At 35.9% G+C, this 144179-nt stretch overlaps 1 protein-coding gene across 2 annotated transcripts; it reads right to left on the reverse strand.

The window, feature by feature from the left end:
• Positions 1 to 26991: 26991 nt before the first annotated feature.
• LOC149533118 (BTB/POZ domain-containing protein At4g08455-like) lies at positions 26992 to 99648 on the reverse strand. 2 transcript variants are annotated; one of them, XM_089805276.1, is made up of 3 exons: positions 99373 to 99648; positions 97709 to 98023; positions 26992 to 27669 (listed from the first exon to the last, which is right to left on the reverse strand). In XM_089805276.1, exons 2-3 carry the CDS (start codon positions 97973 to 97975, stop codon positions 27190 to 27192), a joined length of 747 nt encoding a protein of 248 aa, XP_089661402.1. In that variant the 5' UTR covers positions 97976 to 98023; positions 99373 to 99648; the 3' UTR covers positions 26992 to 27189. The 2 variants fall into 2 exon arrangements, with proteins under 2 accessions (XP_089661402.1, XP_089661401.1); XM_089805275.1 differs by having other exon boundaries at positions 99452 to 99647.
• Between the last annotated feature and the right edge of the window lie 44531 nt (positions 99649 to 144179).

The following is a 144179-nucleotide window of genomic DNA, read 5'->3' on the forward strand; positions in this document are numbered from 1 at the left end:
AGAATGTAAGTCTTCCAATGTTTAATGCTTTTGCAATGGTAAGTCAGCCATGACCAATTATTACCTCACTCAAAGGTCCACAGGATGGTGCTATATCACCTATTGCAAAAATGTATGCATTATGCTCCATGGAGTCACCTCCAATTTAAGCATGTTCAATTCTAATATTCATATTTGTGGTATTACTTGTATTTCCCCCTTGGGCTTGTTTCTTGATATTCTCACTTGGTTGTTGTCCCTCGCTTTGATCTATGGTATTTTCTAACATATATAGAGAACAAACTGGTATGTCCACAACATCTAGTTCTTTTGGTTTTGGAAAATCTCTAATTTGCTAAATGACTGGTTGAAATCTAGTTATGTGTGCATGTACATGCTTCATTGTTATAGTTACAGTTACATCTTCATCTTTCTTCTATGGATCTGTTGACAATGTATCCATTAAATCTTCAATTGTTATACTTTCTTTATCTACAACTATGTGTCCCACCATTTGATGTATAAAATCAGAAAAATATTGTGGGGAAATTCTGTCAAACTCATCATTTTGATTTCCCTTAGTTTGTGTGTCATCTACATCAATTATTATGTTAGGCTCCTTTATATTATAGATCTATCTCCATATCATGTTAGAGTCTTCATCAACAATTTTTAAGTTATTAGATAAGACATAGAGAGATCTATATTTCTCGAAAAATGGATTCTTGTATCTTGGTAATTTCTTCCAAACCAAATTCTGGCATAATATTTTCCAATGTTCTACTCCTCATCTCTTTTCATGTCCTTGATGCATATTGCCAATGGTTGTGAATTCACTGATAGAGTTCATCCAGAATTTGATCTCCAATTTCAATTGGTCCATATTTATATTTTGTGATCATAATAATGATTACATCTTCTATTTTTTTTTTATCTTCATTATTATTGATTCGTACTTATAATATTTTAAAGTTCGAAGGCCACTACTCTCACTATGAGCATGCACAATTTTATCTATTATTTTAGGCCTTTTGTATGAAATAGCTTGTGTATGACTTACTTCATCAGATTCTTTTTTCTCACTATCATCATCCTCTTCATCATTATCTTTAACTATGAGTCTCCTTATCTTTGTAGATGTCTTGGCTTCTTTTCTTTATGACTCAGTAGTTTACTTCTTCTTTGGATGAGTTTTCACTTGCGATGTTGTCGGATTAGTAATTTTGAAACACCCTTCTTTAATGGCGAAGCCTCTTGTGCTTCTCGGGTTCGAGATCTTATTTCCTTGGGGCTTGCAAGGGTGGTAGTTGGCCTTTTCTTCCCTTTAGAAGAATGTGACTGAACAATGATTATTGCCTTGCCCTTCCCTTCTTTTTCTTCATCATCTTCCCCTTTATCATCAAAAGTTTGTGTATTTCATCTCCACTAATTGTATTGTCTAATGTGCTTAGCATATTCTTTGATTTATTTTCAACTTTAGCAACAAAAATATCAGTTTTGATCCTCTCCTTGGCTTCCTCATACATACCAAACCTTGGAACCTCTTTATTCATAGGTATAATACCAAACTAATGAATAAAGAGGTTCCAAGGTTTGGTATAATACCAAACCTTGGAACCTCTTTATTCATTAGTTTGGTATAATACCAAACTTTACCTTGTTGATGACAGCATATCCTGTGATCATGTGAATAAAATCCTTGATTATCTTTATGGGTTCATCCAACCACATGCACATGTCATGCACCCTTCTCAATAAAACCCTAATCTGTTTCATTTTGAAGTTTTACAATAAATATAGCATGTGTACGAGACCGATGGATTCTAGATGTTTGAACTCATTTTTCATCTTTCCATCAATACACATTTGGTTGTATACCTCTCAAAGCTCATGATCACCAACGTCTCTAATTTTACAATGATATAATGAACAAATATCATTAACTAGCAAAACCCTAGGTTGTATCGCAGATAGAGCTCCTACATTATCAATAGTATTGGGATTTTAGGATATAGTTTATACTTTGGCTCTTCATAGGTATAATTATGAATCAATTTCACTGGGTTTACTTTAGGCTTGCTCTATCTCTTCGCACTCATGGAGCTAGAGGCTATTTTTGGTTTGTAGGGTTTCAAAAAATACTTGATAGAAAACTCGATTAACATTTGGTTTAGCTCTTGAATTCGATGATATAATCTCACCTCAAACACTTTGACAAATAATAATTCACTCAAATTGCTTGACTTCACACTTAGCTTCTTTAAAATGCAAGGTAAAACAATGAAAATAAAAAACCTCATATATACACAGTAAAGTTACCTTTTTCAACCACTAGAGTTACCCAAAGTAGCTTGATCATGACTCACTTCCATCATTGCTCAGGTGACATAGTGGACCTAATTCAAACTTAGGTAAGACATCATCACATATTTTGTATTACTTTTTCAATTCCCATTGCTATCTTTTAATTGTTGATGCACTTGGTAATATTGAGTAATTTGAAAAAAAATAAGACTTCATGTAATGTCCTTGTGCATAATATATTATGCAGATATAGAATTATTTCCACTTAATTCTATGAATAGATGTAGGGTTTATGAATGATAGCATAGTTCCTTACCTCCTTCCATGATTTTATTAGAGGTGGAGGTTTCACCCAGTCCATTATATTGGATGAGGTGTCCTCATTTTTTGCACTTGATGTCTCATTTTCTCTTGTCTTATTTACCCATTTATTGTTCATTTATTCACTCATTTCATCTACACCTACTTTTCCCTTGCCTTTAGATTTATTTGCATTTGATATTTAAACTCAGTTTCTACAGTTCCTACTTAGATGATCAACCTTGCCACAATTATAACATGCAATGCCAATATTCCTCTAATTACTAGATCTTCCTCTAAAATATAATCTCATACTATTTGCATAAATATGTCCATACTTTCCACATGCAGTACATGAATACCATGTGTTGTAATCCCAATTGAATGTATTACCTTTCTTCCTCAATTTCCAATTGGTCTTCATCTGTGATTTGTAATCCTCTGACTTATGCCCAAACATTTTTCAAGTATACCAATAACCATTAAATGCATACCTCTTAGGTGTTTGGTTGAAATTGGATCTACACTCAAGTGATTTATTTCTTTACCTATTACAATGATAGCAATAACCAATGATTTTGGGAGTAACATTTCTCTTACCAATTTTTCTCATGTATACTTTTTTTGTGTGTCTAAGCTTTCCACAATGATAGCACATTGGTTACTTCCACTTTGGATTGGTGTTCTCTTCCTTCACTTGGCCTTCTTTTATGATTCACCTTGTTTGGTAGTACAATGATTGGTATATCCAAGGCAGTATGTGTCTATCGGTCTACCTCATGCTCTAAGTTGTTCATGTAGCAACTTGATACATTCTTGTGCTTTGTTCATTCTCTCCATCAAATCTTTCTCATATTTTAACTCACTCTTCAATATTTCATTTTTAGTCTTCAGTTCAACAATTTGTTCCATATTCCTATCGATTTCATGATTAGCACCAAGTAGTTGGTATATCATATCAAAGTGATTTTGTATCAATCTTGAGATCTCTTCATCTTTGGCATCCAATTTTGCAACAATTTATCTCTTGTCTTTTGCAATCATGTTCTTATCATCTTCAACTTTTCTCTTTTGTTCTATTACTTCACACATCCTTCTAGATATCATTTCTTGTTCCCTTTTTAGTGATTTGACCTACTCATTTAGACTATGTTTTTTTCTTCAGTGGATCAGCAATAACAACATCTGATTCATTAGACATGTTTCCATTAGATAGTTCTTCTATAGCTTTCTTCTGATAAGTTGTCTCATTGGTTTGCTGAGTTATTTATTTTCTCCTATTCAAGGATTTCTTTAGGTTGCTCTTCAGTTCAACGATTTGACTCATGGCCATCCATGATTCCAATATTTGATTCTCAATAGTCCTATCCAATCTTTACTTCTCCATGACTTGGATCTTGTAATCTCAAGCAGTAAACCTTTAACAAGAGAAAAATTTCTAATACCAATTGTTAGAATAAATAATGGATAGGATGTTGAGAGGGTAGGTTGGTGAATCAATTCCCTATAAATCTATCACACTTAAACAATTTAGATCTTTCCTTTATCACCTATTATAACTCGATAATAATTACTCTTTCATCACATTACTTTGTAAATGGAACTAACATATCTTACTTCGTAGTCATGATGTAAAACATATTAAATCATGAGACAAAGCACATAACAAAAGTATTTGGTATTGTAGAAACCCTTGGTCAGAGGGAATAATGCAGTGGGGATGGCACCCACAAATCCATCAGTACTATAGTAAGGGGTTTCCTTGTTATGGCCGCACTATTTAGTCACTTCTTATGATTTACTCAGTTAGGAGTATACAATAAGATCTACAAGGATCTACCTCTCACAAGGATTTAACAAGACTCATTAACTGTTTACTCAGTTAAGAGATTTACAAATTAGACTGCCAAGTCCACCTTTTTCAAGGATTTAATAAACTACTACAGTGATTAGAATGTAGCAACAAATGGCCTATAGTAGAAACTTATTTTGCTTGTTTAGATCATCTTCTTCTTAATGCTTATCATCTTGTTGTGATAGATTGACAATTCCTCTCTTCTTTATCTCTAACTTCACTCTCTTACCTCTATTCTATATTGCTCCATCAAGTCCTTACTCTTTACTATTCATCTCCTTCATAAAAATATCTTCCACCATGCCATTAGCAACAACAACTTCAACCCATCCACGACTTCTCCTTTTATAGTAATATTTTCCCATTTTGTAGCTTGATCTAATTAGGCTTTTAGAACCTTCCAGAATCTTTCTTTGATCATGATCAATAGTTTGAAACATCCAATATTTCCTTCCTTAACATCTTTACTTCCATTTGGTTATTCTGCCTAATGATTATTAAGAATCACTTCACATTCTCCAAGAAAATATTTTCAAATCTTTACCTTGATTCATCTAAACCATTTTCACACTCAGTAGAATACCATTACATTAGAATATCAACAAACTCAAACTTTGGTGTCATTCCTATATCGCTCAGTAAACACACTGATATTTCTGACTGATACTCAGTTGACCTTTTCTCGGCATCCTCTGTATATCTTGGTTAACTCTATGTTTGGTAAAGCTTGTAACTTGACTCGACTACCTTTGTTGATATAGTATCACTTAGTTTACACTTGAGCTTAGGTACAATTGTGATGTTCTTCCATTTCCTCCTCTATTACTTGGGCATCATAAGGACTTGATTGGACGTATGTACATTTTGACACTAATAGGAAATATGGTACCAAAGTATGATAATGTTTCATGGCCTCTTGAAGATCAATATTCACAATCCTCTAATATTGGTCAAAAACTTTCCTCGTAGGAGGTTCAATGTAGGGCCTTGACCTTCTACCAAGCCATAATTTCTTCCAATCAAAGTATATTATTTTCCCAATTTTGTATTTCTTTTTAACTGGAAGGGGTTGTATGGCCTCTGCATATTTATAACTACCAATTTTTTCACCTTTGGTGGTTTCATTTTGGATCTAAGAAATCAAAGCACTAAAGTGAATGTCACCCACCTAGAATAAATAATTCCAATCAGTGTCATTTTGTATAGAAAGACCATGTAGGTCAAATTCATAAACTAAATGCTTGATATGTTCAGGGGATTCCCTATAGGCCTCATAAAACTCATTAGGTTTTTTAAGTGAAGGATTTTTTCCTTACAATAGCTTAATCATTTGAAAATACAAATATAACTCCTTAATCCTTAAGATACATGGCATATACAGGAGATGGTAGCCTATATTCAAGCATATATGGAACTAATTTGTTTATTTGATCAAAGTTACCCTGAAGATTGGCAATCTCCTCGTCCTTAATGTGGATGATTCTTTTCAATTTCCCAATCTCCATTTCATACATACTTTCTTGGTCAATCATATATGTAGAGCACTCCATACATAAAAAAGGTAGTGAGATGAAGGGGTGGCCTAATAATGTCTTCTTTTTCTTCCTCTTCCTCACTTGACTTATTCCTCAGCTAAACACTTTGATCTTGAGTATTTTCATGTTGTTCCTTAGTGTTTTTCTGCATGAATTTCTGATAGAGGGCCACACCACTCTAACAAATCACAACCAAGAATGCAACAATATAGAGACCAAGAAAAAAATACTTCACAAATAATTTTATTATACTTGAAAAATCCTTACAACACCCACAAGATGATATGACTTCTTCAACATAAGAGAAATCCTAAATAAGAGTCTTTACACCAAGAGCTTCACCAATAACTTCTACTTGAAGAGCTACACCTTTAGAGTTTTCACACCTTGAAGTCTTCACGCCTTCTAGCTTCTACTTCTCAAACTTGATTAGAAATGCTCATATGCCTTGCTTAAATAGGCACTTACCACCCCATGCATGGCTTATCCACAACCTTCTAGAATTCCTCCTACATAATATCCACAACCTTCTAAAACTTCCATAACCTTCTAGAATTACAACTAAGCACCACCATGTGGCCCAATTAGAAAATTACATTTCCTTTATGGATTACAACAAATATTAAATGCAAGATTTAAGAAACTTTCCACAAGCTTCTAAGATGCTACCTACACACCTCGATTAATGTAATGACAACTATTTTTTTTTATTTTTCTATTTATGCCACCTATGCACCTCGAAAATAAAAATCCTTTTTTCCTTTCTTTTCTCCTTTTTATTTTTTATTATTTCTCCTCTAATTTTCGTCACTTTCTCTCTCCTCCATATTTTTTTTTTTTTTTTTTTTTTTAAATTTTACATTCAACATGTCTCCCCTTTATTTTGGATGCAAGATGCTCCTGCATCAGACTCTCCAGGTCCGAAAAGATGTTCTAATAGCTGGAAGAACATCTTTCGGGATTCAGTACATAAATCCCAAACTGGTTCTTCACATATATGTCCTCCAAATCTTCAACTTGCACACTCTTTCCCTTGTTTTTCTTCTTCTCCTTTACATCCACCACAGGTGTTCTATAGGTTTGCTTCCCATGCTGATTTTCAATCTTCTCAAAATTTGCCAACTCAACTCGACTACCAACACTCAGGTTTCTCCTACTGAGCGCTTCATTCTGCAAAGGAATCAAGGAAAACTTCCTACCACCTTTCTCAATAGTAAACACATTCCTAACACAATCATGCATAGCCCTGCAATCATACTTCCAAGGTCTACCAAGTAACACATGACAACTGGTCATATCCACAATATCGCACAATACTTGATCCTTATACTGCCCAATCTGAAAATCAACAAGACATTGCTCTCTCACTTCCAAAGCATGCTCACCTTGCAACCAGCAAATTCTATAAGGACAAGGATGTCTCAATCTCTTCAAACCAAGTTTTTGAACCATCTCCTCAGCAACAAGGTTATCAGTACTACCACTATCTATAATCACCTTGCAAACTTTCCCACCAGACTTACAACAAGTTTTGAACAAACTAGTCCTCTGACAAGAATCCAATGTCTTCTTACCCATTAGTACTCGCCGAGCCAACAAACTTTCTCCTTCCTCAGGCTGATTTCCCTAGACTTCAACCTCATTCACAATAGTAGTTGTCCTACCAATAGAACATTCAAAAGATCTATGCCCTTCTTGACCACACTTGAAACAATTACCTCTGAATACACCTCCACCTATCCTTCTTCTTTGTTCAATAGGTTTTGGTTCACCTTCTACTTTTGGTTTAGCTTGTACCGAACTATCTTGCTTCTCCTTCCCTCAGGAACTACCTTGATTCTTCCTCTTTAGCTTCTCCTCTACTCTCAAAGCATACTGATAACCATCCTCAACTGTGGAAATATTCAGCATACCAACCTCATCTTGAATATTGAATCTCAAACCATTAATATATCGTGCTACCTTCTCCTTTGACAATTCTCTATGTCCAGACCGAATAGTCAACTTGTAGAACTCCTCAGTGTAATCCTTCACAGTCATATCCTTCTGTTTCAGATTTTGCAACCTCTTAAACAATTCAAGTTCATAATCAGCCGGAATGAACTTTGCCTTTAACTTAGTCACCATCAATTTCCAACTAGTGATCTTCATTTCACCTTCCTCTTCTCTGTCTCTTTGCAGTTCCTTCCACCAAAGAGCAGCATGTCCCTTCAACTTAGTTTGTGCCAACCTTACTCTCAATGGATCTTCAATACCCTCAAGCTCAAAGTAGTCCTCTAATTCACCAATCCAATCAATTAGGTCTTCAGGATTCAAAGTACCTGAAAAATTAGAAACCTCCATCTTATGCTTCAACTTCAACTGAGATCCAGGTCGAGCAAACTGACTAGCCCTAATTCCAATAGGTCTCTCCTCATGATCACTTCTATCCTCACTGGTAGCTTCAAAGTCTTCAGCAACTTCGTCATATCTGTCTTCAGTACCCACATGCCTAGGTACACCACCCAAAGCACTCACAATTTCAGCAATCATGTCACTCTTTATCAATGCAATTTTTGATTTGACCTCTGCTCTTATCTTCTCTAAGATTCTTTCTTCCATCGCTTCACTAAGGTCATCATTTTCCTTGGGGTCCAATCTTCTTGGAGGCATCTTCCAAAAATTTAGCAAACCCTAAACAAATCCACCAATCTAAAAGATCAATCAGCCACAAGATTAACCTTCTTTGTAAATCCTGGTGTAAACTGCCTCACGTTCGGCGATCTGTCCACACACTCAGGAACTCCCGCTCTGATACCACTTGATAGAGGGCCACACCACTCTAACAACTCACAACCAAGAATGCAACAATATAGAGACCAAGAAAAAAATACTTCACAACTAATTTTATTATACTTGAAAAATCCTTACAACACCCACAAGATGATATGACTTCTTCAACATAAGAGAAATTCTAAATAAGAGTCTTCACACCAAGAGCTTCACCAATAACTTCTACTTGAAGAGCTACACCTTTAGAGTTTTCACACCTTGAAGTCTTCACGCCTTCTAGCTTCTACTTCTCAAACTTGATTAGAAATGCTCATATGCCTTGCTTAAATAGGCACTTACCACCCCATGCATGGCTTATCCACAACCTTCTAGAATTCCTCCTACACAATATCCACAACCTTCTAAAACTTCCATAACCTTCTAGAATTACAACTAAGCACCACCATGTGGCCCAATTAGAAAATTACATTTCCTTTATGGATCACAACAAATATTAAATGCAAGATTTAAGAAACTTTCCACAAGCTTCTAAGATGCCACCTACACGCCTCGATTAATGTAATGACAACTTTCTTTCTTTTTTTTCTATTTATGCCACCTATGCACCTCGAAAATAAAAATCCTCTTTTCCTTTCTTTTCTCCTTTTTATTTTTTATTATTTCTCCTCTAATTTTCGTCACTTTCTCTCTCCTCCAGATTTTTTTTTTTTTTTTTTTTTTTAAATCTTACATTCAACATGTCTCCCCTTTATTTTGGATGCAAGATGCTCCTGCATCAATTTCCCATGTTTTCTCAATTTCTTTATCAAACACCCTCATATATATGTTGGTATATCATCTGGTGATAGCTCGTGGGACGAATACTCAATAAATTTATCAGGTTGAACTTCTGGTGGTAAATGAGACACATTATCCTTTAATCTAGTTTGAACTTCATTCATTTTATCCATTCTCTCCTAAGTAGCTACTTCTGCTATATGTTAACATGTACTTTTATCTTCTCCTTCTATACACACTACACCCTATTGAAGTGGTTCTTCCATTATATGATATGTCACATCTTGCTACAGTTGTTCTATAGGTGACTCATGTTCTATCCCCTCTATCCTTTTAGGGACACTTGTGATTATAATTACATTAGGTAATTCTTCATAAAAAGTCACCTCATATTCACTTCCTTTGGATACTTCCCCATCCTAAACTTCGCCCCTATCATCTTCTCGAGGTTGTTCTCTAAATTCACCCTAAAGCTGAGCTGCAAGTTCTACTAAGTCACCAAGCCCTAACCCAAAATGTATCTCCTCATTCTTCTCATTTCCCCCTACTTCTCCATGAATTATCTTCTTGGAATTTACTATAGGCTACGTAGATGATCTTTGGGATAATGGACTAGATTCTAGATTGCCAGTGGTTTGTATAGGTGTCGACTATTGGTAGATTCTAGTGCTTCTCCTTTGAGGAGTAGATACTAGTCTATATATCATAGAGATGGTGGCTAGAAGAGAAGAAGTGTTATCATTTCTCTTCATTTTATTACTCTTTTTAGTAGTGGCCTGAGGAATTATCTCTTTGGGGGGTTCCTCATACATTTTCTTTTTTCCCTTATGGCTAGAAAGACCAGCTTCTAAAGATGCGTATTTAGACTTTGACTTGGACATTCTCTTGGAAATGGGTGTATCATCTAAGGAATCTAATGAACTTTAGATAAAAGACTCACTTGCAGAGGACTCAGGAATTTAAAAAACCCTAAACTTATGGGTAAGAGGTTGACCTTGAGGATCAATATTTTGAGGTGTAGGATCATATCTTTGGCACACTACAAACTCTTCCCAAGTCATTTGAGAGATATCCCCAAGATATATTTATACCAACAACTTAATTAGGCAACGGTGAGATATAAAATTTTACCTCCCCTTTTTATACTCCTTAGATGCATTTAAACAAAAATTATAGAGAAAATCAAGGACACTCATTAATCACCCATGATAGAGAAAATCAAGGATGTTCACTAATTTTCCAAGCATCTTGTAATAACATGCAATAATCTGTAGGTTTGTGTCTAATAGGTGAGCCACCCATCCTCAAACTTCCCAAGTTCTTACAATAATTTTGCTAAAAACCCTTCTCCACAATCATTTTTTTTACACAATTCACCCTCTTCTTTATTAAGCTCCCTCTTCAAAATTAACTAACACAACAAAAAAAAAGTCCTAAAAATTCTAGGCTAGACTACGTCTCTCCTCAACTAAAATTGGTGAACTACATTCAATATATAATGGAAGACAAAATATTTTTGAAGTGCACACATGAAAGAATGCAATAGTCTTGGTGTAGTTATGCAATAGGAAGGGCATTTCAAAATTATAAAAAAATATAATTGTTAAAAAAATTGATAAGACATGTTTTTGTGATTCAAAATCTAACTCATTTTTGTGTTATATTATATTGTTAAGGTCACATATTTTTTATATGATATAGTGCTTATACATTATTGTTGTATATTCAAGTTGCATATGATAAATGATCTTTTAGGTCTTTAGACAAAGAAAAAATTTGCATGTCCAATTTGTGGTCTGAAGATAAAATCTCGCCATTCAAGAAGTTTAGGAAAGTAAGTGTTAATGAGTTAAGGCACTTTCTCCACAATAATCATTAAGTATCAAATTACTAAAAAACATCTTTTTCATGGGAAAGAAGAGACAACATCAAGGCTACGAATAATGGCACATCGTCTGTGGAAGTTAGAATACAATAGACTAAATCGTCAAGGTAATGTCATTCCATTTGATGATTTTTGTTTGAAATTTATATTTTGATGTTGTCTTTTATTTTGTAATGATTTAATTGATTCTCATGAAAGTCGTCAAGGCATCAATGACCAACTTCCTCGAGGAATAAAAACTAATCCTACTCAATTTAGTAGGTTGTTGTACTACAAAGATCTCCCAATTGTGTGTTTGTTTGATGTTATGCATATTGGAAAGAATGTAACAAAGACACTATGGAAAATATTGGTTGGAAGGTGTGACAAAGAAAAAATTGCTAAAATTTGTAATGACATTCATGAATCCAATCATGCACTGAGAATTTTCATTGAATCAAACAACAATGGAGACCGCATAAATATGAGTGACCTTCCTTAGTTATTAACAAATTATAAAGTGATGCATTAAAAAAGACATAAAAAAAACAAAATTTTCCACAAGATTTGTTGCAAATTTAAGTAGTCTTGTATCAAAAAAATGTGATTTTGAGCCAGGGTTGAAAATACATGATTGGCATACCTTCGTCAAGGTAAGTCATGTTCTCTATTTACAATATCTTTATAAAACTGCATGTACTTTTTATTGTATTATTTTATAATATATTGAAAAGAAAATATTTTAATTATCGCAGTACAGTCTACCTCTATCCCTCCCACAACAATTTGACAATAGTGTTAAAAAAGTTATATATGATCTTGGAAAATACATGAGGTTAAAAGTTTTATTTCTTAGATTTGTTGTACATATATTATATTTATGACTTGTTTTACTTTTCATGTGATTTATTTTAATTTGTTTTTCTAAAATCTCGTTTGTATGTTCTTGCATGTTGAATATTTTTTAGGTGGTTATCATCTAAAGAAATTGATTTTTTTTTAAATGATATAAAATATTGGAAGAGAAAAATTCCCCATCTTATGTGTGAAATGCAAAAGTGTCTACCTTCAACTTTTTTCAATGCTCAAAAACACTACCTCATACATCAAGTTGAGGAGATTGAATTGTGTGGGCCTGTACAAACTAGGTCAATGTGGATGGTTGAGAGGTGCTTGAAATTTATGAAAGGTTTGGTTTGACAAAGAGCACATCCTGAGGGTTCTATGGTGGAGGGGTATATGGTATACTAGATCATGGTGTACATTAGTGAATATCTTTTCAAGTTTGTAGCAAATATCCATGTAGATCACATTTGAAATCCCAACTCTATTAACAAATTTGAAGGGGGGAACTTGATGGGGAAAGGTAGGTTGAAGAAAGTGAGACGTAATTATAAGATGTTATTGTTGTTTATTGATTTCTATAAATCTTCAATATAAGTTGTTTCTAAGTGGTCTATTTGTTTTTTTGACAACTGGTCGTGAGTGGGATGAGTTACATTTGTATATTGTAAAAAGTCTTAATTGGCTGATGGTATGGTTTCAACAATCTCAAGAAAATGATTGCTCATTAACATGAGATGGTGTTGCATAATTGGTTAAACAAGCTCATCATAATGGAGATCCCAATGTTACGCCAATAGTACTTGATCTAAGATATGGTTTAAGAGGTAGAAAGGTAGATATAAGATTACTAATCATGACCCGTAAGTTTAAATATCAACTCATGGTTTGATGCAAATAATCTTGACATGTTTGAATCAGTGCAGATCAAACACCACAAAGTTATGTACTACTATGGCTATAAATTTTACATAAAAATGTTAGATGAAACAAAGAAAACTTGTGATTCTAGGATAAGTGCAGTCTTTGAGGTCACTAATATTTCATTTAGAAATGACATACATCTTCAACAATTTGAGAATCAATACTATGGCATTTTGGATGATATATTTGAGTGTGACTTTAACTCATTCAAATTAGTTCTATTTTTTGTCAAATGGTATAGGCTATGGTTGAATCAAAATGATCTTGATAAGACTATTATTAAACATGATAGTAGATTTACAATAATTAATACAAGGTCATTTGAGCCAATTGGAGATGAGCTCTATGTTCTTCCAAGCCAATGTGAGCAAGTGTTTTACTTTGGCATTCCACATAAATCGGGTTGGTCATTTGTCGTTCAACATGATCCAAGAGGAAGGCTAGTAAAGTATAATGTGATGGAAGAAGAAGTTACTAAAGAATCAAAAGAGGAGAAAATGATGATCATGAACGATTGTTACACAATGATGAAGAAGATGAAGGTGATGATTTGTTGGATTTCATAAAAAAACATCAAAGAACATTTTATTGATTAGATTTTCACAAAATTTTGAGTATTCATAAAACTCCATGCCTTCAAATCTTATGAATATTTTTAGTTTTTTGAAATGGAGAGCTCCACTAACTATTTTATACATTTAAAAGTACTCCACAAGGTCATACCACCATGTGAAAAGTTTTGACTTAAATTTGACTATTTAAAAGTACTCCTTCATTTGAATTCACGTGTGTCAATAGCTTTAAGAAACTTGAACAATGATATCATGATTTTATCTACTTAAAAAAACACTTTCTGAATATTTGGATATTTCTTATGTTGCATAATCAGGATATAACACCACAGTATGCAGGAGATCTTCATATTAGAGAAAAAGGTTAATTTCATTTCATCTATTAAATTACCTTTTATCCCTTCTTAAGATTTTTCCTTTATGCTTTTTTGCAATCACATTTAATAATTAATTAGTAATTATTAAATAACTTTTACCTCTTAGGGCTTCCCTTTTAGGGTTTTGATCTCCTTCATAAGAATTGATTGGTTGTAATTTCATTCATTCTATTTTGCACAAGTAAATTCAATCTTTTTATTTATGGAGCAAATCCCTCTCTCTTTGTCTTTCTTTCTTCTTTGTAACGGGTTATTTGCATGCAAGATATCTAGGGATCTATGAATTTGTTCATCATCAAATTCTACATGGTATAAGAGCCTTGCCTATGGCTGCATGTTCTTATTTGAAGCAAAAGGAGATGGTATCAAAGCACCTCTGGCTTTTCTTTTCTTTTTTGTGCAAATAGGGGGGCCTTTAAAAATCGAATCTCTTTGAGTGCAAAAGAACATCAGTGGATGGATTTAAAAGATGTCAAAACCCCTATATTCATATAAAATTTATCCAATTTAGACACAATTGACTGGTACGGCAATGATTTTTTTTTAATAAATTAAAAATTTTTAAAACAAATCCTTTTTATAAAAGAAAGGGGCATTGCTTTAAAACTTTTTTTTTTAAAGTGCTCTCTTTATTAAAAAACAAAAATGCTTTCTTTTTTAAAACAAAATCATGTGAGGTTGAATCATCAAAGTACGTCTACAACAGCAAGTATGCAGATACTAACAGACCTACATAGACACTGATGTCCATAAGGTGCAAGTGCTAGTGTCATCAATTTTGGGCCAAAATTTGACGGCCTTCAAGTTGTCATGTGCTTGATTTGTTTTGTTCTAAAGACCCTATTGGTTTTTTCGCTCTAACTTGAGCATACAGAGGTTTTTTTTGGATCTAAAAGATGCACCAAAAAGTTGATTCAAAGATGGATATGATGGTGAAGGTATATTTTATATTTTTTTCTAGTTTGGTACGTGGTTTTATACATTAATTCTATTGATGACTTCTATCTTTTGGGGGGCATAACTTTTTTCTTATAGCTTCATTTTTCAATCTAGAAAAAGCATCACAAAGATATTCACGAGCCCTATTCAGATTCTCTTCTATTTTTCATCAATATTCCTCAAAAGTACATGTTATTCTACATTGAATATTTTTGCTCTCTTCTTGTTTATGCATTCCTTCTAGTAGTTGGGGTTCGGTTTTTGTATTGTGGGGAGTGTTTTGTATTATTATTTCTATTATTTACATCAGTAAACAAGAACTTTTTTCAAAAACAGTCCAACACCCTCTACAATAATGGTCGAGACCTCTTCTTGGCTATAACTTCTAACCCCTCATAATTATCACACATGGAAGACCTTGATGACACGGCTTCTCCAGTCAAAAGGGTTGTGGTCTTGTTTAGATGCAGTGCAGCTAGTTTTACAAAGGCCTTTGAGGTCATGAAACATAGGAACAAGATGGATGAGGTAATAGAATTGATTTCTTTATAGGTTTCTAATAGTCTATAGTTTCATCTTGATGGGTGCAATACCCCTCTAGCTATGTGGACCAAGCTTGAAGGCTTGTTTGGTATAGTGAATGAGTTCAGGGCACTTCAGATTAAAGCAAAGCTTATCTCTCTTATACTAGATTCTTTTCCCTCCATCGAGCACTTCTTGATGAAATTCAAACAACTGAAATCTTTATTGCAGGGTTGTGGGAAGACAAAAACTGACACTCAGTGTATCTACCTGATTTTTTCTAAGCTTCATGGAAACTTTCAAATTTTTTCTTCTACATTCTATTCCACCAAAGACGCTTTGAGTAATAGATTTACCATGCCATCCTTTGAGGTTTTTTGTGATCAGTTGACTCAAGAGCAAGCTAAGCTCTCTTAGTTAGATTCTCTCATTGGCTCACAAAGTCATGCATTGGTAGCTTGACCATCTTCAGGGACAAAGGAGAAGACTCAAAAATCTCATTCTACAGAGTTTCAGATTAATTCCATCACTCACAGTTCATCAGGGCCACCTCCTCCTAAAGGAGGTAAATCAAATCCAAAAAGACCGAAATGTGCTTATTATAATAAGCTTAATCATGATGAATCACATTGCTATGAGAAGAAGTTAGATGGCTATGCCAAATAAGTTTTAGATTTGACAGCTCTCCTTCAGAAGAGAAACATTGATATTCCTTCTACTTCTCACAAACCTTCTTCATCATCATCATTTCAATCAGATGGTAAAGATATAGGAAAGGGTCATGCATTATGTGCAAGTACTATTCCTCATTCTTCTAGATGGTTACTAGATTCAGGTGCTTCACACCATATGGCATCTTCTTAGGATGTGTTCTCTTCTTTTGAGGCTTCTCCTACTCCACAAATTTTGATGGGGAGCAACACGGTTATGACTGTATGTGGGAAAGGTTCTATTAACATTGATGATGGTACATTTCATGATGTACTTTGTGTTCCATCTTTTTCCTCTAACCTTCTCTCTATTTATTAGATTACACACAATGGGACAGGGAAGACAGTTGAGATTGCACAGGATTCAATTCACATCAGAGATAGTGAGACATGCAATATTATTGCTATAGGGACTGGTGATCATGCTTCCCACCTCTATTCCTTCTCACATTTCAGTCCACCATCTCCACTATTGGAGACTCACATTTTGGTCCACCATCTCCACTATTAGGATTTGTTCTCTTCTTTTGAGGCTTCTCCTACTCCACACATTTTGATGGGGAACAACACGGTTATGACTATATGTGGGAAAGGTTCTATTAACATTGATGATGGTACATTTCATGATGTAATTTGTGTTCCATCTTTGTCCTCTAACCTTCTCTCTATTTATCAGATTACACATAGTGGGACAGGGAAGATAGTTGAGATTGCACAAGATTCAATGCACATCAGAGATAGTGAGACAGGCAATATTATTGCTATAGGGACTATTGATCATGCCTCCCGCTTCTATTCCTTCTCACATTTTGGTCCACCATCTCCACTATTAGGATTTGTTCTCTTCTTTTGAGGCTTCTCCTACTCCACGCATTTTGATGGGGAACAACACGGTTATGACTACAAGTAGGAAAGGTTCTATTAACATTGATGATGGTACATTTCATGATTTACTTTGTGTTCCATCTTTTTCCTCTAACCTTCTCTCTATTTATCAGATTACACACAATGGGACAAGGAAGATAGTTGAGATTGCACAGGATTCAGTGCACATCAGAGATAGTGAGACAGGCAATATTATTGCTATAGGGATTGTTGATCATGCTTCCTGCCTCTATTCCTTCTCAAATTTTGGTCCACCATCTCCACTATTGGAGACTCACTCTCTTTTTTCACAAGAGTCTACTAAGGTGAAGTCAAGTCGCTTGAACTTATGTGTTGTTCCTGAGATGAGTGTTGTGACTTCTACACCTCCACCTCCTATTCAAATTCCATCTATTGCATAGGATTACTCTTTAGCATTGCCTACTATTGTAGCTCCAGTCATCAAGCCACCTACTAAAGTTGTTGAGGATATATCAGAGGACACACATCTCCTCTCAAATGACAAATTCAACCTGCCTATTATCTCACCTCCATTGGAGATTCTATTTTAGGATTCTCATGCTTTCTCCTTTGAGCATCAGCTAGGACTTCCAGTTGCACCTTAAATACACGGGTTTTATCATCCTTGTCCACTACCTTTGTTTCCTTTGGATTGGAGCCACATTGGTATGTTCGTCGACATAGGAGTTCTGCCATTCTTGGGGGGGCTATGGAGTCTTAAGCTTCTATCCTGGGGGCTTTCAATGCACTTTTGGTCTTGAGAGATTCTCTTGAGATGTTTCATTTGTACATCCTTTTCTATCTATTTTTTGAGTAGAGTTTTTCCCACTGGGTTTTCTCTATTTCTTCGTTTCATAGAAATTTGGTTGTGATTGGGTACCTCATTAGGCCTTGTTGCCGGAACCCAAGTTTGCTTTCGCCATTGTAATTTCCTTACATTTTTTTTAGTTGCATTGTTGCTCATCTTAAGGGGGGGTGTTAGAGAAAAATGTTAATTTCATTTCATTTATTAAATTACCTTTTATCCCTTCATAAGATTTCTCCTTTATAATTTTTTGCATTCACATTTAATAATTAATTAGTAATTATTAAATAATTTTTACCTCTTAGGGCTTCCCTTTTAGGGTTTTGGTCTCCTTCATAAGGATTGATCGGTTGTAATTTCATTCATTTTGCTTTGCACAAGTAAATTTAATCTTCTTATTTATCGAGCAAATCCTTCTCTCTTTGCCTTTCTTTCTTCCTTGTAACAAGTTATTTGCATGCAGGATATCCAAGGATTTATAAATTTGTTCATCATCAAATTCTACACTTCATGGTATGATGGTTGATCCCTTTTTTATCCTCAAGTTTCAAGGCAATGGATTGATTTCTTATTAATTGGATTCATTCATGACAACAATCTTACTCTTCACATCTGTATTGGGCAAGTATCACAAATTCGATTGGGACATTTGCAGCCATTGTGAGCACAATTGGAACAAGGTATTTTATTCAATGGTTGGGTTCATTCCAATGTTTCTTGACACTTATTGCCATTTTGGGTATCATAAAATAATGGGTTGACATTAGAAGGCCCGAACTTCATAATATGATTTTAATCTGAAGTGTTCTAATAAGTGTTTTAATAAATGGGAATAGCAGATGCCCAAGCCATAACCCAATTAAATTGGTCTAGTTGTTGATTAGTTGGGTTGATTACAAAGTCCTGTAGAATTGTCATCATATTAGGTACAATAAAATGAACAATCACCTATTCCCAGCTAGCAGGATCAAATATAGTTTTCTAAGGTGATAAAATTGCATATGTAGATGCATCACTAGCATGCCAGCCATGAAGTGCATTCCCCAACTTATAAAGAATGGTTGGATATAAAGACTCCATATGTTGGCCCAAAAGTGGAAGCCAAGGATCTAACCATGCATGTATTGGTGCAGTCTCCTTGCGAGGATCTCAATTATCTATTGTTGTTGTTAATTTGGGCATCACTATATGATCCAGAATGGTATGAAGTACTAAAACCAATAGTAACTCCTCTCATGTCTCCAGAAAATGTAGAATAGGTTAAGGGTCCCTTGGCTCCTAGGAATTCATAGTAGTTATTCTCACTACAAGAAGAATAACTTTAGCGAAGAGTTGAGTGTAAGGAGTTGAAAAAGAAAGTTATGCTTTTGTGTAAATACCATAATCATGAGGCTCATTCCCTTGTAGAATCCTCTGCCACAATGACATTACCTCTAAACCATGCAAAGGATGTTGAATTTGTTCCCAACCTTGAAACACTTTTATAAGCAATGAAAAAGAAAATGGAGATGCAATACATGACAAATTGCACAGCTTGTAGTCATCCTAATATTTAGAATGTAAATTCTCAAAGAAACTTGCAAGTGATTCCAATGTCATAGTACCTACCGCAACACTTTCCTAGATTATATCTAGTGCTCCCATAATATCCTCTATGTTGTCTAGTTGTTGCTTCTATCATGTAGTCTCTTTTTGAAGCCGCTCCTTCTCCTTCTGGTATATTGCCACAAACTCAGTTTGGATGCCTTAAATTTTTATCAAACTTCTGAATATTTGCCTCTAACATAGCTAAAATCATCTTCACATTGTGTTGTAAATTTGGCTCCATCACCCTAAGATAGCTTACATTCTCTCTAGCCCCAGGTTGCTCCACAGTCATACATGGACCAGGTTCTCATGGATTGGGTATTAAGAATGAAAACTAACACTTGAAGATAGATATCAGACTAATCACCGACCAGGATGTCGTTGGTGATTAGTTTGGATATTTATCTTCAAGTGTGTTTTTTTCAAAACCTTTTATATTTGTCAAATTTTTTACTGATCTTGGTCGAAACCTAACAAAGCTTGGTCAAACTTTCGACCAACCGTAGTCAAACTTTCAACCAATAGTAGTTGAACTTCTGACCAACTCACTGATAAGGGCACTACCCTAGATTTGGCATCATGGTCAAATGGGCCACCCTTTTTTAACAACATTGGTTGAAAGCTCAACCAATCTTTGTTGAAATTTTGATGAAACAACTGACCAAGATACCGTTGTCAATTTGGCATCCTGGTCGAATGAGGCGCATGCTTCGACCAACAATGGTCAAATTTTTGACGGCACCAAATGTTGGTGTTGATTTTGATGAGGACTTACGTGGAAAGTTTGACTTGAACAAAGATTCGTCAAATTTTTTACGGGAAAAATATCGACAAGGCCATTTATGGATCATTCAACCAATTTGGGTAGAAAAATCAACCAATTTTTGTTGAAAACAAAGGCCAATTCTACTAGTGTAAAAGTCCCCATGACCATTTATCCCAACATTGTACATTATAATCCTATCATCTCAATTTGAAAACATGTTGATGTTAAAATGATGATCACAAGCAAATTAGACTAACAAAGAACGCATCAATGTTGAATCAATCAAGTTGATATAGATAATCCTACATGCATCCCATTATAAGAAAATGGGTAACTAATCTATGACTTAGTAATCCACAATTTGTTGGATTATAATTCTATATCTTTAAAAATATTATTATAGGGTAGGAAGGCCTCAATTAGTGAAAAATAAGCGAATAGAATGTTACTATTCTAGAGGTTAAGGGTTTTCCATCCACTTTCCATCAAATGGTGAAGATATTATTTAAGCATGGTTAATGTTCATGGAGAACTAACATATTCATTCTTGTTGGGAAAATGAATAATACAATGGTGTCCCTTGGCCCTCCTTATTTTGTGTTGCCTCTAAAGGTTTGCATTATGCTCTTAGAGATATTAAGGTGAGCCCTAAAATCAAGGGCCTGTCACTTCTTGACCACTCAAATATGATTAATATCCAATTTGAAAATGATACGACTTTATTCCCCTCCCTTGAAAAAGACAATATGGCTAATTTTATTAAGAGAATGGATTTTTTTTGTTGCATATGGAGCCAAGTATCTTGATATACGATTATGATGTGAACACATGAGGATTACCCCCTGATAAGAATTGGTGCATGTGGATGCAAGTGAGGTGGACCAAATAAAATAGTTAGATATTTAGGAATTACATTCTCTTTATCTTCTTCCTTACCTATTATGCAGAATTGCATGTTTGCAAAGATTGAAAGAAAGTGGAATTATTGGAATAAGGACTTCCTATTTATTTCTGGTAGATTGCAAGTTTGTCAAAACAAATTTTGACCTCAATACAATTAATATGCCTCTATGTGGTTTTCAGCATCTTATCAAGGTGATAAACTTCTAAAAATTATCAAACATTATTTTGTTATATGATGGAACGAGGAAAAATAGGAAACATGTTGTAAAATAGGACCGGTATTGTCTTACTAATGGGGGGGGCAGGGGGGGCGGGGGGAGAGAGAGAGAGAGAGAGAGAGAGAGAGAGAGAGAGAGAGAGAAATATGTAAGGTGTATCCCTTGCTTCCAAATGGATTGTCAAAGATATAAAATGGAATAAACCCTAGAATGCTCTTATCGGGGCTAATTTTCAAAGGGTGGTCCTAAAAAAAAAAAATTTTAAAAAAAATAGCCTACAATTGTAATATATCTTGTTTGGAAAATTTAGTGTCATACCATTAAGGCCTAAAAACATTCCAAGTATATTAAGGGCCTAGGGGGTATGCAAAATCAAACTCCTAGGTGGAGATGTTAAGGAAAAAAATATTTTTTGTTGGATTCAAATCTTAAGTATTAAGATAAACCTCACGCCTTATCATGAGTTGGTTGTGTCCACCCACAAGAACTTGTGTGTAACTATGGTGGTATCTTGCAAGCCTTGAACTCCTATATTTAGGTGAGTTGATGGTTTGTTCATTTGGGAGTTGGGTTGGGAACTTGCATTGCCTTATGGCACTCATTGTATAATGAGAAGAGTATGTAGGGTAGAGGGGTAGAGTGGCCTTACACATGTGCCCTGGTCTAGAAGTGGTCAGCAAGGTAACATGAGGAGGTTCTAGAAAGTGCTAAATAATAAATAAACATGGAATAATAAAACTTAATATAAGTGATCTACACACATATGCAATCGTCGAGTGTCCCGAGGGAGCCAACACAAGGGTGTGGTGTTTGTATGGTAGTGAGCCTTATGTGCAAGATAGTTTGAGGGCAGTGTATGTACAGTCGCCAATCTTCAGCAAAAGTTGGTGCAAGGACACGGTATAATGTATCCCAAGGAAGCATACCATTATGTTAGTGAACAGTTTTTTCAAAAATATTAATCGATTCTTGACTGTACTCCCAAATTTAGGAATAATACAACACTAACAAATGAATTCCTTTGATAGTAAACACTTTGTATTTAACAGGTACAACTTCCTAACTTGAAAGATTTTGCAAATTGAATCTCATTTTAAAGAATAATTTTGTAATTACTTTTAACCTGAAAGTATAAGGCATAACACTCAGTTCATAACAATGAAAAGAATGTGCAAATTAAAGAGCAGCTCAAATTTCACAACAATGATTAGCCACATGACTGATTATTGAGATGATTATGAAACAAGAAAAAGAATGGATGAAGGCCTCTCTTTTATCTTAGATACAAGTTTAACACAATGCAAGAAATGAATTAGCTTCACACAACATTCATCCCCATACAGTAATGAATAATAAGCTTTAATAAACCATATGATTTAACAACCAAGATTCATATATAAAACCGTATGATCTCATATATTATCACATTGAATACAAAGTATCATAGATCAAAAAGATAATCAAAACCAAGTTTCAATATCCAAAGAGCTGACCCTCTCAAAAGCATTAAACCAAACATGTATAGTCGCATAGGACTTGAAAATCAATTTTAAAACTAACTTCGTAAGGAGTTACTATACAAAAGTTTTTACCGGAATTGCTGGAACAACTAATTGACAAAAGGAAATATTCTATTGGTCCATGGTCCCTAAGCCCTATCTAATTGCTAACTATGTTAGCAGAGTCTATGTTGTACTCCTGGCTTGTGGGTAGGCCTCCACTTGCTTCTTTCCACTGTTTATGAGCTACCATGAAATTAATCAACTCCTTTTGTTGAGGTACGCCTAGCTGCTCCATTGTTAACCTCCACATGGTCATTATCATGTGAACATGCTTCATCTTCCTCTCTTGGGCTTCCAAGTGATCTTTACATATGATCATCATGGAGTCCGCTTGAGCTATGGTTGTGAAGTCTTTCACTGAGAGTTTCTTAAGCTCTTTCATGATTTTTATCTTATCTTGAAAAGCATACACCACCTCGTTCAATTCCTTATTTGGCTAATCTTCATTCTCCATGATTTTGACATCAATACACTTGATGTCATTGCTCGGAATATGTGTAGGACATTCTAACTCTTTTAGAAGTTCGGAGCATTCCTGCAGACTCTGTTCAATTACCACATTCTACCACTCCAAGTATGCTCTGGACACAAATAGGAAATCGGCATCTATGTTGGCATTGGGCTTCTCAGCAAGAAATTTGTCTATCCCGTATGCTTGAACCTCACTAATATGGATGATGAACTCATCCCACTTTACCTTAGGTGTTCAGCTCTGATTCAAGCTTAGCCATGTATTTATGTTCTCTTGTTTTCATCTCAGTGAAGTTGGAGATATAATTGACAACATGAGAAGCCAATGAATCAACCTAGTCATTAAAAACCTAGGCTACTGACATGTCCCTTTACATCTGATCTAGAAACCTTTGATTTGCTTGAGAAGTGACATCAACTATAGAGGTGGCAATAGGACTCTACAATGTGAAAGTACTCCGCCATCAACTGCAAGGATTACTTCAAAATGCTTTTATCTTTCCAGTCCTTCCAAATTCTATTGTTGATCCTTGAATTTCTAGCCTAGAAGATCTTCATCTCTACATCTCTGGATGTGGGTCCAAAGTCAGAATTTCAACAGTGTAATCATGTGGCATTATATCATCACAATTCTTATCCTCTATGGACCTATATATGTCTGCAACACAATGCCCTATTTTCTAGTCAAATTCCAACATAGTTTCCACCTTGGGATTTTTTCTTTTAGGTGTTTTGCCTAGGCATTTACTTACCATGTCTCCCACTGGCACAATCACTGGAACTATGATCATTCTCTTGTTGACCAAAAAATCAAACCTATTGGGTGCAGAGCAACCACCCTTAGATGATGTAGTTTGAAAATCTAGAGGGTTTCCAACAGTCAACAAATTTGGGATGTTTTCCCATCAATCGCTTATTGATTGTTTTGATCCATGATCTTAATTGGGCTTTTAGTGGACTCCACTACAGGTTCACTTTCACTTTGCTCCTTGTCTAGATCAACAACAACTGCTTGTTTAGTCTTTTTCCTCTGGCTGTGTGAGTGAGTGAACCTAGGTGTGGGTTGAACTTGAACTGATCTCTTAACAGGAGGTTCAAATTATATTACCTGTAGGATGACATGTGAAAGTTTGATTAGTATGGGAAAAAGGAAAAGCTATATTAGAACTAGTAGAGCCTTTTTTAGGACTTTGCTCCATTGGTCCCAATTTCAATGTCTTCTTCTCAATGAGCCATTTCTCAATCCTATCAATAATAGGAAGGGTTCTAGCTTGCAAGTCATCCTGCTTCGGCTTAGCCAAGTCCAATTTAGGTATGGAGAGAGCTTCGACTTTTTTAGCAAATGATGGGTCAGCTACCTCCTCATTTTCATCTTCTTCAACACTATTGATGACATCTATTTGCATTTGAATTCTTGAATATGCTTCAAAGTAAAACTGGACCATCATCTCCTCCTCACTTCATAATCATCTTCACAATCTACCCAAAAATCTTCTATTTGTGGCACATGAGTGAAAGAGGGGTGCAGTTCAAATTGGGCTTGTGCAAAGCCTTTTCTATCAAACGTAGGTCGAGCAACATAGAACGTTAGGTTCATAATTTTCAGTTCAGCTTCTAGACTGAAAGCATCTTGGATGCTCTTACAGCAGTAGTGATTGGGTTCAATAGGGAAAGTAACGTTGGATCCTCTTCTTGCCTTGGGTTGTTTTAGGGAGTCCTAGTTCATTGTTGGGGTAAAGGTTCATTTCTAGTGTTGGGATAGTAAGCACTTCAACACATGCGGCTAACCGATTGATCATATATTCAAGTACCATTTTTTAAGAAGCCTCATTCTCACTCAAAACACATGGACAAAACATTAAGTTGGTATAAGTGAATGTGGATTGATGTTTATTCTTCTTGATAAAAATAGTAAATGAACTTGTATGGTTAACCACCTAGGAGTTGTACTTAAACTTTAAAAATGACTAACGATCGAATGGCAAGGTAGCGATTGGAATGAACCTTGCATGTTAACCGCATAGGTAGAAATTAAAATTTATGACCGTAGTTGAAGGCTTGGGAATCTTTCAAATGATGTGGATGTATTTTGCTTGCAGAGGTGGTATGCATGTTGTATGGACATGTTATACCTCTATCTTAAATAGTCTCTAATTGATCCCTACTTCCGAGGATTCCCAAGCAAGGCATTACAGAAAGAATGTTAGTGAAACCACAAACAATGAGGTCACAAGACAAGATTGTTTCAATCCCATAATTGTATAGTGGTTATAGACTCAAATTCAGATACAGTCAATCAACAATTAATTTCAACCAGTAGTAAGCATTTGATGTTGTAGATGATGACCAAGACCCTAATAATTGAAACATTTTGGTTATATATTATTCATTAGTTTTTTTATCATATTGCAAAATATTGATAGACTATAAATGTTTGCATCAAATTAAACAAGGTTTGTGAATGTAAGAAAGGGAAAGACCAAGAGAGCTCAATGGACAAATCATCTATGCAAAGGTCCATTGTGATTATTAAAAAAAAAAAAATCAGAATGTACATAAAAAAAGGATTGAAAAATCAACATGATGCCTTGTACACTTACAAAAAACTATAACAGGTGGCTAATTTCATTCCCCAAAATCTTGTATGAGAACAATGAAAACTAACCACTCTACATCATCACTTATCACCTAACTTCATGAGAAAGTTTTCTAAGATCCCCAAATCAGACTTTCCTTTATCTCCAACTCTCAAAAAAACATGTGTAAGCAAAATTCAACAAAGTTTATTGATATTGATGCTCTAAGTCTACTCGAAGCTATAATTGATCCATCCCCTCAGCCTTTATAATACAACATAGCTACGTTAATTTTAATGAAGTCTAACACAAAAATTGTAGTCATCAAGTATATGACAAGAAATTGTTCAAAATCCATTGCCAAAAGTTTATAATTTATAGTACATACCAAGGCACCATTGTGAATAGTTGGTTAAAAACCAATCAACAATGCATATTTTATAAAAGCAGAGTGAGAAGTACACATCTTGTGAAAAGAAAGGTACCTACATTATCATCATAGGTGTCTTTCGATTGGCAAAAATGGACAGTCCTAAAGATTTCTTCCAAGGCGCTATGATTCTCCCATGCATCACATCTACCAATGTGAGAAACTCATTGACAAAAGTCATCATTTTCTATGTGATAAGTATCAATCCAAATTAAAATTAGTAGTAATTATTGTGTCATGATTAGTGAATATACTAGTTGCACCTTAATCCCATGTACAGAGTTCCCTTTACATGCTTTCTGATACATTATCTATTGACAAGACACCCTTGCTACAAAATGCTCAATATTATGTGCATCATTATGCATGTATTTCTTTAGTTATTATACCTTTTTTTTTGGGAAAATTACCTTAGATATTTTGGTTTCCATTATTATAACTCCCCAAAACACGCAAACATGTAAAAACAGTTTACTAATTCATTAAGCATTAGATGTGATTTGCAACTCAAGAAGTGAAAAAAGATAATCTAACTTGCCTTCTCATCTAGTTATAGGATATTTCAACAACAAAAATTACATTTCCAAGAATGGCTAGATTCCTTCATTAAGCCAACTAAAATTTCATTATTCAAAGCATACCAGGTCTCAAAACTGCGTGACTGATATAGGGCAGATTTTACTACAAACATAAGGCAGTGGATGGGTAAAAGCTCAATATCTTACTTCTGCACTTGTGGAGTCCTTGACTGCAATGTTCTCTTGTTTAGAGAGATATAACTCATAGATCTCTACTACCAATCTCGGATCCTTGTCCACTAACTCATGGTACTCCTCTCTTGTAGTTAAGGTATGCATGTTCTCAATAATCAATGATAGTGCAGCCTCACGAAGATGCTTGGCATTATATTGATGGGCAAAGGCAAAGTTCATTATGGCATTGTCGTCGTTCACCTTGGAGGTTATGAATTTCTCACATATAGTTTTAAGGTGTTTCACCTGATATTTCTCTGCTAGCACTAGCAAGTCACAGGCCATGTGCTCATCTGGAAAAATTGAAACCTCAGCCGTATAAAGATAATGTACAAAAGAACGAAGGACTTCATAGTTAAAATCTGTAATCTTGATGATGCCACTCCTGCTCTCCTCCATTTCATTCTCCAGCATTGCTTTGAAAACAGGAGACTTGCTGATCTAATTGATCAGTCAAAATTGTAATGAGAATCAGGAAAAACTTTAACATGGACAAATCATCCATCTAAACAAAATTAAGACAAAAGCATGCATATAAACAATCTTAGATAAGATATGTTGAGTTGTAGCTAAAAGCATCATACACTACAATATTGATTTAAACATATGGCAGCATCACAGTTATTTGGATGTGTTAAATGATCAACATCAAAATATAAACATTTAAGAGGTCTGCAACACTATCAATCTGCTATCCAATGACATAGTACCAAGTTTTTAGTTAGTCAAACTTCCATTCAAATCAGTAAAATGTAGACATAATTGGGCCCAAGAATCAATCTACAAATACAATAAATTAATATTTCAAAAAGGCACAAGTTCTCAAAAAAACCACTAACCAAAATGTCTGCACACTAATTTCATCCATTATTTACAAGAATTAATTGAATATCTGTGGTGCAAAATTCTCCATAAAATCGTAGGATGGGATCCTTTTATAGCAATTTTCCAATGCAATTGTGCTCGATTTTGCTCTTGTATATTCCTAGTTCTCGTTTTGTACATCATTCCACTCTATCCTATTTTTTTAAAGCACATTTCAACTGTGACTTGTCAAAGCCATCTCGACCATTGATTTCAATCTGGTAGTGCCCTATTCAACACAAGAAAAAAGGTAAATTACTTTCACCGAGTTCCTTCTTTAACAGATACAATTCGTTTTGCATTTTTTCAATCTGCAATGAGCTTCACTTTTTATGGTGTCCCGAATATCTATAATCTGTATATATTGGAGTGATTCTGCATCTGATTCAACAGTTGCTAATCTACCAGCAACCGATCCTACAGTCAGTTTTCCCTTTTAGTGTACTGACATGTTATGAATCCTTCTTTTCATTTGCATATAATGTTCAGTCCTTTCTAGAAATTATAAAGAGATTGTAGAATTTACAGATCATTATCCAAGATGGAAAAATAAATGTTAGATGGATTGCTCTGTATTCTGCGGGCAATTTTAGGTTGTAACTTCTAATTTTAGTTTTAGTCATGGCTCAGAAAATGCTTTCCCCTGATCTGGATTTCTTCTTTGTTAACACTGGCATCTAGTAACTCACAAAAAACATACAGCAAGTATGTGAATCTTCCGTTACTCTAATTGCATCGCATTGACTTGTTGCTGGGATTAGCCTAAATATTTTATAGAATTCATCTCATATGTTTTGGTAAATAAAACTGAAAGTTTCTTCTAACATTGGGCAACCATAATGTAAATTGCATTGACACAATATAAGATATATTTAACCCCACTATTATAATTCAAGCAATTACAAACTTCAACTATTTTTAAAACAATGCATACTGTAAGCTTATATTTACAGCTCCATGACAATTCCTTAATGGGAACTTTCACCGGCAAATGATACATGTCACTGCAGCGAACATTTCCTGCACCCCTCTTTTATGTTGGTCAACTTTCCCTACCGGGTTGTCACGTGTCCTCTCACTTCCGGCTCCCGCTGACGAAGAGTGGTCTTAGCAGACACCCCCCCCCAACAACCAACTCACGGAGGACCCCGCAAAAGGAAAAGAGTGGTCCCCACTGACAGCACCCTGCTCACCACGTGTCCAACAAAGACCAGTCAGCCCTCAGTTCAACCTGGACCGTGCCTCATTTAAAATTCAAAATCTTCAAGCGATGTGTGCCCCCAAACAACGGCCATCTCCAGATTTAAAATTCAAAATCTTCAAGCGATGTGTGCCCCCAAACAATGGCCATCTCCAGAGTACATCTTCACGCCATAAATATTTGTGGCGTGTCAATGACAAAAGCATGATGATCTTCAAGTAGGGTCATATTAGCTCAGGAGTTGCAATCATCAAATATAGGAATGAAAATTGACTCTTCGATTGAAATGCAAAGGATGAACGGCTCGTCTCATAAGAGCTGACTACAGACAGTGACTTATCAGACAGCCTGCCCGCTCACCACGTGTCCAACAAAGACCTGTCAGCCCTCAGCTCAACCTGGACTACGCCTCATTTTAAGTTCAAAATCTTCAAGCGATGTGTGCCCCCAAACAACAGCCATCTCTACGGTACATCTTGATGCCACAAGTATTTGTGGCGCATCAACAACAAAAGCATGATGATTTTGAAGGAAGGGTCATATTCACTCGGGAGTCGCAGTCACCAAATATGGGAATGAAAATTGACTCCTGAGTGCAGAATGCAAAGGATGAACAGCTTGTCTCATTAGAGTCGACCACAAAAAGCGACTTATCAGAGCTGACATGATGGCAACATCATTCTCATGACTGAGGATCATTTTCAAGAAGATGACAAGACATTGACCTCTCTCGAGCTATATATTCTCACATCATTGTAAAGAAAAGGAGTTCCCCTCACCTATGAAAAGAGAAGAGACCAAGTCGGAGTAATGCAATCATTCTTACATCCATGTAATCCTATAGGCTTCTACTATGCCTTAAGCTGTAACTATGTCCCAAGAATTACGAATAATATTGATCGTACACTCGGCCCTTTGGTTTATTTCATGATTTGCTCCACTTTTTATAGCTTAAGAGCAAGCAAAACTTCTGTCTAGCTTCTAAAATGTTAGTTTTAGACAAATTTTACCTAAGCTTCTAAAATGTTAGTTTTAGACAAATTTTACCTATGTTGCTTCTGTCTCCGTGAAATAGGTATTGCATGCTTTACTTTATATTACTATAGCAGTCGTTTATGAGCATATGAATGTATTGGATGGTTGGTCCACATAGGTCTTGTGGCTTCCGCTCTGAAATCACTTGTGCATCAAAGTCTTGGACTGCATTTAAATCAGGTGAATCACCACTTGCAATTTCACGTTTTTTCCGATCTTTTCTCCATCCTGAGCACCAAGAGCCGACTTCTCTAGAGGTTGCACAAAGAGGTACGCAATCAAGACCCCACCACCACTGTTGCTTCCCATAGATCTATTACACCCTACCGAACGCAACTCCGGGCCGGAACACATTTTTGGCCATCAACAATTTGCTTTTTTGGCACACCTAATGGGACCACACATTCTGCTTCAAAATGCACCCGCTAATTCAAGCAACTAAGTGCATCATTGTGTGAATGTGTGCTACTTATATGAAGCCATAGCCATGAGTTTATCATACGGAAACCCATCCTTGTTCCCCCTTACCCAGAAACCCCTTTTGTGCAATTCTACCTTGAAACCCATTTTGGTAATAAACCATAGATGCAGTATTCCCTACATGCCTTCATATCCCCTCTGCCTATCTCTAATGGGATCAGTTAAGTCCATTCCATAATAGAGTTCCAAAGCCAAAATGCCAAGATCGATCGAACCCGAGCGTCATGTAGACCTCCAAAGTGTAACAGGTACTCATGGGGGCACCCTTATTAAAGCAAAATGGATGTCCTAGAAAGGAGATTCCAACAGGAGTTAGCTGCAAAGGTTGCCAAGAAGGAGCAAATGATAGAACTCATATCCTGGAGGATATAGGAACTAGAGAGCCAAATTCCATCTCCTGTCGAAGGTACTTGTTTAGCCACAAGAACCATCCTTCACCAGATGGGCTTCTCCTAACCAGGGTGAATTTCGAGGTTTCAGGAATGAAAAAGAGTGCAAAGGGGAAATGGATCCCATCCTATGGGGGAGTGCTAACAAAAAGGAAGCCTATTTTCCCCCATTAGCTAAGAGTCTTGAGATAGAGGAGCCATCGACACTCCCAAATAAATTTTTTCCGAAGGAGAAGCTTGTCTATGTTGCTCCAGAGACAACAAACTCGACAAGGTCTAATGATGACGAGTGATCCTGGGAAGAATTGGAGGAATTTTGTTTATCCTTGGACAAACAACCATCCACGCAAGACCTGGAAAATGGCAAGCTATCATAGCAACAAAAGAAACTCCTCAACACCCCCTTGTGCTGCCCTGAGCAAAGCAAAGCTAGCAAATGTAATAAACCCAATAGGTTATAACTTCGTCAAACACAAAGTCTTCTCTAATTCAATTGTTTGACATTTGGTCAAACACTTTGCAAGCAAGAGATATATTGCATATCTAAATTCTGATTGCTTTCTAAATGCCAAACTTTAATAAATATGCTTGCAAAGAACACGCCAAACATCTAACAATGAAGATGCAATTGTTATTGTATAATACTGATTACAAATAGGAAAATATGCATCTACATCAATAAGAAATTAGGGCAACAAATTCTGATAAAACTCTGATATAAATCAGATTACAACAGATTTTACAAACCCTACCAATGCCCTAAATATTTACTCTCAAACAATGCAAAATGTAGTAGATAAAAACCTGGAATTGCTCCCAAAATATGAATTCTCCTATAGCAAATCACTGTAGCAATTTATTGTAATGAATCACTACAGCAACGGCAATGTAGCAACGTCACTATAGCAGCGGTACTGTAGCAAAGTTATTGTAGCAGCATCACTGTAGCAATGGTACTGTAGCGCAAAGTTACTATAGCAGCAATACTGTAGCAGAGTTCTTGTAGCAATATCCAACTTATTCCTTCTCCACAAATCTGGCCCGAGGCCACAAATTCAGCACAATGAAATGACTGATTTGTCTTCTCCACTAGTTGCAACCCTTCGGAAGATATTTCACCACCTCAGTTATGCAAATCAATGGGAGTGTCCGTTCCCACCGATCAATGTAACAATTGCAGAAACCCTTGGCTCCACAAGCTATCCGGAAGAGTAGATGACAACACATTTGATGCTCAACAATGAAGCTGCCTTCCCTATTTATTCTTTTCCTCCAATAGATGGACCTCCTTCTAGAAGAAATAAAATAATATTTAATTCCTCCTTCTAGAAGATTCTTTTAATTTATTTATTTAACTTTAGTCACTTTTAATTAAATCAATTAAATATAAAGTCAAATTTTAATTTTTAATTTATTTTATGACTTTATAAGAAATTAATTTAATCGATTTCTCCTTATTTCCCCACTTAGCCTTCGGAGAATGTAAAGGCTAAGAACTCCACTGAGATGCTAAAAAGATGGGGGCATCACAGAAAACACAAGCCATCTATCAACTCACGGAGGGTTGAGTTGGTCAAGGACAAACCTATCAACAATGACCCTACCGCAACGGGCACCAACCAGAGGAAGCACTAATTTTGGCACTATCTAGGGGATGCCCCATACAACAACTAGCTTCACAACAATGTGATAGCACATCTTGTGGTCTGCTAACCCTGAAGTCTAAAGAAATGGTCAAGAAAACTCCAAGAGCATAGGGTGTTGAGGAGTTTACCCAAATTTTTGTGACAGACTATCCTTTATATGCCACCAGCCAAACATCTCCTGCAGAGAAGACCCTTCTTCCTCTTATCCACCTATGATAATTCTCAAAGCCTCCAAAGAAAAAGAAAAAGTTGGGTCGTGATGGAACCTCAATTTTCGTAAAATTTAGGAACTCCATTTATGATGTTGGAATCTTGACAAAGTATTATCATTGATGTTTAATAAGAATGTGTGAACAAGAACATTACTATATTATTATCAACCAAGCAAGAGTTGTAAAGAATCCCTGAATGGTGTGGCCTTATTCAAGATTACCAACAAACAATTAAATTATGAGTTTTTAAAATTGGCTAGAAAGAAATCATCTGCAGTTTGATGTACAGATAAGTACACTATGACAAAAAATCATATGATGGATAATGAATTGGGCGAGTGTAGGCATTGCTGCAATTTGTCATTTGTGTGCTTGTTTATAAACTCCATTCTACGAAATGATTATTGGCTCTCTTTACCTTTACATAAAGGGTGGCAACCTGCAGGGGTCAACAGATGAAGTTTTGAGCAGCAAATCTTTATCTCACAAAATTCTACAATGAACATTATATTTGAATATTATATTGTTCATGAAAAAGCTGTCCTTCATTTGGTTGAGACAGTAGGACGTGAGTAATTCATTGTTGTTGCCACACACATTTCAAATGTGTAGATTAAATGCCAGGGTTTCATCAACAATTAATCTGGAGCAGCGTTGAAAACTATGATAAGTATATGCACAGTAGGTCATAAAGGCACCAAAAGGCCTGTGAAGAATTCATGAAACAGAGCAGACAGTTAGATGCATCAGTAATCAATTCTCTGAGGTTTTTCATCAGATAGCAATAACGTATGTATCAATTAATACTGTTAAGCCTGGGCCTAGGTATATAAGAAAGGAGTTTTTCTGAAAGCATATACAGTTGACAGAGGAATTCGAGGTCAATTGCATGAGTCACTGAGATTGGGACATCAGACATTATGATTTCATTATACAAGCTACAGGCGTCTACCAGACTCAGCATCACCCTTATACATTTGTTTGTATCTTCGGTTGTGCATAGGAGTGAAATTAGTTTGAAGTGAGGGAGGCACTTTCTTATAATATCAGACTTTCGTGTATCATCAAAATGATGATTTTGAAGCAAATTAAGCAATCTTTATCTAGCAGGTTTTATATTGCTGTGTCTGGCAGGAAAGAGCATAAGTCTCCAGTGGTTCTCTAGCAGAAGCTAGGAGCAAATTCCATTTTGTATGGCCCAGCTTTTGAATTAAGAGACTATATTACTTTATGAATAAAAGCAAATGGCTATCAGCATCGAAATGCTTACATGGTAGAAAAGTTACACGGGATGGCTAGACTTTGGAATGGATATGTTTTGGCATGGAGTCGTAGTTGGGGCCTTTTTTGTTAATTCCGAAGACGACTTTGTAGAGAGAACACTGGCATTATCTCAAATGATTAAAGGGCCTTCTGGAAGAGCCGTTGGGAGTCAACACAGGATTATCGCATATTGATTAATATTTGATAGACTTATCTAACGCTTCTCTGTATTCGTTGCAGGTTTGATGCACCAGAGCGAAAGAGGAGAAGCCTGAGCATAGCGTCGTTTACACATACGGAGGAATGAATCGGAACAAACGTAGGAGATACCATAATGACCCTCAACAATATTTTTCAAACACCCGAAAGGAATAACCATGAAAGTCCAAAGTCGTCCCTTTTTGAATGGTTATCATTAATTTTGTTATATTAACAAATTTTTTAAAATCATCGGGTAGTTTTATTGATTAGGTGCCCAAGTGGTTGTGTTCTTTCACTCGCACCTTTTCATGGTTTTTAAGTGTAAGGTCAATTCATTCTTACAGAGACAATCTTTTTCCAACGACATTATTCATTATTCATATTTTAAATTTTTTTGCCTGCCTATGCACGGTGATATATTATATTATTTATTTGGTCGAGAAACGAGCAATTGAACAAAGCTTCTAGATTTTGGATTATCGAGTAGATTTATATGCGAGTCCAGGATTGAAAATTTGCAGTAAATTGATCATCCATGAAGAATGTCTACATATAATTTTTATTTCCCGGCAAAATCTGTAAGAAGAATTTATTTAATATATTTGCATTAGAATTTAACTCATTATTAAATGTGTCCTTTATAAATGTCTTTTATTTATTTTTTATAAATATTTTAATATTCAGGATAAGTGGACAGGATCATTATCGCATTTTAAATTCGATAAGCATAAATATTGTGAAATAGTTTATTTGTTTCCATATTTATGTCTAATTTGTCTCTGTAAGAGTTAAAGTGCATTTTAGACTTATTTAAAATTGCATTTAAATTATTGATCCTTCACGTCTGAATATTAAAATTATTTATAATTTGGATATATTGGATTTTATAAAGTTGTACGTTTCAGTTGATGATTTTTGACTCTATTGCCCATCTAATTAGGCACTGGTCTTTTGCTCTTAATTCATAATCCAAATGCTGGCAATTGTTTGAATTCTCGCCTTTGAGAAAATAGTATATTCATATAATGCATTACTCTGTATTTATACTTTATTTAAAACATTATCTCCATCATTTTCTTTTGTTCTCAGCTCATAAGTTTTCCTATATTTCTTGCCATTAGGAAAATATTTATTGTGTTTGTGCTCTGATTGATCTGTTTTAAGTGTCTTGGATCTAAGTGTTTTAGCCAAGATTAGGTGCACCAGCCTCGGTCTTGCAGAGCCGGAAGTGCAGGGGATTTAGATCACATTGATTGATCCCGTCAAGTTGGCCTTAACCAGTTGGATATCCCAGCATCAAGCAGGCAAGGCTCGTAGGATTCCAATCTGCGATTTTGGGAACCAACAGGTCGCAAGGGTGACTATTTCCCTAACCCACTTAATGATTTTTCTTAACAAAAATCAAAATTTTGTTAGTGTAAATAATTAGGTTTGCTTCCTATTCAAAATAGGAGCTACAGCACAAGAATGTTTCACATTTCTTTGTATAGTTTGAATTAGTCATTGAGAGTTTCGAGAGTCTTTCGATTTTGGGGTCATCCAAGCAATGATTTTTGTTGTGGCTAATCTCATTTTTTTCTTTTAGTGCACGTGGTCCAGGAGCCTTTGTGAGAGCCTAGGTGAAGGTCTTTCTCCGTTTTGTTTGCATTAACAAAATTCTCTATTATGCTTTTAATTTTCTTTTATATTTATAATACATTTAAAAGGTAAAATTAGAAGTGACAAGAAAGTAGCCATACACAATACATAGAAAAGTCTATATTTCGTATATAAATATATATATTCGAGTTATGTGTATGTGTCAATACAAAAATCAAAAAATTTGGCTTATTTTCTAGCAGATGTCGCAAACAGACAAGTAATGCTCACAGGGCATCATCACTTCCCACATGCTCCCCAGTAGGGCCTTCCCCGCTCTCCTCAGTAAGCGAAGGAAAGATCATGTCAAAAGAATACTCCTCACTATCCTTTAAGCACAAGAAAAATTCAGTGTCCTTGCTTTCCAAGGATGTCCCTTCAGACGGACTCTTAATCAAGGAATGACTTCCGCTAGTCTCAGATGGTTGGTTCCCACATTTGTTCAAAGAGCACACAGATGTGGAATTCTTTCACTACTTCCTACGTAAGTGGCGAGCTATAATCAAAGAATTTCTTTAGGAAGTCCACTCCATACCTAGCATAACAATGATGCACGTTCAGAGGTGAAAATTCAGCACAAAGGAAAAAAAGGGCACAACCGAACTAGTTTCCAAGTGAAACTAAAGGTCTATAGCATAAGGCAAGCCCACTCCCCTCTGCACAACTGGGAGCATGTCTTCCAAGCCCTTGGAAAGGTCCAAGCCAAACAAATATCTTGCTAAGTATATAATTGCATCATCAAATTCAATTTCACTATGAAGAAACCCCAAGCCAAGGACCCACTTCAGCGCCACAAGTACCAAACTGTTGCCTACATGCCCATGAGACCAGCAAGATAGTTGTCATCAATACAGCCCAAAAAAGGCTTCAAGCCTTTAGAGCTTGTCAAAAGAACAATAGTATCTATTGTTTCAAAGCCCTGTTAGCAAACTTTGCTTCACCTACAAGTTATGTGCTTTCCATAACCACATCATCCCTTTTATGGATGAAAGTGAAAGTTCTCATTAATTGGCTGCATTTAATGCTCTTAGTCAAGGTCTTGTCACCCCTCGCTAAGCGTACCCCTTCTTTGTTCCCAAGTATCGCCAATTTCTTATTTCAGTGGATTTTAGATCAATGCCTCACGGTGGAATGTGCCACTTCAGGTATGTTGTACCCTTGAGTTGCGCAAATAGTAAATGCATTTATTTCTCACTTTTACCAAAAGATTGTATTTGATCTTTGCATGTGCAATCTTAAGGCTTTTCGACATTTATTTTTAGTCTTTTCATAAAAAATAGCAGATCGCCAATTGGATTACACACCTTTCTAAAATATAATTGATTGTACTAAGAAAATTAATGTAACTTATACTACCTTGCTTCACGAAAAATCAAAGGCATCCTACTACCACTTTGGGAGCTAACCTAGAAGGATGACATCATAGTCTATGTACAATAAAACCTAAAATGCAAATATGTATGAAAATCTTCAAAGGGCCTTCAAGGACCTGAAATGAAATTAAATAAGTGTAATATCCAAGCCATGTCGTTAACTCCACAAGAGCCATTGACACTTGATGGTAATACAGCAATATTAACAACTTTCCAAAGCGATAACCTTATTGTGGCTATGAACACTCTTGAGCAACAAGGCTCTATCCAGTCGGTTGTGGGATTCCACCTCACATACGTAGTGAAGCATGGGAGTGCAAAACACACTTTCTTTTAGTATCGCGAGTGATTAACCCACTTACACCCACATATCCTTAGCAAAAGCTATCTTCGTAATTAGACTAAGGTAAGGTTGATAACCTACTGAAACAATTTCACACGAAAAATCAAATACAAACTTTCGCGACGAAGTGGAAATGGAAGCATCTTTTGGAATTTGAAGGGTAAATTATTTCCTAAACAGGAGGCAATAACCAAAGCAAGATCAATTAATCCTCTAAAACAATGTTCTGGCAACACTCTCAACTCAGTAGGGATTCACACTAGTGAATACCTTTTTTCCATCTTCACTTTCTTGCCCACATACTTGTACTTGTCCCAATCCCAAAAGTAATCTTCATGGACCTAACACTTCATTTGTTTTGCTTTGAAGAAATTTGATTGATTCTTTGCTTGTTTGAGCAAATTTTGGCCCCGATTTTCCTCGTGCTCTCCCAGCTTGAAGCAATTGTAGTCTTCTAATCAAACCAAAGATCTAGATTCTTTAATCCGACAAGCCCTAGTCTTTAATCCAACATGCCAAATTTCCCAAGAGTTGCCAACAGTTATAACCTTATATTTACACCTCCATGAAAGAGTCTTCTTGCCAAAAACAATATCTTCATGGGAATTTTCACCAGCGAATGATACGTGTTGCCGCAGAAAACATTTTTCGCGCCCCTCTTCTATGTTGCTCAATCGTCCCCATCAAGTTGCCAAGTGTCCTCCTTTCGGCTCCCACCAACGAAGCATGGTCTTAGCTGACCCTTTTAGACACATAACCAGCTCGTAGAAGGCCCCGCAATAGGAAAAGGGTACATGCAACACACTCGCTCGCCATGTGTCCAACAAAGACCAATCAATCCTTAGTTCAACCTGGACTGCAACTCATCAATTACCAAAAGCGCCTTATCAAAGCTGACAGGGTGGTAGCATCATTCACATGACTGAGGATCATTTTCAAGATCACAAGACTTATCCTCTCTCAAGCTATATATACTCACACCATTGTGAAGAAAAGGGGTTCCCCCATCTCTGGAAAGAGAGAATGAGACCAAGTTGGAGCAATGCAATCATTCTTACAGCAATGTAATCATGTACACTTGGTCCTTTGATTTATTCCAAGATTAGCTCCACTTTTTATAGTTTATGAGCAAACAAAAATTTGGTCTAGCTTCTAAAATGTCAGACAAATTATGCTTGTGTTGCTTCTATGTTCATGAAACAGACATTGCATGCTTTACTTTATGTTACTATAGTAGGCACCTATAAGCGAATGGATGTATCAAATAGTTGGTTCACATAGGTCTTGTGGTTTCCACTTTGAAATCAACTATGATTCAAAGTCTTGGAATGTCTTTAAATTGGGTGAATCGCCTCTTGCAATTTTATCTTTTTTCCAAACTTTTCTCCATCCCAAGCACAAGGAGCCGACTTCTAAAGTCCCGAAGGTTGCACAGTGGTACACAATCAATTCCCCACCACCATTGCTACTTCCCATTGATCTATTACCCACTGTCGAAGGCAACTTTAGGTTGATATGTGTTTCTAACTGTCAACACATACATAGAATAGAGATAAGGAGCTTGCAGGACCTATATAGTTGTCATAGACATTCAAAAATTTACAATATATTAATCGGTAACCGTTAGTAGATAAAATAGTGCGAGTTACTAAGCTTGCCAAGGTCGTCTATGTATGTTTGGCTAACTAGACTTGTATAAAGCTCTATTTTACCAATCAACACATATAACCATACTTGTTACATCCCTATTTTGCTATGCTATTTTACTTTGCTATATGAAGTTTGAACAATGGTTTTCTAATGATATGCTTACAATATGTTGGAAATGCAACAATGATGAAATTAACAAAAAGAAGACAAGTTCAGTGATGTTATGTTACATTATTTTGAAAATGATGATTCTGGCATTGGCAAGATGAACAAGGACTCAAGAATTACATATGTTTTGTTATGCAAACATGCACTTTATGATTTGATACATGTTCATGTATATGTTTGATCTTCATAAGATATCGATTGACTACATTCTTCTGTCAATGGATGCAAGTGTCTTTTGGGCTCTGAGAAGCGAGGGGAAGTATCATCAAAAAGGAGGTGTGACATCTAAAAAGGGAGTCAAACTGCTATCTGATGCAGAGCCTCACCTTGGAAAACTCAGGAGGAAATTAATCACTCAACTGAGTTGCTTCAAGGGGCACATGCACCTTCCAGGATCAAACTAAAACCAAACTCAACACTTGACTAACTGGTTCTCTGCATACATATTTAAAATGAGAACTTGTGACATGAACTTCATGGATGATTAAAAACTCCTGCAGACTGTTAACAAACTGATTTTTTCAATACTCGGTGAAAACTGACATGCGACATGAACTTTCCTAACCTCCTGTCGCAACATTTTTTTGCACCAAACTTAATGAAATCCGACCCGAATCTTTTGCAATATATTTGAAATACATATTTAGGAAAATAAAACCTAAAATCAACCCGACCACAGGTGGGCCAGCAATTAGCATTTACTAATCTTTAAATTTACACCATCTTTTCATGCGTGGATTTTAAAACTTGAGCACAAATCAAACCAACCACCAACCAAGCAATATTCAGACACTTACATATTCTACACATTCCATACATAAAACATTATTTTCTCCTTATTACATATCAATTATGTGATCTTCCACATACCAATGGATATATCAAATATTCAATCGACTCACATAAACAATCCCGTGCGACTGCATGTATTTGTGACAAGGATAACAGAAAATAACAAAAAGAAAACAAACATTATGTACATACTCTTCCACGATCTCATAAAATAGACCGTGGAGAGTTTAAAAGACTCCCATTGATTTTCACGACTCTCAAAATGGTAGAACTTTACATACAAGTGAATCTGAAAATCGTATTTCTCAAAACCAATTTCAAAACAGCAAATTAAAATTTGATTTCAAAACTCAATGGATACGTTGCTGTTCTAAAACAAAAGCATTGATATGTTCTTGGAGTTCAGAATATCGATTTAGGAATGAAAACCAAAAAAAATTGCACATTCAAAACCATACACTCAAAAAAATCAGAAAAACTCCAAACTTTCTATTTTTCCTTCCACTCAATCCGATCCCTTTTACATTCCAAAAAATCTGCCTTTGGAACTACTTTCCCATCTCTTCTATTGGGAATCTGAAACGTCCATAATAAAACAAAAAACTGAAACCCATTTTTGGATCATGAAGGTTTAGTTAATCATCAAAATCTGCCACTAACTCTTCCAGCTGTTGGAAATTTGCTGTTGTTATCAATTTTAGTTGGCTTAATTAGTAAACAGGTATAAAATACTTAAATAAAAAACTAACTCTACATAAAACTGAAACTTCGTCCTAAGTGGCTATAATTAGAGAGCTTATATGATTGCTATTCCATTTATGCCACAACATCATAGGACATTATTGCAAACATTAAAATTTAAACACACTTTAAAACATAACATTTAATTTTCTGCAAAACTTCCTGTAGCAGAAACTGTCTGCCACTGCAACATATTTCTGCATAGCTTCTTGTCGCCACTAGACTTCCTGTCACAGATGTGCCCCTGCACCACTATCTAAACCACTATAATCCTATTTTACCCGGGGACGCATCCTAAACCTAAAAACCCTGTCCTAAAAGTTTTGCAGACTTGGGGACAACTAGGGGATGTCCCCACCCTGTCCCCCTTTTCTGAAAATTCCCAGGAAACGTCCCAGAAACTTGGGGACTTTGGGAAATTTTTTTGGGGATGTTTGTACATCCCAGGGACAGTTGATGACACGATGGACAGGCATCCCCAATTTGATAGACAACATCAGCACCTATAGAATATTTACTTTTTAAATTTTAAAGTGGGCCCCTCCCTCCAAGTTCACCCTAAGATGCTTATTACGGTTTGGTAGTTAATTCCTACTATTTGGGGCACTTTGATTAGTATTTGACAACATTACATGAAGAATCATGGAATTAATATTGTTGTTACAGTCACACTACACATGCAGAATTATATCGCAGACTGTTTGCAAGGTGTTGGGAAAGTCTGAAAAGTGCATAACAGACCTAGAACATGCATCCTTATGTCATTATCTAGCAATACATTAGTGCTTGGTTGGTCTTGGGTTGATTTGGGTCCTTTGTGGAAGATATGGTGAATATTAGAAGTTGCATTGAGATACCATCTTACTATAACAAACCTATATCATGATCAGAATTGTATAGAGGACCTTTTTCTATAAATATCAGTCCACTTACAATGAATTGGAAGTGTAGCATCAGAATTAAATGATAGTAGTGTGTTTCAATTTGGAAAGTGGGTTACTGTTCTTGTTTCTATTGAAAATGAATTTTGAAATATGTTCTTGGTTATATTTCAAATTTTTATGTTATTATTTTAATATTACAGGACATGCACAATAATTCCAAATTATGAATGCATAATAGCATGTTGAGCATTGAGTTTGATTATTGAAATGTTGTATGCTAAGGTTCTATGATGTTTAAATGGTATGGTTTATCCATGTCTTCATATGAATGTAATGTATATATGTTATTTTCCCAATATATTTTATATTTTCCCTTTATTTGTATCGTTGTCCCCTTTGTCGTCCCTTGCTGTCCCCAAACTTGGCAAAACAATTGTCGTCCCCAACAACCACACAAATAAGAAAATGAAGAGCCATGAGCTTAGAAATAGGTCCACACGAGATCCACGGAAACTCGTCCCCACGCCCCCTACCGTCCCTATCTTAGAAACTTGGGGGAATACTACTATAATCTCTAGGTAAGTGCCATGTTGAAGGTTTTTAGCCTAATTTTCTAGAATCCCTAAGTGCCATGTATAGCGTTTTGGCCTAGTTTTGTGAGCCAGGGACTAGGTTCTGAATATGTCTACCCTAGAAGATCAGTTGAACTGTTACGGTTTCATGTTTCTTTCAACAAATCTTTAAGGTTGGTATAAGTTTTTATTCAATTAAGTTTTAAACAAGGTATTGAACATATGATTTGAGGTCACATCATTTGAAGTTAAGTCGATCTCCTATTCAAATTAATTTGGCAATTCAATGCATACAACATTGTGTACTTATGTGAATTACGAAGTATGTATCTATATCTATGCCTAAACACACACAGACATGTATGTACGTATATGTTGATCCATGCATAATATAGTCAAGTTAGTACATGTGTACATATATACATATGTACACAAATATACATGTGTATAAAAGAATTCACATAAACTCAGTTCTATATGTATTTAATCTTTCTATTTTTAACTTGAGTTATCATGAACCCATTTTTTCAACATGTAAATAACAGCTTAGAGAAACCGAACTATTAAGTTGTTGAAATACATATGAACTTCATCAACCTTAATTGGTCAAGCCATCAACTTCTATTAAACCATTGCAAGAAGGATTAGTTTTTAATTCATGAGTATGACAGCTTTCAATAAAACATTAAGCTGGTCTAAGCATTGAACCAAAATGAAAATGAGATAGCTGCCAAACAAAATTTCATTTGGGGATAATTGATTGTGAAATGTAATCGAGATGCATGGAAATGAAGAGGAATTTAACAGATGAAACATAGAAAACTAAAATAAGTGTCATTCTTGGATTTTTATTGAAGAGAAGAAGAAACAAAGCAAGGAGCAGAGTAAGAGGGAGCTCATCGCTACTATCGAACTCCATGAATTGCAGTGTTAACTAATAATAGGCATGACTTACCCCTTTTATAACGCTTCTTCTTCAGAAATTGTAAACTTTGTTTGAATAGTGACTGTAATTCCTAAAATCTTTGAAAGAAATGCTTGTCAGTTCTTTATCGATAGGCATAGCTATGCTTTTGTCTTCTGGTTCTTTCTCTTTCATAGTTTCTTGAAAATTTATATAGAACCAAACTCTCCTTTGACGCATATATGGAAGCAGAATATCATGAAACAGCTCGATATAAAGAGCACAGTATGTTCCTACTCATTGTGTTAAGAATGCTATGATTACTAAAGCTCAATAGTTAAGAGCTCAAAAATGAAATTACAACCTTTGCCAAACTCTAGAATGTCTATTCAATCAGAAAAGACAGATTCTTGAGGCTCCTTACTGATATCTTACGCAGTCTCTGTTATTTTTTTAATATTCAGAAATAGCAAGGGTTCTTGCTAGAAATAGCCAGAGAACAAATTCAACCGATTCATGCCAAGAACCTAGTGTTATTGTGTAGAATATTAAACACAAATGCAATCAAATTCATATTCTACATGGAATACATGAATTTCAAAGATTACTGTCACACTTGCTTCCTGTTAACTGATGTATTACTGATGTTATGTACAGACTCCATAAAAAACAAATTCAATTCCAGACTAACATATTTCACCCGGTGTGGGTAAGTCTAAGCTGATTTCAGATTGCAGATGGTTTGTAATACATAAAGTTAAGACGTAAACATGACCTCATAAGAGCAGTGATGGCTTGGAATGAAAGAATATATATATTAGATGTTTTTCATAAGGATGCAATATGATCAAATAATCTTGCTATCAAAGTTTTAAAGTTAGAAGCCAAATCAATATTTTATACTAATTACTTCCTGGCTAAACCTTTTTCATATCCTATTTAAATGCTTTACGTTTAATGAGATATGGAAAACAAATTTCATGAAGAGGAAGGGATCCTATTTAAATATTTATATAAACAATATAACCATCAATGTCAATTTACTCTTACATCCTAGGAAGGAAGAAAATTCTTAGAAACATGAAGCTCATTAAGTTATGAGAACACCACTGTGCTATGAATGCACGTGATTAGATTATCACTAGTTTAGAGTAGTGAACTATGACTACAAGTAAGATGTGTCTGTTCAAAAGAAACATGGCCAAGATGGCGCATTACTTAGCAAGCATCTGTCAGTTCATATGGACCCGTTTACACCTGTTAGTCAGAATGGTCATACTACGTAGGAGTTACCATAGTGTGTGACCAAATACAGTTTTCTTTATTGCAACAATGTCTCCTCCATACAACCAATCCTTCAATCTGTCTTGGGACTTCATTTCCATCACCATATGACAAATCCCAATAGTTCCTGCAACCACAAAGTGGTTTGGATCAATTTCTCAACAAAACTTGCAAATTTGCAAAAAGTTGCTAATTTGCAACTTGACAACTTTTGACATCTTTCTCAAAAAAGCTATCAAGATCAAAATGTTGATCAAGAATTGATTCTAGGGTGCTAAAACATGTTTAAAACCTTATTAAGGTCTCCTAACACCTATTCTCCTATTCCTAGGATGAAAATGCATGAAAATGCCCTTTTTAACCAAGGTGGATGACAAGGTTTATATTTGCACCTTGTGTCACTTGGTCTCACAAATTGGGCTTATTACATAAATGAAAAGGAGAGTTTGAGATGTCCTATTCCTTGGATGGCGATGTTTTAGAGTGTGCTCCTACACCACATATACGATGAGATTAAGGATTCTACTACTTATTTAGAGAGACTCAGTCTCTCTCGACCTTCTTCTCTTCTACCAATTAGAGGTGCCTTGTGCTTTATCTTCAGAAGACGCGGAGACTCACACCCTCTAGTGGATCCTCACCCCAAGATTGCCTTCCGACAAGCTCATCACCTCTTTCTTTACGGTGGTTCCCCCACATGCAAGGCACCAAGCGGGCAATGGTGTGAGGCCTTGCCCCGACCCATCTTAGCATAATTGATACATTATTGTTTTGATACTCATAACTTGATATGTCGAGACACTATCGGATACACTGAACATATTATATTATTTCATGTTGTGTGATGTTTTACTTTCAGATATTTGATTACGTTATTTAAAGTTTTATGAACATGTATACTGATGAAGTAGTGTAGAAAGTGAATGCAAAATTAACACTTTGATTATGCAATTTTAATGATTAAGAATATGAGTAGAACGAGATAAACAACAGGTTATTTGAAAAATGGATGTTTTAATTTATGTGATTTCCCTGATACGTTATATTCATATATGCATGTGATTTTCTTGAGCTACTGATGTGTGTAATGAGTGTGCAACATATTTTAGCCGGGAAATCTAATGGAGAAACGAAACTGAACCCTATGTACCGTTTGTGGAAACCAAGGTTAAATCTGATGAAAGATGTAAACCCTGTTGTTTGTGTTTTATTTGTATCGTGAGATGAATGAATGTATCAATTTGTAAGCAGTAAATGTTAACGTTTTGTAACAATGATTTTTCAGTGTCACTTGACACTTGTGAATTGTATATGCATTCCAGCATGAAAGTTAGGGTTAACCGAGTAACCTAAAGATCTAAGTCGCACTAGGTTAGTGACCTTTTTGCTAATCAGTTAGTAATCGAGGTTAATTACCCTAATCAGGATTAGTGAGTAATTTACATCTTTGAAGGTTGTTAGAAAGTCCTAAAAATTCCTAGCTTTTGATAGGTCCCTAATTAATCCTAAAGGCCTAAAATCATGAAATCTAAGTACTCAAGAGGTATGGCTATGGGTATGGGTATGGGTTGGGGGCATTTTCCACCCCCCTAACCCCTTTTGTTGACTTTTATAATCACTCAGAAACCTCATTTTTGTTTCATTGTGAAAATTGAATGTTTCATCATGAGTTGGATAACTTTAACTCCACCTTGAGGTCAGCCTTATGTCTAGTTGAGTTACAAGACTCTAGAACTTTTAGGCAAGTGGGGGAGTTATTTCTTTTTAGAGTGGTTGAGTTTAGGATCTTATTTAGAGGCAATTTTGAGAGGGTTTTGGTTGTTCACCCAACTTCTAGTTTTAGAGTGGAAATCAAGATTAAAGGAGAAGGAGAGGAAAGCAAGCTCATCTCAAATTTGTGCAATTGCCATAACCCGATTTTGAAGGTAGCGATCCCTCGGCTCATGTTGTTCATGTTTTGTTCATGCTTAAGTTATTGTGTTTGCATTTGTATGTTCGTATGTGTGTTGAGTATATTTGGGAGGGATTGAAATAAGTTTTCTTAAATGTCTTTCCTTTGTGTGTTGTTTGAATTTCGAAGGAATTGTATGGGTTGTATTGGCATTACTCACCCTTGGATAGGGCAGAAGTGGCCATGTATAGGGGAAGGTCTTTAGTTGGACACCAACAGTGTAGAGTCTCTTCTCAGGACGAGAAGAGGGAGAGAGGGTAGGGTGTTATGGGCCCCTATCCATCAGCACAAACCACGTTTTGAGTTTTGGTATGTAAAAATGGAAGAAAGGAAGTTCTTGAGTTTTAGCCCCAAAAGAGCCCCTATTATGGTGTTGTGCCTGATGTCTCCTATTGGAAAAATCCACCTTCTCCCTAGTCTGGTTCAACGTCGAACCTGTTGTGTAAACCCGGAATGGGAGTGAATGTCTGATTTTGTCTTCATGTTATGATTGGTTGTCTCCCAGTCAATTTTCGTTCTCTCCATGATCACCGAGATGTATTGTAGAATTCGAAATGGATCCCTTGTTAAGGGCCAAAAAGGAAATTCAAATTGTTATTAATATTCCGTTATGTTGGGAGATTTCTCCTCAGGATTGAAATCCTGTGTAAAAATGTTATTGTTAACTTATTGTGGAAATGGCAACGATGTTGGGTTTTCTTCTTGGTTCTTTCTAGGCGGAGCCTTTGAATCAGGTGGTCAATAAAAAAATGATTTGAGTAATATCCTTGCTTATGGGATTCTCGTATTTTCAATTATATGAATATGTAAATCAAAAATGAGATAAAATGATGTTTCTTTCTTCCTATGGTAATCTCATGTTTTTAAAATTTTACTCATTTGATTAAGGTTTAAACAAATTAGTAAACTCGATAATTAAATTAACGTAGAGAGAAAAAAATAAATATATATAAAATCTCCCCTTAACATGAAATATAGTTGGCAATCGAAAACCTATACTTAGAAAAATTTACACCTCTTATTGTAAAAATAGATTGCATTCAAAAATTTGACACTTCGAAAAATATATGGCCTTAAAAAAAAAATACACTTCCAAGAGCAAAAAGCTCATTAAATTTTGTATGGGAACAAAATCAATTGCCTTTCCTACAACAAAGCATCTAAAAGATTCTGTTAATATTCTTTTTAAACTTATTGATATTAAATTTTTAAATAAAAAGTGGAAATAAAACAAAAGAATTTTATTTTTATTTTTTTTTAAATCCTAAAACCCCAACTACAAAACTTTATAACATAAATCTCTACTCACTTACTACCCCCCTTGCATATTCCTAGGTGGCAGCGTTCAAACAAGGGACAGATTTGATTTTAAACCAAAGTCAAGGAATTTAATAGTGACATAACCCCCTATACCTCCCACCAAATTCGCAGTCCAAGTGTACCCACATGGCCTAACAAGGCAGTGGCAAGTTGTATGTGGGCTTTAAAGCCAATGCAAGGTAATTGGTTTAAATTTTATCCACCTTTACCTTTTTTTATGCGCTTTTTGAGGGAGACCTTTTCACATGCTTAGAGGGGGGGACAAGACCTGCGCAATGGCAGGCTTGGTTAGCACGCCAACCTTTTTTTTAAAGCGCTTGGTTGTGGGTTTTGGGTTAGTAGTAATAGGATGTTAGTATATAAAGGATGGGTTAGTAATGTTTAGTTAGTTAGAATGTAGGGAGTTAGTAGATTAGTTTAGTGTTAGTTTAGGATGTGTTAGTAGTTATTGATTAGGTTAGTATAGTTAGTAATAAAGTTTGTTTTATTAAATAGTATTAGTTAAAAGTGTTGTTAGGTATTAGTAAAGTTTTAGTTAGTTTTATTGTTAAGTTATTTAGTTAATATGTTTTTTTACATATTAGTTAGTTTAATGTTTTATTTATTTAGTTTTATTTAATTTTAGTTTTAGGTAATTTTAATTATATTGTTATTTCAATAATGTTTTATTTTAGAATAAATTGTAGGTTTAAAAACAACTAGTTTAAAATAGAGTTTACTGAAAGTTTAATTATTAATTTCTGCACAATGGAAAGCAATCTCAAGGTTTTGTTAAAGGAATATAATTCTGCATTTCAACCCACACAATTAAACTTGTGAATCAAACTTCTAGAATTTTATCAAACCTTTGTCTCTTATGTATGTCCTTTAGTCAACCAGTTTCATATAGTAGCTTTATTTAATCTTTTAAAAAAAAAAATTACGTGTGTTTTTGCCCTTGTATTTTGGGAATGACAGATGGATCCCCCTTTGAGGTCTCACAGGGTCGTCAGGCCCTATAGATCCTCTACTCAATGACGGCTCTTCCTTTGCTAGCACTTATAGGGGCTCCCAGAGGTGTCATGAGACCTCCAGTTCTACGACCTAACTGTCAATCTCGAACTTTTTCCAAATTGATTTGTGTAGCTAGTTTGTTGGGCTTTGCTTGTTTTTTCTGTCTTTTTTCAAACACTGTTTAGTGCTCCCGTTGTTTGTTGGGTTGTTACTCTTTTGTTAGCAGACCCTTAGGCCTCTTGTTGGACATTAATATAATTATCTTATCTAAATCCAATAATTACTCATACAACTCACTTAAGTACCTTAGTTAAAGCAAAAAAGGGATAAAGCAACCCCACCTCCCACGAACTGCATGCTTCAAAGATAAACTTAAGTTAAATTTGCAACACAATCAATCCCAACTTCCACAAAACTAGGAATTCCCTTACTAGATAATTTCAACAATTACCTAGAAAAGTGCACCCAACTTTTCATCTTTCTTAAATGAGTTACAATGTTTGCAAGACTTGCAAGGTTTACGACACCCACCTAACCTAGAGGTTCTCCCACTTGTAATATGTCTTGCTAAAGGATTTACAAAATGGATGAAATGTGAGTGGTGTGAATACCCATATCTAATCAACAAATCCACTAACATTTTAATCCCAATGAGAATAGGAACATTCACTAGCTTACTATATTGCATTCTAAACCACTATGATATAGAGTAACATACTTCTTCTAACTCAACCAAGTTCAAATGTCAGATCAATCTCTTTGTACCACCATTCCAAGATCAGCATAATATTAAGTTGAACAGAAGTTGACACTTAAGAACCTTACTCAAATTATTATTGTCACCAAACATGTAGACACATAAGACAATTGTTCAACTTGCTTCAAGTATACAATGTGTTGTGGTATCCACAACACACGCCCCATTCCTCACTAAGAATGGGGACCCCCTACTTTCTTCCGACTCCCGAGCTCATAGTTCGAAAATCGGAAGAAGGAGAAACTCTCGTTTAAATCAGTTAGAGAAAATTGGAAAAAAAAAAAGATGAAAATTTAAAATAAAATAAAATAAAATAAAATAAAATAAAAAAATAAAATAAAATTTTTAAAATGAAAATTTAAAAATTTTTAAAAAATTAAAAAAAAAATTCGCGCGCGCTTTGTAAGAACAAGCAAGGAGAGGGGGTTATAAAACCCCCTCCTTCCTCCTAGTCATTTCATTTTTTCCACTTCCTTTTTTTTAGCTAAGAGAGGAAGGTGAGAAAACTCTTCCCCCCCCCCCCCCCTCTCCATTCACACGTTGCGCGCGCGTCGCGCCGCCGCGGCACCCTTTTGGACGCGCGGCGCTGCACGCGCATTTAGGGCTGCGCTCGCGCCGCGCCGCCCTTTTGGGCGCGCGGCGCTGCGCGCGCACCACGGCGCCCCCTTTTGGCGCACGGCTGCGGCCACCACCCTCATTTTTTTTAATTATTTTTTTTTATATATTTGATCAAAAAACCAAAAAAAAAAATTTTAAAAAAAATCATAAGTAAAATAAAATTGGTTTTTGAGTATCGTTTTTTTTAATGTGTTTTATGTATCCAGTAATTAATTGTTTTTTCTTTTTTTTGTGACATGCAGGTAATACAATCAAATGGCATCCACATCCGGATCAATAGCAAAGCCAGTCGTATACAAGTTCCAAGGCGTAACCCCGAAGTCACAATTGCACAATGAACACTCTGAGATCAAAGACATAGAACTTGGACACACGGACTTGGGAGAATTTTTGAGGGTTTGTAACAACCCAACTGAAAGATCTTCTTTGAGATCCACCTTAATACGGTCTGGATTGGTAAATGCAACATCACATCCTGGGACTGTTCAGTCAGTTGAATTGATCATGACCTTATCCCGACATTTTGTTCCCGAGGAAAGGGTGGTAAAGAGTGTCACTGGGGAAGTAGTCTTGGATCTACGACCTGATAATATCGAGAGAGTCTTTCACTTACCTAGAGCTGATCAATTTATCAGGCTTTCATATGAAGCAGCTGAGAGGTGGCATAAGGATCATCACCAGGAGGCCATGGACATCATATATTCCTCATACTTTATTGAGAAGCCATCTCGAGGAAAGACAATCAGCAAAGTAGATATGGCTCGAGGATACATGAGGGATGACATTGGATATTCAATCATTCTCCTGAGCGGAGTTATGGGATTGCCTGCAGCAGGTCATCTCGCTCCATTCATGGTTAACTTCATTGAAACCATCAGACATGCAAAGATGCCACTGGATTGGGCTACCACACTTAGTGAGAACTTGTGTGATCAGTTGCGGACAGTAAAGGACAAGAAGAAGTTCTATATGACTTCTTATGTGATATATCTACTTGCAGCAAGAGCCACCGACTATCCCGGGTTGTACAAAAAGGGCAATATGCAGGATCCTAACGCATGGCCGTATATAGTTTATCCTCAGCTAGTTAAGAAAAAGCTCTCGCCGCAAAGCAAAGAGTACCGGATTGTGAATGATGCCTTTATCTTTGCCATCATTCGATTCATCGAAGGTGACTATGGAAAGAGATTGTCTAATGAGGCCAAGGCACAAATCACTGCTCTCGGTGCATATTTTATCCAGTTCCGGACATTCACATACATTCAGGTTGGTGGCGCATCTATCTATCCAAAGAAGCTCCCAAGGTACCCAAGTGATAAGTTGGTTCTGATGGAAATTTCTCGACAGATTGAGTCAGCCTATGAGAGGATCAAGAAACAACGAAGGCCTTGTTGGGATTGGCCTTTTGTAATAGGGGCATACCAAGTAAAGAGAAAGCAGGATATCCTAACTTTCGAGTGGGAGTGGGAGAACTATCCTCTTGAGGAATATAACTCTCCCCGGCCATTCTTTGACAATGTTGGTAAAGTGGAAAATTTGGCAGGAAAAGAGTTCTACCACGAGGACGCCATTGAAGATCATTGGATGAATGCCACAAATGACTATGATGTCCGTATCAGGGACTGTTGTAGAATGACTTTGTATTTAGCAGAGAAGGCTCTCCATTTGACCATCCCGGATGAGATAAGGATACAAGATTCATAGGAGCTACTAGATCCCTTATTCAATACAGATAAAGTTGGTGAGAGGCCCATTCTGAATGCAGAAATTGATAGAGAGGAAGGAGATGATATTAATCATCGAGCAAGACATGTCATCAGAATGACAAAGAGTTGGATCAAGAAACCCTTTCCACTTGATCCAATTTCGGATACAGTGATATTCCATATACATGCTCGCCCAGAAAAGGTAAAGGGGAGGAAAGTCACAGTTCCTATCTTTGTGCTCCAGTCTCCTATCAGGCCAGAAACGGTCTACCAACTTGATCGTCCAGTGGGATATTACCATCCACCAGAGAAGAAGAAAGAAAAGAGGAAGAGAGCCTCTCCTCAAAGGATCCAGACAGAGCATGTTGAAGAACAGGCCCCTTTGCAGCAACGTGAATCTACTCCCCAGGACCCCCACGACTCTGGGATTTCTCATATCCAGGTTGATTTTCCATTACCTCCTATTTTGTCAAGCCAGCAAGAGGAGGGAGAGATTCCAGAGACATCCATTCCTCCGATGCATCAAAAGCTCATTTCTCCTATGGTTCCACAGAAGCAAAGGAGGGTCAAGGTTAGAATGAACAAGAGGCAAAGAGTTCATAAAAGATTAGTGCCTTATCCCTCTGTTCCTGAAACCATTCCCGAGGAAGAATCAGATGAGGACGAAACAGAGTCAGATGGGGAGGAAGAGCAAGTGCCTCTACAAGGGAGAACCCGACTTGCCAAAGCTACAGAATTGGAAAGAAAGAAGAATGTCACAAATACCCCACCACCCACCCAAGCTGAAACACTAGAGCTCTCTTCGTCGGAAGACGAAGTACAACGATGGGTGGATGAGCAAAGAGAGCTAGGTGATGATATTCTCTCCATTCCAGATTTTGATTTCATGCCAGTGGGTACAGAATTGGTTGGAGATAAGATTAGAGATACTCCTACAGGTGAATCTCAACAGCAAGATTGGACGCAAATGCCACCTGAGACACGAGGTCCTCATCTAACGCCCCCATCTTCACCTCAAGCTATGATGGTAGATAAGGTTTCAGTGACACCTCCACCTCTGAGTTCAAAGGAACATGTTCAGAAAGAATCATCATTCCAAGGAGAACCAGAACCAAGGACTAATGAGCCACCAAAAGAGGCACAAGTAATGGAATGTATACAACAGCCTTACCAGGAAGTTGAGGATCAAACTACGGGATCTATAGAAACTGAGACTACAGAAGAAGAACCCTCACAACAGGAAACTCCAAGCAAAAACAACAAAGGGAAGGAGGTAGCTGAACACATCCCTTCATCATCTAGAGCTAAGGTTGAAGAAAGACACATCCCGAGATGGTTCCGAAAGGAAATAATGAGAAGTGCTAAGCATCAATTCCTTGCTTAAAGGATGATATCTGTGACATTGCAAAGATTTTGAGCAAGCCTGACTCTCCATTACAGGATGTAACACCATTTGCATTCATTACCACTACTCGGAATCAGGACCTATTTGCACAAGTGGCTCATCCCCCGAAAGGTACAGATGAAGAACCTGTCAGCCTTCAGGACTATGAAGTAAAGGATATCACATTAGGGAAACCTACACGGGATACTTCTTGACAAATGATGACTATGGGAGTCAAAGAGGTTCTTAACCACATGGAACGTGATGATATTGAAATCAGAGCACTTCGAAGGCAAGTGGAGATCTTGAAAGGATATCTAGCTGAAGTTATTGGTCCTCTTGATTCTGAACGCCCCGAGGAGACTTTGACTACCATTCTGAAAGAAGGGGAAGGTGTACGGCTCAATCCATTTTTGAGAGCTTGTCAGGATTGGCAAGACAACCTTGAGGATAGGGGTATCACTATAATTACAGGAAGTCTGAAATTATTGCATGCTACACAAGACAATGTTGATAAGATCGTGTCAATTTTGAGGCAGGACTTCAGCATTATGGATGAGGTTCGGGTTTGGAGCAAGGATTTGCAAATTCTACAGGCCATAAAAGGACAAAGGTACCGCATTCTGATTGATGTATATACTGGCGAAGAGCTAGACATGATAGATGATTGGATAGAAAAGATTGCAGAAGGAAATAAAGTGATGGAAACATTGCATGATGAGATACATAGGCTCAAGGACCAAGTTCGAGAGCGAATTTTGGAAGCAGAAAAGTTATATAGTGATGCATGCTTGGATATTTTTGAAGATGAAGAACGAGAGAAGCTTTTATCAGTTGAGGTAGTTGTAGAAAACTTCACAAAGACATTAGAGGAAGCATCCAGTGATGAAGAAATCAGACAAGCCTTCAAGACAAAAGAAGCATTGTTAGAGTTGGATACCAAACTTGGGGATTTTGCAGAAACTCGAATTGAGGTGGACAATTACAGACAGAAGGTTAAAGATAAGTATGAGGCTTTGGATCTTCCCGATGCTACTAAGATTACTGAGATTATAGAGAAATTCAAGGGCAAATATCCAAACATATCTTTAGGATGAAGATGAACAAAACCCAGATGCCAGAATTTCAATTTTGACACTTAGAAAAATTTTAAGGTTTTTGACTCAGTCGAGGTCCGCAGCTCCGCATTTGCATGAAGCTCCGCATTTCAGAGGTGCGCCGACAGTTGACTGCCATTTTCAAAAATGGCACTTTCCATGCATTGGAAACACATTTTGATGGCAAGTTAACTCCGACACACATCAAGTGAAGGGCCAACTTCTATTTTTGGTGTCTCCATGCACTTCTACTTCGACTAATGGCTTCCTCCTACTTTCTCTCTCATGCTTTCATTGTTTTTGACATGTAAAGGGCTCATGCATCCAATTAATGAATAAAATATGGATGGAGTCCCTCTAAGCACCAGTTAGATTACCAGTTTGTATATATTTAGTTTGTTTTAATGTTGTAAAAGCATTTTATTGCATTAAGATATCACTCACTCTCAACACAAATTGAGGAGACAATTTCTTATAAATACCCCATTGTAAAATGTAAAAGGGCCGCCGTTATTATGCAATAAAATTATGCTTTTGGTGCTAGCATTCGGAGTGCAGTTATTCTTGCCTGAATGTGTCATTGTTTTGTGGATTTATTCATGAGAATTTGATTGAGCCAAAGGTTTATTGCATTATTTCTGGTTGTGCGATCTTTTAGTTCTGGTGTTTGCTACAAATTATGAATTCCGTTGATCTAACGAGCTTGAGAAGAGATCACCCGATTGTGTCTACATAGCTTTTTGTCTTGCATGAGCGCACTTTCCGTGGCCTTGCGATTTGATGAAGAGTGAAACATCATTCGATTTGTTACAGATTCTCACCGACGATTGCATCAATGGATTCTAGGAAGCGCTGCTCCTGTTTTCATTGGTTTCCTACCGATTTCTTTTAAGGTTTAACTCGCAGCGTGTTATGTTCTTTAGCTTATGTCCGTTTAGGAATTTCACTTTCAAGTTATTTGATTTCATGTTATTTGCTTTCAGTTTCGTTATTTGCTTTGCTAACCCCCCCCTGTTAGAATAGGATCTCATAGTAGCTGCATTGTTAGAGTTGCATTCATTAAAAAACAGAAAATACAAAAATATTGTTCTTTTGGTGTGATATTTTTGAGACAGCGAACAGATTTTACTTGATTCCAACGTAAAAGAGTTTTTGGAACCAACAAAGGCCTCCTTGTGAACACTCACATTTATCTTCTACTGAGCGAATTTTGGTACGTCACAAGACAAACACTGAACCTTGGAGTGGATCCTTAAAAAGATTTGTTTTTCAAGAGAGGAATTACACTATGGATTCCTACCGTTGACCTCGTGCAAAACGAACGCCCAACACAATGTAAATAAATTTAGCTCTATCAAATCCCAACTTCAAAACAAAGTATCAACTTTCAACACCACATCTAGATTGCCTATTTCCATACACGAGCTTTTTCAAAATGCAAACCAGATTTTCCTTGCCCTTTGCCGCAAAGTGCTCACGGTGTTTGATATTGAAAAATATTTATGTTAGCATCGCTTTCTCAACCTTTGAATCACAAGCAATTGCCACAAATAGTAACAATCTAATTGATATTAATTTGTAAACAACAAAGAAAATTCAATAAGCCTTAGTATCCAATCATGCCTTATATTGCTTAATGTTTCCATCAAAGCCAAACTTTTTCTTTAGGATCCATTGTATTGGACAAGTTTCCCTACTTGAAGCAACTAAAGCATATCTCAAGTCTTATCTATTTCTAAAGAAACTATCTAAGGCTTACGAACCATTTGATTTTATTACCTCTCTCACAATTCTCGATTCATCAACGGTAGTAGACAATGTAAAAATTCAATGAAAATCAAATGGGTAATAGTAATACCTTACAAGGTGGTTCTATTGTTGCCTTGACCTTAAGAGTGGAACGAAAAGATACTTTGCCTCCTTGTTTAAATCACTTTCCACCATTAGTCTTTTCTAAACATTTGGTTTTATCCTCAAATACCATTTCTTCAAAAAATGGCTCTTATTGCACCATCTTTTTCACTTCCTCTCTAGGTTGCACAATAGGAGGAAAACATAATCTCTCTAAATACAACATTTCAACTATAAATCACCTTACTTGTCTCCAAATTCAAAAGCTTGTATTTGTGTACAAGGAAAATGTGATTCAAAAGAGAATGCAATAACTTCACTCCACATCCAAAAGCTTGTATTAGTGTGCAAGGAAAACGTGATTCAAAGGAGATTGCAATAACTCTCTTTTGAATCGCACTCAAATCACAACATCAAAGCAATATGCAAAATTAGAAAAAGAAGACTAAGAGCAACAAGAATGGAAAGTTTAAACCCAAGTAGCAATTTGTAGTCTCCTCAATGCAACAATTTGTCCAAGGTCGATTGATTGTATGTATGCTCATGAATTCGACAACACAAAGGTGTGAGAACGCTCCATTGTTGCTCGAGCTTGTGAAGGATGATGATAGCTCAAGAATTGCTCTGAGATGATAGTGTCGTTGCATAAGTTCAAAGTTACATTATGGGAATATAATGATGTGAGTTTTGGTTAAGTGTTGAGAAACATAAATTGAGGACCAATATGGCAAGGAGAGAATCAAGGATGGAGAATGGTTAGGGTTCTCACACTTCATTGCAAATTGACAAGTGTAAACCTCAAAGTGGACGAGAGGACAATGGGTGTGGGAGGAAGATTTTCTATAAAGGCATTTCTTGCCCTCATGCTCAACAAGAATGTTGGGGAATGGAAAAAAGAAAAATAATACTCTTTGGATGGGGCAAAACTTTAAAAGACCTACATAGGTCCTTACACCATATGGTTGGGCATTTAAAGTTGAGGCGGACAAGGAGTTGACTTTGTAGTCTAATCCTTATGATTAGGAATGTGCGCATACTTAAGAGGGGATTAGGCTTAGTTAAAGGTGATTAGAAAGCAAGTGTGAAAGTTAGGATGATATAATGGCAGGAGAGAGAATGAGTAGAAGAATTTTCAATTCCTTTTTATTCCAAGTGGGAGAAGAGCAGATTAATTGAGTTAATGGTATAATTTACTAAATCCAATAAGGAATTAATGATTCAGGTGGTCTTTGTAGGAATGTACAAGTGGATAGGGTTTTTAGGAATTTTGAATTACTTTTAATTCAAAATAGAGGAAAAGGGATTTATTTAAATACATGAATGCATTTAATTTATTTTATACAATGAAACTAGAGATAAACTAAATTAATTTACCTAGGACTGTAGAAGAATTGGGAAATTGATTATAAAATGAATTATTCGATTGATGTGACAACTATGGAGATAGGAGGATACTAATTAAATTAATTAATTATTTTTAATATGACAACTGTGGATGAAAGGTTATTATAATTTAGTTTAATCAAAGGTTTAATGACGAGATTTGAGTGTCTAGAGTATCCTCTCACGCCTTCACTCTATCAAATGAAGATACATTTCTCTATTTTTAAAATTCACCTAAGACTTCTCCTTGGGCAAATACATATTCATCACAACCAAAATCTTTGACATGTCAAAGAGAATGCCCATACATCCTCCAAGAATTTACAAATGCTAACATAGGAGATCTGTTGAAATGATAGTAGCCAATATAATCTACTTCCTAAAATTTCTTGTTCAACCTAGCACCAATAAACATTCCCCAAGCCTTTTGCATTGACATATGTAATATGCACTCTTGTTTTTTTGTCATAATAGAGTAGTAGATGGAGATGCAAACGTTGCATTTGACAATATAGTCATTTGCAATAATTCTCCAAATAAAATATCTCAAAGCATCCACAACCAAAAATCAACTGGAAATACAATTTATGATCAAAACTAAAGACATCCATAAGGTGGAATCGCATTACAATAAAATATCAAACATACTTGTTGTTTACAAATAACATTGAAGAATGATGGGAACTTAGCAAACTAGAAGTACTATAAACCATTGATACGAGCCTTAAATTTGTCAAGCATGGTTCAAGATTGAACTCAAACTCAATGAAAAAGTCTGGCAAAGTGAAAAACCCAAGAAATTTAAAGATGTTAAGGATTAATACTTGTTTCATGAATCATTTAACAAAATAAATCTTAAAGACATAATAACATCATCAAATAGAAGCCAATTTTCACATGCGCAATTATCACATTAGTAGAAATACAAATTGTAGTTGAAGGAAATAGTGCACTTAGATATATAAATATTGTCATATATATACAAAACTCATGAGATGTGAAATCCATAACATCAAAAGTTTCAAAAAAATATCAAAACAATAGTTAGTAGTCTATGGCTCAAGAGAGCCCACGCCCTTTCCTAAGAGGTTATTCAATGATGCAGCAACCATTATATCTTTTTAGCTATTAATATACAAAGATTTGCAACAAGGGATATGTGTTACAATCATGATTCATCATTGACCTATTACTTGATTAGACTTATAGTTTGATGGAGATTTGGATGCAACAACAAAAAGAGATTGAGGGTAACACTTCTCATTGTGGTTTGAGGGTGAGAGAGAGAGAGGTGGAGAGATAGGTCTAGACTTAGAGGGAGAGAGGAGAGAGTGAGATACAGAGAGGTAGAGAGAGGGGATGGAGGAAGAGTGATAGTGAGAGAGATTGGTCTAGAGTTCAAGGGAGATAAAGAGAGTGAGATAGAGAGAGCGAGAGTAGCACATAAGAGCACAATGATTACTGAAATTTGACTACGTAAAAAATTATATGATCTTTTAAAACCTAGAATTTGCATTAGAACTCCTAGAGATATGAAACCACTCTCAAACATCCTGCCAATATATACATGAAATATAACCTAAAGTATAATAAAGGAAAAATACATATTGAAATGTGATATAAATATTAGATATATTTCATGTATGCATTTTGATTAAGAGAATGGGATTGTCTTGAATAAAAAGATAGGAAATTAGATATTATTTTTCAAGTATATTCTACAGGCATGTCATATAAACTAAAAATGAATTGAAATTTTGAGATTTTGATTTTAGAAATGGCCTCTTAGGCCCAAACTCGCCTAGGCAAGTCTAGCAAAAGCTCGAAAGAGTCCTAGTCCAAGCCCAAGAAATTCACCAGCCATACCTCATCCTATAACTTTTAAATCTTAATGAGTCATATATATTTATAAACCTTAGGCACCACTCCTCAAGCACACCTTCAAAAGCACAATTTGATGTAGATATAAAAATACAGGTCTTGACACCACAAATCAGCGACAAAGCTCCCTCAAACCTCAATTGCTCTCTCCAAATACTTCCACGTCTTCACACTAGCTATATGGAAGCAAGACAGCAGTGCAATCACTCAAAATCTGCAAACAACTCTTGCAACCTTCTACAATCGATCTCCCTCAAAACTGCTCTAAATATTTTGTGCTCAAACTGAAGATTTTAAATCATTTTGAAGCCTAAATGTGATTCCTGAGTGAATTCAGCAATGAATCCTTCAAATTAGATCTTTAACTAATGTAGAGGATGTTGCGTGCAAAGGATTTTGTCATCAAAAAGCCACAGGGTGAACAAGTTCAACCAGCCAAGTCTGTTCTCAAATTATCAAATCCAACCATGTAGCAAATGAGCTCAAAAACTAATTTTTTACAGGCTTACGAAAGCCAGCACCCAGCCAAGCAGGTTCACTTTTTTAATTCAAATTAAAACACCCTATATCACCCTGTTGGCACCCAACCTAATAAAATCATTTTAGTTAATGTTTTGGCACAAAAGCACTTGTTTAATTTTATTTGGGCACCCATATAGTCAAGTATTTTATAAGTCACATAACAATAAACTAAAATATCTAATTTAACTTAATAACTTATCGTTATTTAAATTAAATTCACCAAACTCCACTAAAACCTAGAATATCATCATCACTTGCTTTAACCAACATTCCAAAATAGAAATCATACCACATGGCCAAGTCAATGTCCAAACTGGCACTAAAAGTAGCATAGACAAAATGTTTGAAATAACTCCAAAAAATGTTATGTAAATCTCAACTACCTGAGCTCAATAATCTTACTGTCACCATGAGCCCCCCAACCCTAATTCATTAACCTAGGTAACTTGCTGAATAGGCTAATGGTCACCATACTGAAGTGTTTAGAAAGGGGACATTATGAACTTAATTCCTATCATCAGGCTGCAAATATGCATATATTTATTATTTTTATATTAAAACTAACCCAAACCCATAAATTGTACTGCTGAACCTGTAAACAAACTAATTTGAAATTAAGACAAGCAAACCAGCTGTGCCTACAGTGTGTTTGGTTGCCTAGGGTGTCTTGCATGCAAACTTGGGTGCATTTCACACCCAAAAAGTGTCTCTGATGCAACCAAAATTTTGTCACTGATGCCTATCTTGACGAAACTGGAAAAATGAGACACATGATACATTCAAAAACAGAAAGACCTGAGATAGCTAGTTTCTAAACCTTATTTCATATCTACCAAAATTTTAGGAAAAGACAACAAAATAGTAGTGATATAAATTTTTCCAGCTAGAGGTGTGCAACGGTACATTCATTTATAGCAGATAATATTTGAATAGCTAAGAGTTAGAAAGTTTCAATATAGACAGAAAAGCACTGTTAACAAATATAGTCGGATCAGGGTATTTCAATTCCTACAGAAATTTTACACATTTTTTTCTGAATGCTCACGAATATTGGGATTTTTACCTCAAGAAAGAATTGAATATGTTAAAATTTGAACCTAGTCAATTATAAGGTCAGCTGGTAGATTGAATAAAGAGATTTTTTTGGAGATTTAATATACAAATGCAATGCTATTTGAGCTGCATTTACAGGTAAGCAGCAAATAACAATATCAGGCATGGAAAATGAAAGATATATAACACAGTGAAGGACCATTCATTATTATATGGCATGCAGTAGATCAAGTTAGGGTATAGATAAATAATCAAGGAGAGGACCTACAAAGCCACTTATCATTCTCACAACCATAGCATTGAAACTCTGTAAGCCTTTATCAGGCTCTCCAAGTTCCAAGCCAAGTACTCCTGCAAATTGTACTGGGCTTCAATTCGACAGACTCACTTTCCCTGTCCTCTAAATAATATACCCAACCAGAAAGCAAGTTACTAAAATAATGTAATAATGGATTATTTACTTTTTATCTGAGAATTGTGAAAATGCTGGATTAAAGTCATGCAGAGGACCAAGACTGTTGATGGTTGATAATGATTTTTTTCTCAGCCCACAAAATCCTTTTGCATTCAATCCAAACCATAGTTGACAGACTCGAACACGGAGAGTACTTGGCAAGGTGAAAAGTTGTAACTCGACAAATACATGACAAAAACTCAGCAAAAACTCAACAACTTAGAAAGTGCTAAAAATTTAAATCCCCTAGAAAAACGTTTTTTTGTTCAATTTACAAAATCTATTAAAATTGAAAATTGACATCTTAAAAGAGAAAATGCATTATTTTATAGCAGAAGCAACATCTGATTACCTGCATCGACATTTTTACCCACACTTCATTATGCCTATAAAACGTGAGAGTTAAACTTTTCAAAACTCATCTAGCAAACAAAAAATGGAGAGCAGTTGATGACTCGTAGTGTTTGCAATCTATGATGCAAACTAAACATTCTAGTGTTGGCTAAAGGGATCTTCTAGTAGGAATATAGAGACAAAAATAACAATTACATGCAAATATAACGAATACCAGAAAATAATAAATCATACAGAAGAGAACACAAGACATAAAGATTTAACGTGGTTCACCAAATCCTTGGGCTACATCCACCAAACAATGAGTTCAATATACTTATTATCCATTGATTACAATCTATAATCCCTTACAACTCAATACTACTGCAAGTAGCTACAATCTCATCATACATATTGAGATCCCTAACCCTAAGCCACTTTATACAATCGTTTTGCTGGTTACAAAATTAGGGCTAGAATAAGTTGACCAATAGAATGATTTTTTTCTCAGCCCACAAAATCCTTTTGCATTCAATCCAAACCATAGTTGACAGACTTGAACTCAAAGAGTACTTGGCAAGGTAAAAAGTTGTGACTCGACAAATACATGACAAAAACTCAGCAAAAACTCAACAACTTAGAAAGTGCTAAAAATCTAAATCCCCTAGAAAAACGTTTTTTTGTTCAATTTACAAAATCTATTAAAATTGAAAATTGACATCTTAAAAGAGAAAATGCATTATTTTATAGCAGAAGAAACATGTGATTATCTGCATCAACATTTTTACCCACACTTCATTATGCCTATAAAATGCGAGAGTTAAAACTTTTCAAAACTCATCTAGCAAACAAAAAATGGAGAGCACTTAGTGACTCGGAGTGTTTGCAATCTATGATGCAAACTAAATGTTCTAGTGTTAGCTAAAGGGATCTTCTAGTAGGAATAACAATTACATGCAAATATAACGAATACCAAAAAATAATAAATCGTACAGAAGAGAACACAAGACATAAAGATTTAACGTGGTTCACCCAATCCTTGGGCTACATCCACCAAACAATGAGTTCAATATACTTATTATCCATTGATTACAACCTAATTACAATCTATAATCCCTTACAACTCAATACTACTGCAAGAAGCTACAATCTCATCATACATATTGAGATCCCTAACCCTAAGCCACTTTATACAATTGTTTTGCTAGTTACAAAATTAGGGCTAGAATAAGTTGACCAATAGAAAAATATATCTTCTGACCCCTTTTACAATACTAAATTCATTTTTGGCTTCGAGAGTGCTACCCCTCGACCCCACCTTGTATCGCGACAAGGAGCACATCTACAGTTGTTGCCCTTGACCCACTTAGGGCGTTGCCCCTTGACCCCTAGAGTGCCCCCAAAACCGCGTAGAAAAATTTAAGGGGAAACCGCGCTCAATGAAGTGGAAAAAAACTAACCTACAAGTCTGATTAGGCTCCACATCACAACAATCTCCCACTTGATGACTGATCAGACTCCACATCAATAACCCCCCATTTGGAGACTAATCATAGCACCACTAAACCTGTAGCTCCCATTGGAATGTAAAACCACCTCGAACTTTGTTGTTCTTTTGTTCTGTTTAGCCTAGATTCTAGAAGACCAACTGAAGCTGAAGAGGAACTCAGCTTCTCCCTTATCGTTGCCTTTGTAAACATATTTGTTAGATTATCATTTGTATGTATCTTTTCCAGCGTTAGTTGTCCATCATCCAAAACTAACTAAATAAAATAGTACCGCAACTATATGTGCTTGGTCTTTGAATGTAGAGCAAAATTCTTTGCAAGATGAATAGCACTCTGACTATCTGTAGACAAATAATTGTCCATCTAGGGTGCCCAAACTCTTCCATGAAGAATTGAAGCCATATCATCTCCTCCATTGCCTCTGTAGCAGCAACATCCTTTGCCTCTATAGTGGATAAAGCATTCATCTTCTATAAACAAGAAATCCAACTCACTATTGTCCCACCAATAGTAAATATATCTTGTAGTACTCTGCCTGATATCTAGATCCCCTGCCAAATCTAAGTCAACATAACCTTGTAAATTAGTAGTAGAGCCCCCAAAATGTAAACATTTACTAGATGTTCCTCTCAAATATTTGATAATCCATTTGATTGCATTCCAATAATCAATTCCAAAATGACTCATATACCTGCTAACAACTCCAACTGCACGTGCAATATCTAGCCTAGTACATACCATGGCATATATTAAGCTCCCTACAGTTGAAGCATTAGGTACCTTGGACATCTTATTCTCCTCTTGTGTCTTTCTTCTTAGTCAAGTTTAAATGACCAGGCAAATGTGTGCTGACAGCTTTAGCATTCTCCATAGAGAAATGTTGCAACACCTCAATATAATCGAGGTCTAAGATAATGTCTACTTTTTGTTCTTCCTATCTCTACAAATTTTCATACCAAGGATTTGTTATGATGCCCCCAAATCTCTCATAGCAAAAGAATGTGTTAACTGTTGTTTCAATCTCTTAATGTGATCCATGCTAGACCCGGCTACAAGCATATCATCAACATATAAACATAAAATAATGTAGTTGTCATCATCCAACCCTTAAACGCAATGATTTGAATGACACCTAATATAACCATGCTCATGCATAAAACTATCAAATTTAAGATACCATTGGTGAGGTACTTGCTTCAAGCCATATAAACTTTTCTTCAATCTGCACACTAAATTCTTCTTATCTTTGACCTCAAATCCCCATGGTTGTGCCATATATATTTATTTATCCAAATCACCAAGAAGAAACGTTGTTTTAACATCAAGCTGCTCCAAATGCAAATCTTCAATCGCCACAATACTTAAAACAATACGAATAAAAGTCATTATAACAACTAGAGAAAATATCTCATCAAAATCAATGCCCTTTTTCTGTGCAAATCCTTTTACAACTAACCTAGCTTTAAATCTTTTCTTACCTCCATCATCTTCTTCCAACCTATAAACCCATTTATTTTGTAAAACCCTTTTCCCTGCAGGCAACTTGCATAAATCCTTAAGTCTGATTTTTCAGCGAGGAATCTATTTCTTCTGTCATTGCAGACTCCCATTGAATCTTTGTATCCACCTATACAGCTTCATCATAATGTTCAAGTTCACCAACATCTATTAAGAAAATAGAATACAAAAAGGGAGAAAATCTTTCTAGAAGTTTACTTAGCCTTGTTGACCATCTAAAATTTGCTAAGGTTTGTGGTATTTGTTGTTGTTGTAGTTGCGAAGCATTAAGAACAGCTAAGACATCACCTTTTTTAGTATCATCCAACACTACATAATCATTTTCTTTCTTCTATAACTGCTCCAACAGATCTTTGTACAACATTTTCTCGTTGAATATGACATCCCTACTTACAATTTTATGATTTTCAAAATCCCAAAGCCTATAACCAAATTCATCAATGTCATATCCAAAAAATGCACATTTCTTTGACTTGGTTTTATTTTCAGAAACTATATGTGCAAATGCTTCACAACCACAGGTTTTGAGAACAGAATAACCCGCCTTCTTACCAGTCCATGCTTCCTCTGAAATACCACAGGCTAAAGGAGTAGAGGTACCTCTATTGATCAAATATACAACAGTATTAACAACCTCTACCCACATATTTAAGGGCAACCCAGCATGCAAACTCATATTCCTTGCACGCTACATTATTGTCATGTTATGTGTTCAACTACTCCATTTTCTTTTGGAGTCCTTGGAACAGTTTTTTGTCTACGAATGCCATTAGTGGAACAATAATCTTCACACTCATTGCTGCAATACTCACCGCCATTGTCAGATCTAAGACATTTTAGCCTTTTGTCAATTTTATTTTCAACCAAGCATTTCTATTTCTTAAAAGTTACAAATATATCAATTTTTTGGTCTAAGGAATAATCATCAATGCATATAACATAATAATGAGAGCCACCAAGAGAAGATACATGAGCTGGTTCCCATACATCTATATGCACAAGCTCCAATTTCTCATTTTTCTTTTCCTTTCCACTCTTCACAAAACTCACTCTCTTTTGCTTTCCATACACACAACTTTCACAGAAATCCATATTGACACATTTCAAACCTAGTAAAACTTTCTTTGAATGAAGTAATTCCATACCTTTCTCACTCATGCCCAAGTTTGTCGTGTCATAGTATTGTTTCAAAATCTATAGCAACTATTTGTTCTCCTTGCTCATCTGCAGAAAATGTTCTTAAACATTCTTTTTTCTCTAAAACAATTTAAGTAGAAGGAACAGTATGACATGTACAAAGATATAAGGTGTCTACTTTCACACCTTTTGCTACTAATAAGGAACCTTTTGAAACCTTCCAACTTTTATCATTAAAAGTAATTGTGCAACCCTCATCAACCAGTTGCCCTATTGAAACTAAATTCCTACTTGGCCTTAGAACATGTCGTACCTCTTGTAGCACCCAATGATTCTCATTCTGCAACGTAATCTTAATTTTCCGCTTTCCAACAATCTAACAAAGTTCATTATCTCCCAAATACATTAGCCCAAAATCCCCTTGGACATAATCAAGAAAATAAACTCTATGGGGAGTAGCATGAAATGAACTCCTGAATCTAAAACCCATGAATCATCAACAGTTTCTATGGAAAAAAGCAAAGCCTCCTTGTTTCCTTCTTGGTTGTCTCCTTCATTGTTCTTTCAAATCCAACAATCTTTCTTCTTGTGCCCTGATTTCCCACAGTATCAACAATCTCTTGGTCCTCTGGATTGAGACCTCTTTCCCTTTGATTTTCCACAATTTGCTCAATTGTTTTCTCTCACATTCGTTCCGCCTCTTCTTTGTGCGTTCAGAACACTCCCTGATATAGATCCACTTGAGTTTTTCCTATGAGTTTCCTCACTCAGAATCACACCAATCAAATCATCAAATTTTAGGATATTAGATCGAGAACCAAAATTACTCACAGTCATTACCAAGCCATTCCAGCTTTCAGGCAAAGAACACAAAATCAAGAAAGCCCTAATTTCTTCATCAAAATTGACATTTACAGAAGATAACTGATTGGTAATTGTATTAAACTCATTTAAATAATCAGCAACCAATCCACCTTCTCCCATATTCATATTAAATAAACGCTTCATGATAAGATAATATTATGATATTAATGTCCAACAGAAGACCAAAACGAGGTCTATGGGACTGAAAGATTACAATAGTGAGGTTGACACCAGCAAGAACACACAAAGGTATGAGAAATACCTTATTTGAAACGGATTGTTTTTCATACAACTTTGCTAGGATTTGCATCAACTCTTCAGTTGTCTTTGCTTTCATAAAATTAAATGGCATTGATTGTGCCAGACATAATCAAATACTTCCATGTGCCAGACATCACCTAGATCCAATGAGTGCTAAGTGTTCCATTTATTGTCCCAGTGCTTCACCTCTGTGAGCATCACCTAGACCCAATGAGTACTAAGTGTTCCATTTATTCCAACTCATGAAACATGGGTCAATGAGTTTGAGTCAATAACTACACAATTAAATCCTGATAGCAATATCATAATTTGACTTGTGGAAAATATCTCCTACTTATCAAGTGCTTCCTATGTTTTATATTTACATATTTTGTCCTGCTCGATTATTAAAAAAAGTCTGTCAGAGTGAATAAGTTTTAAAATTTACTCATGCTTAACTTCAACATGGGTCAATGAGTTTGAGTCAATAACTACACAATTAAATCCTGATAGCAATATCATAATTTGACTTGTGGAAAATATCTCCTACTTATCAAGTGCTTCCTATGTTTTATATTTACATATTTTGTCCTGCTTGATTATTAAAAAAAGTCTGTCGGAGTGAATAAGTTTTAAAATTTACTCATGCTTAACTTCACTTAGGCAGTTTATTAGTTTTTTATTATTAAAGGTTTTAGTTTGGGTAACCTGTCAAATGGTTACTACCAACTCTCCTTCCTAGCCTTTATAAGCAAGGGTGTATACATCATTTCAATCATCTCGTATACGATTTCATTAATCTTCTGTGATCAGCAGAAAACCTTTTTATCGGATGTTTATTTTTTATGATGCAATTATTCACAAGATCAATTTTGTTTATTGACACCTGGGGATATCTTACCTGTCATGCCTTTTTACTCAGAAAAGCATATTTCATATTTGGCCAACAATTCTTCACCTTATCAGCCTCATTTTGCATGGTTTCCTTGTTTTTGGTGGTTGTTCATGAATTGACCATATCTTTGGCAGCTGAAATCAACTTGCAACTGCTTTACTTGCAGAAGCTTCATTATTTGTTGAAGGTGCAGTTGCTTGGCCGTTTGGATTGTTGGTGTGCAGATTTTTAATTGGAGGGCAACACTTTACTGTCAACAGCAGCTTTCATCTTTTATTGGTCGATGTTCCAACTTGTGTTTGTGCCATGTCTTCATTGCCTGATTGGTATGGCTCTTTCCATTGGTCTAGCACCTTGTTAGCCCATGCAGTTGATCAATCAGACACTTGGTATCAGAGAGTTTATTGAAGCAGTTTGGAGCAGATTGAAGCAATTTATTGCCTTCATTCTGGCCATTCCATGGCACTGGCCACATCCCTTCTGATCTAAAGCACTTGCTGATCTATTGATCTGCAGATTGTCCTTTTGTTTGCTCAAGCTCTTTCTCCGTCGAGTTTTTAATTTGTAATCCCTTTAGTTTCATGCAAAATATTTCTCCACTTTCAGGGTTTATGTTTGCCTGAAGAAATTGGAGGTGGGCCCATTGACAAAAGACTTGAGCATTATATGGGACTTAGTCCTACATCCACACCGTTGAATTGTCTTTTGGCTTTAAATATCCCTTTACATATTTTCTCTATTGTGAGTTTAGGCTAACATATGGGTTTGGTTGGATGCCATTTGATTTGTAATGCAAAGTTACCACAGTCTATGATGCATGCAGGAATTTAGATTTTGAGTTTGTGGCATGGGAACCCACCCACTTATAAATTGAAAAAACAATTAACTAAAAGCAGGACAGAACAATCCCATGAATAGACCTGTGAATCTGATTAGGAGCAAATTCTAGCAAGAAGGTTTAAAAATCAGGAAGTTAAAATGATGCAACAAAACATTCTAAGCAATGATGAGTCAGACTTAGGAAGGAGCCAATTTGGAGAGATAATTGGCAGAGAAGGGCGAAAAAGGGCAAGAACAATTCTGACCCAAGCAGATTGAAGGAAAAACTTATCAGCAAATTAAATTGTGAAATTTCCCAAAGAGATACCAATTGGAGCAAAATTCTCAGAACTTTAAGCAAATTACATCAGAAATAATGATCTTGATGATGAATTCAACCACATACAAGTGGACTTCAGCAATTTAGTCAGTGAATTCAAGGGAAAATTCAAACATAAATGAATAAATTAAAATCAGATAAAATGTGAATTTTCATGGAGGAAGATCAAAATCAGGTCAGGAATGGTGATTTGGGGCAAATCAAATAGAAGATTCCTGGTAAATGGGGTTAGAATGCTATTTCAAACAGATCGAAAGCGAATTCAATCAGGAAGAGTTTTAAAGTAGATCCGAATTCTATCAGAATTTGAAGCAAAATAAAGGCGAAATTGATCAGATTTGAAGTGCAGTTGTAGGAGCAAACGATAAACCCTGATTTCCAGCAAAGATGTGAATTTTAAAGGAGAGAAATCAGAATTACATCATTAGAGAGTGGATTACATTCAATTTGGGTGAATTTGTTGAGGAATATAATAGAATTCAAGAAAGCAAGAGTAAACTTCAGCAGCAAGTGCATTTCCAGATTACATTCAAATGCAAACTCAGTGACAATTAAATTGTTGTTCTTTGAAGAAATATCATCATAATGATAAAACATATAAAGTTCTTGCATTTTGGTCAGGATTTTGATTTCAAAATGTTCTCATTTTCAGGATCAAGGTATACAAGATGATCAAATGGTATTGAAGAACTATATCAGAGACTTCAAGGTGTCAAGGAAGGAAATCCAAACTCATTAAGGAAAAACACTACAACAAGGAGGAATAGTATTTGAAAGGGTGACGTAAAGATTCAAAGCAAGTTCAAACCCAAGGACAAGATTTGCACCTCAAAAAGAAACTCAGAGAACAAGTTGTATAAGGAAAATGAATAAGTCTACAAATGGAGAAAATCATCACAATCCTGAATTTCCTCCTGAAATCCAAGATCCACGTAAAAGAAATTACAATGTAAAATTTTTGAGTTATCACAATGTCAAGATACCAATTTCAAGAACAACCCAAGGAAGAAGAGAGGATGGACAATGGGATTGAAACAAGGATTTCTAAATGATGAGGTTGCATCCACTCATCCTTATCCAATCAAATTTTTCAAAGTGAACATGCAGAAAGTACCTTGTAGAAGATTATCTGATTGGATGACTTGGCATCTTCAAATTTTCCCACTGGTTCTCCTATCATTGAATTTTCTCATTAGCTAAATGGGGAATATTCCATTTTGTTCCATTGTATTAAATGTTTGTAGAAACCCTGATTAAGGCTTGCTTTAGGAAGATCTGGGCTATTGGTTTCAAATTGATCCTAGCCTGTTAATTTCAGACTTTGTTTATATTAGTTTCAAATCTTTATATATATTGTACAAGATCTAAGAATCTTTTAATCAAGGTGCAGAGAGAAAAGTAACTAAAGTAAATGTCTTCACCACTGTAGAATGAAGAAATTTAATTTAGATGAGGTATTGATATTCTGCAGTAATCAAAACTCCACAGCCTGTCTGCAATGATACAAATGTGCTGAAGTCAATCCTGTGATTTCCAACGTAGAACACTGAGAATAATGTATGTGTTCTGTATACTGTTAACCGCAGGCTTGAAGGCAGTATTAATATAAAGGAGGGGAGTCACATCCCCAATGGGAATTGACTCCATCATGGAGTCACATTCCATCGGGTACGTGCCTCCCGGTGTGAGGTTAAGAAAACAAATATTAACCTTTATTCTTGTCGACAAGAATGTTACTAAGCAGTCACTAAAACATATCATTTGGCCAGTCAAACATGTGATTATTCAATCGGTCTCCTTTGATCTTATTGCATAATATTTCATATTGTTTTAGGTGAGTTCTATATGTGTGTGTGTGTGTGTGTGTGTGTGTGTGTGTGTGTGTGTGTGTGTATGTATATATATGTGTATATATGTGTATATATGTACATATGTATATACATATGTGTGTGTGTGTGTGTATACATATATATGTAGATTTATTTATTTTTGGTCGGTAATAGTTTTTTTATATTATTAAATATCATTTTTACAATATTACATCTAGGCTTTTAAATTTTAGCCCTTCCTTTACACATACATATTTCATCTCAAAAAACCACCTTTCTATACATTTTTTAACTTATTTCCCCCTAAGTCCTAAACCTTTATTTTGAAAAACACCCATACATCTTGGCATTTCTTAATTGGGCATCAACTAAAAACATCAAAAATGAACAGAGTGTCCTCCACTTGTCCTGTTGTTCTCTTTCCCCATCTTTCATCTTCAACTCCATCACTTGGCCCTGGCCCCTACTCGGCCTCTTTTCAACCTCGTGCCTTTCTGCATCTTCCTCCTCGGCCCTCCAAAAACTGCCAAACAACTTCATCTTCTATATCACTACATAGAGCTACAGCGTTGCTATAGTTTCATCTATCCTTCCTCGCAATTTCCTTCAGCAATTTCGTGCTTCGAAGCCCATATTAATCCAAAAAAAATTGGCCCCTTTTGCTTTCCTCATCCTTCTACACTCCTCCACCCTAATTAGGAATTTGACCCTAACCACCCTCCTAATCCTTCTTCCTCCCGCACTTCTCTGCTTCCTTGGGTGGGTAATGAAAAAGCCCATAACCTTTGTTTCGCTCCTCTCCAGAAAAACTCCAATTTTCGCCACTAGCTTAGCCCAAGCCACCTTTATCTTAGCTTTATAACCTTCCTTGTCCATCCCTATTGGCCACCATAGAAAACCAACCCGTCCAAGTCTCCTGGCCTCTTCATAGTTCTCATAACATTCACTATAATCAAAGCCTTTCCCCGGTCATGCCCACTCTAACAAGGACTCAATTCCCACAATTAAATCACCCGGAAACACATTTTTCATAACCCATTCCACTTCTTCCACCGGGCATGCTATCTCTAACCCCCATGCCATTATTATTGCCGCTATATCCGCATTTATCTTCCAATGATGCCATTATTATTGCCGCTAGCTCCCCCACTATCTCCTTTAACGGCTTCTATCACACCTGGCATTGGGCATTTGAGCAACAGTTTCAACCTCTTGTCCTGCACCGGTCCGAACAAAGCCTTCTGTTGTCTGCTTGTTTTAAAGGTAAATGTCGCTTCCATTCTGCCTTTCAATTCAGTCACTATCACTTCTGTAAATTCATCGTTCTGATTATTAGAAAAGCCTTTCCACCTTTACTACATAATGCCTTCAAATAGTCTCCACATTAAAGGAAACGTCACATCAATCTTCCTCAAAGATCATGCCTTCCCTGTTATCACATCTTGTCATGATGAAACCATTTATTGCCGATTTTCCAAATCTGCCCATCCAACTTTTCTAACGGCCCTTTATGACGTCAGTCATCTTTCCATCATCTCTTTTTATCAAACACTCAACCAATCTCAAAAAGAACACCAACTAATAAATGCATGAAACCTCTTCGTCAATTCCTTCCCAACAACCACAAATTTTCAAAAACTTTCCTTCCATCCTCCCTTAAGCCCACTGCCCATTTGAAAGAGCATCCAGATCTCTGTTTGCTTCTCTAAAGACATGGTAAATTTGAAATTCCTCAAATTCATTAACTCTTCAATAATAGACACTAACAGATTTTCAAAGTGCCATGCGGAGATTGAATTATTGCTAACAACTTGCACAACCACCATTGAATCTCCTAAAATAATTTTATTTCCTACACATCTTTTTGCACATTTTAATGCTAGCAATGCTGCTAGGAACCTTGCTTCATTATTTGTTCCATCCTGTAACCTTAATGCTCCAAAGGCCACAATCTCCCCTAAATAATCTTTGATAATACATCCTACTCCTGATTTCCCAGGGTTTCCTTTAGATGCCCCATCAAAATTTATTTTTAACCAACCTTCTTCGGGAGCTTCCCACTTTGCATCTTCCCTTTTATTGGTTTTAGAATTAGATTTTCCCTTTTGCTCCTACCTTTCCTATTTTAATCCTTGGCCACATTTTCTGAATAGCCTTTTCATAATTCATAAACATACATTTTGACATATTTTTCCTAAAGACTGTAGCATCAACCACTTCTTCAATAGAATGATCAATCCTTTCTAAAAGCTGATCAATTGTCTCTGATAATTCTTAAAAAATCCTTCTATTCCTTTCCTTCAAAACCTCCCATATAACAATTGAGGGACTCACTCTCCATATGCATTCAAATAAGTTTCTCCTTCCTACTCTTGGCCATGAAATAAAAAAGGCCTTAAGAGAGGGGCTCCAAGGTCCAAACCAACCCAATTTGCCTTGAAGACACCTCCAACACTTTGCTGCAATGTCACAATTTAACAACAAATGATCAGCACTCTCCTCTTCCTTTCCACACATAACACATTTTGTAGGGCCCTGGAAACCTAATTTTCTTCTCCTATCCCCAGCTAGGATTCTACCTTGTATTGCTAGCCACGAGAAAGTTCACGCCTTTGGAAGTATTTCTTTACTCCAACACAAATCCCCCGCTTCAAAATAGTCTTCCTCCTTATTGTCTAAGATTTCATATCCAAGCTTAACTAAAAACTTACCCGAAGCTGCTGCACACCAACTAATCCTATCTTCTCTATTAATTATGTAAACCTTTCTTCTATTAAAGATCTCCCTTAAGGCTTGTTGCCGCCCTTCAGATAGGCCTTCCACTCTCCAATCTTTCCACATCCATTTTTTCCCAAATACTCCCTCCACTTCCACCATATAGTTTCTAACATTCTTGCCCCACAGATCACACAATATCTATTTCATTTATCGATCCCCTGTTTCCTCATCTAAAGATTTGTTTCCATTCCATGAGTCCTCCCAAAACTTTGCCCTATTACCATTACCAATAACCCATGAAATATGGTCTATTATGACATGCCTACACGAAAGAATAAAGTTCCACATTGTTGAACCTCTAATTGGATTTGAATAGTTAAAATCCTTATATTCTCATTAGAGTCCAAATATTTGGCTTTTAGAATTCTAATCCACATTTGCTCTTCATCATTTGCTATCTACCACACCAACTTTGCCCCTAAAGCAATGTTCATTGTGTTCCAATCTCTAATTCTTGCACCTCCAAACTTCTTAGGTCTACAAATTTTTTCCCATTTAAGTAATGGACATTTTTTCTCATCCCTCACCCCGCTCCAAAAGAATTTCCTCATCTGCCTTTCCACTAAGTTAATCACCTTCTTCAGGATTTTTAAACACATCATTGAGAAAATAGGCACTGCTGAAACCACCACTTCTAGCATCAGAATCCTTCCTGCAAAAGTCAACCACTTACCTTTCCATCCTTCCATCATCCTCAGACATTTTTCTGCCAATCCCTTCCATACTTCACTTCTATTTTGCCCATGGAATAAAGGAATTCCCAAATACCTACTTGGAAGATTTCCCATCTTTATATTCAAAATTCTTCCAATAGCTCTTCTCCTATAAAGAGGGATGTTAAAAAAGAAAATTTCAGACCTTGCCCAATTTATCTTTTGTCCTGACACTTTTCCATAAATTTCCAGAGTCTTTTTCATCAATCTAGCTTCCTGTTCTAAAGCTTCACCCATTAGAAAAGTGTCATCCACAAACTGCAAATGTGAAACTGGGTCCACTCCCCTTGCCACCTTCACCCCTTTCCATAGACCTCTAACCCTTTTTTCTTTAATCAGCCTCCCTAACACTTCTACTAAGATTATAAATAGGAAAGGAGATAAAGGGTCCCCTTGCCTAATCCCTTTTTCTAACTCAAAAAAACCTTGGGGTCTGCCATTAACCAACACAGAGAACCTTACGGAGGTTAAAAATCCCTTTACCCAGCTAATCCATTCCTCATTAAAAGCAAATTTCTTCAGAATTTTGAACAAAAAATCTCTATTTACCTCATCATAAGCTCGTTTAATATCCAACTTTACCATCATTTTGCTAAGCTTGTTTGTTATGATCATGTGGATCATTTCATGGGCAATAATCACCCCTTCAAAAATGGATTTTCCTGGAGTGAATCCACTTTGTTCCTCAGATATTACATCATTCAACACCACTTTAAGCTTATTGGAAACTACCTTTGAAATGATTTTATACACAGTATTACATAAAGAAATTGGTCTAAAATCATCAAAAGATTTGCAATCATCCCTTTTTGGAACTAACACAATAAAAGTAATATTCAAATCTTTTAGAACAAAACCCCCTCTTTTGGATTCCTACACCATCCCCCAAATTTCCTCTTCTATAAACTCCCAAATGAGTCTCAAAAAACTACCTGTAAAGTCATCTAGCCCTAGACTCTTGTCTTTACCTAAACCCCATAAAGCATTTTTCACCTCTGCTTTGGAGACTTCAGCATTTAACATTGCATTTTGCCTATCTGTAATACATCCCTGAATCCAATCCAAAACATCCTCATCTAAAGCCTCCTCCCCATCCTCGACTCTTCCTTTGTCTTTGAAAAAATCTACTACCGCTTTCTTTATCAATTTTGGATCACTTATCACCTCACCCTCCCCATTCTTAATAGAAAAAATATTATTATAGGCTCTGCTTATTTTCACTAAATTATGGAAGAACTTTGTGTTTCTATCCCTTTCTTTCAACCACGTTTCTCTTGATTTTCGTCTCTAGAATACTTCTTCTCTTAACAGGATTTCACCATACTCTTTTTTTAGCCTCTTTTCTTCTAGGAAATCTTCCTCATTCATCCCAACCTGAATTGTTCTTTCAATCAAAGTTTTAAGTGCTTCTTCTAGTACCCCTTTTCTTTTAAATATGTTTTGGAAAGATTCTCTATTCCACACTTTCAAATTTCCCTTTATATGCTGAAGCTTCTTAAAAAATTTAAAAGCCTTGTTTCCTTCCCACTCAGGTGCCTCCGTCCACCAATTTTCCACCGTCTCCTTAAATCCATCCACCCTCATCCACATAGCTTCAAATTTGAAAGGGCATCAGTCAAGGGTATATTCTTCTTGAATTCTTAGACTAATAGGGAAGTGATCTGAGCCATGAATAGGCAGAATTTCAACTTCAACAGACCAATCAACTCTTGTCCAAACCCCCCCTAAAAGGAACCTATCCAATTTTCCAGCAATATTCAAAAACCCTTGCCTCCTATTGGTCCATGTAAAATGCCCCTATTTAAAGGGAATATTAATTAGGCCACTTTCCATAACAAAAGTCGAGAAGTCCTCCTGTGTAGTTGACCTCCAGCCTTTACCTCCTTTTTTTCCTCTAGGTAGAGGATAGCATTGAAATCACCCCCTAAAACAGTGATTCATCTTGTAAGATTTCCAAAACCTCTATTAGTGTCTTCCAAAGTTCTCTCTTCTCTCTGCTCTGAACTGGACCATAAACATTAAGAACATTAAATTCATATCCTAATTGTTTTGAAGAAACTTTTATCCACTACCAATTCCTGCCCATCTGCATTACAGTTCCATTCACTGTCTCCTTATTCCATAAAACACACATTCCCCTTGAGGCTCCCTCTGCAGCCACCCACTCACTATTCCATCTATTAAACTTTCTCCTCATCCCCTCCAAATCATCCAACTTTATCTTTGTTTCTTGCATCAACACTAGATCCGATTTTGCTTGATCAAGGCCTCTCCTAATCAAGCGCATTTTGTCAGGGGCATTACAGCCCCTGACATTCCACGATAGGATCTTCATCCCTTCTGGGAGGGGTTCTTTCCCCTTCCCGTTTTCAGTTTACTTTGACCTCTTGCACTTCTTGCAATTTGGATCAATGCATTAATGGTTCTTCTTCCCCTTTTTTGGCTCTCCCCAATATGTGCTTTATGTTTTTTACTTTCTGTTTTCTCAATAGTTTGTTTTTCTTTTAAGGATCATATTTTCCTCCACCCCAAAGAAATCTTCTTCTCCATCAGCATCCCTTTGCCCATCATCCTCATTCAAACTTTTCTTCGTTCTTGCAAGTTTCTTATTGGAGAAATTTCAATATCCCTAAAACACTCTCCAATCCCCCCCTCCATTTCTCCTTCCAACCCAGTCATATACCCTTCATTTTCCTCCCACTTCCTTTGTGATTCTTCTGGCCTTTCTAACAACACTACCACCTAGCACCCTACCTCCTGAGATATTTGAGGTCCATCTACGTCCTTACAACCCCTTTTTCACTTCCTTCCAAAGTTCTATATTCAACCCCATCCTCACAAACTTGCCTTTGCCTTTGTTCCATCCTTATTTCAATATTCTCACTCACCAACCTCCTCTGCTGATCTTCACTACCATTTTTTCCACTTTGTGGTGTTTCCTTTGAGCCTTCGCAGCTTTCATCAACTAACACTTTTTCCTAAACCACTTCCAGATTCTCGCCTGCCCCAACCCCTTTTTCTTGACAGTTAGTTGCTCTTGTTTTCAACATCATAACATTCTCCACATCTGCATTATCCCTTTTCATTAGATTTTCATTCTCATCCTTCTCGACTTCTTTTATCCTGGCCATCTCTATAACCTTCTGGAGTAGCCTTTCCTCTTCTTTACCCTTATGACGTCCTTCTTGTTTACAACTTTCTGAGTCATGTTCCTCACACAGGCAAAACTCACATACCTTCAACCCTTCCTCCAAAGACACCGACTGTCTCCATACTACCCCTTCATTAAAGATCTCAATCAATTCAGGGATTGGATGACAATCATTCCACATTATACATATTATTGGGAACATTTGCAAAGTTTCTTTGTCCACCATTTCCACCGCCTTAATGAATGTTCCTAGCTTGTTTCCAATTCCTGCCAGTATTCCTGGGGCAGATTTCTCAATCCTACCCATAGAGGAAGTTCTATTATTACCTCATTTGTTGGATCAAAATTTGGGGTCCATTTCTCCATATAAAACCCATATCCTTCCATAAAATAAGGGCCACTATTCAAGTTCCAATCCCTATCTTGTGCTATATCAACTGTAACCATAAAACCATTTTCTAATGTTTTAAAGTCTTTCATTGCACCCCATTTCTCATCATACCAAGTTTTAATCTTACCTATTGCTGGCCTTGGACCTCCCCTCTTTAGAAATAATGCATTTTTCTCCAAAAAGTCACTCTTCTCCTTAATCAAACCACTTTCCAGCACCACCTTCTCAACTGTGCATAGAGTCATCCACTGATCCTCTATCATTTGCTTCTCCTGGTTTTCCACTACCTGTGGTTTTCTCTTTTTTTTTGCTATATTTTCAAAAACCACATTCCCGCCAAGGTTCACTGACGTGAATCTTTGCATCGGATGTCTTCTCCAGCCATTTTCATTCAGCCTCTCTCTTCCATTTTGTCATTTTTCCCCATTGTTTTGTCCCACTTTTTTCCATTGAGAGCTTTCTTGGTAGTTTTTGTTCCCATTTTGCCATCTCCCATTCCTATTCCCCCAGTAAAACCTTCCTTCATGTCTTCTGAAAGGCTTTGAGCCCTTTCCAAACCTCTCACTATTCCTACTACTCTCTATAAACCCTTTCTAAAAACCATTTCTCCAACACTCCACCATTTTCTTTTTTATATATATGTAAATATTAATATTTATATCATTCTAATATATTATACAATAATAATATCACTATATCAATATATATATATATATATATATATATATATATATATATATATATAGAAATATTTTACACAAATATAGATATGTATTTTTCAATGACATTTTTATCCTGTTTGAACTAACACATTAACACTCCCTCTTAGTTTAGAAGGATAAACACATTTAAATAGAACACCATTGGTAATATTTCAAAAAATAGCACACTCAGGAAATCTTTGATTAGAGGATTTCCAATATATGATATCATATAAGTATTGGCCTATCAGAATGTCAACACATGATATTCACCAATTACTATTTGATATCATATTAGGTAACATAAGCATTGGCCTATCGGAACATCAAACAAATGATATTCAACCAAATACTTAATGGCCTATCAAAACATCAACTAAATGATATTCACCAAGTACTCAATGCGGTGATGACCTACCAAAATATTGAGGCAAGGTATTCACCAAGTACCTATCATATATCTATACAAACAACTTATAGACAGCCAATTTAATGACATCTAACACTTAGTTGTTGATTTACAAGATAAAGCCTCTCATGATCTATTTCAACATTTATGAATATGTAAATCATGATTTAAGTTATTGTAAGATCGTCACCTTCCAATAACTTCTGCATATACAAGTGATAATCATTTGGAAGTCGTCACTTCCTCATGATGTACACAAGGTGCAGACCTATACACACATGAAGTCACCATGGATACTATCATGTGGTCTTGTCATGACATTCACCATGAATCATATCAAAGAATAAGGTTTTCACATCAAACTTACCTCATACAGAAGAATGTATTACAAAGGATTTCACTTGGAACTTCTTCATGAAGAAATAACCTTTTGACCTCCTTGTCAAAGTTATTTCCAATAAGGTGTCAAAAGCTCCCTCTGAACCTAAAACATATCCTCTATCTGCTCCGACTATTTGTCCAAGATTGCCTCTAATGAACTATCACGCTCCCTAGTTCCACAAGTATCCATTTATCTAGGAATGTTATAGTCTAGATATCCTTGGTTCACATGGAAATTCATCCCAAGAATCACAGTCCATTTAACTACTATAATTTTCTAATTAGTAGAGAAACCATCTCAGCATAGTCTACTCCTAAACCAATATAACCAAAATTCTTGGAAGCAAACTGAAACATATCATCTATCTTCTCCCTCTTTGACAGATCTTTCGAACTCCCTCTTGTTATAGAAAGGTACTTATATTTGGTAGCATGCCTAATGTACCATTCTTCTTTTCCTGCAAGGACATCCTCAGAGACAAGGGAAAAGATCAAGGTAAATAGCTCTTATAATATGTATAGAAATACAATTAAAAGAGAGAATACGCTAAGCAGATAAATGTAATACTCAAAGCTAATGAATACTTCTGAGCATCCATGATATAAGTTGCTTTAATGAAGGTCCATATCCATCAACTCAGAAAATGCCTTCATAGATTGTTTGAAAGGTATCTCCTCTTTTGAATCATATCCTCACTAAGTATGGTTGAAATTGGAACTCCAATAGTGTCTCTTCACTAGCATTTCCCCTTTAAAGATGGTTCAAGTGGAAATGAATCATTGGTTATTATTCCCCCTTACAATGTGAAATTCCCACTCTTATATTGTTTGAAGAACTTTGTATCACATCAATTAGAAAACTTCTTTCCTAAGGTGTCTTTCAATACTTTAGAAACTTAAATAAAATTGATCCACTTTTCAATAATTTTTCTTGAAAAATTATTTTAATTCAAATGGGAACATCCACCTCCAAATTATTTTCTTGTATAATTTTAATCTTAGAATAATTACTTTTGCTTCTCCACAATCTCTTAATTATATATTTTCCTTTTTTAGGAAAAACATATTTCTATTCATATTTCTTATGTACTTTCAGTTCCTCTATTATAATATTTCTTTATTGAACCATTTTCTCCGACTAAAAAAATTTCCATATTTTCTTAGCTTCTCAATGCAATCCACGTGTTTTGACTCTATTTATGAAAAGTGGCAAACTTATCTTAATTCACCTTTGTCTTCAACGGGATCCACCATTCTACAATCTTGCATATTAAAGAAACATACCCAGTGGTAAAGCATTGCATTAGTTGTTCAATAGCCATTTTTCTCTGATACAGCATTAAACTAGAGCAACTATTATTTTATACATTTATTCCCAAAATATTCTCATAGCCCAAAGATGTCACCTCTTTTGATTATCAGATGCAATTATCTGTTCTTTTGTAGGATGTAGGCGGATGGTTTTAAACCCATAAAAGTGAAGAAATCTGTGAGTAAAGAATGACTACAACAGGAAACTATACTTGCTTGCAACATGATTGGAGAAACTAAGGTCTTTAAAACTTCCAAAGGATAATCCCCGTGCAGCATCAGATGTCACCACTTCTTCGAGTGGCTTCTGGAACTCCATCTTTCTAGGCACATTTCATGTAATGTCCCCATTTTAGCAGTTGACCAAGTGTGTGTGCGTTAGCCTTGTTCTACATGGTCCCGAGGGCTAACGAAGGGTTTAATGGGATCTTGGAGTGTTTTGGCCTAGTCATTTCCAATTTGGGCCAAAACGAAGTTGATTTACTTAGTTTCAGGCATACTATTTTTAGTAAGTCGGCAGGACACAGTGCAGGTCAATTTTAGTGATTGGATTTGATCCTCCTCGGTGAGAGCTTTCCGATGAGCTATCACTCGCATTATTCGGAGTCCGATTGCTAATACATTTTAATGCCTAAAGTTTTATTAAAGTAACGTCTAATTTAATTGTAAAATATTAAAGTGTTACTTTAATATTTATTTTATGGGGATGTGTAACCAAGGGAGATATAAGGGGTATTTTGATATATGTTTTATATATTACACATCTTTTATCCCACATTGCCCATATGAGTTGAGCGGACCCTTGGAAATAGAATAAAAAGGAAGCATTTGTGACTTCATTAGACAGGTTGAATATGAGAAGAAATTAGTGTGTGAGTTGCAGCTCCGTTCTTGGCATTTGAGGACGTTTATCCTCTCTTGTAACATTCTAGACATCATTCCCTTGGGGTTTGGCCTTTGGAATTCTTTGTTATCGGCTTCATTATCAGGCAGTTTAGTTGCATTTCCGGCTACAGGCAGATTTGGTATTTTGCTCATATCTTCTTCACTACTTGTCCGATGCTTATGCCGCTTTGAGGGAATGATATTACAAATAGTGGACTGATTGAAGGACAAAGCACTGTAGCAGCAAATTCGAAATCATGGACTGGAGTATTATGTCAATAATGCTGAAGTAATCAGTGAGTTGATAAATCTGTGATGTATTTGGTTTTATGAATTCTGAAAATAACATTTTATTGGCAACAGTTCATTTCCACCTTGCATATTATTGTAGTTTCTTTCTTGTTTATGTTGTATGATACCAATTTCATGCACAAAACACAACAAACAAATAAACGTGGATTTCTGGAGTTATAAGGGGTTTAAAACATTAAACGGAGAAATAAGAGGTTGAATGCAAACTGTTTGACATAATTCCTTTCAGCAATTTGGTTTAGATTTTTTGGACATTCAGGGGTGCCCATTACAGTGGTATCAGAGCTATAAGTCCTGCCATCCTGTGGAGGTCTTATAGGGAATTTGGAACAGCCGGATAGAGGGAAAAGTGTTTGACGAAATGTAAAAACACTAAAATCAGAAATAAATAAATAAAAAACACAGGCTAAGCATTTATGTTTGAGCATGCAACAGGGGCCTTATAATTTCCACGATACCAGAGCAAGACAAATTAGGATTTCAAACTTGCAAAGCAAACAGCCTAGTACATCCGTGTAGATGAACATTGAATCCAACCATACAGACACAGAGGAGATATTCTTTGATCAGGACAACAATATGGGTGATCGAGATGACAGGAATACAGGATTAGGTGGAGGCAGGAATGCCGGTCCAAATCAGGAGGAGGTAATGTTCAGACAGTTACTGGATACATTAGAGCAGGGGCAGCGTATGCAGCAGGAGCAGAATAGGCGAATGGACATGATGTTGCAGCTCATGGCTAGACAGATGGGTGTCAATATTAATCCAGGTGATGCCAACAACAGAAACAATAACAATGAGGGAAACAATAACAATGGGGGAAACAATAACCATGGAGGCCAAGGCAACAACAATGGTCCTGAGAATAACATTAATGGTAATAATGGACATGGCAACAATGGGAATGAGGCTGATAACTTTAGACACGTTGCACGCCCAGCGCGGACTGCGAGCTCGAGACCTCTTCTACCCACTTTCCCACCCAGAGATCCGGTTCAACCAGTAAATGAACCGTAGATTACCGAGTTACAGGATCAGTTCAGGAGGGATTGGGAGTCTAGTGGACCGGAGTTTCAGGCAAATATTTCCCTCAGAGATTATATGGACTTGAGGATGAGACACATGCCTAGAGCAGAAGGGAGGAATCAAAACTTTGAGCTGAGAAAAAAAGTTAGAAAACTTTCTTTACCTTATTATGATGCTTCCGGGAAGATGACTGCACGAGCTTGGGTGCAGAAGGTAGATACATGCTTGCAGCTAAATCCTATGCCTGAGGGGGAGGCTATCAAGTATGCGGCTATGCACTTGGATGGCGTTGCACATGAATGGTGGCATCATGGCATGGTGACTTTGGGGCATAATCAGATTACATCCTATGAAGAATTCACCGAAACACTGATTGAGAGATTTCACACTAGGGATCCCGAGTTACATTTCAAGGAGCTAGCACAGTTAAAACAGTCAAGTTTTGTGGATGCTTACATTGCTGAGTTTCAGTGCTTGTCTGTACTTGTTACTGATATCTCTCCTAGGAGATTGGTGGTGTTATTTTGTGATGGTCTTGCTGATCCATTACGAGGTTGGGTGAAGGGACATGATCCACTCACCTTAGCTGAAGCAACTAAAAAGGCACGAGATTTAGCCCCTTCGGTATACAAAGGAAAAAACCAGTCAACAGATTCTTCCTACCGCAAGGACAAAGACAAAAAACCGCTTCAGAAAGAGTATAGCAAACCCAAAAAAGGATCAAAAGGACTAGACAATGAAACCTTGAATGAACTTCGAAAGAAGAAGTTGTGCTTCCATTGTAGAGAGCCTTGGGACTTATCTCATAAATGTTCTCTCAAGGCTAAGGCAAACCAAATGGAGTATTTTTCAGCAGAAAAGTCAGAGTCAGAGGGGGAGGATCAGCACTCCAATTCAAATGAGGGTAACACTATAGAGGAGAGCAGCATTCCTAAGGATGATAGATCGTTGGCACGCTTGACAGGGGCCCAAAAGGCAATCACATTTAAGGTCAGGGGTACTATCCAAGGGCAGAAAGTGATATCTCTTATTGACACTGGGGCTACACATAACTTCATAGATGCACAGTTGGTAGCCAGGAGAGGGTTACAGACAGAGGAGCATGATGGGTTTAGAGTCATGGTGGCTAACGGTGATAAATTATTATGCACTCGGAAGATATCTAATCTTCACATTAGGTTTGGAGATGGCTACGAGTTGGAGGATGAGTTCTATGTTGTGGACATGGGAGATTATGATGTCATCCTCGACATGACATGGATGGCTTCACGAGTTGAGTTCACACTCAACCTAGCGAAATTGGAGATGAGATTCCAGCATGAGGGCAAAACTATGGTACTTAGAGGACTTTTAGATGGAGGTTGCAGAGTAGTGTCCTTGAGGAGAATGCAGAGACTTTTTCATCATGATGACATAGAAGGGGCGGCAGAGTGCTACATTATGCCAACTTCACCAGAGCCACAAGAAAAGAGTCATCCACCAGATATCTAGAAGATACTTGATAGACACACTAAAGTATTTAGCGATATTCCTCATGGGGTTCCTCCTGACAGAGGGATGGAACATGTTATTGAGCTCGAGGAGGGAGCCAAACCAATTATGATTACTCCCTATCGTCATCCTAAGAAACACAAGGATGAGATAGAGAAGGCGATTAAGGATTTGTTGGAGATGGGGCATATCAGGCCCAGTAAGAGCCCTTTTGCTTCAGCAGTAGTATTGGTAAAGAAGAAGGATGGGACGATGCGCATGTGCATCGATTACAGGGCACTGAATAAGAAAACAATTAAAAATAAGTATCCCATTCCTAGGATTCATGAGTTGCATGGGGCATGCTTCTTCACCAAAATTGATTTGCGATCCGGATACCATCAGATCAGGATGAGAGCAAAGGACATTGAGAAAACAGCCTTCCAATGTCACTATGGCCACTTTGAGTTCATTGTTATGCCATTTGGTCTAACCAATGCACCCGCTACATTTCAGAGTTGTATGAACTAGGTATTCAGGAAGCAGCTGAGGAGATTTGTCTTGATCTTCTTTGATGAAATCTTGGTCTTCAGTAAGATCTGGGAGGAGCACTTACATCATCTGGAGGAGGTGTTATCTATTCTGGACAGAGAGTCATTGTATGCCAAGGAATCTAAATGTGAGTTTGGCATGACTGAGCTCCTTTACCTTGGGCATATCATTAGTGCAGATGGCATTCGGGTTGATCCCGAAAAGATTAGAGCTATTGTAGAGTGGCCTACTCCCACAAACCTTACACAGCTTAAGGGATTCTTTGGTTTATGTGGTTTTTATACGAGGTTTGTTAAGGGATTCTCACAAATTGCTACACCCTTGACAAATCTTACCAGGAAAGGAGCCTTCGTGTGGACAGGGGTAGTACACTGGTATCGGGTGGAAGGATATTTGAAGAACTATGTAACTACACAACAAAAGGCTTGGATCAAATGGTTGCATATGGGAGAGTATTGTTATAACACCACTTATCATATGTCCATCAAGATGACTCCTTTCATGGCACTCTATAGTTATGAAGCACCTGGCTTCATGGATTTAGTTTTAGGGGACAGTAGAGTGCCCAAAACCAAAAACTTATTGCAGGATAGTTAGGACATCCTGAAAGTGCTCAAAGAGAATATACAACAGGCCCAAAATCAACAGAAATTGTATGCTGATCAGCACCGAATAGAGCATAGCTTCGAGGTAGGGGATATGGTTTACTTGAGGCTACAACCATATAGACAGTCATCGCTCAAGAAGAGCGGAGCTAAAAAGTTGAAACCTAGATTTTATGGTCTCTACAGGGTGATTCGCAAAGTGGGCAAAGTCGCCTATGAGCTTGAGCTTCCAGAGGGCAATCGAGTGCACAATGTGTTTCATGTGTCTAGGCTTAAGATAGCCATTGGTCAGAGTGTAGTGCCTTTTGCAAATTTACCTCCTTTGGATGAGGAGGGGAAGCTTGTGTTAGTACCCGAGGCTATTCTGGGCACCAAGAAAGGAAGCTTAGAAACAAGATAGTGAATGAGTATTTGGTCAGATGGAAAGACCTGCCGAAGGAAGACTCTACATGTGAGAGTGAGTAGGTTATTCAACAGGCTGGATTGAGATTGCTTAACGACAAGCAATTTCAAGAGGGGCAGACTGTAATGTCCCCATTTTAGCAGTTGACCAAGTATGTGTGCAGGACACAGTGCAGGTCCATTTTGGTGATTGGATTTGATACTCCTCGGTGAGAGCTTTCCGATGAGCTATCACTCGCATTATTCGGAGTCCGATTGCTAATACATTTTAATGCCTGAAGTTTTATTAAAGTAACGTCTAATTGAATTGTAAAATATTAAAGTGTTACTTTAATATTTATTTTATGGGAATGTGTGCCCAAGGGAGACATAAGGGGTATTTTGATATATGTTTTATATATTACACATCTTTTATCCCACATTGCCCATATGAGTTGAGCGGACCCTTGGAAATAGAATAAAAAGGAAGCATTTGTGGCTTCATTAAACAGGTTGAATATGAGAAGAAATTGGTGTGTGAGTTGCAGCTCCATTCTTGGCATTTGAGGACGTTTATCCTCTCTTGTAACATTCTAGACGTCATTCCCTTGGGGTTTGGCCTTTGGAATTCCTTGTTATCGGCTTTATTATCAGACAGTGTAGTTGCATTTCCGGCTACAAGCAGATTTGGTATTTTGCTCATATCTTCTTCACTACTTGTCCGATGCTTATGCCGCTTTGAGGGAATGATATTACGAAGGTAGTAGACTGATTGAAGGACAAAGCACTGTAGCAGCAAGTTCGAAAGCATGGGCTGGAGTATTATGTCAATAATGCTGAAGTAATCAGTGAGTTGATAAATCTGTGATGTATTTGGTTTTATGAATTCTGAAAATAACATTTTATTGGCAGCAGTTCATTTCCACTTTGCATATTATTGTAGTTTCTTTCTTGTTTATGTTGTATGATACCAATTCCATGCACAAAACACAACAAACAAATAAACGTGGATTTCTAGAGTTATAAGAGGTTTAAAACATTAAACGGAGAAATAAGAGGTTGAATGCAAACTATTTGACATAATTCCTTTCAGCAATTTGGTTTAGTTTTTTTGGACATTCAGGGGTGCCCATTAAATTTGAGATGGTGATGCCATATTCATATTTTTCCTTTACGTTCACTAGATAATGTACTACAGGCACCTGCTTCCCAGATATTGTGGATGAGGTTTGAAAATATTTCAATCAGACCGCTGTGTTAGGCCCTGGTCTATTTTAATGCCTTTCTTCATGGAGCTAATCTTTATAACCGAACATTTTGTCTTCACTTGGCTCAGTGCCAGCTGGATCAGTGTTACTTGGCATGTGCAAAGTGGCTGGTGATTTCTTCCATATTCTCATCTGTGTATTTTGACTGGAAGGCGCTGCTCACATTGAGGCTTGATTGGTGGAGCTCATAGCATCCTTTTGGCCCCATCCCAAAGGCCCTCAACGAGTTGGAGCCTTTATTTGAGATGTTAAATGCCACCCATGCAGCATGATCTAAGCTTCTCTTCAGTGACTGATCATTGTTTGGCATCATCAGTGCACTGTTCTTTGCACTGGGGGAGACCATTTCTTCAGATTTGAGAGGTCTGCATATGGAGACAAATTGTTGGCCTGCACATTTATTGACTTGCACTAGCTGCTTGTAGGACTTCAATCAAAAATGGGCTCATTAGTCAGATTGTGGGAGGAGTCTTGTCATATATTGGAAATATGTGAGGCATAGATTGTAATCAAACTTGCTCTCTCCTGCACTAAAGAGTTGCCAACTCATTACCACATGCTATTTACAACATTGATTTTGTAAGCTAGTTTTCAATACATTCCAATTAATGACATAAGTGTGCTTCACATTTTAAATCTGATCGCATTCAATGCAAGCACTGAATTGACCCATAACTTGGTATCGTTAATGCAACGCATCCATAAGTGTAACTTATGTGTCTATTCTGACTACCCCAACTGCCGAGAGTTACAGGCAAGTTAAGTTATCTGTTTTCTATATTTGCACATCAATTTATACTTATATTAAATCGATTTGGAATGCCTAATTTCAGAAGTTTTAGAGTCTTTTTATACCCACCTTTTATATTCTTCCCTCATCACAGGCAAAGGAAAAGAACCTACTCTAATACCATGTTAATTTATATTGGTTTCAAATCTTAATATATATTGTACAAGATATAAGAATCATTTAATCAAGGTGCAGAGAGAAAAGCAACTAAAGTAAATGTCTTTTGATGGACTAATCACCAACGTTTCCCTTCGAGATTCGTGACATGGCTTAACCGCCTCCTGTATTCTATAAGTCTAGTGGTTGTATCGCGCATTAACAAGTCGATCTTTTGGTGCAATGGCAACTCTAGCTTGTAACAAGTGGTATCAGAGCTTGGTCATAGGTTCGAATCTCCTCGAGTAACGCTACGGGGGGGATTCTTGGACTAATCACAAACGTTCCCCATCGAGATTCTTGACATGGCTTAACTGCCTCCTATGTTCTATAAGTCTAGTGGTTGTATCGGGCATTAACAGGTCAATCTTTTGGTGCAACGGCAACTCTAGCTTGTAACATCTTCACCACTGTAGAATGAAGAAATTTAATTTAGATGAGGTATCAATATTTTGTAGTAATCAAAACTCCACAAACTGTCTGCAATGATACAAATGTGCTGAAGTCAATCCTGCAATTTCCAACATAGAAGACTAAGAATAATATGTGTTATGTATATTGTTGACCGCAAGCTTGAAGGCAGTATTAATATAAAGGAGGGGAGTCATATCCCCAATGGGAAATGACTCCATCGTGGAATCACACCCCACCAGGTACATGCCTCCCGGTGTAAGGTTAACAAAACAAATATTAACCTTTATTCTCGTCGACAAGAATGTTATTAAGCAATCGCTAACACATATTATTCAGCCGATCAAACATGTGACTATTCAATCAGTCTCCTTTAATACTATTGCATAATATTTCATATTGTCTTAGGTTAGTTCTATCTATCTATCGATCTATCTATATATATAGTGATATTATTATTGTATAATATATTACAATGATATATATGTGTGTGTGTGTGTGTGTGTATACATATATATATTACAATGATATATATATATATATACAATGATATATATGTATATATATCTATATACATATATATATGTATATTACAATGATATACATATATGTATATATCTATATACATATATATATTATATATATTATATATACATATATATATATATATATATATATATTTTACAATGATATATATATATATATATATACATATATATTTTATATATATATATACATATATATGTATATATATATATATATATATATATATTACATATATATAAAATATATATATTACATATATATATAATATATATGTATATAGATATATATATACATATATATATTACAATGATATATATATACACACATATATATGCATATATATATACATATATGTGTGTGTGTGTGTATAGATATATACATATATATATTATATATATACATATATACATATTATGTATATATGTATGTATTTAATATATATGTATATAAGAATGATATATATATATACATCATTTTAATATATTATGTGTGTGTGTGTGTGTGTGTGTATCTATATCATTCTAATATATTATATAATAATAATATCGCTATCTATCTATATATATATATATATATATATATATATATATATATATATATATATATATATATATATATATATATATATATATATATATATATATAATTCAATGATATTTTTATCCTGATTGAACTAACACATTAACATAGTCATTCACTGTATTTGAAGCTCTTATCTAAACACTACTCCTCTCATTTGTAAGAGAGTTTTTGGAGAATCGTCAGTAAGATACTTTCATAATTGAAATAAATCATTGAAGTGTGGTGATTTAGTGAAGATTGTGAAGTGTTGTGTGATTCTTTGATCTCTCAAATTAGTTTAGGATTTTCTTTAAGTAATATATTTGAATGAAAGGAATTGTGGGTGAACATTTGGGAAACTCACCTAATCCATACTACTTGTGATTTGAAGTCACTTTGTTTGGTCAACTAGAATTAAAAATTAAGCTTAACTTCAATTGCCGCTTACATATTGATTTTGAGGGTGTTGGTGTGAAGGTAACGATTGAACATCTATAATCTACCTTGGAAAATTGGACTAGCTTGGTGGAAGTTGATGACAAAGTCAAGCAGAGTAGAGTTCACATATACATTCATGATCTCTTACATTCCAAGAGTAGCATAGATTAGAATAGGATTTCTAAACCCTTAATCTCTTTGCAATTTATTTTAAAAGCCATGCTACTTTAGGATCAAGTACTTCATTATTAAATCATTCACACAAAGTTGACAAGTCTAGAGTGAATTAGCATAAGTCCTCTATCATAACCAGCATACATCAAGTCACAAGTTTGCAGTAAATACCTTTTAGTCGCCTTTATAATCTTCTTTTCAATCTTGGCATATGTGGTGTATTTGTTCAAGAGAGGATATTGTTCTTTGGTCCTTTATTATGTGTTGGTGTGCTCATAAAACACCCATCAACACTCTCATCCTCCTTTCAGTTGGGCATGGAGCAGCGTCCTCATCATTCGATGGACTTGTTTCTTCTCAAAGGGAGATGTGTTGATGGTAATCACTGGATCGTCTTTTGTTTGCAAGCATTCTACATCAACTTTTCAGCCTCTTCATTGTGGAGGAGCATCTTCTCTACTTTTTGCTTCCTGTGATGAAATATATAATTGTATATACATGAGGCATGTAGTCCTTGGTTGGTATAATTGAGTCCTCCATGCATCTATGTATCATCTTTTGTTTCATTTCTCTCTTTTGGAGAGGAGTTTTATACCACGTGGTATTGTCCTTTTCTCTATTAGTGAGAGTTTTCATTGGATTTGCATTATACATGGGTACCTAAAATGGTTTTGTCGTTGGGACCCATATTGCATCTTGTTCATTTTACTAATATGTTCTCCTTCAATTGCACTTTGTGGAGGGGGGAGGTGTTGGAGTAAATGAGTTTTACCATTTCACTTAAGCTTGCTTAGTCAATTTATTCGTTTTTAATAATTTATTAGTTGAGCTAAAATAATCAAGGATATAGAGTTGAAACCAAGTGACTTGTGATGAAATTAGAATCATTAGAAAACCCTTGATCCTATTCCATCTTAGAAAGTCAGGAAAGATTATGGGAGCTAAAATTGTTGAAGGCCTGTTGAATCCTGTCATTTAGCTAAGTCTGAATTTTTTGAAAACTCCCAGAATCTAGAACCTTTACTATAACTCCTATGAAATTGAAACCTATCTCAAACATCCTGATAATATTTATATATAAAATAACTTAAAATACAAGATATAACTTAGACTCAAATCTTTTATTTTATATAAATCCTCCTCCTCTCTGAGCTGAAGAAACTGATATGAAGAATTTGGGAGTTAACTTGCAAATGAAAAATCTCAGCACTAGGTCGGAATCTGACTATGTCCTAGGATTCATAATCTTCACAACCTCCTAAATTCTGCCCCTTGTAAAAATGAGTTTCAAGTGCAAATTGTTGAAAAAGGTTAAGGAAAGTGAAACTTGATGTTTTTTGAGGTGAAGTTGTGACCCAATGTAAAAATCCTCAAGAGGTGACGAAATCTACTCACCTCCTAGGATTCCCAATCCTCTAAGGGGTGACATTTTTGCCCCCTTAAAACATGATCAAATACATAACCTTAATCATAGTCTAGATGGAATCAACCAAAGGCAAAGTACGAGGAGTTTAAAGCCAAAAGAAGTTGAAAATGAGTTGATACAACAAAGAAATTTCTTTAAAGGCATCAGATTCTGCCACCCACCAAGGATCCTCAATCCTCCCACTCACCTTATGTTCGCCTAGGCATAGACATAAGAAATACGAAGTTATGAAGGGCAAGGTTGAGGAGATCAATCCAAGATACAAAGTCATAAGAAGTTAAGGGAATTCAAACCAAGAATTGAACAAAGAAAATTTATGAGATGAACCAATTTGAAATCAATGAAGGTGACCAAGAAAATCCTCTAGATAGCAAGATTTTTGCCCTCAAGTATGGGAAATTCAATGAGTTGATTGGAGGTCAATTTCATACCTAAGGCATGGCAGATTCACCAATGACAAAGTGATGAAAGTTTGAAGCAAAATGGATAAATGAAGAAGGCGACAATCAAAACCAAGTTGACAAGATGGACATTAAACAAAGAAAATCCACAGAAGGTGGCAGATCCTATCGCCCTCCAAGGATTTGAAATCCTCTAGAATCCCTAATCTCCACCTTGTATTTATGACAATGGAAATATAAACCAAGACCCCCAATTCACATTAAGAACAACAAAAGTGAAAGGGTGGAAAATAAAAGGTAATACCAAATTTGAGGAAGTGAAAGAGAGGATTCAAAATCCTCAAAGACCCTTGAATTCTGCCTTATCTTCGTCAAGATGGAAGCTTACACAAAATAAAGATCAAAGGCATGGAGATGAAACATATCATTTGGAGGAGGAGAGTTAGGATTGGTTAGGCCAAAATCAACAAGGCAGAATAATGAGTTACATAAAAAAAGAAAAATATATATCCTTGAGGGATGGTAGATTTTGCCAACTGACCCCCCTAAGGATTCAAAATTCTTAAACATCAATGAATTGTGCCTTGGATTATAACCAATCGAGACTTGATCCTTAGTTTCTAAGTTGCACAAGGAAAAGGGGATGAAACAGATTGATAAAGTGTTAACAAGGATGAAAGATCAGCTTATAGGGTTTCCCCAAAAAGCTACAAGGAGTGAAAATGAGTTTGTAAGAGTGCAAGAAAGGCAAATTCTGCCACCCTCCAAGGAATCAATATCCTCCCTCATAGCAAAATTCTGCCCAGCAATTAAGGGAGTCCTCGAGACCCCCTTGAAACGCACCTTGCATTGTGGGAGCTAGAATATTAGCCTTTGGTCTCCAAGTTGCGTGGAAATGGGAGAAAACAATGGGGAGGATAGAATATTGACATGAAGATCAAGATTGAAGTTTGATTAAAATCAAAAAAAAATCCTCGAGGGATGGCAGAATCCGCCATAGCCCAAGATTAACAATCCTCACCCACACCTAATTTTCTCATAAGAGTTGAAAGAGGGCCAAATTAGCAGAAGAAAGGTGTAATTTAATTACTGTTTAATGACCAAAATATGCCTAAACAGGTCAGTTGGCATTGGAAAGAAAGGAGAATGGTTTCAAATATTTTAATTGGTTTCAAAGAACAAGTTGGCCTCTATTAGAACACACCCCTTCAAAACATTAAATTACTTATTCAAGGAGGTGGTGAGAAATCATTTCCACATCACATGAGAAGCAGATTTATCTCTGCTAAGGCAGCAATTTTCTCCTAAGTCGGTGAAATATCTTCCTAATGCAGTGAGTTCCTCTTAATTGTCAACAAGCTATTATTTAAAAGCAGCAAATTTCATTCTTGGTGTTTCAAGAAGCAACAATTTTGGGTATTTAAGACAGATATTCTCCTATTGGGTGGTCACAAAAAATTTAATTTGGGAATGCTATTTATTGAAAAACTTATTTGTTTTCCACATTTTAAGTGAATTCATATCAAATTGCAAGATTAAGATCATTTTATCAATAAAATCAAAACTTGTGATTTGCTAGAAGAAAGGCAGGTTGATCTTGAACTTGAGAAAATCTATTTTTGCCTCCTTAATTTGATGTAGATGCAATTTTATTTCGTGAAAGCTTTCAGTTTCCCTTCATTTCATCATTTTGTGAGCTTAATGCTATTTTTCTTTTGTTTTTACAAGATAAACTTCAAAAAGGAAGAAGCTTGGAGTGCTGTGAGATGCTACAAGATCAAGTGCAAACTTCAAGCAAGGAGATAGCTCAAGTACTTCAAATGAGTGGTTCTAATCCAGACTACCAAAGTGCAAATTTGAAGATCAAGATCAATATGGAGTTCAAGAAAACAAAACAAGGAGAAGGAAAAATCAGAATCTACAATCGAAAGATAATTATTGTCAACTTTAATTTCCTCTGAATTCCAAGTTCAGTTTAAAGGATCCAAGTACATGAAGGACTTCATCCCTTCAAGAAGTTCAATTTTCAAGTTTGCAAGTACATTGAAGTTCAAATCATGGCAATGAGAAAATTTCCAAGAACAAAGATGGAGAAAATTTGAGAAGAAGAAGCAATTTGAGAATATGTCGTCACAATTGAAGGCTAGATAAAGTTGACTATCAAGTGATATTTTATCATCACCAAAAGAATTGATCGAGTCTACAAGGATGTTGAGGTGGCACCCACTTGTCTTCTACCAATCCAAAAATTCTAGTTACACGTGTTCAAGCACATTCAATCATATTTTACCAAGTGTAGAATTTTCTCATTGGCTCTCAAAAGCATTATAATTTTCTTACTGGCCCACAGAGTGATGCCTTCATGTAATTGGATGATAGTGTGGCAAACCTAATGAGGGTTTGCAACAAATAAATCTTGGCCCTTGATCTTGAATTGATCTTGGCCCTTTATTGTAATTGAGCAACTCCAAAAGATCAAGGCCTTCGCATTTGTAAGGGTTAGAAGGGATAGATTTTAAAATTATTAGAGAGGAGATTAGTTAGCTAGTACTAAAAGTAGAGTAGGAGAGGAAAGAAGATTTGTTGAAATTACTGCCATAATGCTATCAAAGTAATTTCTGATTCATTGTTGGTCTTCATGATGTATTACTTGTGTCACTTTGGATTGTTGCATGGTTTCATCAATTCCTTATTTAGGATTTTATTTTATCTTGAGTAGAAGACGTAGATAAATGAAAGATACTGTTGAATGGGGATTGATGGTGAAGCTAGTGTTCATACCTTTTAGCACATGCCAATTGTAAGTAACAGTGCAAGGTTAATCTACAGCTAAATTGCAAGTGTTTAACTTCTATTAGAGATATTCACTTAGATTGTGCCTTCATAGGATATTTGGATGATCATTGACAATGAGAAAATCCTTCCTACATCCTTAAAGGCAGTATCCTCCTATGCCTAGTTGACACAGCGAAGCGAAAATTGGTTAGAGGCTCATCCCATCATCAATCTCATCTTATATTCTGAGTTAAATAGAATTACTAAACCCTAATCCTGGAAGTTGTTTGTTTTGAACAATTTGAAGAAGTAAGAGTCAAATTGATACCCATTGAATGAACAGCATAAGTCCCTTTGTGATAACCAACATGTCACATCATTAAAATTGGGTAATGTCCACAATAAAGAAGGAACCTTGAGGTTGTCTCCTTTGATCACACAATCTGTATTTATTGTTTAGCATATGAGTATGCTTATTCAAGAGAGAGTTGGAAATCTGGTATTTCATCTTGGAATACTGAGTATTTAATTTTGTATATTGTGGTGGAACAAAACTCACATCAACAATTGCAATGCTACCTGATATAGGAAATGGAAACTGAAAGAGATCATATGTAGAAAATGTATTAGAAATCATTCTTTATTTTGAAATTTCGCATTTTCTGAATTCTACAAACATCGGGCCAAAAATATTTCTCGATTCTCCTACTTAGGCACCTGTATGGCATAAGTTCTGTACTGGTTTGAGTTCAGGTCCAGGGGGGCCGTCAGTTTGCCCAGCACTCTGTCAGAAAAATCCAGAATGAAAATTCATAAGTGATTTTACCATAATGGGAAAAAAGAATGTTAGATGCAGGGCCCGAAGAAAATGCTATGGTTTAATAGCACCAGAGACGTCACACAGGTCCTTATAAAAGAGATATCAGCGATGAGAAGTGTGGCGCCCAGTTGCAACCAAATTACATGGAGTTCCCTAATTGTCATTTGCTGTGCTACAAATGCTGTATAATCTCTAACATAAGATAGAAACCGAGAGGAGGTCTGCAGAACCCTCGTGAGTGATATCTGGATCTGCAAAAGAACAGTTTCACAATCATGGCAGCACTTTCAGATGCCCTGCCCCAAGTTTCTTCTTCATCATTTGTTTAACATGAGCAGGACATGAAGCTCCTGATGGACAAATGAGCCAGCAACAGAATATGTAACAATCCCAAAATACATCAAATTGTTTTATTTTCTTTAGATTATTTGAAAATAATAATTTCTGGAAAAGGGGTTGCAGCGTTTTGAAAAACCCAAACCAGCCCTGAAATGTGGCCATTTTGGTTGTGGCCGTGAGGGATAATTTGACAGCCAAAAAGGAAAAAAACCATTTGTAAAGGTCATTTCTCATTTCACAAAGGTTGCAAGTCCAACAAACACAAAGTGGTTTTTCCTTCTAGTGCTTCTTGCGAAAAATGTGAGTTGTAATTAAGAATACTAGCATTGATTTTTAAGATGGCTTACATAGTGTAAATTTCTGAGGTATTTGGACGGCCATGGTGCCATATTTCTGGTTTTGAAATGGTTCACATAACACCAATTTCTGAGGTATTGAATTTAAGATGTCTTCCATGAGAACCAGTCTTTGCAGGTTTGAGCGAATTTACAGTGTCAAGTTTGATTGTTTGGTGGCTTCCATTCCACCTATTTCTGAGCCCAAGGCAGCTATCACAGCATCATCCTTTACAGGCACTTGGGCAGTCTTATTAGCGCCATTCTGGGACTACTGGCAGCTAGGACAGCGCCACTTATTGCTGCTGTTATATATGCAAATAGTGGTGAAGATTGGCGATTTCAGAATTGTTCTGCTAATGACGATTCACTGAATAAAGTAATGGGTCGGGTGGGCTTCTGTGTTCACTGTTTATATTCCATAAGGGATTGAATTTCATTGTAACAGCACATCTAATTTCTGGATTCTAACATTCAATACGGTAATTCTGATTTCAGACAAAATTCAATCACCGAATGATCTCACCTTGCCCTTACCAAGACCTGGGTGATCAAAAGGTATCGAAACTTTCGTAAAGTGAGTAACGTTCAGAAAGATGTTTCATAATATTCTGTTTGGAATATTACTTCACCAAAGTCACATTCAAGTAATTAAAGGACCTTGTGCAAGTCCCAGTTGACTTTGGCAGGTTGCATATTCCTTAGTCCTGAACACGAGTATGTAAATAACGCATGTATAAGCTTTTCTTCTAATCCTATTGCCTTTTATGCTTCTGATATAGGTGTGCATTAATCCAATTTATTATAAAAATTGTAATTAATTATAAGATAAAATGTTTTTAAAAAAAAAATACGTTGAATGTTATGTAAAGCATTACCAACACAATTTTGTGAGCTTTTATCCTGGAGCCATCTTTAACTTCAAGAGCAATGTCAGTATATTCATCGAGCATGATTTCAGGTGCCCACATTTTCAGAAAAGAAACCTTTGCTTTCAGTTCTTCAATCTCTTTCTTCAGCTCTTCCTCAGTTTCACTTGCCTCTTCATAGCATTCTCTACAGGTTCCAGCATCAGATGCTTTATATTGGTCTTTACAGGAAAGGCAGGTCATGATTACCGTTTCCTCATTATATCCCCTCGCCATTACGATCAAACAAGCATAAGCAGCAGCAGAGGCAAAATCATTACAGTCCTGAAAACAAGTACACCGAGAACAAATTGTCACCAACTTTGCTCAATGGCTTCAAAGCGGTGTGATTCCCACCTCTAGATAAGACATTCACAAGTACATAATTCCATAGAGACAGCTAGCTTTGATTACTTAAACTTGGGTGGTCCAATGAGACATTCAAAACCAGAAAAAGTAAATTTTTGAATATTTTTCTGAATCAAGATTAGCAATACTCTTCAATTCATAGATACTTTGTGCAAATGCCGGAAATTTTAGGGCATCTTGAACTACAAGCTCTGTGGCGTAGGACATTCCGCAAATAATTGCAAAAGATAAATTTGAACCCAAAATGTTGAATAACTGTAGGGAGGACCGGGATATTTCATGTTTCATGAATTCTCATTAATGCTAACGGCTCGCACATTTTCTCAGCAGCACCGTCAAATTAAGGAAGCCTCTCTTCATCGCACTGTTGTCAGGACCTAACATAATTAAGCGTACATGTTTCACAACGTGTGACTACAATGCCTAGGGGATGTGGTTTAACGACAATGCGAGGCATTGATGAGAACATATAGATTTATTCCAGCCTTGAAATAGGTTCAAATCCTGCCTATGCTGCTGAATCTTGCCTCGCAAAACAATAAAGGGCACCCAGAACCCCAAACTGGATATATCTAGCGAAGGCCTGACAACGGTACAGTAGAGTGAAATCTTGTACAGCTAGTTGCAGATAATCATAATAGCAAACACTATTAAGGATGCATCCAAATTTAAAATTCCCCACACTGCAATAAGGTCGTCTATATATCTAAAAGCGATTTTCGAGGTTGCGACAAAAAAAAAATACAAAACCTGCTAGCAAATCTTAAAATATTGTCAGAACCCACATAGGAGCATATTATCTAAGCCAAAAATTTCCAAGAGAAGAAGCCGGTGAACTTCTAGTTGAAGGGTACTACAATAGCCCCCACTTCCTTACCCTGACAACTCTAAAAAATTAAGTTCCATGTTTGCATGGTCCATCCACAGGCCAGCAATATGGTGTAATCCTCGTTGTAAAAAATGGCAACCAGCGCCAAACTGTTATCAACTAAACTAGCATTGTGCGTCAAAAAGAAAGGGATTTCAGATGAACCCAAATTTACATTTTGCATGCTATAATGAAAAAACACGTACATATACAGATAGATAGAAAAGAATCAGGCAACTGACATCAGAATTTCTTGTTTTAAAACAGACTAGATAACCCAAATGAAGAGTTTGCAATATAATAATAATAATAATAATGAGCTAAAAAATATATAGACAGATAGCAAGAAGCATTTCTTATTGTAAAAGCAGTTTTAAATTCAATGGGCAACCCAAACCTGTGTAATAATAGTTAACAACACAGTTGAAACAAAATGTTTCCATTGACACGAATCGAAGATAAAACACAAAGCAAACCTTGGATGCAAATCATGATACCAAATTGTTGATGCAGCCTGAAGTCATAAATTTCCTCAACTTTGGCAGTGGCAGACCGATTGGTGTTCTTTATAGAAATCTGTGATGGTTTGCCTTGCACATTTAGTGCCGACAGAGCGCACTGATCGTGTAGTCACATAAGACAAACCATGAATTCAAATGTGCGGTTGTTTCTGTTTTCTTAATTTGCCCCAAGGCTAATATTATTGCAATCATTTCTAATAAATCGATTTTTTATTTCTAAAATCTATAAAATTATTTTATTTCAATTTAATTGAGTCATACATTTGGAGTCTTATAGGGGTCAATTGTAAGGCAATATTTGGAGAAGCATGGATATCTGAAAATATAAACTATCGCAAATACAAGTTACTAAGTAGATTAAAATTTTTGTTTTAATTTACATTGGGCTATAAGTTGTTTAAAGTGACTTCTTCATCTATAATTTGCCACCAAACTTGTCCCCCACTATCAACAATTTTATTCTACCATTAAACTATCTTAAAAATAATATAACATATTGCGAGACTATCTTTAGTACAATTTTAAGGGGTAAAAATAATGGAATTGTTATATTTTCATTAGAAAAAAACAATGGGATCGTTATATTTTCATTGGAATGTATTACATTATAGAGATTGAATTTACCCTTCACAGTATTGAAGATTATTTATGTGACTATCAGGATTTCTTAATTTTTACTTCTAATCACCACCAAACTTTTGAATAATATTATAAATTCTAGTTTAAGGAGTCTTTTCCCATGGTCTTTTATTATATAATGATTTACAATACCTTATATTCCTATTTGTTTGGTGGCCCTTGTTTTTATCACCACATTCTAAGGAATTTTTCAGTCATATGGATATTATAGAGAAAACAATTCTTGGCTTTATCTTGCTTTATTTATGTATAAGATTTAGTTTATATCATGTGCATTTTTTAGTCTTGTATGGTCATTGTGTCATATTCTTGCATTGGAGTTTATTTGGTTTTCATCATATTGTTTGTATGTGCATCTGCCTTGTTTTGTATTGGAAATAAAAGTATATGCTCTTCCAAGTATAGTATTAATTTTGTTTTCCCTAGTCATATAGTGGATTCTTGGTATACAGTAATCAAAAATTGAAAGTAGGGTTGAAGTGTTGGGGATTCCTTTGTATCCATAAGGGGAATGTGTTTTTGTGTTTCATGTCACTTTTATTTAAAGATTTTTTCTTATAGAATTTATCATGGGATTCTAGAATATCAATGGTATGGATATATAGAGTAGCTTATATTTTATTCTTGAGAATGGATGTGTTTTCTTGTGAACAATCAAATCACCTTCACAACAACCTTGCATATGTTTATATTGTCTTTCATTGGTAATTGCTATAAAAAATAAATTAAAAATTGGTCTCATTCACCTAGTGTGTTTGTAAGGCCCACACTCGTACCCTATTATAAACCGTAAGGAATGCATATGATTAGGAGTTAAATTAGGTCATGATTGACATTTTTGTTACTTGGAATGATTTATGAGATTATGTTAGGGACAAATATAGATTTTGAATATTATAAGTTTAATACCCTATTCAATAATATGAGGTTGATGAGATAAGACCACATGAAACGAGATTCAATATGTTCAAGCTGAGAACCTGGTCAAGGTATTCAAGGTATGATCTACTAGACAATTAGGAAAGAGGAATTAACATTTACTTTCATGAGAAACAACAAGGAATGTAGATTATAGTGACAACAAACCATAAAGGTTGTATTCAAGGATTAGTTCTAAACCATTATGACATAATTATGGAAGTATTCTAATGACCTGAGAAATTGACCCTAGGGACACACACCTCATAATGTGATAAAAGGATACTAGTTGACATGTTTGCATATTAGTGATTTTCACTTATGACATATTCCAGGATCCATTTAATTGCATTAATGATTCAATAAATATGACTTTAGTGTTTCATTGTTATGATAGAAGGGATTGTGATGATATTTAGAATGTTAATTTGGTAACGTTAAGTTAAGATAAATGTTGTTACACATATTTTGATATTTCAATGTTTGAATATTTTATGGAAATGATTAGAAATGGGAAACAATTGTGTATGTTAATGTGATTATGGATTATTCTGCACCTATATACATGTACTTCTATACTATTTTCATTGGACTACTGATGTTTAAATTGAGTGTGTAGGAAAATTTGAACCATGGAAATTATTCAGGGAAACAAGGTTCAAACCTATGTGAACACGGTAAAGCCAAGGTGAATCTTTGGAAGATTCAAAACCTCGTTGTATAGTGTTTATTTCATAATGTGATTGTGCATGGGTGTAATAAATTTAGAAATCATGAACAATTAGGGACATGTCATTTTGTTGTGTAAAGTATCTTAACATGTGTCATTTGACACTCATGTTGTCTATGTGTAAATGACATGTCATATAAGGCTTTTGGGCATGAAGTCACTTAGCCTAAATCTAATCCCCATTATGAAGTCAAGTGAACCCACTTGGGAGAGTGTTAGGATGAGTCACCTTCATGATGGAATTCGAATTCAAATGTGATGGGAACTTTAGAGGGCCTAAACGTGGTTCCCAAGTGTTATTTTTGTGAAAATAAGTCACCCACATGGTAGTAGTATAGGTTGGGGGTCTAAATATAACCATGAGTTGGTCTAGGGGACTTAGGAGACCCTCTAAACTAGTCATTTTCAAGCCAATTCGAAAATCAATGACTTCTTTCCTCACCCCTCCACTTGATTAAGTTCCTATTGGTAGAAAGGTACAAGGGGGTAGGAAGGGTAGGTGGGAATGAACATGGAGGTTCTTTTAGGGAGCTTGTGCCAAATTAGGGGTTGTTCACCCACTCTCTAATTGTAGAGACACTTAGGGTTTCTGGGAGATGAAACTTGGAAGCCAAGGCAGGGAAGCTCTTCATCACCATTTCATAGCCATTAGCTTCAAAGGAGGTTAGTGCTTCATGCCATGGATTTCCTCATCTCATGAAAGTTGAAAGATGGAAATTGTAAGAGTGTTCTTGTAGGAATTATGTGTCTTGCATATGGTGTATGTGTAGTTGCTTGTGTATGTAGATGAGCATGTTGGATCTACTTGCTTTTGATTTTGTTTTCTTTGAGTTGTTGTGTGGATTGAATGTTGTGTTAGGTGTGAAGGCTTCACTCACCCTTGGGAGGGAAGAGAAGCCTTGGGGTGAAGGGGTTAGTTGGGCTCAACATTGAAGTTGAGAAATCCTCCTCTTGGAGAGGGGACAGTTTTAATGGAGTATGGGCTCCATTGAAGCCATATGCCTTTCTATTGTTCTATGGGAGGTATAAGTGAGGATATGTGAAGAGGAGTAAGTGTTGATAGCCTCATTGAGGCATGTGATTATTGATAGCCTTGTTGTGGCATGTTTCTTGGAAGCCTTATTGGAATATTGCAATTGCTAGATTTGTTGTTTCATAAGGATATGGCATTCTTCTGCTTGGAGAGTCCACCTTCACCCAATGTTTATGATTCCATCTGTGAATCATTGTGCAAACCTTAGTTGGGGTTGTAAATGAGTTGTGAAAATATTGTATTCATGTTGGTTCTTGTTTGTGATGCTTGATTGAGTGTATCCCGTTTGAGCCTTGTTTCCCCTAGCCTTGTGGGTGGTCTCCTTGAGGCCTAGGTTGGGAGGTGACCCTTCGTGGTTCCCCATTTTTATCTCTCCATTGCAGGTTTTATTTGATGATCTTGGAAACTTGGAGTTCTTGTAGCCTTTCCATGTGCATAGGAGAAGACAACATTATCGTCTTTCTGTTGAGATAGAGAGCAAACTCCATCTTGATATGTGAATTTAAATGTATTGTAAGAGTAATGTTATTGTCTTATTCATTTTCAATGGAGAGGTTGTTAATCATCTATGTTTAGTAAAAAGTATTTCCATTGTGTAAATTTTGATATGGTGTTTTCACCACCTTATGATCATGCTTGATAAGTGTGGTGGATGGAATCTTGAGAGTATCATGGAAGAGAAATTCATTGTATCGATGTTGTTGTTCATTTATCTTGGATATGAGTGTATTGAAGAGAAGAGTTAAGCATCATTATAGATAATAGTAAGGTGTGAACATAGCTACCTCTCTATTATCCCATTATTCCCAATTCTCATAGAAACAAGTAGATGCATTCTATGTTCAATCTTGATTCATATATATAAGTGTAGAATATGCATTTGATAGATAATGGAATCATATTTAGTTATAGTCATGATATGGATATCCATCATGGAATTAGAATACTTGATGTTTCTCAAGTTGCATGCAAAAGATTGCCAAATTGAATTTAATATCTTAGAAGAAATTGTAATGATAGGAAGATTATCTTTGTTGAACGTTATTATCATCTCAGCTCTATTGTACAGTAGTTGTCTATGCATATTCAAATTGAATCTTTGCATGAGAATACAATATTAATTCTTGAGCCAATGGTTTCTAAATTTCATTATTCATAGATAAGAATAATCAGTTAATTTCATATATATATATATATATATATATATATATATATATATATATATATATATATATATATATATATATATATATATATATATATATATATATATCCTTGTATTGAGTCTATTGACCAAATGATTAAATAAATTCATCAATCAAGACTATAATAGTATATTTAGTAACTCCAAATTATCATTGAAATAACATATCAAGAACATCTTAAACTATAGGGATAGAAAATCAAATAGTTGGCATAAATGCATAAGTGTATATGAAATAAACTTGTTGTAGGTGCTCATTCAACTCTCTGGAAAATGTATGGGGAAGGAAATAATCATTTCCCTAAGATTACAAATCAATAAAATATTTCAAAGAATACTCTTTAGAATCCTTTAGAAAATAATAATAATAATATTAAGCTTGGACACACAACCCTAAAACTAGGGGGTACTTTAAGAATTTAAAAAAAAAAAAAAAACCCATACACTTATAAAAATAGGATACTCCCCACACAATGTTTCTTAAATTTAAAATAAATAAAATAAAGTCCCACTTTCCCCAAGTGCCTACCTCTATCCTTGGGAGTATGGATGCATGTGATTTGGAAGGGGACATGTCTAACATTAATGTCAGGCCTACTCCCAACATCCCCACCCAAGAATTTTCTTTAAAACTTCAATACTTCTTCAAGCTCTTACTTGGCGACCTGACCACACATTCACCTTGGATAAAAGTGGACAAATATTACAACTCCCCTTTTTGTGCTAACATAGGGCAGCAAACTTGTCCCTAGGTGCCCAATTTTGGGGAAGGGAGATAAGGTCGCCCACTTAGGGAATATCACCCAAGGAAAGGATGGAGGGGATAGGCAATAAAGAGATATGACTTTTGGGCCCATAATTATAATATTTTACTCATGAAATGGTTGGGGTTGGGTAGAGGTAGGTATTGCAAAAGTGGTCATAAACACTTTCATGTTATAATTAGGGAGTCTAAAGCATGAATAGGATGGGTTGGTAGTTGTCAAGATTGTGTAACCCATTGAAATGTTAATAATGTTTTTTTCTTAATTAATGAAGTAGATAAAAGTATATGTTAGAGAGAGAGTTTTTGAGTAGTATTAAGGGAGATATAATCTTAGGTAGGCTAATGAGGATTTTAATTGATAACTAATTTTATGTTATTAGTAAATGAGATTATTATTATAGTAGTAAAATAATAAAATTAAACAAATTAAAGGGTATGGGATAATTATGTTAGGGATAAATATTCTAGGAATCATCTATATAATGCAAAAATTTCATACACAAATCTAATATATGAGAGGATGTAATCTATATAGGATACATTGAGTGGCATACACGAATTGATACCATTAGCACCATGATGTTGTAGGGCTAAGATATAAACATTTTATGTCCTAGGGTTCATCTTGTAAAATGTGTAAAGATTGTTATGAAAGTATATAACAAATATAAAAGTAAATTAAATGGTATTCTTATACTCATGTAATTTCTTGAGTTGGATACTTGGGATTTTAGAGATCTTTAAGAAGGTAATGTGATTTTATCATTTTAACAAAATGGACTCATAAGCAAACTTTAAACTGATTACATCAATATATATTGAATAAGGTTTTCATGCAAAAGGTATATATGCCAATGAAGACTTGAATGCACCTTTGCATTTAACTATGTAATTAAAATACTTGGTAAATATTTAAATATGAAACTAGAGATATCCTGTTCTTAAGTCATAGGTTCTAAGTCATCTGCACTATCCTGCAACTAGAACTATAATGTATAATTAGATTTGATTATGGATACGAACTTTATTGATGAGCGTTGGAGAACAAATCACTAACCTAATGTTATCAGGTATTAATTATAGTGGAAATTAGTAAATTTTGATGGGTAAATTATGGCGAAGACGTAACAATAAAGTGCTAGAAGGGTTGCACCCCTCATAGGATTGCTTAGTGTTAGCTGTTATACAAGCGTGTAAGTGAGATTATTGAAATGTGAATGAACTTATTATCTCTGGGAATAAGAAACAAAAAGAACTATACGAGAGTTACCCCAACATCATGGTCGCACTTAATGAAGGAATTAGGTTGTTTGGTGATGTATGGATAAGGTTCCCTACCACGTAGATTATGATTGTGAATCTTAGAAGATAGTTGATCAATGGTCGGTGTGCCTTCAAATTTTGATACTCACACACTAAGTCATAACAGTTTTACCCTAAAGATAAACTTAACCTTCTAAGTGATCATCATGTCATTTGATATCTCTGATGTATAATCTAAATATCAAAAAAAAAAAAAAAAAAAAGTGGTTGTGTTTTTCTTAGTAAAATTAGGGCATGACAGTGTTAGAGGTCGATAATCTTCTATATCTCCTCCATGCATGCTTCTAATAATCATCTATGTCTGCCAAGTAACCACGTGCTCAAAAACATCCCCAATTATTTATCAAAGGGCGCAACCTCTCTCATATGTGAAATAATAGCCAAGTTCAACCAGATCAAGATCAATAGGAGTGGTGAGTGCATTCCCCCCCTCTTTCATAATAGCTTAGTACACTGGGACATGGCATCACTAAGGATGATTGCTTGTTACATAAATGTCATAGAAATTAGGCTCTATTTTTTTACCATCTTTCTTTTTTGTCATTATGATTATCAATGTCTTAGATATCATGCATCTTTTATTATCATTTGTTTAAGTTTATTTCCTCGATGCTTCAAATCAAACTACATGAATCATTATTGAGAGGAGAGAAAGCCAAGAGAAAAGTTTTCAAAGACTGTGTTTATGGGGAAAATAGAAATGATGATTTTATTAATGTAAATTAGATGAGATGAGTTTATTAGTTAAACAAATTTACCTTAAGTTATTCAATATAAGACAGAGAGGGGCTTCTAAACATGACTCTCATTATAACTCGAGTTAGATTATCAAAATCCAAGTAAAATAAAGGGATGTTAATACTAAACTCAAATTATACAAAGGAAGAGTGCAAGAAAGTCCTCTTCCATGCAATGTCCATTAACCTTTAAATCTGCAATGTGATTGAATCAAATTGATTAAACTAATTGATTAAGTGTTAGGAAGATTAACTTGCCTAGGATTGATCGATTTGAAAGTGAGAAATACATGTATAACCCTACCAAAGCAAGAAATTATATATGAGACACTAGAGAAAGAGAGAAAAAAATGTTATCCTCAAAGAAGGGTTGTTGAAGGCACATTTTTTCTCAAAAAATAATGACTAGAAACTACAAAATAGAAATTGATAACATATTTAGAATCAAGGAAAAAAACCCAAAAATCTCTTAAAAGTGTAGATCTCCAGGTATAGGTTACCCTTATTGGAAAGTGATCGATGACAAAGGTATAGATATTGTCATTGATGGCAACATAATCAGTTGGTAAGATCACTTGATGTGATTATCACATTTTTTGAAAGGTATTCATGAAAAATGCCAAGTATAATTCAAGAAATCAATATAGAGTCAAATAATTTTGGTCAATAAAAATAAAATATTTATGAGACATGGCTACAATTTTGGATTACGGTAATGTATAGTGTATATGTGTTTAATATATGATCTTTTGTATTGAGATGTTGGTTGGTAGATTTTTTGATGAGATAAAGTAAAATTGGCAGTGTGTAACCGTTATTTAGGAACAATTTTGGAGATTGAGTGAATTGGCCTAAGTAATTGAATTATTTTGCCAAATCAATTGCTTAGTAATTCAATTACGACATCCTAAATGTTAACCCATGGATATCATCATGTAATTTTTTTTTTTGAGTTTACACCACATATTTTATATATGAAAAATTGTTATCCAATTGGATAAATAATTGTGATGGTTATAAGGGAAATATGTATTTCGTAATTGAGCATGATTGCTGATGATATGATGATGTTATTTTGATTATATGTGAGCCTTGATGCTGGATCAAATTAGACATGAGCTTCGTTGCAGAATAATCAAGCATTGTGATATCAATATAGTTATTTTGATTCTATAATTACTATCTTATGTAATTGAATAGTGAGTCATCATTAAGTAGTGAGCTTTCTTTTCGTAATACCACTCCTAACAGGGATGAGACCTCTAACAAGACCAAGTCCTCTAATAAGGATCAATGCACTCAATGTATGCAATGACTCATAAGAGTATTAAACCTCTTAACAAAGAACTTTCATATTAGCACATAGTTGCAGGTACCTGTTGGAAATGATTGAAAATATCATAAGGCAGATTGTTGGAATGATCATATGGAACTGGTAAAGAATGTTCTCAATCATTGTTTTGGCATTGATGTCAAACTTGCTACTTGCAGGAATAACAATTGCTTTAGTGATCCAAATACTATCAATTAGTTGATTAACAAGGAGGAGGCAATCAATAAGATGTAACTAGAACACCTAGAGAAAGGTTGAAGTTATGATGTTGTAATGAAGTACAAGGATCAGCTAAGCCATTGATGAAAAAGTGTATTGATGACATACTATAAGACATAGAGAATTGGCACATTGAAACATATCAAAGATGTAAGGTTTTAGCTAAGTCTTTTGTAAAGCCCAACTAAGTTCATTAGAGAGAGGGAGCCGAGCAAGCTAGTAGGTGCCGAACAGATTCCTAGTTGAAGCCGAGCAAGTTCAACTTCAGATGCCGAGTGAACTTCAGATACCAAGTGAACTTCAGATGCCGAGTAAAATCAAGTGCCGAGAAGAAACAAATGTCGAGCATCAGAAAACCAATAGTGTTGAGTAACACAAAGATGCCGAGCATCAGTAAACCAATAATGTCGAGTTGCTGCATTATTTTGAAAATTGAAGATTCGCCAAATCTAAGTTGACAAGCTTGTTATCTAGAAGTTTGTGAATTAAATGGAAGATAAGAATGATGAGCTGGTGGCACAGAACACCATGAAAAACATTTTTGGAGAATACAACTGGACTCTAGACAAAGTTTCTAGATAAGAGCAAGATACAGGGTAGATACATTGTATCCTACCTAATCCATTTGAAACCCTAAAATTGGAGAGGGAGAATTGAGCGGAAAAGGCAAACCAGATTTCTATTTAAGGAGTCATAAGGTCATGAAGCAAAGAGAGAGAGAGGCAATCAAGAATGAAAGCATAAAGTGTTGAAGGAGGTGCTAAGGAGAAAGAGAGCACAGTTACTCTGTTTCAATAAGAAGACCCCAGATATGGATGCATTGGTATGATGAGTAAGAAGACTCAAGGAGACGAAGCTTGAGAGGAAGACAAGCAGTTAGAGCTGAAGTGATTAAAGCCAAGCAAAAGGATTGAACTGAAAGTGTGATCTAAAATTTGTAAAGTATGTTGTAAGTTATATCAGATCAAAAAGCCATTATCGTTACTCTCTAACAATTGTAACAGTTAGTTTAAATCCTATGGACTTAGGTAGGTTTAATAGCCATGAGGTAAATCCTTTAATAGGGTGACATTCCAAGTGAATGTTCTAAAGTCCTTTAACCAGGCCCATTCCTAACAGTTTGGTGAAATCCTCTAACAAGGTCACATTTAACAGTGTGTTGTAAGCCTTTAACAGGGTAGGCTTTTAACAGGGCATCACTTTAGAAGAGTGAGAATCAAGTAGCATGTTACTAGTGGTTTTTCCCAAATTGGGTTTCCACGTAAATCAGTGTGTCATGTGTTGATCTTGCATGTTTTATCTTTGCATGTTGATTTACTATAATTTGCTAAGGATGATTGTTTTAAGATTGGATGGATGAAAATTTTATGGGCTCACTATAATTTGAGAAAAAGTTTTATTAGGGCATTTGGACCTTGAATAACTGATTCACCCCCCCCCGCCCACCCTCTCAGTTATTCTAAAGAATTCTAACAGTACCATCCCCGCTAGGGTTTTCTTGAAAATAAGTCATGGTGTTATGAGTTCTTTATTGCTTTATGTTTTACTTCCCTATATTGTTTTATGCAGATGTTTATGGCTAAGTCACAAAGTTGTTAATTGGTTTGAAAGTGTTGCAACATTGATTCACCAACACCCCCCCCCCCCCTCTCTCCCAAGCATTACTTGATCTTAAGAACTAGTATCAGAACTTAGTTCCTTAGAAGAAGTCTTACAGCTTAAGGAGAATCTTGATGGATACAAGCAACTTAAAAACTAATTTTAATGTAGCACTTGAAGATCTGGATAGAGCTAACATGGAAAAGGAAAGATTGAAATTGACACTAAGAGATACATATGATTACATCAAGAAACTCAAAGCTTAGATTGATATTTCAAGGATAAAGAGGAAGGAACTTATTGAGTAGATCAAATAACCTAAATTAGATGAAGACAAGTCAAATCTGGTTCATAAACTTTAAAAGGAATCAAACACTTAAACATGAATTTGATATCACATCACTTCAGATGGCCAAGGAGATTGAAGATAGAAGGACACAAAGAGATAAACTTGAAATGGATCTAAAAATAAAGACACGTGAATGCAATAATTTGAATGCACAATTTGGAAAAGTGGGATCAAATCTTGAAGATTCAAGATCTAAATATCAAGAACTTGAAAAGTACACTAGCATTGTCAAATGGGAGCTTGTAGAAACAAAGTTGCATCTTGAGAAGCTTTACTCGAGAATTAATAAACTTGTTGACCAAGTACAATAGTAGAAACCTAAAGGCAGCATTATTGAAATTGGATATCATGATGGTAAATTATCAAAAGAAGAAGAAGAGAGACCAATGCAAAATTCTATTCAAACAACTATTCAGAATGAAGAACATAAGGAAGAAACAAAGAAGATCAAGAGAAGATGTTATGAATGCAACAAGTATGTACACATGAAAAAAGATTGAAAAGGTAACATTAATACTAAACCTTTTGCTAGTTATTAGTTAAATCATTGGATTTATGGACATATGTCATATTAAGGCAAAGTAAGATCTAATCAGAGAAAAAATGGAAGAACAAATAAGAGATCCAATGTGAATACAAGGAGACCTAATTGAAATAGCAATATCATATCTACTAAAGTCACATGTTGAAAATGCAATAACTTTGGACACATTGCTAGAGATTATAGATAACAAGTGAATGATGATGTAATCAACATGGAAGTTTAGTTTATACATGTTGCAAGTGTAATAATCTAGTGTATATAGCTAGATATTGCAGATTCAATTGATTTGTGAACAATGTACAGATTCCTAATTTCAAAAGAAATAACTATATTGGAAAAAAGAATAAGATTATTAATACAACTAACTATGAGAACATTAGTAAGACATCTATAAAAGGAAATAAAATGTGGAAATGGGAGGTTATGGAAAGAAAATGATAAGATGGTTATTGTAGATAAGGGATAATTAATGCCTAGCACTAGACCCTCTTCATCAACCTAATTGGTTACCATAGCCTTAGGATGGTTAATTAAGAAAAAATATGAAGACCCATATTTTGAAGAGTTGAGTAGAGAAAGCTTAGAGTAAGGTGTGTCATGGTAGAGAGATCCTATATCTCCATTCACAAATCTTGATACAATGATATGTGAGATCTTTGTGAGTTTGTGCATATTCTACCTATTTATAAGCTTTACAAAGAATGTAACCTAATGCATTAAAGGGGGAGGTAGAAAAGAGTGAGCAGAAGGTGATTTGAGTGATTGTGAAAACCCTACTTAGGCGGTGTAAAATGGTATTCATATGCTCAACAAGATTTGTTTAGAAGTATTGAGTGTTGAATTTAGTTGAACAAACATAGATAAGTCTCACATTTATGATGCTAGGGAAAGACCTAGGTATCTTTGTAAGAATCATCCATTTAAAACTATGGAAGATGGCCCTGAGGGATCATTTTCACAAACCCCTGAAGGTGTGCTTCAAGTTGAGGATATAAGAGCATATACTTATTGTAAATATTAGGTATTTGGGAATGAAGACATTTGTGATGACTTGGGAAGTATCTATATTAATGATTAAAGGTCATTCAAAGATGAGAGCAATCATTTAGAAAATCTAAATATAGTTCATGTTATGAAATTTGAAGAGCTTTTGGAGGTTTAGTTGATCAAGATTGTACTTAGTAGGATTCATGTTTAATTCCTTTGACATGCTGACCAACCAATCAAAATTACTAAAGAGTTAATTCATTTGGTAATTGGTTTAGATAATATTGGTATAATTCATATTGTCACCAAGCTTGTTAAGAAGTAAGTTGATAAAAATACTAGTTCTAAATGGGACAAGTGATAAATGACCCTCGTTGATATCAAAAAACATGATGTGAGGTTAATTTATAATATTCTTGGTTATAAGATCCATTAAAATGGGAGGAATAATTTAGTTTCAGCATGAGGGATTCAAACAACTTACAAAATGGTAATTGAGCATGAGCACTTTGATTTGTTTGAAATCCCAAGACAACAACTATTGGAAAATATTAGAAACATCAAGCATGAAAAATCATAAGCATTCAGAATTAGATCCTTGATATTGCATCTATTATTCCACATTATTTAAGGATTTCCTAATATGCACCCTCATGCTTGGAGAGACGACATCCCAGCTACAACTTTGATCACAAAGCATTAGAGGATGCAACATAGACTTGTGATTGATAGTGACTTATTTGATGTATTCAATGATTTTTAGAGGGAAATGAAATAGAGGGTCAAAATTCCTAAACAAAAAGTTGACAAATCTACACATGCTATGTGCTTCAAGATAGAGATAGATTGTGTTTGCATGGAGGTAATTAAACCAAGGGTTCAAAGGATCCCTCCTATATGATTTGAAGTTCATCCATATATTTGATCATTCTTTGATCACTTAAAACTCATTTTCGCCTTCTCTTACAAGTGTTACATTTGTGCTAACAAGCCCTAAAACTGGCTTTAAAAACTAACAAGACCATGTGATTTGACCCCTTATAGACTGAACATGCATGTTCTTTGATCCATACTCTTTTAGTTTACAAAATTTCATCTCATGAAAATCCCTTGGTCAAAAGATATTAACCATTGAAGTTGCTCTTTTAAAACTTATTTGCATCCATACATGTTAGAAAATAAAACATGTATTTGGATTTGGTTTCAAAAACTAGGTGAATAACCACTTGGATGTCTAAAACCTTGTGGATAGGTTCTCTTTTATATGAGAATATGAGCCTATATTTTGAGGTAATGACAAATAAATAGACTCGTTTGGCAAGCTAGAAAAGTTGGTTACTGGAAATTGCAAAACTGAACAACTGGGTGAAACACAAATTCTTGCAAATAAAATGCTTATAGAAAAGTGTGCAGATGGATTCATCAAGACTTGCAAACTAGCGTGGGATTAGGATTTTTAGTGTATAATATAGTCAAGAAATGATTTTAGCCTCACTAATCATGGATTCAAAGTTATAACATAACAAACATGGTTTCTAACAATTCTGCACATCTGGTCAATAATAAAACAGTGAAAAATGCATTTGGAATCACATTTGAAAATTGATCAAATGAATTCATCATAAGCTCAAAAATTACACAAGATATTTTTACCTTTAAACATAGTGGTGAATAAAATTTCTCATTTGGACCAACTAGGCAAAAATTATTCTTAGTTAAACAGGGCTACCCAAAATTCTAAATAAAATGCAACAACAGGACAATAATGAGCAACTAACTTTAGAAAACTTAAAAAACTATAGAAATTATTGAAATAACTTGAAATATAAAATATAGGCTCTTTGATATACATACTAAATGTTCCCAAAGTGATGGATCATGAGTCATAACTAGGTGTAAGATATTCAGATACAAAGTGGGCTTGCCATAGTAGGCCAACACTTCATCAAAAAGTGTAGAATTCTCAAATGCTCAAAATGACATCTCACTAAATAACTCAAAACTCAAAACTCAAAACTCAAAACTAATGACCTAAGATGCATGCATACATTGAATGAAAGATTTGGAGAACTTGAAACATATTATAGGCCTCAAAACAACAACCAGATACATATGCTCTAAAAGATATTATAGGGATTAATTTGCAAAAGTTTAACAAGTTGCTAAAAAATCCTTGTGGATTTTTTAGTCCCAGAAGTGGCTTTCTCTAGATATGCATGTCACTTGTGGGCATGGCAAGATTCCAAATATCTCATGATTGAGCATATCACTGTCGTATGGGAATTCTAGAATACTCAAACAAACTATTAGTAGTACCAATTTATCAATATGCTAAACTCATGAATCCATTCAACCCTACAAACAATATAAGTGAGGACATGATTATCAGAAATAAAATAAAAACAAATGAATGCATGCAAACCAATAAACCCTTCAAGCCTCTATTGCTTCTCTTTGTTCATATGAAGTGTGCACTCAACTATGATTTTGGCAGTGCTTAGACTCTGAGCTCCGAGAAATGTGATAAAAGATATGATTACAAATGATAGAAAAAATTGACAGAGGTTTGATACTCATTTGATTAAAAAAGTGTGTGTGTGTGTGTGTGTGTGTGTGTGAGAGAGAGAGAGAGAGAGAGAGAGAGAGAGAGAGAGAGAGAGAGAGAGAGAGAGAGAGAGAGAGAGAGAGGGAGATATGGTTATATAGAAAATTATAAGAAAATCAAGATCAATGGATAAAAAGAGATTTTGGTAAGTTTCCAAATTAAAACTGGAAGAATGGAAGATAAAATCTGAAGATATTTTCAAGTTTTGGAGAGATAAAGTTTCCAAAATATTTAAAATAAAAAAGACTTTTTTTCTTGATTTTAAATAATATTTGATTTTTTTAAAAAGCTGATTTTCCAATTTGTGAGGATTTTTTATTTTTAAAATTAATAGTTCCTCATCATTTTGTTTTTAAAGATTTTAGAAGATCTAATTGAATCAAAAAATTCAATTAAATTCGAAAGATGGAATTAGTTGAAACTAAATGTAATTAATTAGAAATTGAAATTGATTTGAAGTGACAATAAAATTTAATTTAATTTAATGAAGAGGAATAAATTAACTGATTTAAACAATTAATAAATATTATTTAAATTATGGGAAATTGAATTTAATTAATTGATAATGATCAATTAATTAAAGGTTAAACAATTAAATAAACTTAGTTATTTAATTAAAATTAGGGAATGATAAAATTTACAAAATTTAACTTTTAGAGGAAATAAGATGATTAATTAATGATTTAGAACCATTAATTTTTTATTTTTTATTTTTATTTTATTTTTCGAAAAAAGAGTGGTAAAAACTTTATTGAACTTTAGAACAAACATTACAAAACAACAAAGGGCCAAAGCCCCAGGAACCACCAGAGACCACAAAAAAGACAATAACTATATCATCTCTCCCTAATTCCACTTCCATCCTTTGCTAGAATCCTCTCCAAGTCTTAACATAACTCACATGGCATCTGCTCCCACTCATCAATCTTCCCACCATTTATATTTCTAGATGCCCATTTTGCTAGGCTATCGGCCGCCCTATTCCACTCCCTTGGAATATGGACATAAGACACTGAATCCATCACAGAGCTATCCTGTGAGATCTGCTAAACTATCGTAGACAACTGCCAGGTAACATCTGAAATCTTCCTCTCCAGGAGAAGATTAACCAAAACCTGAGAGTTAGATTCACAAATCACCTCACGCCACCCTAGAGCATAAGCCCACTTCAAAGCATATAGGATAGCCAAACCTTCCATCCTATTAACAGTCTGCATCCCTTTATTAGCCAAGAAAATAAAAACAACTGATCCAAAAGAATCCCTACCAATCTCACCAATCCCAGTCAAACCTGGATTTCCCCTAGAAGAACCATCCATATTAATTTTCAAACAACCGGCAAGAGGGGGCAACCATTTACCCATCCTTTGAACTTTTTGCTTCACACTTCTACCTCTCCTGATTCATGCTGACATCAGTGATATCCCTTGTATTCCAAACCTACAACCATCTCAACATCATCTTTCTCAAGCGGTAACATTATCTCACTCTTAGCTATGACAGTATCTTGAATCATTCTCATAGTTCTATTCCAAACCTATTGAATCCCCAATGTTTCCCCCCGAAATATTCTTCTATTCCTTTCCAGCCAGACTTACCATAGCAGAAAGATAGGTCCAACATACCAAACATCCTGCAAGAAGGGAGCCAAGGATGGGGGCCTCCCCAGGGACATCCAAAATTCTACCAAGGAGGAGGCATGAATGCACGGGCATTTCCAAACACCCCACCACAAATGCCATAGTTGTAGGGTGAAAGAACAGTGGAAGAACAAATGCGGAGAGTCTTCCTTCTCACTACTGCAAAGAACACACCTCGAAGGGCCGAAAAAACCCCTCTTGCGGATATTGTTCCAAGTCAAGCATCTATTCCAGACCAAAGTCCAAATAAAGCAATTACATTTTGGCCAAGAAAACTTATTCCATACTTTCTTCCACCATTGAACTTCCCCCCCACAAGTTATTGGGAGAGCAACTCCTGATATCTAGAAGAAATAGTGTAAGCACCCTTAGGATTAGGGGACCAAGCCAACACATCATCATCCATAAGGGTACTATAGTTTCAGCCGAAAAGAATGTACTGGAGCTCCTCGCGCTCCACATCTAAACCAAAAATAGGCCATTCCTCTAGGTTCTTCCACCTTGCCTCCACCAACTGCCCCTGGAGGGAAAAGGACTTAAAGTTGCTCACCCTTGACCATCCAACGCCACAAAACCTCTAGGATAATATATGTAAATGAGGATATTGAATGACCATGGGAGGGTAACCATCCCAAGCATCATGCCAGAAATGAGCCTCTAATCCACCCTTGCAGATCTAGAATAGGCCAACCTTAATTAGTGCAACCCCTTTCTTGAGAGTATTCCAAATCATCGAACCTTTCCCATTTAAGCTATACCAAGGGATATCTTTTTGGGGGATCCCTGGAAAGTACTTCTGAGTCAAAATTCTAGCCCATACCTAGTCCTATTCCACACACCATCGCCAATACAATTTGGCTGCCAAAGCAATACCAATTAGCATTGATTGCCTTAATCCAAGACCACCAAACTGTTTAGGCCTACATACAACCTCCCATTTGAAAGACTTCACTTAGTTGGAGATAAATTGCCAGCCCATAAAAACTATCTTGCCAAGGAATCTAGGTCCCTAACAAAACTCATCGGCGCCACCTAAATCATACTCCTATAAAGAGGAAGAGCCTGAACCACAAATTGGAGCAGCTGAACCCAAAAAACAAAGGATAGCCAACAATGGGTCCAATGAGTAACTTTGACACGAAACTTATCCAGAATGACCTACCAAGAATCCCTAGACTGCCTGCCACCTGTGATAGGAATCCCAAGGTAGAGCAAGGGAAGACTCCCATTTTGGAATTTGAGAATATGAGATGCCTCCCGAATGCTAGTAATGCCCATCAAAGCTGCATCATCCACAAACTACAGGTGTGATTGCATAGGAAGGCCACCTCCCCATTGCCAGCCCTGAATGAAGCCCCTTTCCACATTCATTTTCATCAACTGTCTGAAACCTTCCACCAAAATAAGAAATGAGTAAGGAGAGAGGGGGTTGCCTTGCTGTAAACCCCAAGAGGCACCAAAAAGATTAGAATACTCCTCATTAATCAAAACTAACAAAGAAGTCAAATTCACACAACTCATAACCCAACAGATCCATTCCTCCTCAAAACCAAAGGCTCCCATAACCTTTTGGAGGAATGACCAATGAACTCTATCATAAGCCTTAGCTATGTCCAGCTTGATGAACATAGCCTTATCTTTAGAGTTGGCCATAGAATGAATAGTCTTAGTAGCCACAACCATCCCATCCAAGATTTGGTGACCTGCTACAAAGCCACTTTGTTCTTTAGAAATTAGCAATGGAAGCCACTTTTTTAACCTGTCAGCAATCAACTTAGATATAGTTTATAAATAACATTACAGAGAGAGATAGGGCAAAATTGACTTATTTGGTCAACCCCTTCCCCCTTGGAGATGAGAGAAAGGAAGGTAGAATTCAGGGCTTGGAGCATTTGCTTATTTTGCTGAGATTCTTGAACAACAGCCAATAAATCTATCTTGATAACATCCCAAAATTCTTGGAAGAACTCAATCGAAAAGCCATCTGGATCCGAAGCTTTTCCTTTTTTCATCTAAAAAATAGTCATCTCTAACTCCTCCAAAGATATGGCTCTCATAAGATGCTCTTTCATTTCCAAAGAAACTAAAGAAGGAATACAAGAGAGGACCTGAGCCTCTTTAACCGAGTCCCCTTGCGAGTCTTCCCTAAATAAAGAATCAAAATATTGCACAACTTCACTAGATATATCCTGAGAAGAAGAGAGAACCTCCCCCCTATCATTCACCAAAGTTGATATAGAATTACCATGATGTTTGGCCTTCATCAAGTTGAAGAAGAAAGCAGTATTCTTATCACCCTCTTGAAGCCATTCAATCCAAGCTTTTTGTTTCCAAAAGATTTCCTCTCTCAACTCCCATTCCTCCAAGGTTTTCAAAGCTCTCACTTCCTCTCACAACAAATACTCTGACACCCCATCCTCCCTAATCAACCTGGCAATATCATTCAACTTAGCCTAAGCTGCATTTTTTGCGTAGAAAATATTTTTGAAGTAATGCTTGTTCCACCGTTTGAGCTAATACTTAACATATTGTAGGAGTTTAGCAAAAATATACATTGTTGTACCATAGGCTGGTCTACCATCCTTCCACCACTCATCCACACATCCATATAGGTTTGGGTCCCTCAACCACATGAGCTAGAATTTGAAAGGTGGCCTTTAAGGTAATCGGGTAGAGGAAATATCTAACTTAATGGGCCAATGATCCGAACCTCTCCAATCTAATATCTCAGAACTAGAAGACCACAATTCGCCCACCCAAAAATAGGAAACCATGAATCAATCTAAATGTTCAGCAATGCAACTATCTCCCACCCTTCTATTATTCCAAGTGAATTGGCCATTGCTAGGCTTGATATTCACAAGATTGAGCATTGATATGTTATCTCGAAGTAGCATAGAAGAGGGCTCAAGTCTTGCAATACCCCCCATTTTTTAGATAAATCAAGAATCACATTAAAGTCTTCAATGATTATCCATGGAAAATAAGGAAATAGAACATGAACAAAATGAATATTATTCCATGAAAGAAGCTTACCTTGGAACTCAACAGGCACATAGACATTGGAAAAAAGAATAGACTCTCCCGACTCAGGGCATAGAGAGACCAAGGATAAGGAGGACCTAAAGGATATCCACCATAGAGGTTGGATATTTTGAGGGTTCCAGAAGCATGCCACACCCCCCGAAGATCCCTGAGCTCCAATACACTGACATTTACCATTCTTCCATAATTTAGGTGCTATACTCATCATGCACTCAACAGAAACCTTAGTCTCCTGAAAAAAATAACATCAGGGGAATGAATTCTAACCAATTCTTGAACAAATTTTTGTCTAGGGCTGTTGTTCAAGCCCCTTACATTTCATGAAATAATGATCATTTCAGGAGAGTCAAAAAATGGGAATCCAAGGTCTTAATAGATCCTGACTCCACCAAAGTCTCCCCTATTATCTTAATCTTCTCCATGTCCTTCTTTCACCCACTTTTATTGCTTTTTTCAGAAACCCCCTTCTTGCCATCCTTCTGAAGAATACCCAAATGAGGAGAAGACTTTCCACGCTTATCCATCTCTGGAACAACATTCCATGCAGGAAGGGCAGTGCCCTCTTCTCCCTGTCCCAAATTAACATTTGACCCTAGAATCACCTGAGCTTTTGCCTTCCCATTAGTGACCATAGGCATGGAAGATTCTATATGTGGAGTAGGAAGAGGACTGGAAGAGGCAATCTTCAGGTCAGCATCTGCGACAAATTGATCCACACTGATAAATCTTGGATTAACATCTTGTTGTCCCAATTCATCTAGGACCTCAAATCTATTAAAAGTATCCTCATCTTGTCTCTCCTTCAGAGTCCTCTTCTATCCTCTATTTCAGTTATGAGCCTTAACTTGAACAAAACCCTCAGCATCCTTGTCCTCACTAGAAATTGGCTTCTTCCCTTTATCAGCCCTAGGAGTATTACAAGGAGGAGGCAAAGGTTGCTACTCCACTAGCTTGGCCTTTGGGCATCTTCGCAGCAGGTGGCCATATTCGTGACACAAGTGACATCAGAAAGGAAGGGTCTCATAATCCAATTGTTGCACCCAAGAATATGAACTTGCACACACTTCCACCACATCTGGCAATGGTCTACTCAAATCAAGTTCCACATAGATTCAAGCAAAAGTCATAACCTTTTTACCGAGGGTTTGTGTTGAAGACCCCACTGGCTTCCCCAGCATCGAAGCAAGCAGATGAAGAACATCCTCCTAACAACACTCTATTGGAAATCTGGGTAACCGAACCCACACTAGAACCCAATTTGGAAGCTCCTCAGAGGGGTTAAAACATGCATGCCATGGCTTAACAAATAGCCCAACCTACTTGTAAAAATAGGGCCCGCCCTCAAAAACCCTATTACGATCAGCCATGCAGATGAATGTGACCATAAAAAAGTTATTAGCAAGCAGCGTAACCTCCATTTCGCCCTCTGGTTCCCAGATTCTTCAAGCCCAATTTTCTAGAAATTGATTTTAGTACAACGAATACTTTGAATAGTATTCAACATCCTCAACAATCATTTAAAAAGGAATTACCAATTTGGGTCTTTCTTTGCATTGCTCAAGGCACCCATTAATCTTCATGATCCGAGATCCACTAGGTGGGCTTGATTCTGTAGCTCTTGAAATTTGAGAAAAAAGGGCATTATCAAACACCCTTGCCCCTTGTTTTGACTTATGCATATCCTCTGCATCCTACAATTCTATGTCAGGCGTAGCCCCAAAGGGCTCACCTCGAGACATAGTCGCCCACCAGTCTGGACTGATCACAATAGGGGACCATTGTCCAAGCTCCTCCAAAACAAAGTGATCACTCTCCCTACAATAAGGTGGCCATCAAGGTGTAACAAATTATTTGACACCGAACGCAATAGACACCCTCCCCCACACTACCAAGCACACACCCCCCCTCTTTCACACACACAGGAAACACTGTAACAAGCTAGGGCATGGCTACCTTAGCACAACATCAGATTATAGAGAACGCTCGTAGACCAAAACCTAAAACACCTTAGAACCCTTAATTAATACAAGAATAATTAGTGCATGAAATCTGAACTCATAGGTCAGTCCATTTTTGGGTTTCTACAACCACTCCACAAATCAAAGAGCTTATTCAAAATAAGCAAATCAAATTTTACATCTTGTTTGGTGGCTTTGAGCCACCAAACAAAACCATTTCTCTTTTCCTTTATCAAAAACCTAATTTTCATCTTCATGTATGAACCAAAAAATTGAAATTAGCATCAAACATCCAATGTCCATAATCATAAGAGACCATAGGTCAAGGATTTACCTCATTTGAAACATTCCCTATGTCTCTCTAATCTCCTTCCTTGAAACATCATGACCAAGTCCATGAACTTCATTGGTTATACCAACAAATGATGGATAACAGAAATCAAAATCGTAAAGCAATGTGTGATTGTGTGGACAACAACACTTACCCATGCACCTCCATTTTATCTGATTGGCTTGGGAATGAGAGAGTTGACTTGTAGTAAAAAATATCACCAACATAAAAGTGTGAAGCCACTTCAAAGTGTTCCATTGTGTCTACACAATTCTCAAGCAACTGAATGGAAACCATATCAAAATTATCATCACAAAAGTCCTGATAAGGTGTAGGTTGATCCACAATAATGTCTTCATCGAATAACACATTGGCAAACTCACAAAAGGTGTCATCAACTTTAGTGTCACTATCACCATGAGAAGATACATAATTTGATTCTTCGCTAAAAATAGACATGACATCATCATTAAAATCAAACTATTCGACTCTTATTCCTCAGAAAGTGGATTAATGATTCCATGCAATTATCCCCTATAAACATTGTAACAAAGGGTTAGCTAATTAGTATCAATGTGCGTATCATACAAAGGATTACCAAGAACCTTGAAGTCATTTTCAAACCCACTTTCATGAGTATTTTTAGCACATGTAGAATAAAAATTAGAATCCTTATTCCATGAAGATGCAACATCCACTTCACCAACCAAGCATGTAGAACTCATATCAATATTATTTTCCTCAAAAATATTAGATGGGAAAGACCACCAATCATTGTGGAAATCATCATTACATGCTAATATGCAAATACTTAAATCAAATGCATGTTGATCATTAAAAACACCTATTGCAGGAGTCACATCAGGTAATGGTAGAGCAAAACCATATTTATTTGCAACCTTACCATATGATAGAAGCTTACTCAACAATTCTCATTTTGATTTTCACATTCAATCTCATATTTCTCTTGCGCATAATTAGGTGATTCTTTGTAATAGACAACTCAATCTTCATTCATCAATTTACCGTTATAGGTTGATGATAAATCATTTTTAAGACCTCCAAGATCATACTAATTTGTAAAATGCAAAAATGGAGACACATTTTCAGATTTAAGTGAGACACTCATACCTTCACTACTTGAACTATGTTCACTCTCACCAACACTCTCTTCCTCACTTGTTGCATCTGACTCATACAAAGAGGAACCAACACTTTCAATGTCTCCAATCTCATTTGGAATGCAAGTTCAACGTCCTCCTCATCATAGGACTATGGTATATATGTTGCAATCTTATGCACTTCAACATTATCAATATCATCACATTCATTAAAAGGAGATGCCTCTACTACAACCACTTCATGCATTTGAAATTAATTAGGTGGTTCATATACATCAAGATTTGAAACACCATTCATTACTACAACATCATTAATATATGCATTCTCATTGATATTCAAAGAAACAAAAGTTTGCAACAAATAATTTTCATCTAGGTGTGAATTTAAATTTGATTTTAGAATGTGATTAGGAGTTACAATAGAGGTACTAATGCTTTGATTTGAAGTTGAAAATCAAACTTTACATTGTTCCCTATTCTCAAATACATATTTCTAGCAAGCTCTACTAGAAAAATGATTCCTAGTCAATCCATATTTCATGTTTGTAATGCCCCGCTCGAAGATCCTTGGAACAAGGATAGATAAAAGCCAATACAATTTTTTTTTAAATAACAAGCATGGAGTCAAACACATCAACATGCAATCGATAAAAAGATAATGAAAGACTTAACCAAACATCCAACATTCTCCAAGCATCACTACTTACTAACGCGTTCAATTGACTATGAATGTTAAATAGTTGTGAAACCTAGACTCTCCAGTCTATCGAAATGTAAGAAGGTGTGCAATTCTGAAAGGTACTTAAAACACCAATTTATATTTCCTGAAGGTTAGTGGAGATTGTAATAACCCCAATAGGTTATAACTTCTTCAAACACCAAAAAACTTTATACTTCATTTGTTTGACGTTTCATCAAAAACTTTGCAAGCAAGCTCTGATACCACTGTAATAACCCTCCTCAAATCTGCTCTCAAAAATGCTGATTGAAGGCTCAAAGAATTTTTTCAAACAATTCACATGCAAGGGACATATGACTGATATAGTATTTTAGCTTGCTTTAAATGACTCTTTCTTCAATTTGCATCAATGAGAATCTTGTGCTAGAAGACTCAAAATGGACTATACAATGACCTAACATGAATGTGCAACTTATTCTGACAATATTAAATGCATATATATGACTGAAAACTACTTGCAATATGCAGCTACAACAACTAGTATTTTTGACAAACACTTGGGATGTAAAATTATAACATTATTTATGCCAAAAAGAGAACCTACAACCAATTAACATTTTGTCAAACAATTGGCATGCAAACTAATAAGTTGTTCATGAATGAAATGAACACCTACAGCCAACTAGCATTTCTACAAACAGTTGGTATGCAAACTAACTAGTTAATAAATAATAATATTGAATTGCTCAAATGACACCAACAACTATTATCTCCTTAATTGCAATGAAATTTCCAATGCTCATGAAATATGGCCAAGACTTTTGGCATTTACATGGATTTCAAAATGATAATGCTGGTGTAATGCACACTTATAGCTGAAACTTATAACACCCTAAAAAGAAATATTAACAAAGGAACCTGGTTGTAGATGGCTGTAATAATTTCCTTCAATGTTGCCCCTTCTGCTTTGCTTTTTCGATTTGTTTTTTCGACTGCTTTTCGGATCCACTTTTTGAACTACTTTTACGGATTGCTTTTTCCACCTGCTTTTTCGGTTCCGCTTTTTCGAGCTGCTTTTTCGTATCTGCTTTTTTCAGACTGCTACCATGTTGAATCTCAAGACCATATCTTTCAATGGCATCAAGATTTCTAGCTTGAAGGGATTTCGTCCTTCAAACTATTGAGACATAATCTTTAGAAAATTTCCCAATTTCTTTGATATTTCCAAGAATCCTAAAAGAAGCTCTTCCATTTCTTTTATAGTGTTCTCACAAGGGCTCCATCTTCCGTTTTCTCAATGTGGGATAAAACATCACTCCCTTTTATGTAACTTATGTCTCCAATGTGTTATAAAATAAAGGGGACTCTTTTAATTTAAATATTTCCCACAAACTATAGTCTATGCATTAATAAAGTTAAATATTTAAATTTAACTTTATAAAATAGCTTTATCAATGCATAACAAATCTTATCAATGATAAACAAGTCTTCTTCCTGATTTTAAACAATTACCATCGACATACCACTGCCACTAGATGTCCGACCATATCCAAGATGACTTACTATAAATAGTAAGTATGCCCAAAGTTGCCTCAAAATCCCTCAGAAAGACTTGCAACTGAAACTATCTAGGCCAAATGGCCTCTAAGTCCCTTTAATGTCCTGGTTAGCCTACGAGGCTGTGGGGAAATAGGCTAATGACAACATCATGCTATAAATGCTAAAAAGGGGACATTACAGAGATACTCCCTATTTTTTGTAGAGGAAACACAAGCCTCCAGGCTCACATGAGGAAGTACCTCGCTATGTAAGAGAAACTACTTTCTTGCATGAGAGAACACATTTCCCATGCGAGGAAATGTCAAAATGGCCAGCAAACTCTAAGCAATTGAGGTCAAGGCTTGCATAAGAAAATGTTTGGCCTCGTGCAAGAGAGTACAATCTAGTGCGACCATCTACAACACTCTATGTGAGAGAAGGATTTTCCCACACGATAGAATGCATTTATCGCATGAGAGAATGCATTCTCATGTGAGGAATCCCCTCTATGATGTGAGGTTCAACATCAACAAAAAGAAAAACAAAATAATAAGTGAAAAGTAGAATAATTCCTCCACATTGGGGAGTACCAAATCCACAAATATTGAGGCTCAAACACTCGAATGAATGTAAAACAACTAAGCATAATAGAAAGGATAAATGTACTATCTAAACATATAATCCATAACATCTAGAAAACATGTGAAAAAGTAACATCGCAATGAACATACATGAGCATAAACCAACTATCTCTATAACTGAAATAACATAAATTATAGGGAACATACTCTGGAAGATATAGAGAACCATGTGAGCATCTAGCTCTAGATCTAAACAGGAAGAAAGGCCAACTCTATACGTTGGTCCCCAATAGTGGTAAAGGTAGCTACACATCCCAACCACATGGAAATTGTAGGCCCACTCTCATTGTGCTAATGGAGATAGTGATTTGACCTCAAACACACACAAGACAATCATCCAAGGCTAACACTCACACCAAATAGTATAGAGGACTGAGACTAAGATCATGAGACAATGCAATACAATAGGTCCTAGTCAAACACTCTATGGGACTACTATTGAGGGACTAGTGGAGAGTAGATCACTAGCCATCACGAAGCCGAAGCTAAACATCGTGCAGAAAATCTCCCTCAGGAGGCCATCACACTATGTCCTTGGAAGGTAATCGTATAGATACATGCCCTCGGATATACCACCAGGCCCATACCCTCAGATCAATTGCCAGGTACTCACATTTTAATTATCTTAGTTTTATTACCCATTAATTAATTATTTATCACTAATTTAGAAAAATTCTTTATGCTACCTTGTCGGAATGTAATCAGGATAGCGAGAGAAGACCCTCCACATGTTTACCATACATACCCATGCTCATCACATGATGAGTGCTCGTAGGCAATGCAGTTTCCCAACCCAACCCCAATGAATCATAACTCCACCTATATCAACTGGGAGTTTAGGCCTTGCAAGAACCCCATAAATGCATGCGCATGTGCTTGTGTGTGAGCACACCAACAACACGAAGATCATAAACAACAAGGGTCAGATGAGAAATAGAGAAATCACAAGTATACCAAAATCACTCAACCGACCTATATTTGGGAGTAGGGATTCGACACGAATCCCAAAGTAATAAAATACATCTAGGGTCAAATAGATATCCCTACAGATAATCTAGATCCATGACCCACTTCAGTGTCAAGAAAACTTGAGAAAATCAGGTGACATGCAAATTGAGGTGAAAACCAAAAATGCCTGAAAACCTCAAAATTAAAACCCATTATGTCATTGGGTAAAAAAGTTACAAATATCAAATAAAGTTTGGGTTTGAAGTCTGTATGCAAAAATGGCCAACATAACAGCCCAAAAACCAAACCTCCAAGTCTAAAAAGCTACAAATGCGTGTACCTGTCCAACCTAGTAGAGCTAGCACACAGAAAGCAAACACTAGTTCTTAGCCTCCAACTAGTTTACTATTAGAAACAGACTCCAAAATGGAGAAAAAACAATAAAATGGGAGAGCCCTACCTCATAGCCAAAAAGGCTAAAATAGGAACGTACACGATAAAATAATCGTCTCGCGGTCACCATAAAAAATCATGGCAAAAGAAGGTCTCCCTAGTTGGATCCAATGAGCTCAACCTCGTGATGATCCCATGCCCATAACTCCTACAATGAACAGAATAGTAACTCAGTCAAAGAGGATTTTGGAATTTGCTCTCCAAATTCTTATTTTGCAAGTGAGAAGTGAGGAAATAATTCCCTTTTGGGATATATATTCACTTTTAAAGTGGAATATATTATTTAGGAAAATTAATTGACCCACTAAAACAACCCATTTTCAACCCAGACAAAGTTGAACAATTCCAATTAAATGGAATTCAACAATGGCAAAGTTGCCAATAATTAAAATAATTGAATCAAATATAAAATTCCCTTAAATTATTAAATCATAAAATTTCTTAATAACTTTCACGATAAATGCAAACCTCTAAATGCACAGACATGTTCACGGGTCTATTCACATAATGCAATTGAATCTAGATTTATTAAATCACCATAGAGTTTAATTAATTAATTAAATAAGATATGTTGACCATACATGGACAACATTGGCTAGGTAAGAACAATTGAATCACTAACTCCATGTGCCACTATCAAGGATATAAGCCCTGCACACTGAACAAAACAATCAAGTGCAGTTGCATAAAATAATATAGCCAAAGCAATAATGCATTAAATAACATTAAAATCATCTATTTAAATCACTCACTTGATCATAAAACATCACAAAGCAACAATGAAGTAAATAATCATAGAATCAAATCCAAGTATCCAGAATCCAATACGTCCATCATATATCATAAATAGAGTATATGTCCGAATACAAAATAATCATATATCATCACAAATAATCATGTCACAATAATAAGCATCATCATGCAAATATGATCAAACTAAACAACATGGCATCTAACATCTATGATACTAGCAATCAAAATATAGTATATGACCATTAGGTCATCTCGAATGTCATCTAACATGAGTATAAAAGTATCTCTCGAAACCAAAATATAACAAGGTATAGAATGCAAACACTGGAGACACTACAATGGTATTCTCAATGTCCATGGATGTCATAAATGCTTGGTATGAAGTTTTGGCTCTTTACCCCTCAATAGTTAGCTCATTTTTCCATCAAATGCATCAAAGTATAAGACTAAACATACTTGATCATTGGGCCTACAATTTTTAGGGATCTCACTCAATGCTCTTGCAAATATAATGTTGAAATTAGGAACCAATTGATTACTTTCAATCCTAATCTTCGACAAGTTAGTAAATGTATCATGTACACTTACTCTCTCCCCAAATTGATCCATGAAGGCTGCATGTAATTCATCCCAAGATGATATAGAACATGCTGGTAAAAAAGAAAACCACTCCCTACCTCATCCAAGTCAAAGTTTGGATGAATTACTTTATATTCACATCCTCATGAACAACTTCAAAACCACCCATTAAATCAACAAAAAATTGTACATGGTGATTTGCTGAACTCAATTGTTTCTCACTAAACTTTGGAAAATTATATCTAATGTCACATGGGATAACATTTAGATAACCTTGGATGCCATCAAAACAAAATGACAAATATCTTTTGATGGATAAGGATCTATAAACTGTACTAGTGGGATGCATACTTGTCTAAAGGAAACTTGACATACTTCACCAATTTCAAACTTATCCACTCATGTAAATTTAGATCTACAAATTTAAAACACAATAAAAAAACACATCTCTATCAAAATTACACGTCATCATACTCCAAATCTTATATTCAACATGTTGAAAACCAATTCTATGAAGTATGCGAAAAGATGACAGCCAATTCTATTATTTAGTATTGATCACCTAATGGAGACCAAATCTTTGCATAACTAATTTTCATGTTATAAACACTCATGAAAATGAAAATACCTCAACAAATGATGGCTGAAAATTATCCTTGTGCTAGAAAAAACAATAGATCTAAAATCTTATCAAAAGTAAGTAACCCTTGCATAGCCCATCACGTGTTAGCATGAGTCACTAAAAATATTTTAACCCCTCTCAAGAACACTTAACCAATACTCATATATTCATTCTACCTGTTGCAAATTAATCATGATATCATCCACATAAGACACTCATGTAGAGATTAACAACTAGAGTCACCATTCACACTTGGTGAAAACAATTTGGAGCAACTTAAAGAACAAAACAAGATGGTCCAAAATTACAACAAGTAAGGAACCCATTATTTCAGAAAACTCTTAGAATTTAAAAGACTTGAAAAGGTTGAGACATCACAAATATTGACTTTAGAATAAGGCAACACTTGGGAAAACCAATTTTCAATAAGGAGATGAAACAAGACTCATAATTCTCACTACTATGATATATTTCTTAAAGCTTTCCCTAGTAGAGTCACCATTTTTTTGGCTCCTGAAAACTCCAGGTTTAAACTAACAAAATAGCAACCACCACACTTTGGCTGAGACCCTATGAATTAGCCAAATCCAATAACAAGGAGACACCAAAATAGGGTGGACCAACTAACAAGATTTCTTACAAATATTCTATACTTTGGGATTTGCAAGGGGACTCCTTGATTCCATAACATTCTTGTAGACTTCACCTCTTCTTGGAATCAATAATTAGGCAACTTCATTGTTCAACTACAACACACCAAATTAGGACAAGATTTGAGCTAGAGATCTTGTGATCTGCCTTTCAAAAGTGGAGGATGGAGCTAGAAAATAACTTGCAATAAGTTTAACATGAAAAGGAAACATGATTTTTTATTTCAAAAGTTTTAGCAAGAACCATATACGAAGTAACAAGAGCATGCAATCTCCCAACTAAGATTAATGCCTAATCCATTGGGCAAATAAGTCATAAGAAATGTAACAAAGTAATGTAAACTTATGAAATAATCCAAATCTATAAAATGTTTCCTTACCACACCTCACAATAATGATTCAAAATTAGGCTACTTATCAAATCCATATGTGATATTGATAGATCCATAATCTCTACCAAGAAACTTAGTCACTCCCTTGGATTAAAGCATGAAAGATGAATATGTATCTCACAACAAGACATTGAAAAGAAAAGAAACCTTGTTTCATTCATCCCAAAATCCAACTGGTTTACAACAATGAAGAGAGTCAAATGTGAACTTATTTTCATTAAAAAACCCTATTATACCTCATTTACAATGCATACATGACTCAATAAACTCAAAGAATACCAAGGAATCAACAAAGATCCATAACAATAATTATACAATAGATCACTCTGCTCTACTCTACAACTTTTCTTGCTCTTTCCAAATTTTGAATTTTGAATTGCCATGGCCCTAGAGGGCCTAGGCATGCTAGAGGCCCTGTTGTGCCTGGACTTGCTTATGGTGTTGGATCTTCAAAGGGAAGATTCTCTTGCTTTGTCAGGCTTGGAGTTGGGTTTGTCTAGCACTTTTGAACCCCCTTTGTCGGGTTCTAGTGCTAACTCTATGCGCGAGGTTGGGTCCACTACTTCCCCCCCAAGGGAGGGTAGAAATATGTTCTCATTGGTGACAACGTGGGAAACAACAAGCTTGAGGATCCCAAGGTCACCCACGGTATCACATGACCAGAAATTTCTAATTTCACTAACAGTGTTGTGGACATCACTACTGCCTCCCTCAAACATTGTGTTATGGGATGTTTCATCTCCTTTAGGCCATTGATTGAGATGAGAAGGAACTGGGTGGCACATAAGTGGTCTATGAAGGGAAGTGTTAGTGTCTTGGCCATGCTCAGTGGCCTCTTTTGCTTCTACTTCATGATAATTGAGGATCTGGCGACTATCCTCTCAGGGACTTGGTACTATGGCAAACACTGCTTGGCATTGGCGAAATGGCATCCTAGTTTTGATACCAGTCTGGAACTCCAAAGCCTAGCCCCGATGTGGGTCCACTTGCTAGGACTGCTGCTAAAATTTTGGGATGAGAAGATTTTGAGATGCATTGGAAACACCTTTGGTCATTTTGTTGTGGTAGACCAGGTAACCTTGCTTAAATCTAGACTTGTCTTTGCTAGATTATGTGTGAATGTTACCATTAATAGGACTCTCCTAACCATGGTCATGTTGTCCTCTAAGTATGGTAAGTGGGTCCAGCCGATTAAATATGAGAATGTTGGCCTGCATTGCCAAAAAATGTGGGAGCTTTGACCATGTGCTAGTGGCGTGCAATGCTTTGAAGGACAAATAAAAGGTAGACTCACCTGGCATTGTTAATGATTCTACTATGCTAGGGGAACCTTCAACTACTCCTTTAGGAGTAGTTACTAAAGGTACGAAGGACAACTCAGATGGGAAGTTAATAATGGCATGTCTTATGCATGGCAAGGTTGAGGTAGATGATAAGTTGGTTAAGGTATCAAGTGAGGAAGTGACAAAAGGAACAAATATGGAGGAATACCCATTTAGGAAGGAGATAGATGATTGATTGAATTCCCCCATTGTGGATGAGGGTGTTGTATATCATGTCCTGGAGGAAGGTGAAATTAGAACCCCTAGTGGTGACATTATGGTGTTGGTTAAGGACCATAAGGAGGCGATCCCTATTGGTAGAGCTTCGATTGGGGGTCATGTGAGCCTAGTTAGAGATCCTGTAGGGACCCAGATCCCTTGGCTATGGTTCAAACCATAGTGGTGGTGACTCCTGCCAAGATTTCCCTACCACTTATGGTGTGGGGGGGGTGTGCTAATAATGGGGATCTTGATGTGATGGGCCACTAGGGAATCTTCACCCCAAAAAGACTCAGATTGGTGTCTCCTGAGGCAGCAGAGGCTAAAGGCATGAGAAGCATTGAGGTGGCTAAGGGAAAGATGGCTCTCTTAGCCCCAAGGTATTTTTTACTGACTAATATTTGTCAATTGGCTAATATTATAATTTTTTAGTTAGTACTTTGGCTAATAATTTAAGATTTAATGCAACCTAAATCACCATATTTTTGCAAATTTTAGCTCTAAAATGTTTAAAATCGTTCAATAATTTATTTTATTAAAAAAATTATACTCCAAGATTCACCATAATATTCAATATATGATTAGATTTGATTCACCTAAAAAAAAATGGTTCAGTAAGAGGCCGAAGCCAAGATTCATTATTATTGTGTGATTTATTATTAATTATTAAGTTTGTGTAGAGTCAACCCAAGACCTCTTTGATAAGAGGCCACAATTTACCATTGTGTTGTAGGCTCTTGCCTGATTCACCTAAATATTATATATTATTGGAGAAATTAAAATTAATTCACCAATAATTATCATAATTATTAGTTACTTTAGGGATATATCACCAATATTTAGTTTCCACTATTGATTTAAAATATAATGTAATGATCCTCACAATATTCCATGAGTTTAAAAAAATCAATTTTTATTTGTAATATTCTATGGTGATTAATGAAATTTCTATACAAAAATTATGATTCCAAAATAATCGCCAATATAAATAATATTTAAAATAAAAAATTTAAAAGATTTGTGAATAGAAATTTAAAACAACTAAAAATAATGAAAGATTCACCAATATTTAATATATTTTTTCGGAGGGGGGTTTATTAAAGATTACCCTTCTCAGCCCCCATCCTCTCCCTAAACAAGTGTTATAGGTGAGTGGGAATTCCCAAAAAGGAAAACCAAGGGTGGCAAGAAACCAGATGTGGGGGTTGCTACCTTAGTGGGTTGTCCTAACAGTAGAACAACTCGTACAAAGAAAGTTGTAAGGGAGGTGACCAGTGGAAGATAGCTTACAGTAGAGACAATTAAGAAAGGTAAGAAATGAAATTCCTCTCATGGAATATTAGGGGGTTGAAAATGCCCAAAAATAGTATGCTCTTAGATAATGTATCCTTTCGAAAAGGATTGATTGTATCCTCATTTAGGAAACTAAGATGACTGATCAAAACTTTACTAAGTTGGCTAATAAGATATGGCCTAAGGTGGCTTTCTTCCATTCAAAAGTAGAAGGGGCTTCGAGGGGCCTAGCTACTATGTGGAACCCCAATGTCATGAAGGGTAGTGAGATCCATAAAGAAAAGAACTACATAATTACTGAGTTCAAAAATGACAGAATGGTGTGGAATCTACTAAATATTTATGCCCTAAATACCAAGGTTGGTAGAAGGGAAGTCTAGGAAAAGGTTGGAAGAAAGGTGCAAAACTTGAAGGACAAAAGCTTGATGTGTATGGCAAACTTCAACTCCCCACTTTACCCTTCAAAAAAGCTTGGGAGATCAATGACTTCTTTGAGAGTATGTAGGATCTTTTGGATTTCATTAACACCTGTAACATTATGGATGTGGACCTACATGAAAACCCCTTTACTTGGTCCAACAATAGGAAAGGCAATGATTTGATCCAAGTAAGGTTGGACTGATTCCTAGTTTCTAGAGACTGGCCCTATATCATCCCCTCAACCCTAGTCAATGATTTGACACCCAACCTTTCTCTCTTTCCCCAAGTACTCTCAGGGTTTCCTTAGGTAATTTTTCTGAAAAACTAGGGTTTCTTCTCACACTATACTTCCAATTCATTTGGAAAAAATCCATAAAGTACCATCATCTTGTTTACTAGCTTGCTCCAATCCACACCTAACCCTCAAGACCATCTATGACCCCCAAGGGTATTAGCCAATCATCTGAGGTTCCCTTAGCTCCCTTACAAAACCTAATACTCTAACCAATGTTGTGGTCATAGGCACTTCCTTTCCACAGGTGTTCAAACACCAAAATTTTGTAAAATGGGCTACTAGGATTTGTTGGAAATAATCAAGACTAGCTAGGTTACTGAGAGGGGAGAGGTGAATTAGTAACCTCAAAATTTTTATCAAATTTAGCACTTAATCAACATAATTCATTCACCATTAATTGATCTAATCTATTGAGGGCATGAAAAACTGAAATATAAACGTTCATAGTATATGAACATAATATTTGGTGACCTTGAAACCTTCCAAATAGAAAGTAAAATTGGGGTGGGGATGATACCCACAAAACTTCAATATTGCAGTATAAAGTTGGCCTGTTAAGGCTTACAATGATCACTTCTGATGATCTTCCCTGTTAGGAGCAATTAGGATTGCTAGGTCCATCTTGTTAGAGGTTTTACAAACATACAATGAAGTATGCACTCTATTAGGAGATTTAGAGAAAAGAGTGTTAAGTCTACCATGTTAAAGGATTTGAATCTAATTCATATGTTAGGATGAAACAATAGATCTGACTTACAACTGATTTGTTGATTAGATTCTTGAAATGCTTATTACCTCTTGTGATAGATGTAACTTGACTGCTCCTTATAGACCTTGCTGAATACTCTACTCTACTGCTAATTTGCATTCACTCTTCTCAAAACATTACTTATCATCTTATCAAAGAATGATACAATACATTACATATATACCATCCCAATTCTCATATCTACAAGGTCAGCCAAAACATAAGTTAACACAAATATTACTGAGTCGGCCCAAATGTGGAAACTCAAGTTCTGAATAGCTAACTTGGTGACCTTCTAATACTCGACGTCCACTGCATTACTTGGCATCATCATGCATTTGCTAAAAGTAGAGGCTTGGTCCATACTAATCACTTAACGTAGCTTCAAACTCAGTGAACATTGGAGACTTGGTAGAAATAGTGTAACTCGGTAAGAACTAAACACTATGTTTACTTTGCTTTTACTCAATAAACACTGCTCATCCCATCACTCGATTGACACTAGCTTCACATCACATAAATTGATGACTTGGTAAATACTATGAAGCTCGGTAACCACTATCTGCTCAGTCTGAATTGTTGTACTGCTGAACTCACTTGGTAACCACTGAATGCTCGGTAAACATTGGAGACTGAGTGATGAACTCGGTAACCATGCAAAATTATGAATAAGTGTTGTCACTAATGACAAACATAACTTAATGCCAACAATCTCCCCCTTTGGTATTAGTGACAAAGACACTAATTAGATGTAACTTATGTACAGTGTCATGCTGATTTTGATTTTTCAAAATTTGTCTTTGTAATTCTGCTATATATATATATTTGCCCATATCTCCCCCATACAGTGTACATATTATACAAGGCATAGTTCCATAATGTATATACAAGTCTCTCTTTATTATGTACTATACATATGTCTCTCCACAAATATCTCTTGTTCTCCCCATTTTTGACAATAATGCCAAACATTTATACACACCATACTTATACAGAGACACTAAAATGTGAGAGAAACTCAAAATGTACCTTGAGAATAAGAGCTAATGTCTTATCCCAATTATCTTAACAAATTTTGTAGGTGTGAAGTGCCACTTGAACTTCTGCTAAAAGTTCAATCATATGATCTACAATTAAAAAATTGTTATCATGGATCAATGTTTTTGAATATGCAATATGCTTCTGCATTGAGTCCATGATTGGAAGGATCATGTTTTGGATGTCTATCAATGTAGATCTAATCCTTGATTCCTCTCTCAACAATTAAACATTCATGTTTGATAAAAATTTGACCTTTGTGTGATGTGCAAAGCTTGAACTTGGGTCAAGCTGCAACTTTTGGGCGCTGGTCTTCAGATCCTCATCAATTTTATTCAATTTTTCTTTGATTTCCTTTATATACTTGGTAACGTCACAAAGCTTGGCAAAAAGAGATGTTACATTTGTATAAGAATTTTCAAGATTAGCCAAAATTGAGGAAAGCTCTACCTGATTAATAGCAATGTGTTGAGCAATGTGCTCAAGCACCTTATTGTCAAACTTTTTCTTAGCTTTTTCTAACAACTTTTCTTGACTAGTAGATGTAGACACCTAAATTTGATTACATCACTTAAGTAATCCTATTTAGTCATCTCCTAAGGCATCATTAATTAAGTATTTAATATTTAATTAATTTATTGTCATCCCCTAGTTAATTAGTTAATCTAATAACTATACTCCAATTGATCAAATTAAAAGATCACCCAAAATCAATTTATCAATTAAATCCCTATTCCTCTATTAAATTGAATAAATCCTCAAATCTATTCAATTTAATTCTATATCCCCATTTTATTAAATAAATTATTTAATAAAATATCTAAAATCCTAAAAGCCTCCCTAAACCCTATCCTAACCCCTAATCCAACCCATTCACACATACTAACCTTACTTAGCCACCTAACTAACCCATCCCATCAAATCTAAGCCACTTGCCCCCTAATCCCTCTCTAATCCAAGCCTAATCCTCACTCTAACCATGTGCACAACCTTAATCCTAGATTAAGAATTCCTAACCTAAGCCAAAGTCAAGACTTCCACCCACCTCCCATTTTAATATTCAAAACAAAGACTTCATCCCCCATTTTAATATTCAAACAAAGACTTTATCCTCCGTTTTAATATTCAAACAAAGACTTAACATCCTCTTTTAATATATTCAAATAAAGACTTGACCTACCCAAATCACTTGCCTCTTAATCTCATCCTAAGATAAGCCTAATACCTTCCTTAAGCATGTGCACAACTTTAACCAAGGGTTAAGAAAGTCTTAAACCAAACCAAAGTCAACGTTCCACCCTTAAAGTCTTGCATTCCTATTCAAGAGCCTTAAAGGCTCTTTAAAGATTTCTTACACCTATTTTCCACACTCATCCTCCCTTTTCTTCCCTCATAACTCCCTCTAACCACCTATCTTGACCATCTTCCCTATCCAATCCCTTTGTGACACTTGTCACAAGGCTAGAGCTTTGAAGAAGCACAATCCATGTGCTCTCTTCTCCTTGCATCCTAGCCCTCCTTAACCAATTCTCCTTCCTTGCATCCTAACCCTCCATCTCACTACCCCTTGGCCTATAAATGAAACCCTCTACTTTCACAAATATCATCCACTTCTATGCTAATGTTATAGTGCTATTTTGAGAGACTAAGGACTATCAAAATACCATCATAATGGAAAAATCCATCCACAAATACATTTTGAATCATATCCTCCATTGAAGATTGAGCAACGTTATTGAGGATACATCCCATCTTACGGACACATCTAAGCATCAAAGGGAAGATTGCTTGGTTTAAGAGGCTTGCATGTTCTTAGGCTACTTTGGTACTTTAATTCTCTTTTGTCTAATCATATATGTGAGTTAAATCTATTGTTTTGAATGTTTTGGTTCTCCATTGTATTCCTTTAAGCACTAGTTTTACAGCTCTACATTCTGGCACACCCGGTGGGGACCCCCACAATCACATGGTGAAATTTATTTAATTTTTAAAAAATAAAAATTATTAAAATAAATAAATAAATAAAAATCTCCCATTCTCTTTTCTTCAAATTTTCTTATATATATATATATATATATATATATATATATATATATTTAAAAAATAAAAAATAAAAAAATCTCATCTTCTCTCTTCTTCAAATTTTCTTTAAATTTTTTTTTTTTTTTTTTTTGGGTACACTTTTTTTTTTGTGAAAGTTTTGTAAAAAATGCATATTCATATATACGTGTTTTAAAAAAAAAAATTCAAAAAAGTGTAAAATACGTGCCATGTTAGCAGGTTTTTTTTTTTTTTTTTTTTGCCTATGACAGCCATATGGCCATGAAATTTAAACTTGCACTTTGATGATGTCATCACGACATCATTTCTACATGCCTTTTTAAGCCTTCAGAAGCAACATTTGGTGTTTTGCTCATAACTTGAGCATACAGACTCTGTTTTCAGAAAATGAAATATCGTCAAAAAGCTGGTTCCAAGCCCATCATGATGGTATTGGTTTTTATCATATTTTGCAGCCTTTTAGATACTTATTTTCACTATCAATGACTAAAATTTGGTGATTTTTGCAGGGATATTTGCTAACTCATGCATTGTCGGTTGAAGACTTCTATGAAACCACTAACCATGTTTCTTGCAGGTTCTCCTTACATGGTTTAATGCTCTTCAAAAATGAACTTGAATGTTTAAACACTTTTCTTTGAATGCATGTTGCTAAAATCAAATCTTGAATGTTTAAACACTTGTCTTTGAATGCATGTTGCTAAAATCAAATCTTGAATGCCATGGATTAAAATATAACATTTTCATTGGAATGCATGATCAACACAATCTTGGATGCTAAAGGTTAAAAAGAATGAATGCGATGAATATTTGATTTTGGTTATTAAAGAACATTGCAAATCAACACACTTCAACTTTGGTGCTTAAAATGAACTTCATTCAATCTTGAATGCTCTAAAGTGAAAAATGTTCTTATTCCCTCCTTTTTAAAAGCTTTCACGCATGCGATTTAATTTTGTTGACTCGATTTTACTTTTTTTGGCGATGTTGTCAAGTTGGAATGAACATCTAAATGCTAATCATGTGTGTCTTCAAGTTGTACGATAGAAAATCTAAAAAGCTTCACAAATAAAATGAATCAAGTGTCTTGCATGTATTGAGATTGTGCCTTTTAGCGCATCTTAGACTTCTCTCTTTTCATGCAAAGTAAGACCTTTAAAATACGTGACACATGTACTAAAAGTTGTTACCAAGATCATCCGCAACAAACTAGGAGTGCTTCTAGGAGTTCATCCACCTCTAGGAAGCACGTCCCCTTTGGTGAGAAGCTCAAAATGATAAATAGTCTAGCTAGTATATAAATGAGGGGAAGGGTAAACCTTCTCACTCCATCTCTTCAGTTTGGGCGGCATGTTTCTGGGGGTAGCCTGAGGTGGGAAAACTTTCCCACGATTTTATCATGTTCGGAATAGACCCTTAAGTGGATCACAACCAGTAACAATTGTTGCGGAGACTCCACAGACCCATTTACAACCCTCTTAGTCTAAAGTATCTCGCTTTTCTTTTATGGTATGCTATTCACAGTGCAAGGGAAACAACATCCCTCAAGATTAATCACCATTGTGCTCCCCTGGTAGAGGCATAAGGCCACTTGGGTTTCATCTCCAAGGGTCGTTCCTGCAGAAGGGGAACTTCTATTTGTCATGCCTTGAAGGTTCTCTAATGTGTATCTTTTGTCGATTGACTCTTGTATCAACTCACCTCTTCCATTAGAGGGAAATATTGCACTAGAACTAGGAAACATCAAGTTGTGGGCCATTGAATAGCATATGACAATCAAATTCTGACTGTAGGGATAAAGTGTGTGTTTGAACTATCTTAAATTGTGCTCAAGACCTGTGAAAAACATTTGATGAACATACACAATTCAGTGGTTACTATAAAAAAAAACTTTTGCTAAAGAGATCAACTGTTTGTATTTCTCAAAGTTGCTTTGTCCTTTGAGAAATTGTTTTCTCATTTATCCCTGTATCAGAAGAGAGAAAGTTTCACCTTTGTCATCTCAAAACAACGCTTGTTAGCAAGTCCATTCGCAACAACTGTTTGTCTCGCTAGTCCAATTTGTCCATTTATCTCAAAATGATCGACTTATTCCCTCAAAAACACAAGAATCACTCAGCAGAACCTAAGTTATAAATCCTTTGTTGGCCCAAAGTCTTGCTCTTTTTCAAAAATACTTTTCCCTTTACCCTACTTGACCAAAAATATCACAAATTTTATTTTTGAGAGACCTCACCTTCATATATAAGAAACGGTTGTTAGCAAGTCCACTCGCAACACTGTACTTTTAGTTTACCTTTTGCCTACACTTATTACCTAGAAAATACCCCACAAAAGTCCAATTAACAACAAACCCCTTTGCTCTAAAAAGATCCAAAAGTTGTTGTTTTCAAAATACCCTTTTGCTACCAATCTACTTGATAAAAAATGACACATTTGTATTCCTTGCCTAGAAGATAGTTAGCCAAATTAATCTTGAAAGAATCCAAAACTTGCTATTTCTCAATTGATTTCTGTTCCTACCCAAGGTCTAGAAGGTATACTTAGCGTATTCACTACCTCCAAAACCTCACAGTTGTGATCAAAATCCCTTGGAAATATCTCATGTCAGGTCAACCTAAGGCTAAGTTCAAAAATGCTAAACTTCCACAAATACCAGTTTACATGGAGATAGAAGTAGAACATCAAAAACATACCCCCAACCCAAGGATTTCCAAGCTAGACCAAATTCAGAAAGAAAGAGCAGACGTTGCATTACAAACCGAGTGGGATTACAAGATTCAGAACCTAACTCTTCGACGAGGTGTCAACCATAGCCTTATCAATAACTCTTGTGTTAACTACTTTGATTAGGTCCATCTTTTTCCACACAAACTTATGCACTTATCTCCTTGTAGGTTTAGTCTCTCTGTTAATTCTTCATCCCATCTAAACATTTGGCATAATCATCTCCTCCACTTCTTGTCATCAAACCTTAGGTTTTTAGAAATCCTCCAAATCAAGCATCATTAAACCCTAGAATCCTCCATTAGTTGCTCCATACTTAGAAACATTTTTCACATCACCTCATTAAGCTTTGTCTCCCTAAAGAAATCTCCATCCATCTCACCATCATAGTTGTCCTTAAACTAAGCATTGTTTAAGATAAACTGTCGCTTGTGTCCCACATCACCTTAAGAAAAAGGTTGTGCTACACACTTGATCCCATTTGTCTTCCCAACAGTCACAAGGCTACCTTAGGGTTTGATATCGCTACCACATATTCAAGTTCACACTTAAGGGAAACACAATCTCCTTCACATAGCACCATATCATCTAGATTCCTAAAAGTATCATATACACTTAGCATCATCCCTCTTTGCATTTTCATCATTAGGAAAGTCATCCTTTCATGCCACCCACCACTCGTTTTGGTAAGAACACAAGGAAAAAGGACATGGATCCTAGTCATAGTAATAACACATATTGAGCATCAGCCATACACTGTAGTTTCCATGATGCCACCAGATCCACCACCACAAATCCCCAAAGAAACAGGTTCGTCCATAGACATTTATGCTTTCATGAACCAACCTAGTCATACCACCATTTTTAATGCCATCATAGACCAAAACAAGGAAACCATCATGGCAAATTTCTTAAGGGATAGTGTTGGTTCCTTTGAATTTGGGTATCCACCACCTATCGACATTTCAGATCCTACACACCCTCTGTTTGGGTGGCAACCACTAGTTGCAGAGTCATTTGTCCTCACCTATCCTTTCTCTTCACTAAACAAAGGATTTCAAACACGTCAGATGAAACCTGCAGACCCGAATATACCCTCAACCCAGGTGCCTGCTCCTATTCCACAAAACACCCATCCCATCCTCACTCAACCCTTAGTACTTACTACATCCCAACCAACCTCATGTGTATCATCTGCCTCTTCTTCAACCACTCATTTCCCTACTCCACAAAATCCTCCATTTACATCCAACAACACAACCTTTTCACTTCCACCTCACAACACACCTCGTCCATTTACTCCTCAAATGCCACCACTAGGTTCAAATACCTCACCTTCCATCCCACCCAACATCACTACCAACCCCTTTATACATAGTCAAAGCTCTTCAACCTCATTTCCTTTAGGACCTTGGAATGTTGCTATAGCACAAGGGCCTATCACTAGTCTTCCCCCTAGCACTGCAACCATGGTCCCCCTCAGGCACTTTCATCCATCGCTTCACATTTTTATTCACTACCACCCCTTACCAACTATTTCTCCATGCCACCTTTGGGAAATAGCCAAACCACCCCGCCATTGCAATTCCCTAAGATGCATACTCTATTGCAGATTAATTACCTTGCACCTGTTCATAATTAGTCATACTCTCAAGAAGGAGCACAACCCACATATATTGGACATGGTATGTATTCCCAAAGCATGGCACAAGCATTACCCACCCTACCACCCTTTCAACAACAGTCTTCATGCCAGCAGTATTCTCAAGCACCCACACAAAGATATCTCATAGGGTAGCAACCTCATACTTATCTTCTCCACCAACAAACTTCTTAGCAGATGCAACAATATATCCAAAACACATTCCAACAACCCATAACATCCATCCCACTAGCTGTGCAACCTATTTTTCCACAGACACCATATGGCAACTAGAGTTTTCCATATCAACCTTCAAATCTTGGCATGTATCTTACATTGGGGGCACTTGCTCCCTCACCTATAAACTCTGAATGGGAAGACATAAAAAATGCTCTTAAAGCCCTCAAAGATGGGACAGACTCCAAAAATTTCAAGTTTGAGAATGACTGCCTATACCTGTTTGACAAAACCATCATGATGACACCATTTCCTAAACATTTTGAGATCCCCAAGTTTGACAAATTTAGGGGGAAAAGTGATCCAGTCACACATGTTAAGGAATTCTATATGCATTGTCAGGAGGTAGCCTATAATGATGTGTTCCTCATGCGGCTCTTTCCCAAAAGTTTAGGAGGCCCAACCTTAGAATGGTTTTTTCGTATCCCTCAAGGCATTATTAAAACTTTTTCTGATCTTTCTGAAGCTTTTGTGGCTCAATACACCCATCTTATTGAAACTGAATTATCTATCGTGGACCTAGTTCATACTAAGAAAAAAGGGGGAGAAAGCCTTGTAGAATACTTGCAACATTGGCAAATACTCACAACCAAGATTTCTTGTACCATCCCTGAGCATTATCTTGTCAAAATGTTCATAAACAATGCACACCCTAGTCTCGCCCATCATATGGTGATGAACTATTTACAAACACACGAAGACATTAAGGAAAAGGGGATGGGACTTGAACAAGGCCTCATTAAGGATGGTGTTATTAGAATTTACAAGGAAAACACCCAAGACCAAGGACCAAACAATGACAAAACCCGATACTGGAACAAAAACAAAAACACGGTGACAATTGGTGCCACTGACATCCGAAAAGTTCATATCATTGGGGTAGCTACCAATGTTCCTGCCATGTTTTGTCAGCAACAACCCTATCAACAGCACCCCATGTGTATCACTCACCACCCATATAGAACAATCAACAAATACCTTCTCATCATAATCAAACCAATGCTAGCACACTTTTGGCAGGTACTAAACCCTGTGTTCTCAGACAACCTCATGTATACACCCCATTGGGGGAACCTCTTGATGCAATCTTTAAAAAACTAGCTAAGGATAATCTTATTCAACATCCACCAACACAACCCTTGGAACCAAACCAATCTAGGGCATCCTGGTATAAAGATAATGAGTTTTGTAAATTTCATCGTGTCAAAGGATATACCACCCTCAAATGCATGCAACTCAAGGACTATGTCCAAGACCTAATTGATCAAAAGGAAATCACGGTGGGGGCACAAACTTCACCTAATGTAGGATTAAAGATGTATCAAAATTCTTTCCCTCCTCATAACACAAACCTAGGAAAAGCACCTACAAACCCTCCTATCAACAAACCAAACAATACTCAAGGCAAATAAGGAGATAACTAAGACAAGTCTCAAAACTATACCTCAGCATATTTAGACTATGGAAGCCTTATCGGTTGCATATCATAGATTGACCCATCCATCAATGTCATTAACATTAAGGGCCTAGATACCTAATGTGCAATTGCTACTCACCGGACTCGACTCAATATAGTTGACCCACCTATTTTTGCACCATCAAGACCACCTCCATCTAGAGCATATTCATCGGAAGCATCCTCATTAGGGCCACAATATAACATCTTGGAACACCTTGGAAACACACCGGCCTAGATCTCCATTTTGGATCTCTTACGAAGAAGCCCACTTTATCAAGAGATCCTCAACAGTACTCTACACGAGTCATGTGTCCCCTCTGACATAAATGCCATCGAGTTTCGCAACTTAGTTGGCCATCTTTCAACATCATGTGCCTTATCCTTCAAAACCACTGATATCCCAATAGTTGAACTAGATCATATCCTTCCACTCTGCATAGCCATCATGGTTTCTAACTTTGCTATTAAATAGGTCATGATAGATAATGGATCGGCTTTAAATCTATGTACTTTAAAGTTCATCAAATAGGCAAGATATACTGAGGCATATATCATTAATGAAGTAATCACCATCAAGGCATATGACAATTTGGAGCCCACCACTGAAGGAACCATCTTGCTCCCTATAAGAGTTGGCCCAACCACTCAAGAAACACTTTTCCATGTAGTTGATCTTAACCTTCCATACAAAATCCTCCTTGGTTGCCCATGGATTCATGCCATGAAGGCCATTCCATCCACATATCATCAATGTATCAAATTTTCCACATAATGGCACTGAGATAACCATCCATGCAGATCCTTAACCCTTTGCTTATTGCAATATGATTAAAGCTTCATACACGAATCATTGTCCTGGGCTCAAAGTTGGCCACACCACGACTA

The sequence above is a fragment of the Cupressus sempervirens genome, chromosome 10 (assembly GCF_028749045.1).
Source record: "Cupressus sempervirens isolate cs-2001-9-10 chromosome 10, ASM2874904v1, whole genome shotgun sequence".
Taxonomy (NCBI): Eukaryota; Viridiplantae; Streptophyta; class Pinopsida; order Cupressales; family Cupressaceae; genus Cupressus; species Cupressus sempervirens.

Coding starts and splice junctions, on each gene's coding strand:
- LOC149533118 (XM_089805276.1), bottom strand. CDS start 97,975: ATGGCGAGGGGATATAATGAGGAAACGGTAATCATGACCTGCCTTTCC. Junction 27,670..97,708: donor AAGCTCACAAAATTGTGTTG/GTAATGCTTTAC, acceptor CTGATCAATTAG/ATCAGCAAGTCTCCTGTTTT.